General features: G+C 43.2%; 2 protein-coding genes across 4 annotated transcripts; both read left to right on the forward strand.

Moving 5' to 3' along the window:
* Positions 1-40,219: 40,219 nt before the first annotated feature.
* DYNLT2B (dynein light chain Tctex-type 2B) lies at positions 40,220-51,330 on the forward strand. The gene is made up of 5 exons (XM_056563226.1): positions 40,220-40,376; positions 42,321-42,454; positions 44,826-44,895; positions 50,451-50,514; positions 51,130-51,330. Exons 1-5 carry the CDS (start codon positions 40,324-40,326, stop codon positions 51,175-51,177), a joined length of 369 nt encoding a protein of 122 aa, XP_056419201.1. The 5' UTR covers positions 40,220-40,323; the 3' UTR covers positions 51,178-51,330.
* Positions 51,331-58,511: 7,181 nt separating this feature from the next.
* PCYT1A (phosphate cytidylyltransferase 1A, choline) lies at positions 58,512-108,600 on the forward strand. Of its 3 annotated transcripts, none has more exons than XM_056565484.1 (9): positions 58,512-58,665; positions 81,568-81,743; positions 93,329-93,428; positions 95,396-95,512; positions 96,768-96,919; positions 104,589-104,667; positions 105,110-105,252; positions 105,393-105,581; positions 107,243-108,600. In XM_056565484.1, the coding sequence occupies exons 2-9, from the start codon at positions 81,627-81,629 to the stop codon at positions 107,447-107,449; spliced, it is 1,104 nt and encodes a 367-aa protein (XP_056421459.1). In that variant the 5' UTR covers positions 58,512-58,665; positions 81,568-81,626; the 3' UTR covers positions 107,450-108,600. The 3 variants fall into 3 exon arrangements, with proteins under 3 accessions (XP_056421459.1, XP_056421458.1, XP_056421460.1); XM_056565483.1 differs by having other exon boundaries at positions 58,520-58,734; XM_056565485.1 differs by lacking the exon at positions 58,512-58,665 and adding an exon at positions 58,817-58,835.
* Positions 108,601-108,941: the final 341 nt, after the last annotated feature.

Raw genomic sequence — 108,941 nt, forward strand, 5'->3', positions numbered from 1 at the left:
ACTTTAGGAAATTTCCCAACACTGCAAATGGACACCACAAACACGGTGTAAAAGGAGCCTAACAGGCATTTTTATGGCGTTATTATGACATCTATAGGGGGGAAAAGACATAACTAAAAATACCATATGCACGCGTGTAGCATTTTGTGGCTTAAGTCACTGAGCGATAAAAATGGTACCAACCAAAATGCTTTGCTTCAATGTGGTGCATTATACAATTCACTCTCAATTTTAGCACTTAGGCAAGCTTTAGAAATAGAGCGTTGATAACATAGATCAATGTAATCCAATTGCAGTACACTGATCTATGTAAGCAATCAACTTATTGCTTATAATAGGCTCCTGAGGGAGGCAGAAAAATAAGTAAAAAAAAAACTACCTAAGTATTTTTTTTTTTAAATATAAATGAGTGCATCATTGTCCAAAATATTAAATTATTGCATTCCTGATCCCAATATCAAATTGATGATTGTTGGTAACATTACATCCCATAAAATTTTTTATAAAAAGTCAGAACTACACAAAAGTCATACTGTTAAAAACTACAGCTGATGGTGCAAAAATTAAACCATACACAGCTCCATAGGTGGAAAAATTTTAAAGTTATGGGGGGTCATAAAACGAAACATAAATTATTATAAATAAATAAAAAAGCCAACCTGCACACAAAAAAATTTGCACAAAAACACAAAGAATAATGACAAGTTTTCACAGTTCATGTGTAATTTCAGTTATCAGCTTCATCACATATCTGACTCTAAGACATACATCTGCTGACTGACAATGGAAATAAGTAGTTATCATTACACTTAACCAAGTACCCAATGTAAAAACGGAAAATACTATATTTTTAGATATGGTTCATGAAGATTTAGTTTAGCGTTAAGTCTTACTTAATTTGTAATTTTAACCTTACCAAAAAATGTATATACTTTCAAACCAAAAAGAAGAACAGAAATTTAGGGGCCAGGGGGAATAGATTGACAGAAGAAAACATTTAAATAATGCAGTTTCTTCTCTATACAAATCAAAAAACGAACAATAAAATCACAAATGAAAAAAAATGTTAACCTCCTTCCCGATACAGTGATTTCTGGCTTGCTTTCTTTCTCCAAAGGGGTACTCTGGTGGAAAACTTTTTTTATTTTATTTTTTTAAATCAACTGGTGCCAGAAAGTTAAACAGATTTGTAAATGACTTCTATAAAAAAAAAAATCTTAATGCTTCCTTTACTTATTAGCTGCTGAATACTACTGAGGAAATTCTTTTCTTTTTGGAACACAGTGCTCTATGCTGACATCATGACCACAGTGCTCTCTGCTGACATCTCTGTCCATTTTAGGAACTAACCAGAGCAGCATATGTTTGCTATGGGGATTTTTTCTTACTCTGGAAAGTTCTTAAAATGGAGAGAGATGTCAGCAGAGAGCACTGTACTCGTGATTCAGCAGAGAGCACTGAAGAAAATAATTTCCTCTGTAGTATACAGCAGCTGATAAGTACTGGAAGGATTAAGATTTTATAATAGAAGTAATTTACAAATTGTTTAATTTTCTGGCACCAGTTGATTTAAAAAAAAAAAAAGTTTTCCACCGGAGTACCCCTTCAAGAGCGATAACTTTAGGTATATTTTTAATGTTTTAATATTAATGTACCATGTAATGTATTTTTTTTAAATGCCATTCAGATATGATTTTTTGGATTTTGTTTTCTGGCATTTACTGTCTGGTAAAAATAAGACATTGGCCCTGATTTACTAAGAGTGGAGTGTTTATTCTGTTGTGATTTCAATATCACTTGTCTTTTTTTTTTTCAGGCTTATTTACTATTCTGTCGCACATTCCGTTTTTTTTCTGTTGAATGTTTTTTTGTGTCGCACTAGTCAATTGTGTCGCACAAACTCTGAGCTAAAGAAATTAGTTGTGTGAGTCAAAATGGTTTAGACTTGTTTGTTTAAAAACATTTCCATGAATCAAAAGTATTCATTAGAGATGAGCGAACTTTTCAAAAATTCGATTCGGCTAATTCGCCGAATTTTCCCGAAAAGTTTGTTTCGATCCAAATTTGTTCGCGGCGAATCGATATAAGAAAAGGCTATTTCTAGCCTACTTACAGCCTCTATAGGGGTATAGAACACTTTGCTGTGTCCTAAAACGCATATGGAGTGTGCTGGGGTAGTGAAATAATACTGTTATTCAGAATAACATGCAGATTACCAGCATCGCTCTTAGAATCACTGCCGCACAGCAGCACAATGAAAGAGCCTGGTGGTGGCATCAGTGTCAGGAGACCATATAGTGACTGAATGACATAGCGTGGAGGTGTTGGCAGCATGAAGACACCATATAGTGGCTGAATGGCACAGCGTGGAGGTGTTGGCAGCATGAGGAGACCATATAGTGGCTGAATTACACAGCGTGGAGGTGTTGGCAGCATGAGGACACCATATAGTGGCTGAATGGCACAGCGGGGAGGTGTTGGCAGCATAACGACACAATATAGTGGCTGAATGGCACAGTGTGGAGGTGTTGGCAGCATGAGGAGACCATATAGTGGCTGAATGGCACAGCGTGGAGGTGTTGGCAGCATGACGACACAATATAGTGGCTGAATGGCACAGCGTGGAGGTGTTGGCAGCAAGAGGACACCATATAGTGGCTGAATGGCACAGCGTGGAGATGTTGGCAGCATGAGGACACCATATAGTGGCTGAATGGCACAGCGTGGAGGTGTTGGCAGCATGATGACACCATATAGTGGCTAAATGGCACAGCGTGGAGGTGTTGGCAGCATGAGGACACCATATAGTGGCTGAATGGCACAGCGTGGAGGTGTTGGCAGCATGAGGACACCATATAGTGGCTGAATGGCACAGCGTGGAGGTGTTGGCAGCATGAGGACACCATATAGTGGCTGAATGGCACAGCGTGGAGGTGTTGGCAGCATGAGGACACCTTATAGTGGCTGAATGGCACAGCGTGGAGGTTTTGGCAGCATGAGGACACCATATAGTGGCTGAATGGCACAGCGTGGAGGTATTGGCAGCATGAGGACACTATATAGTGGCTGAATGGCACAGCGTGGTGGTATTGGCAGCATGAGGACACCATATAGTGGCTGAATGGCACAGCGGGGAGGTGTTGGCAGCATGAGGACACCATATAGTGGCTGAATGGCACAGCATGGAGGTGTTGGCAGCATGAGGACACCATATAGTGGCTGAATGGCACAGCGTGGAGGTGTTGGCAGCATGAGGACACCATATAGTGGCTGAAGGACACAGCGAGGACATGTTGGCAGCAAGAGGAGACCATTTAGTGGCTGAATGGCACAGCGTGGAGTTGGCTGATGCACTAGTACACTACACACCAGGGCTTCACAATCCCCCCAAAAAAACAACACAATATATAAAATTTTTGACAAAGATTTCTCATAGGTAGCACCCGCTATCCAAAAATTAGAAATTTCCAGACCCAGGCCCCACCTCTGCGGCATCAGGAACCCATATATTGCCTGAAGGACACAGCCTGGAGTTGGCTGATGCACCAGTACACACCCGGGCTTCACAATCCCCTCCAAAAGACAACAACATTTTTGAAATTTTTTTAAGAAATACCTTTGTGTAAGAACAAGCGCATATCCAACAGTTCACAATACTCTATAATGCAGGATGGTGGACCACCCAAAGACATTCTTCTCAAAAATAATAAACCACACACAATGTTTGAATTTTTTTTACAAAAACTAATTCAATATGAGTGTAACCGCATCTGTCTCCAAAAGATCAGATCACCAAAGGACTTTTTTTGCCCAAAATCATGAAGCAGAGTTAATCCCTGTCCGTATTTATTTATTTTTTTCATTAAAAAATCACACGCAACAAGCGTTCCGTTGTGTAACGATTAGCATTCTGGAAAATTAAATTTTATTACCGATAAAATTATCAGTAAATAAATAAAAAAACACTACCCAAGAGTGTTTAATTACCCCATACATTACACCAGGAGCAGTCAGGAGTAGGCCTCATCAGTACCCAAGAGGCTTTAATAACCCCCTACCTTTGCACGATCAATTGCAAGATCGAGCAATACCAGGTGTGTTATGCCCTCAGATTTCCGGGGCCGCAGGTGTGCTCCACTGAACGGATTAGCGTGTCTCTATCTTCCATCGACCGGTGTTGGTAACCCGCTAACTCCTGGAAAGGTAAGCTGCCGCAAAGCAGGTGGTCTCCCCCGGGCACGTTTGGCTCCAGAATTTCCACTACTGCCACACCACGCTGACTGCCAACCGTGCTACCGCCTTGCTGACTCAAGGGCAACCTGCAACTCTCTTCTCCCGATGATGAACCCCCCTTCATCTGAGATCGAGCAATAACAGGTGTGTTATGCCCTCAGATGTCCGGGGCCGCAGGCGCGCTCCACTGAACGGATTAGGGTGTGTCCATCTTTTTTGGTAGCACCCGCAATCCAAAAATGTTAAATTCCCAGACCCAGGCCCCACCTCTGCGGCATCAGGAACCCATAGATTGTCTGAAAGACACAGCCTGGAGTTGGCTGATGCACGAGTACACACCCGGGCTTCACAATCCACCCCAAAAAAATGCAAAATTGTATTGAAATTGTCTGACAAAATACCTGTTTTTTAAAAACAAGAGCATATACAGCAGTTCAGAAGACTCTATAATGCAGGACGGTGGACCACCAAAAGACATTCTTCTCAAAAATAATAAACCACACAATGTTTGAAATTTGGTTAAAAAAATGATTACATGTGTGTAAGCGCATCTGTCTCCAAAAGATCAGATCACAAAAGGATTCTAATCGCCAAAAAATATTAAGCAGAGTTAATCCCTCTCCATATATTTTTTATTTTTTTTCATTAAAAAATCACACGCAACAAGCGTTCCGTTGTGTAACGGTTAGCATTCTGCAAAATTCTATTTTATTACTACCCAAGAGTGCTTAATTACCCCATACATTGCACCAGGAGCAGTCAGGAGTAGGCCTCAGCAGTACCCAAGAGGCTTTAATAACCCCTTGCCCGATCAATTGCGAGATCGAGCAATAACAGGTGTGTTATGGCCTCAGATGTCCTGGGCCGCACTAGCGCTCCACTGAACGGATTAGCGTGTCTTCATCTTTCAAGGACAGGTGCGTGTTGCACGCTGAAACCAGTTCATGATAGGGATCTGGGATTGCAATTATTTAACCTTAAAACGAGGAATTACCAGTAAGTGAGGGTCAAAAGCTGGCGTTGATTAAGTCCCTGCCCTTTGTACACACCGCCCGTCGCTATAAGCGATTGGATTAGTTAGTGAGTTGGTTAGTGAGGTCCTCGGATCGGCCCAGGCGGGGTAGGAGAAGGCCCTGGCAGAGCGCCGAGAATTTAACGATCATTGTTGAAATTTGCATAAAGCATATATTTAGCTACTGCTAAACAGCCAAAAATTTAAGGCCCAAGGCCAGAGGCACCAGGGAGGCAAGTAGTTCCTGAAAGACACAGAATGAGTCTGTATCATGCATTTGCAGTACCCAAGAGATTTTCATAACCCCTTACATTTAAAGATCAATGTTTACATTTGCATTAAGCATGTATTTAGCTACTGCTAAACTTCAAAAAATTATAGGCCTGAGGCACCAGGGAGGCAAGTAGTTTGTGAAAGACACAGAATGAGTCTGGAGCAGTCATTCGCAGTACCCAAGAGGGTTTCATAACCCCTTACATTTAAAGATCAATGTTGACATTTGCATTAAGCATGTATCTAGCTACTGCTAAACTTCAAAAAATTATAGGCCCAAGGCCAGAAGCATCAGTTTTCCCCATATTAGGAGCATAGTTGTCCCCCAGATTAGGCAGCATAGATGTCATCCAGATTAGGCAGCATACATGTCCCCCAGATTAGGAGCATAGTTGTCCCCCAGATAAGGAGCATAGTTGTCCCCCAGATTAGGCAGCATAGGTATCCCCCAGATTAGGAGCATACTTGTCCCCCAGAGTAGGCAGCATAGATGTCCCCCGGATTAGGAGCATACTTGTCCCCCCAGATTAGGCAGCATAGATGTCCCCCAGATTAGGCAGCATATATGTCCCCCAGATTAGGCAGCATAGATGTCCCCCAGATTAGGCAGCATAGATGTCCCCCAGATTAGGCAGCATAGTTGTCCCCCAGATTAGGCAGCATAGATGTCCCCCAGATTAGGCAGCATAGATGTCCCCCAGATTAGGCAGCATAGATGTCCCCCAGATTAGGCAGCATAGATGTCCCCCAGATTAGGCAGCATAGATGTCCCCCAGATTAGGAGCATAATTGTCCCCCAGATTAGGCAGCATAGATGTCCCCCAGATTAGGAGCATAGTTGTCCCCCAGATTAGGTAGCATAGATGTCACCCAGATTAGGCAGCATACTTGTCACCCAGATTAGAAGCATACTTGTCCCCCAGAGTAGGCAGCATAGATGTCCCCCAGATTAGGAGCATACTTGTCCCCCAGATTAGGCAGCATAGATGTCCCCCAGATTAGGCAGCATAGATGTCACCCAGATTAGGCAGCATAGATGTCACCCAGATTAGGCAGCATAGATGTCCCCCAGATTAGGAGCATAGTTGTCCTCCAGATTAGGCAGCATAGATGTCACCCAGATTAGGCAGCATAGATGTCCCCCAGATTAGGAGCATATTTGTCCCCCAGATTAGGCGGCATAGATGTCCTCCAGATTAGGAGCATAGTTGTCCCCCAGATTAGGCAGCATAGATGTCACACAGATTAGGCAGCATAGATGTCCCCCAGATTAGGCAGTATAAATGTCCCCCAGATTAGGAGCATAGTTGTCCCCCAGATTAGGTAGCATAGATGTCACCCAGATTAGGCAGCATAGATGTCCCCCACATTAGGAGCATACTTGTCCCCCAGATTAGGCAGCATAGATGTCCACCAGATTAGGAGTTTAGTTGTCCCCCAGATTAGGAGCATAGTTGTCCCCCAGATAAGGAGCATAGTTGTCCCCCAGATTAGGCAGCATAGATGTTACCCAGATTAGGCAGCATAGATGTCACCCAGATTAGGCAGCATAGGTGTCACCCAGATTAGGCAGCATAGATGTCCACCAGATTAGGAGATTAGTTGTCCCCCAGATTAGGAACATAGTTGTCCCCCAGATTAGGAGCATAGTTTTCCCCCAGATTAGAAGCATAGTTTTCCCCCAGATAAGGAGCATAGTTGTCCCCCAGATTAGGCAGCATAGATGTCACCCTGATTAGGCAGCATAGATGTCCCCCAGATTAGGCAGCATAGATGTCCCCCAGATTAGGAGCATAGTTGTCCCCCAGATTAGGCAGCATAGTTGTCCCCCAATCAGCGCGGGCCGGTCAGAGCCAATCAAAGGGCTGTATGTGGCAAGCGGGCTGTACAATGCCCAGGTCTGCCCCAGAGGGTTTCATAACCAACCACAATAGAGAAAATTTTGTTGTAGGAGCATGGTCAATCTACTCAGACCCATCTGTCATTGGTGGCTGGAAATCCTGGCTGATCCATCCCTGATTCATCTTGACAAATGTCAGTCTCTCCACATTTTTAGTGGACAGACGAGTTCGCCTTGGGGTGACTATGGCCCCGGCCGCACTAAACACCCGCTCTGATGGCACACTACTTGCCGGGCAGGACAGCTTTTCCAGGGCAAACTCTGCTAGTTGCGGCCATAAATCGAGTTTGGCTGTCCAGAAGTCCAGCGGATCTTCAACGGTTTTTGGCAGGGTCATGTCGAGGTAAGCCACCATCTGCTGGTTCAGGTCCTGCCCCATGTCCACCTGCTGCTGATGAGTAGCTTCACTATGCGGCTGAAGGAAGCTACTCATCAGCGACTGTAGACTCAGGCTGCTGCTGATTGAGCCGGTACTGCTCCTGCCACCCCTCCCTTCCCAAGCAGCCGTGGCAGTGGAAGGTGAGCGCAGAGGGCCCCCCCGAGTCAGACCATGGTTCACACTTCCTTGTCGCAGGGTGGCCACAATGTTCTTCCCATTGTCGGTCACCATGGTTCCCATTTCCAGATTTCGTGGAGTAAGCCATACTCGGATTTCTTCCCTAATGGACTTTAGCAGTTCCTCCCCTGTGTGACTCCGTTCGCAAAGGCAAACCATGTGAAGGACGGCTTGACACCGCTGTGCCCTACACACGTGGTACGATGAAGGGCCACCGAGATTTGGACGTGCAGTGGAGGCCGAGGACACGAGGGAGGAGGAAGCACACATTGTAAAAGGACCAACTGCCTGGGAGCGAGAGCGTGGAGGAGGAAGCGGTGTGACCTGTCCAAGTTGCTGTTGTGGCTGTGCAGGAACAACATTTACCCAGTGGGCCGTAAAAGACATGTATTGTCCCTGCCCGTAGTTACAGCTCCACACGTCGGCACTGCCATGCACTTTTGAACACACCGACAGGCTCAAGGACTGGCCAAACTTCTCTTGTACAAACTTATGCAGGGCTGGAACTGCCTTCTTCGCAAATAAATGATGGCTTGGGAATCTCCACCTCGGCTTGGCACAAGCCATCAATTCCCTGAAAGCTGCTGAGTCCACCAGTTGGAAAGGGAGGGACTGCAACACCAGCAACTTGGATAGGAGCACATTCAACTTCTGCGCCGTTGGATGAGTGGGCGCATACTGTTGTCTCTTGGACATGGCTTCGCTGATCGATTGTTGGCGGAATGGCTGACAAAAAGTGGAAGAAGCAGGAGCTCCAGAAGGAGGGTTTGACACAATGCTCCCTTCGGCTGAGGTGATGGAGCCTTGGCTGGATGACGGAGGGAGCGGATGGCCACTGGGTGATGTGGCAGGCTGGACTACTACATCGGAGCCACGGTTATCCCAGGCCGCTTTATGGTGGCGAATCATGTGTTGACGCAGGGCCGTGGTGCCGAGATTGGGACCCTGGCTACGCTTCACTTTCTGCCGACAGATTTTGCATGTGACTACGCTAAGATCCTCCGGATTCTTTATGAAGAACAACCACACCGCAGAGTAGCTGATTTTCCAAACTGTAGTCCGCACTATTTCACTGCTATTGGCGCCGTCTCCAGGAACCCCTGTTCCACTACCTCCCTGAATGGTAGCTTGCCGCGAAGCAGGTTGTCTCCCCCTGACACGTTTGGCTCCTGAATTTCCACTACTACCACCACCACGCTGATTGCCAACCGTGCTACCGCCTTGCTGCCTCATAGACAAAGAGCAAATCTCTTCTCCTGATGATGATGAAGCCCCGACTTCTGCACCCGGCTCCCAATTACGATTGGCTTCATCATCAAAAGATGTGTGCACATCACTGATGTCCTCCTCGTGTTCCACAACAGTGTCTGCCTCAGGACCCTGAACAATTGAAACACCGCCTCCCACGTCACTCTCCACATCACTACTTGGCCGCCTTGCAGAGCAAGGGACGCATGTCTCCTCACATTCTTGGCTGCCCATTAGATGCTGACTGTCCTCTATTACATCGTCCTCGCTAAATAGTGGAGCTGAACCCAAAGCATGAGATACTTCTTTGGGAGAGGGAACAGCATAGGACAAAGGCAATGGCATTACAGGGACTGCTCCCGGGCCATGCCAACTGAGGGTTGTGTCTGAGGAACCCACCGACTCTTGACTGGGGTTGTCAGATGTCGCTTGTGATGATGGGGAAGAGTGTGCAAACCAATTGACGAGGAGAGATGGGTCGACAACACGACCGCTGGGTGTTAACAGGAGCTCAGGCCTATTGCTGCGACTCCTGCTGCCACTAGCCCCAAGTCTGCTGCCAACTCTGCCTGACGTATGTAGGCCTCTGCCCCTTCTCTGTGCACGTCCTGGCACTTCCCTGCCTGACATACTTAGTGCGTTTATGAGGGTATAGAACAGCAGCAGGCGATTACTTACGGCTGTGCTTTCAAAGTATATAGGCCCTAGACAGAATAACAGTTACTAAATAGTACACTCCTTTGTTGTATGTATGCCCTTTGCAATGATGAGCGCACTGGTATGCGTATTTCTACGCAGAAAAAACACTTTTTATTTTTAAATACACCAGCAGGTGTATACTAATGTGTGGAATAGCACTGAATTTAGCACAGAGACAGAATAACAGGTAGTAAATAGTACACTACTTGGTTCTATGTATGCCCTTTGCAATGATGAGCGCACTGTTAAGCGTATTTATACGCAGAAAAAACTTTTTTTTCTTTAATACACCGGCAGGTGTATAACGTGTGGTATAACACTGAATTTAGCACAGAGACAGAAAAAAAGGTAGTATATGGTACGCTATTTGCTTGTATGTAGGCCCTTTGCAATGATAAGGCCACTGTTAACCCCTTAAGGACAATGAACGTACTCCTACGCCCCCGTTTCCGAGTCCTTAAGGACCGAGGACGTAGGAGTACGTCCTGTCCATTCCCGGCCCCCCGCTGCTAGCCGGAGGGGAGCCGGTGCCCGATGCCTGCTTATATCGATCAGCAGGCATCATGGCATATCGCCCAGGGGGGTCATGATGACCCCCCATGTCGGCGATGGCCGCAGATTGCTGGACAATTCAGCCCAGCGATCTGCGGCGATTCTGGGTCAATCGGGTCTCCAGTTACCCGGTGACCCGGAATTGCTGGCTGATCGGGGCCGTCTGTGACGGCCCCGAACAGCCATAGCCAGCAGGGGTGAGGTGGCACTGCTGCCACCTTACGATCGCCCTGATTCGTCGGCCGGTTTACCAGCCGAACAATCAGGGCACCTGCTGCGGGTGTCACTCCCGCAACCCGATCTGCCCCTCTTCCGGAGGGCGTGATCGGGTGCGGGAAGAGGACCCCGGCAGCTGGGGATCCCGATCCCCAGCGTCCCTGTAGGGATCGGGGCCCCAGGAGCGGCGGCGGCGGCGAGGGACAGACCTGCAGCGTGGATCAGCAATTGGGTGAGTGACAGCCTCCTGCTGTTGCTTAGCAACAGCACCCAGCATGCAAAAAGGGCATGCTGGGAGCTGTAGTTATGCATCAGCAGGAGGCAGACCACCACAACTCCCAGCATTCCCTTATAGGCATGCTGGGACTTATAGTTTTGCAACAGCTGGAGGCACATTTTTTCTATGGAAAAGTGTACCTTCAGCTGTTGTATAACTACAACTCCCAGTTTGCACAATCAGCTAAAGTGCCTGCTGGGAGTTGTAGTGGTGCATCTGCTGGTTGCATAACTACAACTCCCAGCATGCCCGTTTGCTGTCAGTGACTACTGAGAGTTGTAGTTTTGCAACAGCTGAAGGCACACTGGTTGTGAAACACTGAGTTAAGTAGCAAACCAGTGTGTCTCCAGCTGTTGCATAACTATAATCCCCAGCCAAAGTAGTATGCCTCCAGCTGTTGCATAACTACAAGTCCCAGCATGCCCTACCACTGTCTGTACATGCTGGGGGTTGTAGGTTTTGCAACAGCTGAAGGCACACTGGTTGCAAAACACTGAGTTTGTTACCAAACTCGGTGTTTCACAACCAGTGTGCCTCCAGCTGTTGCAAAACTACAACTCCCAGAATGCACTGATAGACCGTACATGCTGGGAGTTGTAGTTTTGCAACAGCTGGACGTTCCCCCCCCCCCCCCCCCAATGTGAATGTACAGGGTACACTCACATGGGCAGAGGTTTACAGTAAGTATCCGGCTGCAAGTTTGAGCTGTGGCAAATTTTCTGCAGCAGCTCAAACTTCCAGCGAGAAACTACTGTGAACCCCCGCCCGTGCGACTGTACCCTAAAAACACTACACTACACTAACACACAATAAACTAAAAAGTAAAAAACACTACATATATACATACCCCTACACAGCCCCCCTCCCCTCCCCAATAAAAATGACAAACGTCTGGTACGCCACTGTTTCCAAAACGGAGCCTCCAGCTGTTGCAAAACAACTACTCCCAGTATTGACAGAAAGACACTGACTGTACAGGTATGCTGGGAGTTTTACAACAGCTGGAGGCACTCTGTTTGGGAATCACTGGCGTAGAATACCCCTATGTCCACCCCTATGCAAGTCCCTAATTTAGGCCTCAAATGCGCATGGCGCTCTCACTTTGTAGCCCTGTCGTATTTCAAGGCAACAGTTAAGGGTCACATATGGGGTATCGCCGTACTCGGGAGAAATTGTGTTACAAATTTTGGGGGGTATTTTCTGCTATTACCCTTTTTAAAAATGTTAAATTTTTGGGAAACGATGCATTTTAGGTTAAAAAATTTTTATTTTTTTCACATATGCAAAATTCATGAAACACCTGTGGGGTATTAAGGTTCACATTACCCCATGTTACGTTCCCCGAGGGGTCTAGTTTCCAAAATGGTATGCCATGTGTTTTTTTTTTTTTGCTGTTCTGGCACCATAGGGGCTTCCTAAATGTGACATGCCCCCAGAGCAAAATTTGCTTTAAAAAAACCAAATGTGACTCCTTCTCTTCTGAGACCTGTAGTGCGCCAGCAGAGCACTTTTCACCCCCAAATGGGGTGTTTTCTGAATCGGGAGAAATTGGGCTTCAAATTTTGGGGGGTATTTTCTGCTATTACCCTTTTTAAAAATGTTAAATTATGGGGAAACCAAGCATTTTAGGTAAAAAATTTTTTTTTTTTTTTTACATATGCAAAAGTCATGAATCACCTGTGGGGTATTAAGGTTCACTTTACCTCTTGTTACGTTCCCCAAGGGGTCTAGTTTACAAAATGGTATGCCATGTGATTTTTTTTTGCTGTTCTGGCACCATAGGGGCTTCCTAAAGGTGACATGCCCCCCAAAAACCATTTGTCGCTTCTTCCCTTCTGAGCCCTCTACTGCGCCCGCCAAACAATTTACATAGACATGAGGTATGTGCTTACTCGAGAGAAATTGGGTTTCAAATACAAGTAAAAATTTTCTCCTATTTACCCCTTGTAAAATTTCAAAAATTGGGTCTACAAGAACAGGCGAGTGTAAAAAATGAAGATTTTGAATCTTCTCCTTCACTTTGCTGCTATTCCTGTGAAACACCTAAAGGGTTAAAACACTGACTGCATGTCCTTTTGAATACTTTGGGGGGTGCAGTTTTTATAATGGGGTCATTTGTGGGGTATTTCTAAGATGAAGACCCTTCAAATCCACTTCAAAACTGAACTGGTCACTGAAAAATAATGAGTTTGAAAATTTTGTGAAAAATTTGAAAATTGCTGCTGAACTTTGAAGCCCTCTGGTGTCTTCCAAAAGTAAAAACTCATCAATTTTATGATGCAAACATAAAGTAGATATATTGTATATGTGAACAAAAAAAATGTATTTTGAATATCCATTTTCCTTACAAGCAGAGTGCTTCAAAGTTAGAAAAATGCAACATTTTCTTTTTTTTCATCAAATTTGGGGATTTTTCACCAGGAAAGGATGCAAGGTACCACGAAAATTTACCACTATGTTAAAGTAGAATATGTCACGAAAAAACAATCTCAGAATCAGAATGATAAGAAAAAGCATCCCAGAGTTATTAATGTTTAAAGTGACAGTGGTCAGAATTGCAAAAAATGCTCTGGTCCTTAAGGTGTAAAATGGCCTGGTCCTTAACCCCTTAAGGACGCAGGACGTAAATGTACGTCCTGGTGAGATGGTACTTAACGCACCATGACGTACATTTACATCCTGTGCATAACCGCGGGCATCAGAGCGATGCCCGTGTCATGCGCGGCTGATCCCGGCTGCTGATCGCAGCCAGGGACCCGCCAGCAATGGCCGACGCCCGCGATCTCGCGGGCTTCCGCCATTAACCCCTCAGGTGCCGGGATCAATACAGATCCCGGCATCTGCGGCAGTGCTGCGGGGATCCGATCATTCATAACGCCGCACGGAGGTCCCCTCTCCTTCCTCCGTCCGGCTCCTGGCGTCTCCTGCTCTGGTCTGTGATCGAGCAGACCAGAGCAGAAGATCACCGAAAACACTGATCTGTTCTATGTCCTATACATAGAACAGATCAGTATTAGCAATCATGGTATTGCTATGAATAGTCCCCTATGGGGACTATTCAAGTGTAAAAAAAATGTAAAAATTTTTTAAAGTAAAAGTAAAAAAAAAGTGAAAAATCCCCTCCCCAATAAAAAAGTTAAACGTCCGTTTTTTCCTATTTTACCCCCAAAAAGCGTAAAAAAATTTTTTTATAGACATATTTGATATCGCCACGTGCGTAAATGTCCAAACTATTAAAATAAAATGTTAATGATCCCGTACGGTGAACGGCGTGAACGAAAAAAAAAAGTCCAAAATTCCTACTTTTTTAATACATTTTATTAAAAAAAAATTATAAAAAATGTATTAAAAGTTTTTTATATGCAAATGTGGTATCAAAAAAAAGTACAGATCATGGTGCAAAAAATGAGCCCCCATACCGCCGCTTATACGGAAAAATAAAAAATGTTAGAGGTCATCAAAATAAAGGGATTATAAACGTACTAATTTGGTTAAAAAGTTTGTGATTTTTTTTAAGCGCAACAATAATATAAAAGTATGTAATAATGGGTATAATTTTAATCGTATTGACCCTCAGAATAAAGAACACACATAATTTTTACCATAAATTGTACGGCGTGAAAACGAAACCTTCCAAAATTAGCAAAATTGCATTTTTCGTTTTAATTTCCCCACAAAAATAGTGTTTTTTGGTTGCGCCATACATTTTATGATATAATGAGTTATGTCATTACAAAGGACAACTGGTCGCGCAAAAAACAAGCCCTCATACTAGTCTGTGGATGAAAATATAAAAGAGTTATGATTTTTAGAAGGTGAGGAGGAAAAAATGAAAACGTAAAAATTAAATTGTCTGAGTCCTTAAGGCCAAAATGGGCTGAGTCCTTAAGGGGTTAAGGGGTTAAGCGTATTTGTACACAGGAAAAACTTTTTTTTTTCTTTAATAAACCGGCAGGTGTATAACATGTGGTATAAAAGTGAATTTAGCGCAGAGACAGAAAAAAGGTGGTATATGGTACGCTATTTGCTTGTATGTAGGCCCTTTGCAATAAGGCCACTGAAAAAGCGTATTTGTACGCAGGAAAAACATTTTTTTTTCTTTAATACACCGGCAGGTGTATAACGTGTGGTATAACACTGAATTTAGCACAGAGACAGAGTAACAGGTGAAAAATTTTAAAAAGGCACTAAAGTCCACACTAATATGACTTATTTCTGAACAACAGCAGGACCCAACTGGGCCGCACCACAGAATTTTTTTTTTTACAGGAATTAAACCCTAAATTGCACTCTGTCACACAATTATGATGGATCAGATTTGTGGAGCAACAGAAAAAACTCAATTGGGCTGAAAAAAGAGGAGATTAGATGCTCCATACAGGTAAAACAGCTGTGAGATCTATGACGCAGGTGACTGCTATGCAGCACCTCTATGCCTGCTATATTGAGTAAGGAGAATACGAGGTTTTGCTACAATCATTCTCGGTCAGAACTGCAGCAACACTGTGCCCTGTGTCTTTCCCTAATGCTGATGTCACCGCTGCATATATGCTGTATAATGCCGTTGTATGCGATCAGCACACAGACGTGCAGTCACTTCCTTTCCCTATCTCGTGCATAGGAGAAATGACCAGAGGGAAGATGGCCACCGATTATATAGGGCTGTGACATCACAGGGGTCAGTGAACACTGGTAGGCTGCATCTCACATGGGATTCAGGGTCAGCCCGCCTACCTTCATTCCCGCCGCTGTTCCCCGCCCTCCCATAATCCCCTGCCCTATGTACTCACATGTGGATCCGCCATATTAGGTCTCCAATAGCCTGGAATGCTGTAAAATGGAGTTTAATGAAGCGATTCACGCGATAGAATCGCGGCAATATTCGTATTCGTTGCGAATCTAATTTTTTATGAAATTCTTAACGAATTCGGATTCGTCAACTTCGATTCGCACATCTCTAGTATTCATGTGTTATAATTTTTCAAACATTACAACAATTGTCCTTGTTTATCAGCTTGGGTGTTAACTTGATTTAAACCTAATGCAAATGTATTAAAGGGTACCTCTCATCAAATAAACTTTTGATATATTTTAGATTAATGAATGTTGAATAACTTTCCAATAGCATGTTAATGAAAAATATGCTTCTTTCTATTGTATTTTTCCCGATCAGTCCTGTCAGCAAGCATTTCTGACTCATGCTGGAGTCCTAAACATTCAGAGCTGCCAGCCTGCTTTGTTCACAGCCAAACAGGCTGTGAACAAAGCAGGCTGGCAGCTCTGAGTGTTCTCTTTTGTGGACAAAGCAGACTGGCAGCTCGTAATGTTTAGGACTCCAGCATGAGTCTGAAATGCTTGCTGCCAGGACTGGTAGGGAGACCCCTAATGGTCATTTCTTCAAAGCGGAAAATTAAATAGAAAGAAGCATATTTTTTAATAACATGCAATTGTAAAGTTATTCTGCATACATTAATCTATAATATATCAAAAGTTTTTTTGATGAGAGGTACCCTTTAAAAGAAAAAAATATATATACATTAACTATCACAAAAGCATTTAATATTTTATTCATAAAAGTGTTTAACTGTGCAAAATATTTTCAGGTTAGAAAACAAGTTAATTTACACCACAATGGTAAACAGTCCCTTGTTACAAATCACTCAATTTTTTGATTTTCACTTCTCCTCTTGGCTGCTGGTTATTCTGTGAGCCAAACTCACGCTTTTTCTGGAGTGATTTTTGAAGTACTCCGAGCATTTTTGGCTTTTTGTCGGGAACACGATCATTTTTTGTTTAACCACGCCCATTTCAGAGTTTAAAAAAAAAAACACTCCGAGTGTTTTCAAAAGTGCAGGTTGTGCGGCGTAAAATTTGGGCGCAGAAATAGTTGCACGGATGGTGCGACAAAAATTTAGGCGCATTAACCGAGAAAAAAAGTTGGTTGAACTTTAGTAAATCAGGGCCATTATCTGTAACCTGCAGGTCAGTAAGATATCAGCAATACTAATTTATATAGCTTGTGTTATGTTTTGTGATATGTCACCATTTTAGAGAGGTAAGTTCAGTACCTGTACCCTTGTACCCTTGTTCATGATATTTAGAGATTCTCTGGTGTCTGGTATTGTGCCAAGGGACTGGCGCAAGGCTAATGTGGTACCAATCTTCAAGAAGGGCTCTAGGTCTTCGCCAGGCAATTATAGACCGGTAAGTCTAACGTGCATTGTGGGTAAATTGTTTGAAGGACTTATAAGGGATTACATACAGGAATACATAGGGGATAATAGTATTATAAGTGATAGCCAGCATGGGTTTACTAAGGATAGAAGTTGTCAAACCAATCTAATTTGCTTTTATGAAGAGGTGAGTAGAAGCCTTGACAGAGGAATGGCTGTGGATATAGTGTTTCTGGATTTTGCCAAAGCGTTTGATACTGTCCCTCACAGACATCTGACAGGTAAGTTAAGGTCCTTGGGCTTGGAAACTTTAGTTTGTAACTGGATTGAACACTGGCTCATGGATCGTACCCAGAGAGTGGTGGTCAATGATTCGTACTCTGATTGGTCCCCGGTTATTAGTGGTGTACCCCAAGGTTCAGTACTGGGCCCGCTGCTGTTTAATTCATTTATCAATGATATAGAGGATGGTATTAACAGCTCTGTTTCTATCTTTGCAGATGACACCAAGCTTTGTAGCACGGTACAGTCTATAGAGGATGTGCATGAGTTACAAGATGACTTGGATAGACTAAGTGTCTGGGCATCCACTTGGCAAATGAGGTTCAATGTGGATAAATGTAAAGTTATGCATCTGGGTACTAATAACCTGCATGCGTCGTATGTCTTAGGGGGGATTAAACTGGCAGAGTCACTGGTAGAGAAGGATCTGGGTGTACTTGTAGATCACAGACTACAAAATAGCATGCAATGTCAGGCTGCTGCTTCCAAAGCCGGCAGGATATTGTCATGTATAAAAAGAGGCATGGACTCGAGGGGCAGGGACATAATACTCCCCCTTTATAAAGCATTGGTACGGCCTCACCTGGAATATGCTGTTCAGTTTTGGTCGCCTGTTCATAAAAGGGACACTGCGGAGTTGGAAAGGGTGCAGAGACGCGCGACTAAACTAATATGGGGCATGGAACATCTTAGCTATGAGGAGCGATTAAAGGAGTTACAATTGTTTAGTCTTGAGAAGAGACGTTTAAGGGGGGATATGATAAACGTATATAAGTATATAAATGGCCCATACAAAAAATATGGAGAAAAACTGTTCCAGGTTAAACCCCCCCAAAGGACGAGGGGGCACTCCCTCCGTCTGGAGAAGAAAAGGTTTAGTCTAAAGGGGCGGCACGCCTTCTTTACTGTGAGGACTGTGAATTTATGGAACGGTCTACCTCAGGAACTGGTCACAGCAGGAACAATTAACAGCTTTAAAACAGGGTTAGATACATTCCTGGAACAAAATAACATTAATGCTTATGCAGAATTATAAAACTAGATCCCTTTCCCTTATCCCCTTACATCCTTCCCTTCAATCCCCTGGTTGGACTTGATGGACGTATGTCTTTTTTCAACCATACTAACTATGTAACTATGTAACCATATTCAGACAAACAGTACTTTTTAATTTAAATTTAGAAAGAGCTGTGAGGGTATTTTTTTGTGAGGTGAGCTGTAGTTTATCCTAGTACCATTTTCAGATATATTAGACTTTTATATATATATGCTGCATTCTTCTGTTGCTGTATATCTAGCCTAGTAGCGTGCACCTGTAGGCCAGGTCCATATAATAGTTTGGTATCAACTAAAGTGCTGGCTGACTTATTCTTTGTCTGTATTGCACATACGGGGGAGTGGCTACCTCCATGTTGGCCTTGCACCCCACCCACCTCTATCAGGTGTGTATATAAGGTGGCTTGGATGTTCCAGATCCTGCCATGCTTACTGGACTGTTCACACAGAGGCATATTCACAGTGTAGGGTCCGTCCCAGGAGGCTACCTTATCGTGGTGGGACGGTCCAAGCTATTTGACCGCCGGCGGAGACAAATTTGCGAGCTAAGTGCCTCACTATTTCATAGTTTCACATTTGCATCTATTACACCATAGCTGTATAGCTCTCCATGTTTTAACTGCATATTCATGTTGCACCTATATCCTTGTGCTGGCAGTGTGCTGCTGCATTCTTCTGTTGCTATATATATATATATATATATATATATATATATATATATATATATATATTATATATTATTATTTTTTTTTTTTGAAAGGTGTTTTTTTTTTTTTTTTTTTACATAATTCCCCATGCAGGGCAACTAACATGATATTTTAATAGTTTGGCCATTTTAGATGTGATGATAGCAATTGTGTTTATTTTTCAGCCGAGTTTTTCAGCACGATTTTCCGCAGGTTGAAGACCACTGATAGCGGTGATGATGAAGGGGGGGGGGGGGGGATGATGACGGGGGTCTGGATGATGACATGGGGGATGATGTATTTCCCACCCTAGGCTTATAGTTGAGTCAATGACTTTTCCTGTTTTTTTGGGGTGAAATTAGGGGCCTCGGCTTATATTCGTGTCGGCTTATACTCGAGTATATACGGTACATTTGGTGGTTTCCATAAACTGTTTTTTTTTTTTTGCTCATGTTGCTTTCATGGGAGTGCAAGCCCCCATAATTTGGTCGGGAGGCATTGGGGATGCTCTGCCAGTGGGTCATTCCCCCGTGGGCACTGGTGTTGCAGCAGTGGTGGTCGCCACTTAGTGCAGCGCCATTTTATGCTAGGGTTGTTAGGGACCCGCTACTTACAAGTGGCCATGACATGGCTAGCAGGCTTGCACTTGATGATCATGAAATATACTAACGACCTGTTAGTTTAAAATTTTTTGCTGAGAAGCCTAGGACCACTGTACATGTTGTAGATGTACGACCATGTCTGTTTAGGCAACAATAGGTGTCTGGGGGTGCTTGATGACTTTAGCAATAGTAACTCCAGAAGGAAAGGGAGGCTGATCTGTGAGCAACAGCTATAGCATGTACCTCTGTTATCTAAATACTGGTGTCACCTTTTACTGTACTCCTGTCTGTGATGGTAAGAAGTATGCTGCTGGGGAATTACAGTCATGGCCGTAAATGTTGGCACCCCTGAAATTTTTCAAGAAAATTAAGTATTTCTCATAGAAAAGGATTGCAGTAACACATGTTTTGCTATACACATGTTTATTCCCTTTGTGTGTATTGGAACTAAACCAAAAAAGGGAGGGAAAAAAAGCAAATTGGACATAATGTCACACCAAACTCCAAATCTAAAAAAATAAGGGGCTCCACCATTCAATATCCAATATTGTGTAAAATAATAATGCCAAAGTATAACCCATGACCTCTGATCGACTTCAGCGGTCGTGTGACATCAGCTCCAGAAAAAAGATAGGGGTGCTGATGGAAGCCAGAATGGTGAATCAGCATGGGATTGCAAAGGTACCGGTAAGTAACTGTTATTTTGCTATTTTAATGCATTTGGGTCCCTTAAAAAAAAAAAAAAATGGATAACCCGTAAAAACATTTAAATACAGCATACTGACAATATAGGGCCTTGACATAGGTGTCAAGCAGATGGTGCATTCAGTGTTGGGCTAGGAGAAATCTTTACTCCCTTACCGTCATGCTGGGTAAGGCCGTGTGCACACAGGTTTTTTCAAGAAAATTCCAACACAAATTTCCCAGTGCGGTTTTCAATGGAAATCCAACGCATTTGAAATCTCAGAATAAAAAAGAATTGACAGGTTATTTTTTTGACACAGAATCTCTAAGGATTCTACATCAGGAAGGCTAGACGCCTGTTATCTCCAGTCATCTGCATCTAAAACCTTGGACAAACCTGTAGCAAACACACTGAAAATCTATTGCAAAAATTCAAGGGTATGTCTGACATTTCTGGAACAGATTACTCGATCAATCCATTGTGTGCACATATCCTGAGGTGGACAACATCTCATTATTCATTTTTACTGGTCTGACTAGCAGATACTGCAGCAGGAAGTCATGCCACGATAAAAAGAAATCTCCACATACTCAAGATTATCCACATGGTCAGGATTCATTTCAATTCAGTGATAAGGGGTTTGAAAACCAGATACTTTTAGATGCTTATGACTGTAAGAAAAAAAGTTACATTTCTGTGTGACATTTAAGATATTACACAATGCTATATTTGGGTTTTCCGTGATCCCATATCGGTACATTTGTCACTTGAAGTAGGTAGTATCTTTGTCTGTCAGTGGGTACATTAATATGTAAATGAAAAGCCATATTTTACGTACAGCGGTGAAAACACCTAATCATGCAGGGTAGCAATTGTTCCATTTCACTCTAACCTGACAAATATTTAAATAGGTCAGATTATTAATAATAAAAAAAAAAATTTAAAAATCTTCTGATCAATATTTGGTGGTCTATCAAAATAAGTTTTGCTTTTTTTCATAATAGCTAGGAAAATTCAAAAGGAATGGGAAAAATAAAGGAATAACTTCTACTTTTCATCCCTGGTAGGATCATTTTTTAGCTTTAGCTCAGAAAACTGAATATAAAATTGCCATAAAAAGCTTTTTGTGTTGAACCTTCATTAAAGTAATATTTTCTTATTTTTTTCCCAATATTAGCCCTTTCGCTTCTGACATTTAACCATTTAGATGCTGTGGTCAGTGCAACCTCAGCATCTACAAGAGTGACAGAGGGAGGAGGCTCCCTAACTTCTCAATTGGCTCCTTATAACGCGACTGCAGGGTGCCAATGATAGCCATGGCAACCAGAGGCCACAGGATAGAGGTCGGAGATTAAAGGGGTACTCCGCTAGAAAACATTATTTTTTTTATTTTTTATCATCTAGTGCCAGAAAGTGAACCTGTTAAGGACCCAGGGCGTACAGGTACGCCTTGACACCCTGGTACTTAAGGACCCAGGGCGTACCTGTACACTCATGGGAATTTCGGTCCCCGCGGGACCAGGGTGACTGCTGATATTGAACAGCAGGCATCCCGCGCAAATGCCCAGGGGGGGACCCCCCCCCCCCCATGTTGCACCAGCGATTTGCGCGTTTCCGGGTCATACGGGTCTATGGTGACCCGGAAAATAAGGGGGATCGGGGTTATCCAAGACACCCACGACACCCCTCCTATCCCTGCTATTGTTCGTCAAGAAGAGACGACCAATAGCAGATCGGGGGCGGGGGGGTAACTTTCGGTTTCACCGTTCTGGCGGGGCAGAACAGGGAAACCGATGAGGAACGGCGCCGAAGGTTCACTTACCCATCGGCGACGGCAGCAGGCACCGATCGGCGGGTGGCCATGTCGTGCGGCTGGCTCCCTGGATCCTATGGAATCCGGTGAGTTGCCTAGCAATATCTGGAGGGCTACAGTTTGAGACCACTATACAGTGATCTCTAAACTGTAGCCCTCCAGATGTTACAAAACTACAACTTCCAGCATGCCCAGACAGGTGTTTGCTGTGTGGGCATGCTGGGATTTGCAGTTTTGCAACAGCTGGAGAGCTACAGTTTGGAGATCACTGTGCAGTGGTTTCTAAACTGTGGCTCTCAAGACCTTGCAAAACTACAACTCCTAGCATGCCCACACAGGAGTTTTCTGTCTGGGCATGCTGGGATTTGTAGTTTTGCAACATCTGGAGGGCCACAGTTTGGAGATCACTGTGCAGTGGTCTCTAAACTGTAGCCCTCCAGATGTTGCAAAACTGCAAATCCCAGCATGCCCTTCGGCGATCAGTACATGCTGGGAGTTGTAGTTTTGCAACAGCTGGAGGCACACTGGTTGGAAAATACTGAGTTAGGTAACAGAACCTAACTGAAGGTTTTCCAACCAGTGTGCCTCCAGCTGTTGCAAAAGTACAACTCCCAGCATGCAAGGTCTATCAGTTCATGCTGGGAGTTGTAGTTTTGAAACAGCTGGAGGTATGCCCCCCATGTGAATGTACAGGTTACATTCACACTGTCGGGTTTACAGTAAGTTTCCTGCTTGAAGTTTGAGCTGTGGCGAATATTTTGGTGCTGCACAAACTCCTAGTGGGAAACTCACTGTAAACCCGCCAGTGCGAATATACCCTAAAAACACTACACCAACACAAAATAAAGGGTAAAACACTACATATACACCCCTTACACTGCCCCCCCCCCCCCCCCCCCAAAATGAAAAAGTATTATACGGCAGTGTTTCCAAAATGGAGCCTCCAGCTGTTGCAAAACAACAACTCCCAGAATTTCACTGACCGTCCAGGCATTCTGGGAGTTTAGCAACAGCTGGAGGCCCCCTGTTTGGGAATCACTGGCGAAGAATACCCCATGCAATCCCTAATTTAGTCCTCAAATGCACATGGCGCTCTCTCTCTTCGGAGCCCTGACGTATTTCTAGGAAACAGTTTAGGGTCACATATGGGGTATTTCCGTACTCGGGAGAAATTGCACAAAAAATTTTGGGGGGGGGCTTTTTCTCCTTTTACCTCTTATGAAAAGGAAAAGTTGGGGGCTACATCAGAACTAACATGCTGGTGTTGCCCCATACTTTTTATTTTCCCAAGCGGTAAAAGGAAAAAAAGATCCCCAAAAGTACGGAAATACCCCATATGTGGGTGTAAAATGCTCTGCAGGCGCACAAGGCTCAGGAGTGAGAGCGCACTATGTACATTTGAGGCCTAAATTGATGATTTGCACAGGGGTGGCTGATTTTACAGCTGTTCTGACATAAACGCAAAAAAGAAATACCCGCATGTGACCCCATTTTGGAAACTGAGCCTTAAAGGAGTAGTCCAGTGGTGACCCAGTGGTGAACAACTTATCCCCTATCCTAAGGATAGGGGATAAGTTTAAGATCGCTGGGGGTCCGACCGCTGGGGCCCCCTGCGATCTCCTGTACGGAGCCCCGACAGCCCGCGACAGTCTGCTTCGTGCGGAGGTCGACACCCACTATCTGGCCGGAGAGCCGGGGGCCCGTACAGAGAGATCGCAGGGGCCCCAGCGGTCGGACCCCCCGCGATCTCAAACTTATCCCCTATCCTTAGGATAGGGGATACGTTTTTCACCACTGGACTACCCCTTTAACAACCCACAGGTGCTTGGAGAATTTTCATTAAAGTTGGATGGGAAAATGAAAAAAAAAAATTTTCACTAAAATGCTGGTGTTACCCTAAATTGTTCATTTTCACAAGGGGAAATAGGAAAAAAAAAGCCCCCCAAAATTTGTAACCCCTTTTCTTCTGAGTAAGAACATACCCCATATGTGGATGTAAAGTGCTCTGGGGGCAAACTACAATGCTCAGAAGAGAAGGAGCGCCATTGGGTTTTGAAGAGGAAAATTTGTCAGGAATTGAAGGCCATGTGTGTTTACAAAGCCCCCATAGTGCCAGAACAATGGATCCCCCCCCCCCACATGTGACCCCATTTTGGAAACTACACCCCTCATGTAATGTAATAAGGGGTACAGTGAGCATTTACACCCCACAGGTGTCTGACAGATTTTTGGAACAGTGGTCCGTGAAAATGAAAAACTGTACTTTTCATTTGCACAGCCCACTGTTCCAAAGATCTGTTAAACGCTAGTGGGGTGTAAATACTCACTGCACCCCTTATTAAATTCTGTGAGGGGTATAATTTCCAAAATGGGGTCACATGTGGGGGGTCCACTGTTCTGGCACCACGGGGGGGATTTGTAAATGCACATGGCCCCTGACTTCCATTCCAAACAAATTCACTCTCTGAAAGCTCAACGGTGCTCCTTCTCTTTTGAGCATTGTAGTTCGCCAGCAAAGCACTTGACATCCACACATGGGATATTTCCATACTCAGAAGAAATGGGGTTACAAATTTTGGGTGTCATTTTCTACTATTACCCCTTATAAAAATGTAAAATTTAGGGAAAACCAGCATTTTAGTGAAAAAAAAATAATTTTTTAATTTACACATCCAACTTTAACAAAATTCGTCAACCACCTGTGAGGTGTTAAGGCTCACTGTACCCCTTGTTATGTTCCTTGAGGGGTGTAGTTTCCAAAATTGTAAGCCATGTAGTTTTTTTTTGCTGTTCTGGAACCATAGGGGCTTCCTAAATACGACATGCCCCCCAAAAACCATTTCAGCAAAATTTGCTTTCCAAAAGCCAAATGTGACTCCTTCTCTTCTGAGCATTGTAGTGCACCAGCAGAGCACTTGATGTCCACACATGGGGTATTTCCATACTCACAAGAGATGGGGTTACAAATTCTGGGGTGCATTTTCTCCTATTACCCCTTTGGGGGAAAACTAGAGATGGGGGTTAAAAATTTTGGGGTGCATTTTCTCCTATTACCCCTTTGGGGGAAAACTAGCATAAATAATCATTTACACATCCAAATTTAACGAAAAGTCGTCAAACACCTGTGGGGTGTTAAAGGAGAACTCCGGAATATAAAAATTGTGGCCCATACTGCCGGCAGTAAAAAAATAAAGATGTACATACCTTCCTCTGCTCCTCCGTTAACCGTCTCCGGTCTCCGCTGCATCCACTTCCTGGTTGCCGGTAATCAGATGAGTCATACTGCGCTCAGCCAATCACCTGCCGCAGTGAAGTCCCGACTCGGCCAACGATAGGCTGAGCGGCAGTGTGACGTTTTCGGCCCCGGCCGCAGGTGCCGGTGTAGTGAAGAATTTTGTGTCCTGAAGCGTTCTCACACTGCCACTCAGCCTATCGCCGGCCGAGTCTGACTTCGCTGCGGCTGGTGATTGGCTGAGCGCAGTATGACTCATCCGACCACTGGCAACCAGGAAGTGGATCGCGGCGGAGACTGGAGCCGGTTACTGAAGGCCCTGGGGGAGCGAAGGAAGGTATGTACATCTTTATTTTTTTACTGCCGGCAGTATGGGCCACAATTTTTATATTCCGGAGTTCTCCTTTAAGGCTCACTGTACCCCTTGTTACGTTCCTTGAAGGGTTTAGTTTCCAAAATAGTATGCCATGTGTTTTTTTCTTTTTTTTGCTGTTCTGGCTCCATAGGGGCTTCTTAAATGTGACATGCCCCAAAAAACTATTTCAGAAAAACTCACTCTCCAAAATCCCACTGTCGCTCCTTCACTTCTGAGCCCTCTAGTGAGCTCACAGGGCACTTGACATACACATATGAGGTATTTCCTTACTTGAGAGAAATTGGGTTATACATTTTAGGAAGATGTCTCTCTCCTTTTACCCCTTGTAAAAATAAAAAAAACTGGGTCTACAAGAACATGCCAGTGTAAAAAATTAAGATTTTGAATTTTCTCCTTCAATTTGCTGCTATTCCTGTGAAACACCTAAAGGGATAACAAACCTTTTGAATGTTATTTTGAATACTTTGAGGGGTGCAGTTTTTATAATGGGGTAATTTATGGGGTACTTCTAATAAAAAGGCCCTTCAAATCCACTTTCGATTTTGAAAATTTTGTGAAAATTGGAAAATTGCTGCTATACTTTGAAGCCCTCTGATGTCTTTCAAAAGTAAAAACATGTCAATTTTATGATGCAAACAAAGTAGACATATTGTATATGTGAATCAATATATCATTTATTTGGAATATCCATTTTCCTTATAAGCAGAGAGCTTCAAAGTAAAAAAAAAATATGCAAAATGTAAAATTTTTTCATCTAATTTTGGAAGTTTTCACCAAGACAAAATGTTATCACTAACATAAAGTAGAATATGTCACAGAAAAACAATCTCGGAATCAGAATGAAAAGTAAAAGTATCCCAGAGTTATTAATGCTTAAAGCGACAGTGGTCAGATGTGCACAAAATGGCCGGGTCCTACAGTGAAAATTGGCTGGGTCCTTAAAGGGGTACTCCGCCCCTAGACATCTTATCCCCTATCCAAAGGATAGGGGATAAGATGTCAGATCGCCGCGGTCCCGCTGCTGGGGACCCCCGGAATTGCCGCTGTGGCACCCCGCTGTCATTACTGCACAGAGCGAGTTCGCTCTGCACGTAATGACGGCTAGTACAGGGGCCGGAGCATCGTTACGTCATGGCTCCGCCCCTCGTGACGTCACGGCCCGCCCCCCTCAATACGAGTCTATGGGAGGGGGCGTGGCGGTCGTGACACCCCTGCCATAGACTTGTATTAAGGGGGCGGGGCGTGATGTCATGAGGGGCGGAGCCATGACGTCACGCTGCTCCATCCCCTGTATCGCCCGTCATTACGCACAGAGCGAACTCGCTCTGTGCAGTGATGACAGCGGAGTGCCACAGCGGCAATCCCGGGGGTCCCCAGCAGCCATCGTTTGGATAGGGGATAAGATGTCTAGGGGCGGAGTACCCCTTTAAGGGGTTAACCAGATTTGTAAATGACTTCTATTTAAAGATCTTAATCTTTACAGTACTTATCAGATGCTATTTGCTCCACAGGAAGTTATTTTCCTTTTGGATTTCCTTTCTGTCTGACCACAGTGCTCTCCATTTTATGAACTGTCCAGTGTAGGAGCAAATTCCCATAGCAAACCTATCCTGCTCTGGACAGTTCCTAAAATGGACAGAGTTGTCAGCAGAGAGCACTGTGGTCAGATAGAAAGGAAATCCAAAAAGAAAATAACCTCCTGTGGAGCAAATAGCAGCTGATAAGTACAGGAAGGATTAAAATTTTTAAATAGAAGTAATTTGCAAATCTATTAACTTTCTGGCACCAGTTGATTATTAAAAATGGCTATTTCTGGCCTACAGAGAGCCTCGATAGGGGTGTAGAACAGTTTGCTTTGTTCTAACATGCATAGGGAGTGTGCTATGTTAGTGAAAATAATACTGTTATTCAGTATGACATGCAGATTACAGGCATCGCTATTAGAATCACTGCAGCAGAGCGTCTGAATGTGGCAGCAGGGAGACCATATGGCGTCAAAATTGAAGAGAGTAAATAGATTTTGTTATGTAATTTTTATTTAATTTAATTTGAATTAATTTACATTTTCCGGTAAGCATTGAGCTGGCAGTACGCTGGGAGTCGAGATACCACCTGTTCCAGCCCATGCCTCTCACCGCCCCAGCCCACTGTCTTACTCTTTTGTGGAACTGCAAATGTTTTATTTAATCAGTAATGGTTCATTGTGATCGCTCCAACCTGTTTCATTGGATTCCACGGCTACTATATGACGTCAACTACCATAGGGCCTCAGTCTTGAAAAGATTACATCAATTTTTTGAAATTGAAATTTAAGATTTTGAAATTGAAATTTAAGATTACACTTCCAAGTTTTAATGTCCCGGGCCCCGGCGTGTGGTTACAAAGGACCAAATTTAACAAGGAGTCACATGTCACCACAACGACAAAGCCTGGGGGTGGCATCAGTATGAGACCATACAGTGACTGAATGACCGTCTGGAGTTTGTGGCAGCATGAGCAGAATATAAAATGTTTGAATGGCACTGCCTGGAGGTGGCTGAAGCATGAGGAGACCATATAGTGGTTGAAGGGCATAGCCTGGAGGTGGCTGAAGCATAAGGAGACCATAAAGTGGCTGAATGGCACAGCCTGGAGTTGGCTGAAGCAGGAGGAGACCATATAGTGGCTGAATGGCACAGCCTGGAGGTGGCTGAAGCATGAGGAGACCATATAGTGGCTGAATGGCACTACCAGGAGTTGGCTGAAGCATGAGGAGACCATATAGTAGCTGAATGGCACAGCCTGGAGTTTGCGGCAGCATGAGTAGAACATATAGTGGCTGAACGAGACAGCCTGGAGGTGGTAGCAGCAGCAACAGTAGTCCTGAAAGTGACCCAGTGATAGAGTGGTGCGGTGGGTGGCAAGACCAGACCCAGTGATGAAGGAGGGTAAAAAAGGTCTGATGCGCAGGAATGTTTGTAACTGGGGAGCAGCGCCTTAAATCTGTGAAGTGTTGGTGTGGCACCATGGTCATTTTACTCTGATGCATCAGGCATTGGTGGGTGATAATCCTGGCTGATCCATGCCTGATTCATCTTCACAAAGGTCAGTCACGCCACATTTTTCGTGGACAGATGAGTTCTCCTTGGGGTGACTATGGCCCCCGCCGCACTAAACACCTACTCTGATGGCACATTACTGGCAGGGCAGGACAGCATTTTCAGGGCAAACTCTGCTAGTTGTGGCCACAAATCAAGTTTGGCTGCCCCGAAGTCCAGCGGATCTTCAAGGTGTGTTGGCATAGTCATGTCAAGGTATGCCACCACCTGCTGGTTCAGGTGCTGCTCCAGGTCTACCTGCTGCTGATCAGTTGCTTCACTATGCAGGTGAAGAAAGGTACTCATCAGCGACTGTAGACTCTGCTCCTGCCATCCCACCCCTCCCCAGCAGCCATGGCAGTGGAAGGTGAGTAGAGAGGGCCCCCCGATTCAGACCTGTTAAACTACCTCCCAGGAAGGTAGGCTGCCGCGAAGCAGGTGGTCTCCCCTGGGCATGTTTGGCTCCAGAATTTCCGCTTCTGCCGCAATGCTTACTGCCAACCATGATACCACCTTGCTGGCTCAGCTGCTGCCTCACGGCAACCTGCAACCCACTTCTCCTGATGATAATGAAGCCCCTTCACCCAGCTCCCAATTGCAATCGTCTTTATCATCGTCAACAAGTGTCTGCACTTCACTGATGTTCTCCTCAGGTTCCTCAACAGTGTCTGCTTCAGGACCCTAAACGCTGGCAACACCGCCTCCCACGTCACTCTCCTCATCACTACTTGCCCGCCTAGTGGAGGAATCGGCAGATGTCCTCTCCACTTCTTGGCTGGGCAGTGGCTGCTGACTGTCCTCAATTAGATCGTCCTCACTGAATAGTGAAGCTGAACCCACAGCATAAGATACTTCTTTAGGGGAGGGAACAGCATAGGACAGAGGATATGGGAGGACAGGGACTGCTCTCGTGCCATGCCAACTGAGGGTTGTGTCTGAGGAACCCGACGACTGTTGACTAGGTGTATCAGATGTCACTTGCGATGAAGTGGATGACCATGTTAACCAATCAATGACGGCAGATGGGTTGCTGGTCGAAACACCACCGCTAGCTGATACCGGGAGCTCAAGCCTCTCGCTGCGACTCCTGCTGTCACTCGCCCCCTAGTCTGCTGCGACCTTCACTACGCTTAAAACAATATTTGTCTAGAACAGCAGCAGGTGTGTACTTTTGACTGTCCTTTCACAGTATCTAGGCCCTTGACAGATTAACAGGTACAAAATAGTACACTACTTAGATGTAGGTATGTGGTATGCACTTATGAGGGCAGAAAAATGCGCTACAGTATGCTTAAAAATATGTATTTTTGCACACCAGCAGTACACAACAGTGCTGCAGCACACAGTCGCTGTGTACGAAACTCAAAAAAATCTCACAGACTATAAGGAATGGACTGCTGGGTATGTATTATACAGTCTACAGACTAGTATAACCAGCAGACCATTTGTTGTGGAACAAAGAGGGCAAAAAAATACGCCACAGTACACTTAAAAAAAAAAAAACGCATTGGAGTAAAACACCAGCCAGTGATTACTTTTGCCTGGACTTTCACAGTATCTAGGCCCTTGACAGATTAACAGCTACAAAATAGTACACTACTTTAGCTGTAGGTATGCACTTATTAGGGCAGAAAAATGCGCTACAGTAAGCTTAAAAATAAAAGTGTTTTTTGCACAACACCAGCAGTATACAACAGTGCTGCAGTACAAAAAAGCTGTGTACTAAACACAAAATTTCACTCTGTGAAAGACTATTAGGAATGGACTGCTGGGTTTCATACCATCTACAGACTAGTATGGCCAGCAGATGATTTGTTGTGGAATGAAGACACAGAATTGCGCTGAAAAATTATTCCTGCCTTTTCTGCTAAGGTTTATGAAGTTGAGGCAGCTTGTTGAAATGTATGAGACAACACACAGCTACCTGCCCCTCTCTGTAATACAATGCTGCAGAAAGTGACTGTGAGGTTAAAGGGGTTATCCAGGAAAAAACTTGTATTTATATATCAACTGGCTCCAGAAAGATAAACAGATTTGTAAATTACTTCTATTAAAAAAGCTTAATCCTTTCAGTACTTATGAGCTTCTGAAGTTAAGGTTGTTCTTTTCTGTCTAAGTGCTCTCTGATGACACGTGTCTCGGGAACCGCCCAGTTTAGAAGCAAATCCCCATAGCAAACCTCTTCTAAACTGGGCGGTACCCAAGACACGTGTCATCAGAGAGCACTTAGACAGAAAAGAACAACCTTAACTTCAGAAGCTCATAAGTACTGAAGGGATTAAGATTTTTTAATAGAAGTAATTTACAAATCTGTTTAACTTTCTGGAGCCAGTTGATATATATATATAAAAAAGTTTTTTTCCTGGAATACCCCTTTAACCTGTTGGGGACGAAGGGCGTATGCATACGCCCTTGCGTCCTGGTACTTAAGGACGAAGGGCGTATCCATACGCCCGTGGGAATTTCGGCCCCCACCGCGTGCCGGGCGGGGACCGGGCCGGGGTGACTGCTGATATCTATCAGCAGGCACCCCGTGCAAATGCCCAGGGGGTCATTAGACCCCCCCATGTCGGCGATCGGCGCAAATCGCAAGTGAATTCACACTTGCGATTTGCGCCGATTCCGGGTCATTACGGGTCTATGGTGACCCGGAATAGAAGGGGGATCGCGGGTGTCTAAGACACCCACGATCTCCCTAAAGCGATAGGAGTGAGGTGGCAGAGTTGCCACCCCTCCTATCTCTGCTATTGGTGGTCTAGACGCGACCACCAAAAGCAGATCAGGGGCGGAGGGGTTTACTTTCGTTTTCCACGTCCTGCCCACCCACAATAGGCGGGGCAGAACGGGGAAAACGAAGAGGAGCGGCGCCGGAGTCCACTTACCCCTCCGGAGGCTGCAGAGCGACGGGGATCGGCGGCGGTGACGGAGATCTGCGGCGGCGTGCGGCAGAAGAGGACGGCTCCCGGATGCGACGGAAGCCGGTGAGTATTTGCCTAGCAACATCTAGAGGGCTACAGTCTGAGACCACTATAGTGGTCTCTAGACTGTAGCCCTCCAGATGTTGCAAAACTACAACTCCCAGCATGCCCAGACAGCTGTTTGCTGTGTGGGCATGCTGGAATTTGTAGTTTTGCAACAGCTGGAGGTCTGGAGTTTAGAGACCACTGCACAGTGATCTCTATACTGCCCTCTAGATCTTGCAAAACTACAACTCCTAGCATGCCCACACAGCTGTTTGCTGTCTGGGCATGCTGGTAGTTGTAGTTTTGCAACATCTGGAGGTCCACAGTTTGGAGATCACTGTTCAGTGGTCTCTAAATTGTAGCACTCCAGATGTTGCTAAACTACAAATTCCAGCATCCCCACACAGAAAACAGCTGTCTCGGCATGCTGGGAGTTGTAGTTGCGTACCTCCAGCTGTTGCATAACTACATCTCCCAGCATGCCCTTCTGTGATCAGACATGCTGGGAATTGTAGTTTTGCAACAGCTGGAGGCACACTGGTTGGAAAATACTGAGTTAGGTAACAGAACCCAACTCAGTATTTTCCAACCAGTGTGCTTCCAGCTGTTTCAAAACTACAACTCCCAGCATGTACTGACAGACCGTGCATGCTGGGAGTTGTAGTTTTGCAACAGCTGGAGGCTCACTGGTTGGAAAATACTGAGTTAGGTAACAGAACCTAACTGAAGGTTTTCCAACCAGTGTGCCTCCAGCTGTTGCAAAACTACAACTCCCAGCATGTACTGACAGACCGTGCATGCTGGGAGTTGTAGTTTTGAAACAGCTGGAGGTTTGCCCTCTCCTCCCCCCCCCCCCCCATGTGAACGTACAGGGTACATTCACACGGGCGGGTTTACAGCAAGTTTCCTGTGTTCAAGTATGAGCTGCGGCAAATTTTTCGCCGCAGCGCAAATTCCTAGCGGGAAACTCACCATAACCCGCCAGTGTGAATGTACCCTAAAAACACTACACTATACTAACACCTAATAAAGAGTAAAACACTACATAAACACCCCCTTACACTGTCCCCCCCAATAAAAAGGAAAAACGTATTGTACAGCAGTGTTTCCAAAACGGAGCCTCCAGCTGTTGCAAAACAACAACTCCCAGCATTTTCGGACAGCCACTGACTGTCCAGGCATGCTGTGAGTTTAGCAACAGCTGGAGGCACCCTGTTTGGGAATCACTGGCGTAGAATACCCCTATGTCCACCCCTATGCAATCCATAATTTAGTCCTCAAATGCGCATGGCGCTCTCTCACTTTGGAGCCCTGTTGTATTTCAAGGAAACAGTTTAGGGTCACATATGAGGTATCGCTGTACTCGGGAGAAATTACACTACAAATTTTGGGGGGCTTTTACCCCTTATGAAAAGGAAAAGTTGGGGTCTACACCAGCCTGTTAGGGTAAAAAAAAAAAATTTACACTAACATGCTGGTGTTGCCCTTTACTTTTTATTTTCACAAAAGGTAAAAGGAAAAAAAGACCCCCAAAATTTGTAACGCAATTTCTCCTGAGTACGGAAATACCACATATGTGGGCGTAAAATGCTCTGCGGGCGCACAACAAGGCTCAGGAGTGAGAGCGCACTATGCACATTTGAGGCCTAAATTGGTTGATTTTACAGCGGTTCTGACATAAATGCAAAAAAATAAATACCCACATGTGACCCCATTTTGGAAACTACACCCCTCGTGTAATGTAATAAGGGGTACAGTGAGCATTTACGCCCCACAGGGGTCTGAAAGATTTTTGGAACAGTGGTACGTGAAAATGAAAAATTAAATGTTTTTGTTTGCACAGCCCACTGTTCCAAAGATCTGTCAAACGCCAGTGGGGTGTAAATGCTCACTGTACCCCTTATTACATTCTGTGAGGGGTGTAGTTTCCAAAATGGGGTCACATGTGGGGGGGTCCACTGTTCTGGCACCACGGGGGGCTTTGTAAATGCACATGGCCCCCGACTTCCATTCCAAACAAATTATCTCTCTAAAAGCTCAATGGCGCTCCTTCTCATCTGAGCGTTGTAGTTCGCTCGCAGTGCACTTGACGTCCAAACATGGGGTATTTCCATACTCAGAAGAAATGGGGTTACAAATTTTGGGGGGCATTTTCTCCTATTACCCTTTGTAAAAAAGTAAAATTTGGGGAAAAAAACAGCATTTTAGTGGAAAAAATTTTTTTTTTCATTTACACATCCGACTTTAAACAAAAAGTTGTCAAACACCTGTGGGGTGTTAAGGCTCACCGTACCCCTTGTTACGTTCCTTGAGGGGTGTCGTTTCCAAAATAGTGTGCAATGTGGTTTTTTTTGGCTGTTCTGGCACCATAGGGGCTTCCTAAATGGGACATGCCCCCCAAAAACCATTTCAGAAAAACTCACTCTCCTAAATCCCATTGTTGCTCCTTCGCTTCTGAGCCCTCTAGTGCATCCGCCGAACATTTGACATACACATATGAGGTATTTTCTTACTCGAGAGAAATTGGGTTACAAATTTTGAGGATTTTTTTCCTTTTACCCCTTGTAAAAATTCAAAAATTGGGTCTACAAAAACATGCCAGTGTAAAAAATTAAGATTTTGAATTTTCTCCTTCACTTTGCTGCTATTCCTGTGAAACACCTAAAGGGTTAAAACACTGACTGAATGTCATTTTGAATACTTTGGGGGGTGCAGTTTTTATAATGGGGTCATTTATCAGGTATTTCTAACCAGAAGACCCTTCAAATCCACTTCAAACCTGAACTGGTCCCTGAAAAAATCCGATTTTGAAAATTTTGCGAAAAATTGGAAAATTGTTGCTGAACTTTGAAGCCCTCTGGTGTCTTCCAAAAGTAAAAACTCATCAATTTTATGATGCAAACATAAAGTAGACATATTGTATATGTGAATCAATATATAATTTATTTGGAATATCCATATTCCTTATAAGCAGAGAGCTTCAAAGTTAGAAAAATGCAACATTTTCAAATTTTTCATGAAATTTTTGAATTTTTCACCAAGAAAGGATGCAAGTATCGCCGAAAATTTACCACTAACATAAAGTAGAATATGTCACGAAAAAACAATCTCGGAATCAAATTTATAAGTAAAAGCATTCCAGAGTTATTAATGCTTAAAGTGACAGTGGTCAGATTTGCAAAAAATGCTCCCGTCCTTAGGGTCATAATGGGCTCTGTCCCCAAGGGGTTAATGGCTGCAGTACAAATCCTTTTCAGTAAAAAAAAAAAAAAAAAAAAGCACTGCTCTCTGTCTAGCAGAATGCTGATTTGAGTAGGAGGTGAAACGCTGCTGGAAAAAGCTTTTCTGTGTAACACACACACACACACACAAACAGGCTGTCCGTCCTATCTCTCTGCAGTGTAAAGAATTAAGTGACTAGCTAGAATATGACTGCCGATTATATAGGGCTGTGACATCACAGGGGTGACTGGCTGCTTATAGGCTGCATGTGATTCAAGGTCATCCCCCTGCCGTTGTTCCCGCCTTCCCAGAGTTCCTTGCCCCATGTCCTAACAAGTGGATCCGCCATTTTAGATGCCCTGGAGCCTGGACCACACTAAATGGAGTTTAATAAAGCGATTTGCGGCGATATTTGCATTTGTTGAAAATCTAATTTTTCATGAACTTCGAATTTGGATTCGTCAGCTTCGATTTGCTCATCTCTAGTCATAAACATACATACAATGTACTCTGACGCCATTAAGGCTAGGGAACAGCACACACTGAATTAAAAGAGTAGTCTCGTGAAAAATAACTTATCCTCTATCCAAGGATAGGGGATAAGTTATAGATCGTGGGGGGTTCGATCACTGGGACTCCTACCCCCCCCCCCCCCTCACGAGGAATCTCCTGAACGGGGGCCCCGGCAGTTTGCGGGGGGTCCCAGCAGTCAATACACTAAGATTTCTGCACACAATATGAAACAAAAGTCATACAATAAAGCATTAGAGACAGTGATAGGGCATGGACGTTGGGAAAGAAGGGGGTAAGGAGGAGGAATCACAGGCCCGAAGCACACACAAGGGAGAGGGGAAAGGAAAGGGATGTTAATCCTCTTCTTCCTCGACATCCAGACTGTCCCTGATGGAATAGTTTCTAAGTAGGATGTGGACCAGCCCGTGGGATTTCCTGGCAAATCACAACATGTCCTTATAACAGTTCATAAGGTGCTAGGCCTCATAAATAGCAACAACTGTGCAATCTCCAGGAAATAGGGTGATGTCCAGCATTAACCCTTCAGAAGCCTAAGAGTCTAAAAATGCCAACATGCACTTGCCGGTTTGCTCAGGGTTCTGATCGGGACCACCATGACAAAACCACATGGTCTCGATCAGCTGAGAAGACAGCCAGTGGTCCCTTACCTTGCTCCATGAGTGCAGGCAGCCTCAGCAGCCTGTACAAGTGGAGCACTGATAACACTGATCACTGCTGTGCTATCGCACAGAATTGTTCAGTATATGCAATTTAAAGATTGTATGTAAAAGTCCCCTATGGGGAAAAAAAAACAGTTAAAAGAACAGTTTTAATTACCCCCTTTTCGAAATAAAATGTAAACAAAAACAAACAAACATTTTTAGTATCGCCATGTGCGGAAATGCTAAACTATTAAAACCATATTGTGCATTGCATGAACATAGAAAAATAACAAAGCTTAGAATTGCTGCTTTTTGGTCACTTCATAGACCAGAAAATTACTAAAAAGTGGTTTAAAAAAAAGTCCAATGGGTAAATTACTGGTGATGGTTGGTTTGGGGTACTGACCAGGACCTTGAAGTGAAATTGCAGGGTTCCAATCAGTTAAAAGGAGTACTACACTGAAATGTTTTCTCTGTCCATGATGCCAGGGCTGCACAAACATAAATAAACTTTAACTCACCTTCCTTCACTCCCCCAGTGCACTAGATCTCACACTCCTGCTCTTCAGCCCAAGTCTTCTTTCGTATCCCGGGGATAGACTACACTGAGCTAATCACTGGCCGCGGCGATGTTCCGCCTTGGTCGGTGATACGCTGAGCAGCAGTGTCATGTAACTGCACTTGGAAGAAGGCTAGGGCCGGGCCCCTATCATCACACTACCACTTCGCCAAGACAGGACATTGCTGCGGCCGACAATAAGCTCAGTGCAGTCTGACATGTTGGAGCCCAGAATGTAGAAGACTGAGGTCAAATAATAAGAGACCAATATCTGCATACAGGAGGGAGCGACGGAAAGCGTGTTAAAGTTTTTTTTTTGGCCAGGCTCCTTTAACCCCATAACGACCAAGGATGTATATTTACGTCCTTGGCCGGCTCCCACGATATAACGTGGGGTCACGCGGTCATATCGGGTCGGTCACGGCATATAACTCATGCCGGGGCTGATAGCGCACGGCAGCGGTGCCGCGTGCTATTAACCCTTCAGAACGAAACTAAAATAAAACGAAAGTAAAAGTTTCCCGGCTGCTCAGCGGGGCTGACCGGGACCACCGCAGTGAAAATGCGGTGTCCCGATCAGCTAGGACGCAAGTGGAGGTCCTCTAGCCTTCCTCTGGCGTGTCCATTCGCGATTGATTGCTCCAAGCCTGAGATGCAGGCTTGAACAATCGACCGCCGATAACACTGATCAATACAAAGCTATGGCTTTGCAGTGATCAGTGTATAAGATCAGTGTGTGCAGTGTTATAGCCCCCTATGGGAGCTATAACAATGCAAAAAAAAAAAAGTGTAAAAAAAAAAAAGTTAATAAATGTGATTTAACCCTTTCCCTAATAAGTCCAAATCACCCTTTTCCCATTAAAAAACAAACATGTAAATAAAAATAAACATAAACTTATGTGGTATCGCCGCGTCCGTAAATGTCCGAACTATAAAAATATATAATTAACCCCTTAAGGACCACGGGTTTTTCCGTTATTGCACTTTCCTTTTTTCCTCCTCACCTTTTAAAAATCATAACCCTTTCAATTTTGCACCTACAAATCCATATGATGGCTTATTTTTTGTGCCTCCAATTCTACTTTGCAGTGACAGTCATTTTACCTAAAAATCTACGGCGAAGCGGGAAAAAAAATCATTGTGCGACGAAATTTAAAAAAAAAACGCCATTTTGTAAATTTTGGGGGCTTCCGTTTCTACGCAGTAAATTTTTGGGTAAAAATTACACCTTATCTTTATTCTGTAGGTCCATACGATTAAAATGATACCCTACTTATAAAGGTTTGATTTTGTCGTACTTCTGTAAAAAATCATAACTACATGCAGAAAAATGTATACGTTTAAAATTGTCATCTTCTGCCCCCTATAACTTTTTTATTTTTCTGCATATGGGGGGTATGAGGGCTCATATTTAGCACCGTGATCTGAAGTTTTTAGAGGTATCATTTTTGTATTGATCGGACTAGTTGATCGCTTTTTATTCATTTTTTCAGGATATAAAAATTGACCAAAAATACGTTATTTCGGACTTTGGAATTTTTTTGCACGTACACCATTGACCGTGCGGTTTAATTAATGATATATTTTTATAGTTTGGACATTTACGCACGCGGCAATATCACATGTTTATATTTATTTACATGGTGGTTTTTTTATGGGAAAAGGGGGGTGATTTGAACTTTTATTAAGGAAAGGGTTAAATCACATTTATTAACTTTTTTTTGCAGTGTTATAGCTCCCATAGGGACCTATAACACTGCACACACTGATTGCCAGCACTGTTCACTGCAAAGCCATAACTTTGCAATGATCTGCGTTATCGGCGGTCGATTGCATAAGCCTGCATCTCAGGCTTGGAGCAATCAATCGCCGAGGGGACACGCCAGAGGCAGGTAAGAGGACCTCCGCTCGTGTCCCAGCTGATCGGGACACCGCATTTTCACTGCGGTGGTCCCAATCAGCCGGGCAACTTTCACTTTCGGTTTGGACGCGGCATTCAACTTTGAACGCCGCGTCTAAAGGGTTAATAGCGTGCGGCACCGCGATCGCTGCCGCGCGCTATTAGCCCCGGATCCCAGCATCAGATACATGCCGGGACCGACCCGATATGACGCAGGGTCACCATGTGACCCCGCGATATATCGCAGGAGCCGGCCAAGGACGTAAATATACGTCCTTGGTCGTTAAGGGGTTAAACCACACGTCAATGGCGTACGCGCAAAAAAAATCTGAAGTCCAAAATAACATATTTTTGGTCACTTTTTATATCATGAAAAAATTTATAGAAAGCGGTCAAAATGTCTGATCAATGCAAAAATAGTATCACTAAAAACGTCAGATCACGGAGCAAAAAATTAGCCCTCATACCGCCCCATATGTGGTAAAATAAAAAAGTTATAGGGGTCAAAAGATGACAATTTTAAACGTATACATTTTTCTGCATGTAGTTATGATTTTTTTCAGAAGTACGACAAAATCAAACCTATATAAGTAGGGTATCATTTTAACCTTATCGACCTACAGAATAAAGATAAGGTGTCATTTTTACCCAAAAAATTTACTGCGTAGAAACAGAAGCCCCAAAAAGTTACAAAATGGCGTTTTTTCTTCAATTTCGTCGCACAATGATTTTTTTTTCCGTTTCAACGTAGATTTTTGGGTAAAATGACTGATGTCACTGCAAAGTAGAATGCTAAAAAATAAGCAATCAGATGGATCTTTAGGTGCAAAATTGAAAGAGTTATGATTTTTAAAAGATGAGGAGGAAAAAGTGTAAAAACGAAAAACCCGTGGTCCTTAAGGGGTTAAGAAGGCAGGTGCACCCCTACCTGACTGGAGTGCCCATAACCCTCATCAACGTATACTGTGTAGTACCTTTGTCTGACAGTGGCGACATTTTTATGCAAATGAAAAGCCATATTTTTTACTTACAGCAGTGAAAGCAACTAAGGGAAGATTTATCAAAATTTTTGCAGAGGAAAAGGTGACTAGTTGCCCATGGCAACCAATTTTCTTTCAATTTTCAGAGGCCTTTTCAAAAATACTAAATGATTGGTTGCTATGGGCAACTGGTGAACTGCTTCTTAGCACGTTGTCATGAATCTTCCCCCTAGTCATGCAATGAGGCAACTCTTTCAGTTCACAAAATGAATAAAAAAGGAATAAAAAATGAAACCAATGTACATGATGACGCAATACACCATAGACAACACAAGAAATGTTCATTTATAGAAGAAGGAGGAGCACACGGCCCGTCCCTTCAGACACGAAGTGTGAGGGCGGCGGAAGCTTCCATGTACTGTGCCTGACAGGACAGCATCACCACACCGGAAGTGTTCCCTCCGCCTGAACCCGGAAGCGTTCCCTCCGCCTGAACCCGGAAGCGTTCAGCACCCTGGTTACCATGGTGACGTCCACGCTGCTGGGAGCTTGACTTTAGCAGGACCCGACATAACCATGGGGGAAAGCAGCGATAATTCCTACTGCATCCGGCCGAACTTTCAGCATAAGTAAGTAGGATATGTGCGGGACACGGCGGGAAGCCAGCGTGCTCTGCTGCTGCACATAGGGATTCACCTCTATGGAGAGAGCTCGTCTACATGTCTGCACCTACCTGAGATCAAGGGCCACCACTGAGCTTATTGTAGCCACAAGAGGTAGTGGGTAACCTGAGAATCCCCAAAACAGGTATTTAGGGAAGTTTTTGTGGTTTTGTCAGTAGTGTAGCGCTGCTAGCTCTGCCATGTACTCCTGAATTACAGATGTCACTCTAGAGCAGTGGTCTCCAACCTGCGGACCTCCAGATGTTGCAAAACTACAACTCCCAGCATGCCCGGACAGCCAAAGGCTGTCCGGGCATGCTGGGAGTGGTAGTTTTGCAACATCTGGAGGTCCGCAGGTTGGAGACCACTGCTCTAGTGCATGCACACCACGTTTTTTGCAATACAGTTCCAGTATACAGTTTCAAGTAAAAAACCGCATGGATCCGTATAGAAAACCGTATGCATTGACTTAACATTGTAAACCGTATGTCAAACGCATCATCTGGCTTAATCCGTTTTGCGCCTTATATGATTTTGTCCAGTTTTTTACCCAAACCCAAAACCGAAGACGTTTTTTGGTCCGAGTGAAAAACCGTATTAAACCGTATACTTTTTTTTTTTTTTTAACATGGGAGTCAATTGGAACCGTACAGAACCATACGTGCATACGGTTCCATACGGTTTTTGACTTTGTAAAAGAAATTTCTTGGAATTTCAATCAAACAAGTGAAACTTTATTCAAAATGGAGTGAAAAGTTAAAAACATATATACATTTTTTTCTTAAAAGACGGATGCAACCGGACATCATTTTTCAAACCGTATACGGGTTGAAATTTGTACACACGTTTTTTTTTTTTTCTTATTCAAAATTTTTATTAATTTTCAGTCATTTTCAATAAACAAAAAAAACAATAACAAGGCACGACAGTGGCAGAGGCACAAGGTGTTAAGTATGGTCTCAATGCTAGATAAAAAACAGAATAAGTCATAAAGACCGTGCATGGCAGAAAGTGCGGTCAGCACTAGGGAGTCCGTTACTCGCGCAACAGACAGGAAGGACATCATGTCAAAGCAATCAGTATACTCTACAAGGAACACCAACTTAGAATATGTAATAACCACATCTTGTACACACGTTTTGATAGTTTAGTCCGTTTTTGAGGAATTTTTTTTTTCATCAAAAACTTGACACGGGAACTGTATTGCTAAAACGTGGTGTGAATGCACCCTTAATATGTAGAAGTTTAGTACCTGTTGGCTAAAGCCTTGTTCACACTGCCATTGTGCTCCAGGAAGGACTGGAGTGCCACATCATAAAAAAAACAGTATATATCAATCAGTGTTTTCCAAGCAGCGTCCCCCTAGCTGTTGCAAAACTACAACTCCCAGCATGCCCGGACAGCCAACGGCTGTCCGGGCATGCTGGGAGTTGTAGTTTTGCAACAGCTGGAGGCACGCTGGTATGAAAACACTGATTGATATTTGGCATGTGTGAGACTGTGTGCACTGGTACAGATTTTGCATTAATCCTCTGAAGCTCCAGGTTATGCCTCTAGCATCCTGTATCCATTCTGTAGAATAAGAGGCATTACATTGGCATAAAATAACTCGACCCGTTTCTTCTGTGTCGGAAACAAGCAGCTAGGACCCCACCATTATCAAATGGATTGTCAGTAGGTGGGATTACATTACAGCGATGGTTTGTGTTATCCATGACCAGATTTATGGTTCTTTTTGATATACCTGCATATCCAGATCAATTTGTCTGAAACTGTTCACCCTGGATCGGTGGGGGCCCCCAGTGGTCAGACCCCACCATTCAGCTTGTGGATAGCAGAAAACTTCTTCAGATGGGAATACCCCATAAAGAAGATGGCGATGTGCACTAACTTTATGCATTTTCTCCCCAGGTTCAGGACGGCAGCAGTAAAAGACTGTATACGATCTGTGCTGAAGGAAGAACTTAAAAGCAAACAATATATTCCTGAAGAGGTTCCACAGCTGTCTCGCCTTTTGTCAGAGACAATAAAAGATAAACTCAAAGGTAACTCAAAGTAAACTAAAGGATAGGAGATAAGTTTTAGATTGTGGGGGTTTGACCGCTGATACCTGACGCGATCTCCACGGAGAAAGGAAAGAGGGTGCGTCGACCCCCACACGTAGCGGCACCCGACACGCCCACTCCATGTATCTCTATGGGAGAGCTGGAGATAGTCGATGGCCTCTGCTTCATGTGGGGGTCGACACGCTCCGTTCCCGAAGAGAGCCTATGCCCAGTGCATCTTTTCTTGTCAAGATTTTTCTTTAAAGGAGAAGTATGATTGAAGAGAACTTATCCCCTATCCAAAGGGTCCCCCTGCGGTCTAAAACTTATAAGTTTTCTTCCATCATACTTCTCCTTTAAAGAATAATCTTGACAAGAAAAGTCTCAATCTCTCATACAGCATTAGTGGACAAATAGATTATTAAATCGGTACTCCGGTGGAAATTATTATTATTTTTTTTAAATCAACTGGTGCCAGAAAGTTAAACAGATTTGTAAATGACTTCTATATAAAAATCGTATTCCTTCCAGTACTTATTAACTGCTGAATACTACAGAGGAAATTCTTTTCTTTTTGGAACACAGAGCTCTCGTGTCCATTTTAAGAACTGTCCAGAGTAGGAGAAAATGCCCATAGCAAACATATGCTGCTCTGGACAGTTCCTAAAATGGACAGAGATATCAGCAGAGAGCACTGTGTTCCAAAAAGAAAAGAATTTCCTCTGTAGTATTCAGCAGCTAATAAGTACTGGAAGGATTAAGATTTTTTTAATAGAAGTAATTTACAAATCTGTACAAAAACTTTCTGGCACCAGTTGATTAAAAAAGTTTTCCACCGGAGTACCCCTTTAACCCCTTAAGGACGCAGGACGTAAATGTACGTCCTGGTGAGGTGGTACTTAACGCACCAGAACGTACATTTACGTCCTAAGCATAACCGCGGGCATCGGAGCGATGCCCGTGTCATGCGCGGCTGATCCCGGCTGCTGATCGCAGCCAGGGACCCGCCGGCAATGGCCGACGCCCGCGATCTCGCGGGCGTCCGCCATTAACCCCTCAGGTGCCGGGATCAATACAGATCCCGGCATCTGCGGCAGTTCGCGATTTAAATGAACGATCGGATCGCCCGCAGCGCTGCTGCGGGGATCCGATCATTCATAACGCCGCACGGAGGTCCCCTCACCTTCCTCCGTGCGGCTCCCGGCGTCTCCTGCTCTGGTCTGTGATCGAGCAGACCAGAGCAGAAGATGACCGATAATACTGATCTGTTCTATGTCCTATACATAGAACAAATCAGTATTAGCAATCATGGTATTGCTATGAATAGTCCCCTATGGGGACTATTCAAGTGTAAAAAAAAAATGTAAAAGTTAAAGTAAAAAAAATCCCCTCCCCCAATAAAAAAGTAAAACGTCCGTTTTTTCCTATTTTACCCCCAAAAAGCGTAAAAAACATTTTTTTATAGACATATTTGGTATCGCCGCGTGCGTAAATGTCCGAACTATTAAAATAAAATGTTAATGATCCCGTACGGTGAACGGCGTGAACGAAAAAAAATTAAAAAAAGTCCAAAATTCCTACTTTTTTAATACATTTTATTAAAAAAAATTATAAAAAAATGTATTAAAAGTTTTTTATATGCAAATGTGGTGGTATAAAAAAAAAGTACAGATGATGGCGCAAAAAATGAGCCCCCATACCGCCACTTATACGGAAAAATAAAAAAGTTAGAGGTCATCAAAATAAAGGGATTATAAACGTACTAATTTGGTTAAAAAGTTTGTGATTTTTTTTAAGCGCAACAATAATATAAAAGTATATAATAATGGGTATCATTTTAATCGTATTGACCCTCAGAATAAAGAACACATGTCATTTTTACCATAAATTGTACGGCGTGAAAACAAAACCTTCCAAAATTAGCAAAATTGCGTTTTTCGTTTTACTTTCCCCACAAAAATAGTGTTTTTTGGTTGCGCCATACATTTTATGATATAATGAGTGATGTCATTACAAAGGACAACTGGTCGCGCAAAAAACAAGTCCTCATACTAGTCTGTGGATGAAAATATAAGAGTTATGATTTTTAGAAGGCGAGGAGGAAAAAATGAAAACGTAAAAATTAAATTGTCTGAGTCCTTAAGGGGTTAACATGTAATTCACAATTCATCACTGGGTTTCAGGCTGCTGCCTATTCCTGGGATAGAAGTACTCTACAAGTACTACAAGTGCATGGAGAGCCTGCATTGTTACTCACTGGCTGCATCTTTTCTAAGAGAACTACAAGTTTTTTTGCAGTGAGAAACATTACAGAATATTCCCATAAATGTTATCATGTTAACAACTATTATGTTGTTTTGTTTTCTTACAGAAATGGGTTTTGATAGATATAAAATGGTGGTGCAAGTTGTGATTGGTGAGCAGAGAGGAGAAGGAGTTAAGTAAGTAGATGAACTTGTTTTGTCCGCCATTAAAGCACCTTGAGAAAATATGGAAAACACTTTTCCATGCAAGCAGTAAATAAGAAATGTAATTTGTGCTGCTTTCATGCAAAAGTAACCTGTGAAATATTCCCCATGGGGGGGGGGGTGCCCTTTAAGCCTATGTTCACACACTATATTGGACCTCATTTTGGGCCTTAAAACATCTGTTGAATATATGAAAAAAAAAATGGCCATTTTTATTCCTTTGTTGTATTAAAGGGGTATTTCAGGAAAAAACTTTTTTTTTTTTATATCAACTGTCTCCAGGAAGTTAAACAGATTTGTAAATTACTTCTATAAAAAAATCTTAATCCTTTCAATAATTATCAGCTGCTGACAACAGTGCTCTCTGCTGACATATCTGCTTGTCTCGGGAACTGCACAGAGTAGAAGAGGTTTGCTATGGGGATTTGCTTCTACTCTGGACAGTTCACGAGACAGGTGTCATCAGAGAGCATTTAGACAGAAAATAACAACTCAACTTCAGCAGCTCTTAAGTACTGAAAGGATTAAGATGTTTTAATAAAGTAATTTACAAATCTGTTAAACTTTCTGGAGCCAGTTTATATATTAAAACATTTTTTTTTTCCTGGATAACCCCTTTAAATACAGTGTCCATTCACATGTAGTTTCATTTTATGGCCATAATTATTACTTATATACCAGGCTGTGTTAGTCATTTCAGTCCCACAGGAGACCCCACTAGGTGTCTGTATAACCAGAAGCATTCTATAAAAAATTATATGAATTGGATATGTGCCTAAAACCTATCTTTTAATAATGCATTTAAAATACACCAAAAAGTGAATAATCCCTCATCCAAAGCAAATTAAATAACAAAATAGCAATTTGTCTGGATTAATTACGGTATATGATCAGGAGAAAGTTCTCCATAACTTGTCTTCAACAACCAGGTATAATGGTACTGCCTTATATACTGCCGACGCGTTTCTATGCCCTAATCCACGGGGAACGTCATCAGGGCAGCTTAAACTACATATAGAACAGGTAATCCAGAGTAGACTAGTTTCCAGATACAAAATCACAGGACACTTGCCATGCAGAGATAAGTTATATGTACTGGGTACTTATATGACATATAACAAAGTTTCATGCATAAATGCCATATTATCCTGTGAAAAAAGAATCAAACAAAACAAGTGCTTGGAGGCGTCCTGTAAAGAAAAACGTTCCTTCTCTAAATATCTCCAGGGCCCACTCCTTCAGTACTGTTTTGTTGAAAGAACCTGATCCCGGCTGTCAGAGCAGAACCTGTTCAGGGAGCCGAGGGTGTTCAGCTTCAACTGCTCAGCCATCCGTTATTATTACCCCAGGTATATAAAATTAAGCGCAAGAGAATTCTTTTAAGGTAGTTTTTGGGTGTTTGTTGCCATGCTTTTTGGGCTGTTTATGGGCCAAGGCACGGCCGGCTTGCAATTTGCATATAAGCATTTGTTGTAAGCCAAAATACATGTTTAAATGGTAAAAAAAAAAGAAAAAACAGCTCAAAATTAGTCTGCATTGCGGAAAAAAAGTTTTTAAGTTTGAGGGTGATCGCTAGAAAGGGGAGGCCCCTTTTGCACTCCCTGGAAAACCGCTTTAAGCTTAAAGGGTACTCCGCTGCTCAGTGTTTGGAACAAATGGTTCCGAATGCTGGAGCCGGCGCCTGGAGCTCGTGACGTCATAGCCCCGCCCCCTCATGGCGTCACATCCCACCCACTTAATGCAGGTCTATGGGAGGGGGCATGACAGCCGTCACGCCCCATCCCATAGACTTGTATTGAGTGGCCGGGGCGTGATGTCATGAGGGGGCGGGGCTATGACGTCATGAGCTCCCGACACCTGTGTTCTGGACCGTTTGTTCCAAACGCTGAGCAGTGGAGTACCCCTTTATAAATGGGTTATGCAGAATTAGAAAAACAGAGCTGATTTCTTCCAAAAACAGCACCACTCCTGTCCTCGGGTTGTGTATGGTTTTGCAGCTCAGTTCCATTGAAAGTAAAAGGAGCCAAGTTGTAGTACCACTCACAACTTAAGGACAGGTGTGGTGCTGTTGTTTGAAGAAAGTAGCTCTGTTTTTCTTATCCTGGATAACAACTTTTAAAGGAGTACTCCGAAATAGGAAAATAGGTATGTACCTGTTTATTTTTTTACTGCAGGCAGTATGAACAACAATTTTCCTATTCCGGAGTACTCCTTTAAGGTGGCCATTCATATTCAATAACTGTAGGCTCAACGGAAGAAGCCAGAAAGCTCTGCCACTGTCTTATCCAGAACAGTAGGGTCACTGGTAGAAATCCAACACTCCCAGCCCCTCCCTTCACCAACGACATCTGTCAGTGAAGAGTCGGGAGGGCTCTATACACCTTAGACACTTTAGTTCAAGTCACTTTAGTGACTAAAGTGCAGTAAATGTCAATACAATGTATGCACGATGAGCTGCGATGGTTTACTCTCTAACATAAAATCAGGAAGAAACCTTTTGTAAGAAAAATGACCAGTATTTTGTGACACTAGACTCTATTTATGTAAAATGGAAATTGCACCTACGACCTGAAAGCTGCTGCACGCCTGCATATGTGTTAGCAGTTACTTGCGTGATTTCAGTTAGATGTTTTTTGATTCATATTAACATGAGATGTGTCTATGAAGCTCTGCCTACACATCGCTTTTATTGTTACTAAAAGACACCAGAATTGTAAACATTTCGGGTCAGCTGCTTAGTGGACTTTCACTCATGATCATCTTAAGGGGAAGCTTTCACCTGTGTTATGTTGTCCTTTCTGAGGGCAGCATAATATAGGGACGTAAACAATGGGGATAGAGAGAAGCCTGACAATCACCAGTAGATGGGTGGAATCAGCCACAATGGACTCCTGTCAGCCAGTGGGCAGTTTCTTTCCAGGCGTAAATGCTACCACACCACTGCACTGTACTATCATGGACAGACCGCTGGAATCATCATGTCTGTCCCTTTATTATGTAAATTGTGTAGCTATTCAGTCTAAAAATCTGCAGCATTTACAGTGAATTTCTGCAGTGGAAATTGACATGTGGTGTAGATTTAAAATCCACAGCATGTCAACTGTTATGTCACTTGTGCTGGAAATGTATTGTAGATATTCCTCATTGACCTCAATGGGAATGCCTAAATCCACAGCTGGTTTGCAGGTGTTGAGGATCTTACTACAGATATGGTGCAGTTCAGTCTGGATGTTATGCAGGACACCTTTCTAGGTAATGGTTAGTGAGTGGCAATGCATAATGTACTGTTATGCGTTATTGCTTACTACTTTACAGAAGCAGGGAGCCTGAGGATACACAGGAGTCCCTTGTACACAGCAGCAAATCCACACCAAGATCTCAACTGTTTGGTGCAGATTTGCTAGTGCATAAAACACTGTAGAATTGTTGCAGAAAATCCACAGCATTTATACCACGTCTGGACATACCCTTAAAGCAGGCTTTCAGAAGCTAAACGGGTAAAAACAAAGACTTAGAAAGGCTTTCTTGTCAGGATTATAGGCATATGTTTTCTATCTCTATAGTCCTTTCCAACACCAAGATATAATGGTTCTTGTTAATATGTAAATATGGCTCAGTGCCCATGGGGTGTCTCCCAGTACAGCAAGTGCCCAGGGTTAAATGAGATATCCAGTTCTGAAAAACTTATCCCCTATCCTAAGGATAGGGGATACGTTTCAGATCGCGGAGGGTCCGACCGCTGGGGCCCGCCACAATCGCCTGTATGGGGCCCCGGCAGCCCGCGGGAAGGGGGCGTGTTGAATACTGCACAAAGCTGCGTCTGACACGCCTCCTCAATACAACTCTATGGCAGAGCCAGAGCGCTGCCTTCGTGTAAGCCGCTGCTTTGTGCAGTGGTCGACACCCGCTATCTGGCTAGCGAGCCGGGGGTCCCCAGCGGGTCGGACCCCCCCGCAATCTGAAACTTATCCCCTATCCTTAGGATAAGGGATGAGTTTTTCAGCACTTGACTACCCCTTTAACCAGATTACCTTTGCTTCACTGCCCCTACTGTCAATCAGAGTGGGAAGGTGCATGCAAGTGGGCAGAGGCGGTGAATAAGACTACATTAGCTGGACTTACTCAGGCTCTTGCTGTACTGAAAAACGCCCCCTGGAAACCTCATTAATTTATTAACAAAAATGCTTATATCTCCTGCAAGGAAAGGACAGTGGAGATATAAAAAAAAAAAAAGTATGTCCAGAATCCTGAGGAAAAGCTGTATCTAGCCATTAGGGATGTAAGAAAAAATCGATTCGCGCGATTATCGGGATTTTTTCATTTGCCGATACTGAATCGATTCAAAATATTTTTGAATCGATTCTTTTAGGGATGTGGAATTTTTATCTCCTGACGCCCAGAACAGCATGTCCCGGGCATCAGGAGATACAAGTTCCACATTTGTGGAGCCGGGCAGGCCGGATCTGACGCGGCGGCGCTCTGGGTGTATGGAGCGGGCTCCGTACTCTCTGACCCCCGGCTGATTTCAGTAGCTGGGGGCCGCTGATGCATCACCGCCGCTAGTATCCAGCATGCGGTGCTCTGCATTGTGTATGGAGCCGGCTCCGGACTCGTGCCCGCCCCATACTCTGCAGCCCCCGGCTGTTCTCAGTAGCCGGGGGCCGCCGCTAATAGCCAGCATGCGGCGATCGCCGTGGCTGGCTATTAAAGGAGTACTCCGGTGCACACTTTTCTCGTTTTATCCTGTCCGGGCTGCAAAATAAAAGAAAACGCACTTTCTCTTACCTGCCAACGAGCCCCCGGAGCTCCGATACACTCCGGTACAGGTGTTCGGTCCCCGGGCTGTATTCTTCTTACTTCCTGTTAGCCCGACACATCACACAGAGCTTCAGCCTATCACCGGCCGCAGCAATGTCCCATCTCAGCCAGTGATAGGCTGAAGCTCCGTGTGACGTGCCGGGCTAACAGGAAGTAAGAAGAATACAGCCCGGGGACCGAACACCTGTACTGGAGCTCCGGGGGCTCGTTGGCAGGTAAGAGAAAGTGAGTTTTCTTTTATTTTGCAGCCTGGACGGGATAAAATGAGAAAAGTGCGCGTTGGACTACTAGATCGCCGCTGTCAAAGCTGACAGCGGCGTCTATTGGGATCTATGAATGCTCCCAGGTGGGCGATGTATCGGGATATATCGTGATGTATCGTCACCTAGACGGTATCGCGATATATCGGGATATATCGAATCGCCACACTGGTATCGCGATTCGAATCGTATCGCCAAATTCTTGGCGATTCACACCCCTACTAGCCATGTACTTACGGTATTTTTATCCCTGTTTAGCTGCCGACAGGTTCACTGTAAAGTTATGTATTGTCATTTGTCAGAATTTTATCTTTAGATGACCATAAGTTTTCATGTGCACAATGCAGCTATTGTAGACAAATCATTTTTCTACTCATTCTAGGAGTTGTGTGAATAGTTGTGCAGTTTACCACTATGTTTAAGCCACTAATCCTGTGCATTCTGTTTCAGAATGGCTGCTCGATGCTTTTGGGATGCTGACACTGATAACTATGCTGAAGATGTCTTCATGAATGTAAGATATGTTTTCATATACAGGGGGAACACTGCAGGTATATTAAAGACTGTATACCCTGCCTATCATCAAGGTCCCCAAAGTGGACGAATTCTTTAAAAATAAGAATAGATATAGATTATAGATATTTAGTGAAGCCTTAGTTAATGATACACATATTAAAGGCCATTATTACACAGGTAATGTTTTTCTATTTTACAATATGTTTGCAGGCTTGTTGCTAAATATTGCATTGCAATTACAGCACAAGATTTAAAATTCATCCTTTCTTGTAGTTTCCGTAATATCTGACCTTTTGAAGAAGGCATGTGGTCAGTATAAAAATGAATAGGGAGATTTATTAAAACCCATACAGAAGAAAAGGGTGGCAGTTGCCCATAGCAACCTATCAAATTGCTTCCCGCCAAAACGCGTCACTCCTTGGTTCGTGCATGCTGTGTTACATGTTCCTGATGATGATAATCCAATAAAAAGCAGCTGGATAAACCTCGTACAAACTACTTTACTAACTAATTCTGGATTAGTTGACTAGTTAATAGTGTGGAAGTGTACAGTATATACTGAGCTGTTTTTGCCAGATTGACACTTACTAACTTTTCGTTTTGTTACTTTTAGGAATACTTGTTCTGTGTTGCTGCTGCATTTGGATGTTTCTACTACTAAGAAGACCTGCGCATTACATCTAAGGGGGGGTTCACACTGCAGAAACTGTTTTTGTTAAAGAGAAACTGGAATGCAGTGTGAACCAAAGGGATACTCTCTTGTAAATAGTCTCATATATTTGTGAAAATACATAATAAATATTTTATGAATGTAGTCATGTATATGAAAGGCATCTTGAAATGAACAATAACAATATCAATGGTTAAGCATTTAAAATATTTTCACCTCATCCGTCATTAGGGGTCTTCTATAGCTCCCCCTTCTGCGTCCAAGTATTCTACATTCCTCAAATCTGTGTTCTCTGAAAAATCTTATTATCTTTAAATCTTTGGGATTTATGAAATTTGGTCGAAAATGTAAGATCACAAAGTATTGTGTTGTACAGTGATCCCTCAACTTACAATGGCCTCAACATACAATAGTTTCAACATACAATGGTCTTTTCTAGACCATTGTAAGTTGAAACCAGACTCAACATACAATATACAGACAGTCCAGATCTGTGAAACGCGTCAGTAACTGACCAATCAGAATGGACATTCACTGGTAAAACCCCTGTATTACTGAAGTGTATACACTGACTGGTGTCTGGTAGCACCCCCTACAGTACAGGGAGGTATTACATGTTCTGTACTCTTTACCTGTACCAGGATTAGCTGCTCCTTTGGACATCAGGTGAGGGAGACTCCATGTTACTTTTTTAAGACATTGCATACTGTACAGGACCCTGAAGAAGCTTCTGTCCTCTACATAGACCAGTGTTTCCCAAGCAGGGTGCCCCCAGCTGTTGCAAAACTACAACTCCCAGCATGCCCGGACAGCCTTTGGCTGTCCGGGCATGCTGGGAGTTGTAGTTTTGCAACAGCTGGAAACTCCCTGCTTGGGAAACACTGACTTAGACAGTGATTACAGCTCCCAGCAGATCTTTCTTACTTTTATATGTAAGGACTTGCTTTATCCGTATTAGTTATCTACTTATTTCTTTAATCCTCACTTTTTTCCTATTTTTGGATGACATTTTGGTGCCTTTAGAACCAATTACCAGGTTTCCATAGAGTTATGGTCTCAACATACAATGGTCATCCCAGAACCAATTAATATTGTAACTTGAGGGACCACTGTATATTTTGAACAGAAGAATTAGGAGTGTAAAGTTTTGTTAACAATTCAACAGCAAAACCTGCATGTAATATGGATTTTAGTTCATTTCCACAGGGTAATGGGTTTCCAAGCTTGGCAGTCAAGTATTCCCAATAGTTCCCATTTAGTTAGGCTGCAGGGATCATTTAGTCACCTAGGACCAGCCTTTTGGCATTCCTGATAATTTTTTTGCCCAAGTTCACATGGCCATAAATGGGCATAATGTCCTCCCGGAAAATATGGGCAGGCATTCCGCACATCTGAATGTTCCAGCGGGCGCTAGGACCACTGGGAAATGCACAGTCTCATAGATGCATTGCATTTCCAAGAGGAATCTGCAGAAAGAATAGACATGTCTGTTTTTTCTACAGACGCTGGAATCAGCATTGCCGAGGCAGAAACTCTGCTATGGGCACAGTGTAGCAGAATGGGACTATGCTGCAGCATAATATTTCTGGGGAATTACATAGTGTGAACATAGCCTGTTAGGGGAAGCCGTGGTCAGCGAGATGTTTGCTTTGCAGTGACCAGAAAAAGTCTTACATGGCGGCCATGACTGTTCGTGCAATAAATAAATTACTTGCGTCTGCCACAGCAGATGCTCTCCATACTGGCTCATGGAGAGGGGTGTCCCAGGGAAATAATAAAGCATCATTGACTTTTCCTAAATGTGGATCCACAATGCAGTACTGTAGAGATGAGCGAGCTTACAGTAAATTTGATTCGTCACGAACTTCTCGGCTCGGCAGTTGATGACTTTTCCTGCATAAATTAGTTCAGCTTTCCGGTGCTCCGGTGGGCTGGAAAAGGTGGATACAGTCCTAGGAGACTCTTTCCTAGGAATGTATCCACCTTTTCCAGCCCACCGGAGCACCTGAAGGCTGAACTAATTTACGCAGGAAAAGTCATCAACTGCAGAGCCGAGAAGTTCGTGACGAATCGAATTTACTGTAAGTTCGCTCATCTCTACAGTACTGCATAGAGATAGTTTTAAAATATTTTCTCAAGCCAAATGCCACAAAGCAGCTCTGTTCTTGCTGGTAAAACTTGGCACTAGGCCTGCGGGATATATCACAATCGAATTGCGATTATTGCAAATTGCCATATTTAGATTTTTCCCTTGTCAGCGGCAGCAGCGGCAGAAGTAGTTAAAAAAAGACTCACTCAAGCACACAAGGCTCTGCTCGGAAAACGTGTAAGGTCAGGAGGCGGAGCCACCACTCCTGAACCCTGGGGAAGACAGGCTGCAGCGCAAGATTGTTATGGATGAGTGGTGGTCAGCGGCGTGAAACAAAGCAGCAGTCATCCTCTGTGCTCCTGATTATACAGTACTGTACATTACTGTGAGCAGGGGAATGGCTATATGAATTTCATATAGCCATCCCCCACTCATATAGCCGTTCCCCCACTCATAAAGCCGTCCACCCCTCCCCCTCGTATAGCCGTTTCCCCCCTTCATTTCATATAGCCAATTTGCCTCATAGCCATTCCGCTCATTTCATATTATGCCATGAAGCGAATAGCTATATGAAATGGGGGAATTGGACATGAAATGGAAGGGATTTCATCATTTGTTTATCATATCGCAATCGCATATCGAAATTGCAATATTTACCCCATAATCGCAATCACACATTTTCCACAAATTGTGCAGCCCTACTTGGCTCTATAGTGGAGGTCTGTTTTCATGTTTGCTATGGCCCCCTCTCTCGTGTACACTAATCAGAAAAATAAAGGGAACACTTAAACAACACAATGGGGGAAATTTATCAAAACCTGTCTACAGGAAAAGTTGCCCATAGCAACCAATCAGATCGCTTCTTTCAGTTTGCAGAGGCCTTGTTAAAAATGAAAGAAGTGATCTGATTGGTTGCTATTGGCAACTTTTACTTTGCACAGGTTTTGATAAATCTCCCCCAATATAACTCCAAGTCAATCACACTTCTGTGATATCACACTGTCCACTCAGGAAGCAACACTGATTGACAATCAATTTCACATGCTGTTGTGCAAATGGAACAGACAACAGGTGGAAATTATTAGCAAGACACCCCAATAAAGGAGTGGTCCTGCAGGTGGTGACCACAGACCACTTCTCAGTTCCTATGCTTCTTAGCTGATGTTTTGGTCACTTTTGAATGCTGGCGGTGCTTTCACTCTAGTGGTAGCATGAGATGGAGTCTTCAACCCACACAAGTTGCTCAGGTAGTGCAGCTCATCCAGGATGACACATCAATGTGAGCTGTGGCAAGAAGGTTTGCTGTGTCTGTCAGTGTAGTGTCCAGAGCAATGTAGGCGCTACCAGGAGACAGGCCAGTACATCAAGAGATGTGGAGGAGGCCAACAGCCCAGCAGCAGGATCGCTACCTCCACCTTTGTGCAAGGAGGAGCACTGCCAGAGCCCTGCAAAATGACCTCCAGCAGGCCACAAATGTGCATGTGTCCACTCAAACGGTCAGAAAAAGACTCCATGAGGGTGCTATGAGAGCCAGACATCCACAGGTGGGGGTTGTGCTTACAGCCCTACACCGTACAGGACGTTTGGCATTTGTCAGAGAACACCAAGATTGGCAAATTTGCCACTGGTGCCCTGTGCTCTTCACAGATGAAAGAATGTTCACACTGAGCACAAGTGACAGAGTTTGGAGACGCTGTGGAGAACATTCTGCTGCCTGCAACATCCTCCAGCATGACCGTTTGGTGGTGGGTCAGTAATGGTTTGGGGTGGCATTTCTTTGGGGGCCGCACAGCCCATGTGCTTGCCAGTGGTAGCCTGACTGCCATTAGGTACCAAGATGAGATCCTCAGACCCCTTGTGAGACCATATGCTGGTGCGGTTGGCCCTGGGTTCTTCCTAATGCAAGACAATGCTAGACCTCATGTGGCTGGAGTGTGTCAGCAGTTCCTGCAAGAGGAAGGCATTGATGCAATGGACTGGCCCGCCCGTTCCCCAGACCTGAATCAGATTGAGAACATCTGGGACATCATGTCTCGCTCCATCCACCAACACCACGTAGCACCACAGACTGTCTAGGAGTTGGCGGATGCTTTAGTCCAGGTCTGGGAGGACATCCCTCCTCAGGAGCATGCCCAGGCATTGTAGGGAGTTCACACGGGCACGTGGGGGTCACACACACTACTGAGCCCAATTTTGACTTGTTTTAAGGACATTACATCAAAGTTGGATCGGCCTGTAGGGTGGTTTTCCACTTTGAATTTGAGTATGACTCCATATCCAGATCTCCATGGGTTGATAAATTTGATTTCCACAGATAATTTTTGTGTGATTTTGTTGTCAGCACATTCAACTATGTAAAGAAAAAAGTATTTCATACGATTAGTTCATTCATTTAGATCTAGGATGTGTTATCTTGGTGTTCCCTTTATTTTTTTGAGCAGTGTATAAACCCCAATGGCGACTTCTTGGTTTTCACTGCAGCGCTAAGGTACCACTAAGCTATTCTGTTTGGAAAGAGTTTAAACAATGTATTAATGATAACAGCCACCCAAGAGCAGTTTGGAATTTTTAACTCTCTTTTTCAGAGCTTACGGCTAAGGCCAGCTTCACACTTACATAGTTGCACCTTTTTAAAGCATAAACCATAACCTATTGTTGGACCTGTTACTTGACAGACATCAATGACTAATATGGGGTCTGTAGAGGGAGAGAAAAAATTGGGGAGACCAGAGTGGGCACCTCGTGTGATACGGTAGGAGTAGTAGGAGAGAGATGGAGAAAAGATCGAGAAAAGGTGGGGCCTCTTTAGACCCCTAGGTAGTGGCTGCTCACCTTGCAGCAAGTGAAAACCTGCATATGAACCCACAACGGGGTTTGAGGAAAGGATCCGGAACCGCTGCTGAGCCTTAGGTAGCAGGAGTGGCGAAACCACCTCCTGAGTAGAACGATCAATGGCAAAGCGAAAAAGATGGCGCTGCTGGTTCCAATGGTGTAGGTAACAAACTAGCTAGAGATGCAGGTAGCCAACGTGTTTTGTACTACCTGCATCTCTGGCTACAGTTTGTTACCTACACCATTGGAACCAGCAGCGCCATCCAAAGGTTCTTTTTCGCTCTGCCATTGATAATATGGGGTCTGACCTTTAAGACGGTAACAGTAGTAGGGTTGCATGCCGCAGCATTGTGCCTGTCAACTGTAACCGAAACTAACAGATCATGGCAATGTGAACACCTCCCTAAACAGCACTCGCATTCCCGGCTCAGTAACCTACTTTAACCCAATAACGAGCATGGACGTCTATGCGCATCCGTGTGCCATTAATGGGGTATGTCGAGGGCTCCCGACTTGAGCCTGCGTCACACCCGCCAGCCCCCAGATGATTCCTGTATCTGGGGGCTGGTGTCAATAGCCAACATGCGGCAATCTCTGTGGCCTGCTATTAACCCTTTAGATTGCCGCTGTCAAAGTTGACCGCGGCGGCTAAAGGTGCCTGTATCCTGTCCCTGGTGGTCCAGTGTGGTGAATCGCCCCCCTGCAGCACGATTGCAGGGGGCTTATCCACTGCTGAGGTAGCCTGAGGGCTTACCTCTCCTTTCATGTCGGCTCCGTGCTTAGAATGATAAAGCCTGGCAGGACTAGGCTTTATCAATCGAGCGCAGAGCACACAGATCAATGGGATTCTATGTAATCCCATTGATCTGTATGAGGAATCAATTGATTCCTCCTAAAAGTCCCCTAAGGGGACTAAAAGTGTAAAAAAAAAAAATTTTTTAAACACACACATTAACCCCTTCCTTATTAAAAGTTTAAATCACCCCCCTTTTCCCAAATTCCATATAAAAAATATATAAACATAATAAAAATAAACATATGTGGCATCACAACGTTCATAAATGTCTGAACTATAAAAATATATTGTTAATTAAACTGCACGTTCAATGGCATACGAGCAAAAAAATTCCAAAGTCCAAAATAGCGTATTTTTGGTCACTTTTCATACAATAAAATAAAAAGGAATAAAAAATGATCAAAAAGTCTGATCTAAACAAACCAATGGTACCGATTAAAACTCCAGATCATGGCGCAAAAAATCTGCCCTCATACCACCCCGTATGCAGAAAAATGTAAAAGTTATAGGGATCAGAAGACAATTTTAAATGTACTAATTTTCGTGCATGTAGTTATGATTTTTTTCCAGAAGTACGACAAAATCAAACCTATATAAGTGGGGTATCATTTTAATCGTATGGACCTACAGAATAAAGATAAAGTGTCATTTAAAAAATAAAACTTACGGCGTAGAAACGGAAGCCCCCAAAATTTACTTTTTTCTTCAATTTTGTCGCACAATGATTTTTTTCCCGTTTTGCTGTAGATTTTTAGGTAAAATGACTGATGTCATTACAATGTAGAATTGGTGGTGCAAAAAATAAGCCCTCGTATGGACTTTTAGGTGCAAAATTGAAAGGGTTATGATTAGAGATGAGCGAACTCACAGTAAATTCGATTCGTCACGAACTTCTCGGGTCGGCAGTTGATGACTTATCCTGCATAAATTAGTACAGCCTTCAGGTGCTCCGGTGGGCTGGAAAAGGTGGATACATTCCTAGGAAAGAGTCTCCTAGGACTGTATCCACCTTTTCCAGCCCACCGGAGCACCTGAAAACTGAACTCATTTATGCAGGAAAAGTCATCAACTGCCGAGCCGAGAAGTTCGTGATGAATCGAATTTACTGTAAATTCGCTCATCTCTAGTTATGATTTTTAAAAGGTAAGGAGGAAAAAACAAAAGTGCAAAAACAGAAAAACGCTTGGTTCTTATGGTGTTAAAGGCGGTATTTAGGTATAGGAAACAGAAAGCTAAATTCTTCTAAAAAAAAAAAAAAAAAAAAAAAAGGACCACATCCATTTTCTTGTGTGGTACTACACTTCAAGGGATCTGAGCTCCAATACCACACAAAATCTGAGGACAGGTGTGTTGCTGTTTTGGGAAGAAATTAGCTCTTTTTTTTTCTTCTCTTCAATCTGGATAAATAACTTCTTTCATGGGACCCAGAATTGCTTAGCAAATTTTTACTATACATTTCTGTAGGCATTTCTCATATTCTCCATTTTGAAAACACCAAGATATGTAGACCTTCCCAGGACCATGTGCCTTCTCCTAGAATAAGCCCAGCCTGTTATATTAGCTATTTATAAGACTTCATGCAGTGTGTGTGTCACCATCATTTCCAATAACGGAACTCCACAGCCCGCGCTCTAGTTCCCGGCGGGCTGTTTACTTCGTTACTCCGCTGTAATGCTGGCTATGAGCTGTACTTCCGGACCGTTCTGTCAGACTATGACACTAAGTAGCCCCGCCCGGAAACTGGACACGGAGACACCGGGAGGTGAGCTGGGTCCTGGGCTCTGCGTCTTCCCAACTCCATGAGCTGTACATAGCCGCACCGAGCGCACAGGTAGCGTTATCTATGGGCTGTAGTAGTCCGGAAAGTGGTTGGTGGCGTACATAGTAACGCGTATCTATGTACATTATATGGGGGGAGCCTGTGTGCTGCCAGTGAGTATAGACTGCTTTATATACTGGGCATAGGGGGTAAGTGTCCTGCTGGCATCATGCCCACCTGATGTGCTGTGTTTTATCGGTAGGGAGCTTGCCCATAGTCCTATGATGGATGGTAGTGATGATCTGTGCCGGTGTTTCGCAACCAGGGTGCCTCCAGCTGTTGCAAAACTATAACTCCCAGCATGCCCGGACAGCCTTTGGCTGTCCGGGCATGCTGGGAGTTGTAGTTTTGCAACAGCTGGAGGCACCCTGCTTGGGAAACCCTGATCTGTGGGCATAGGGGGCATTAGTCTGATGTGTGAGGCTGGGTTCACACCACGTTTTTGCAATACAGTTCCTGGATGGAACCGTACGCACATATAGTTCTGTACGGTTCCCATTGACTCCAATGTTAAAAAAAAAAAAAAAAACGAATACGGTTTAATACGGTTTTTCACCCGGACCAAAAACCGTGGTAGACTACGGTTTTCTGTCCGGGGAAAAAAAAAAGTAAAAAAACGTATGGCTTGAAAAACGGAGACAACCGTATGCAATATGGTGCATACAGTTTTGAATGGGAAGTCTATGGGCACGGTTTTCTGTACGGTTGCATACGTTTTTTTAAATTAAACCGTATAGCAAAATTGTAGTGTGAACCCACCCTAACCCTGTCTCTTATGACCATTCTTATTACTGTGATGCCAGAGGAGTGGGCATCGTATTGTAAGGCTTCTGGGTGCAATGCTCGGGGCTGGTTATTATAGATGAGCCTTTGCCCTGACGCGTCACCTCCTTTATGTCTATTCTAAGATAAGGAATAGATCAGAAGACCCTTGGCCCCAGTGATTCTGACATGGCTGAGGTTTATCCATTACCACATATACCAGCTGACTCACTCTGGTGACTCTACATTCCCACCATATGTAAAGTGTGGCCCTCCAGTTGTTACTAAACTACAACTCCCAGCATGCCCTGACAGCAAGTGGCTATCCGGGCCTGCTGGGAGTTGTAGTTTTACAACATCTTGAGGGTTCATGGAGATCAGCTTGTGCTCGCCATGATGGCCATTATTGGAAGCATTCCTATAATAATATATACTTATACAGTGTTATTCTGCTAGAAAGCTGTACTTGCCATAGTCTTATAGGGGGGAGATTTATCAAAACCTGCCCAGAGGAAACGTTGCTGAGTTGCCCATAGCAACCAATCAGATTGCTTCTTTTATTTTTGAAAAGGCCTTCAAAATGAAAGAAGCGATCTGTTTGGTTTCTATGGGCAACTCAGCAACGTTTCCTCTGGGCAGGTTTTGATAAATCTCCCCCATTGTGACTACGATCTGTCTATTTTCCGAACGTATACTGTTTTGTTTTGGTTTTTTTTCTCATCCACACAGCGTGTACATTTTGGAAATTGATAGACCATATTCACCATTTAAAGGGGTACTCCGCACATAGCATCTTATCCCCTATCCAAAGGATAGGGGATAAGATGTCAGATCACCGGGGTCCCGCTTCTGGGGACCCCCGGGATCTCCGCTGGGGCACCCCGCTATCATTACTGAACAGAGCAGACTCGCTCTGTGCGTAATGACGGGCCAGAGCATCGTTACGTCACAGCTCCACCTCTCTTGACGTCATGGCCCGCCCCCCCAATACAAGTCTATGGGAGGGGGCGTGGTGGCCATCACGCCCCCTCCCATAGACTTGCATCAAGGGGGTGGGACGTGACGATGCTCCGGCCCCTGTATTGCCCGTCGTTACGCACAGAGCGAGTGTGCTCTGTGCAGTAATGACAGCGGGGTGCTGCATCGGAGATCCCGAGGGTCCCCAGAAGTGGGACCCCGGCGATCTGACATCTTATTCCCTATCCTTTGGATAGGGGATAAGATGTCTAGGGGCGGAGTACCCCTTTAAGGAGTACTCTGGCTGAAAGTGACTTGGTTGAGCTGCAATGTGACATTTTGAACCACCAGTGCCAGGAATTGGAGCATGGCTGAGACCAGGAGCAGCAATAACGGAGGCGGCGGGAGACAGATTGAGGTAAGTACAGAAAAAAATTATGCTGGAGTACTCCTTTAAGGGTACATTGACACATCGTATCCTCTGCAGATTTAATGCAGTTAAATCAATACAAAAATAAATAGTTCAACAGCAGCATTGATGCTCTGTAGCGGATGTGTGAGTGTACCCTTAGACTACGTGGCAACACATCGGGCTATACATTGGCATTCCTTTTTGATAGGCTGCGACTGTATTGCCTGATGTGGGGCAGAAGAGGTGTGAACAAACCTTAGAGGGATTGTCTGCTGAAGACTATTGGGTCATATAAAGTCACAGAGGAGGTTCCTCTCACTCTTGACCCTTTCTAGGACTCACAATAGAGGGTGGCTGCCACATTTTTGGATCTGGTCCACTCAGGCATCACGTGGTAAGCCACTCGATTGAATGTCTGGCACTAATGCTGCATTTGCTTCAGCTAATCGCTGGGGGTTAGAGACACTGTGCATTCACTGATAAGTACTATTGCTGTGCCAGATTCACTTTACGAACAGATTTTCTTGGGGAGTGATCAGAATTGATCTTGTTTCTTGTGTAATTGGGCATCAGAATCCAGATGTGTATGTACATCATTATGTAGGTATAATAATGGATACAGTATTGTATTTCGTATATTGACTTATTTCTTTAAATGGTCTTTTCAAATAGCGCCCCATGTGATAGCCTATGGGATTCCTAACGTATTTGTAAATTACAATATTTACTGAAAAAGAATCTTTACCCTAGAAAAAAAAAGCTCTAAAGGGTTGGCCACTGATGGTCTCACTTCTCTGTAATCTGCTGTCCACTGCCTGTTTTTAGTCTCGGTCCTTCTCTGGTAACGGAGAAGCAAAAGAGAGAACATGAAAAGTAGGTAGGAACAGGGCAGAGCTAAGCTACTCTGTGCAGGAGAGAGGGAGAAAGTCTATGTCGTAGACCTACAATTTGAAAGCCTGTCTGCCTTCTTCAGAGGTCCAACCTGTGAATAAATGTTAAATCAAGGCTTCTGTCCCATCCCTGGCCACCCATAAATTTCAGGCAGCTATCCCTAGTGTTTTTACTGTATGTACACAGTACCGCCTCCTAAATGTAGTCTTCCCCCTCCTCCCGCTTAAGCTCGTCATCAACAGTCTAGATTTTAGTATAACAGCCCCCCCCCCCCCCTTCTGGGATGATGTTATTTCTTTCATTTCTGCTTATATACAGTAGCACCTTGCAAAGTCAGTGCGTCATAACCCCTTCCCCTCCGCTTGCTATGTATAGTACTGTAAGGTAAATTGTCCTCCACACTGAGCATGTTCATTCTAGTGCACCTTCATCAACTCTATGTCATGGCATAGGTGTATGGACAAGTTCTGTACACTGGCCAGACAACTAAGGGAAAGGAAGTACCTGTGTCTGTACTTCTGGAAAACAGCCGAGCATTGGTGCCATCCCCGTAATGGAGAGAGTAAGAAATTGCTGTCCACCATGGAAGGGATTCTCAAGGACTCAAGTGAGAGCACATTCAACACCTTGCCACCACTCTGAAGGGTTAATCTAACACAACCGTGTAGGTTTTTAAAAAATCTTTTATAACGATAAATAGATTTTAAGTCACTGGTCACTATGAGACATATATCAAACCTTGTGCAAAGGAACGGTGGTGCAGTTGTCAGATTCCAGCTTTTATTTTTCAGAGGCCTTTTTAAAAATAAAAGAAGCAATCTGGTTGCTATGGGCAACTGCACCAGCCCCCCTCTATACAGGTTTTAATAATTCACCCCCACTGTCTTTTCTTACTCATACTGGACTGATTTATCAATGCTGGCACACCCTGCAAGCCAAGCGCCAGCTCTCCCCATTGTGTTTCCTGCATCAGATTTATCAACATGGTGCACACCCTTATTAGGAATCTAGCATACCGTATATACTCGAGTATAAGCTGACCCAAATATAAGCCGAGGCCCCTAATTTCACCCCAAAAACCCAGGAAAAGTTATTGACTCTACTATAAGCCTAGGGTGGGAAATACATCATCCCCCCCCTGTCATCATCCAGACCCCCGTCATCATCACCCCTCTTCATCATCACTGCCTGTCAATCCCTTCATCAGTGGTCATCAACCTGCGGACCTCCAGATGTTGCAAAAACTACAACTCCCAGCATGCCCGGACAGCCATTGGCTGTCCGGGCATGCTGGGAGTTGTAGTTTTGAAACCTCTACAAGTTCGCAGGATGAAGACCACTGCGGCCTTCGTCATCATCCCCCCCCCCCGCCCCCTTCATCATCACCGCCTGTCAATCCCTTCATCAGTGGTCTTCAACCTGCGGACCGCCAGATGCTGCAAAACTACAACTCCCAGCATGCCCGGACAGCCATCGGCTGTCCAGGCATGCTGGGAGTTGTAGTTTTGAAACCTCTGCAGGTCCACAGGTTGAAGACCACTGCGGCCTTCGTCACCATCCAGCCCCCCTTTTGTTTTGTACTCATCTCCTCTCGGCGGGAAGTTAGGGTGAGCTGGTCCGTGCCATCTATGCTGCAGGGAACGTCCGGTGTGGATGATTAGTCGTTGCGGGCTGTCCATTTTCACCGGGGGGGCCTCTTCTCCGTGCTTCGGGCCCAGACTATTGACATTGCCTTGCCGCATAAACGTCCCTGTGCATCGTCGTCAAGGCAACGTCACTACTCCAGGGGGGGGGGCGAAGCGCGGAGAAGAGGCCCTCCCAGTGAAAATGGACAGCCCGCAACAACTAACCATCCCCACCGGACGCTCCCTGCAGCATAGATGGCCCGGACCAGCTCACCCTAGGCTTGCTGGGAGTTGTAGTTTTGCAACATCTGGAGGTCCGCAGGTTGAAGACCACTGATGAAGGGATTGACAGGCGGAGAGTTCACTCAAGTATAAGCTGAAGGGGACGTTTTCAGCACGAAAAATCGTGCTGAAAAACTCGGCTTATACTCGAGTATATACAGTAGGTCAATTCACAGAAAAGTGGTGAAAATGTGCATAAACAAGTTGGGCTCGATGCAGCTCCACCCTGCACAAGGACATCCTAAATATGGCATTTAGCTCCATGCCTCATAACTGTTGTAAATGCATTGTTAAATCTGCCTAGTGTTTCTAAATGGAATCCTAAATATTGTATTTTTTCTTTTGTGGCCCTTAAAACTCTCACATCGTCAGGTTGTCTTGTTAAGATCTATCTGTGTCTCTCACATTGATGCCAAATTCTAGTGGCAGCACTTACAGTCAGAGACTGGGGAGATGACTATGACGGCTGCTCCCAGGGGGCTTTGCTTATTGAATAAAGGCACACAAAGAATTGTGACTGACAACTCTGTTCCTCTCGAGAGACTGGTTGGTGGAAATAGTGAGTCCCTGCAACCAGCTTTCTGAAGCCTGCTGAAGAGGTATTTCTGCCCAACAAGACTGGAAAAGGCTTTGCTTGGGACCTTGGGTATAGATCAAACCACATCTGCTAATACAGAAAAGTCAGGACTGGTGTAGCATAAAGGGTGGTTTCACACATTCTCTCTTTATTTGGGGGGGGGGGGGGGCAGGTTAAAAAAATTAAGTATGTGATGAAGGACTAAAATATGTGAGAAAGGCTCTACAAACAGATACATCCTCTTTGCACGTTTTATTTATTTATTTTATTATTATTATTAATAATAAAATACTGACCATGACTGTATTGTATTTTGGGAATGTTTGGGGGGGCATGATGGTTTAGGGCCTGGATGCCTTGTGGGGCAGCAGTCCATGACCTCAAGCTAAAAAAAGACATTGTGTGATGTACTAATACAGAAAAGTCAGGACTGGTCCTACACAGTGCCAGGTGCACAACAGACAATGGTCTAAAGCACGAAGAAGAAGTCAAAGTTCTGGTCCAAACTTCCTCCTCAACATTGTACAATTCTTATTTATTGCTACTGGAATTGTTTGCTGAGATGATGAGGCTGCAGGTTATTTAATTGAAGGGATAACTTTCTTTTTCTCCCTGCACTGTGGATGTTTACTCAGTGTTCCCAATGAAAGGCATGAACAGTACAACTGTTTTTGTGTTATTAATTTAGAATGTGATCTCATCTACTATTCCTAACATTTTCCTCACATTGTATTAGTTGTCAATGCAGAAATCCAATCAAGTCATTTTTTATTTTTTAATATAAATTCACTTCAGTTATACATGCAATCTATATCTTTTGTAGATATATAAATACTGGTAAAGATTACTAAATGTTCCATTTATGACAAGTGGCACAGGGGTGGGTCTGTTTGCATTGTGAAAATAAGGTCCAATTTTTTTTAATCCATCTAAGCTCACTACATAGTATGAAAAAGTTAGTCCTTAGGTCAGATTACAGCAGTCAGAATATCAGTGACTTTCATTGTGACCTTTAAACATGTCAGCAGATTATCAGTGGGAATGAACTGGACAAAGTGCAGATAGTGTCATATATACATAAGCAGGTATTAGAGCAGTAAATGAGGACTCCAAGACTCTTCCTGGGCATCACTCCATGTGCTCAACATCTTGGTCCGTTCTTTGCTGGAATCTAATCTAGTGCCTGAAATAGCTGTAAAGGGGGGGGGGGGGGGAATAAGCAGCGAGACAGTAGAAGAACATTACCCTATCAGTCAGGAATATGTGAAAGGTGAGTTGTATCTCTCATAAGCAATAAGGTAAAATGTATCATGTTTTATGGTTTCCGACCAGTACATTATCAATATGGTAAAGTGATGTCCTGGTTTGGTGCCAGTTAAAATGTTCTAGGAACTGGCTTGTGAGCGATGATAATCCTGCAGGAAGTCTCACATCCCATCAGCAGAATATAGGTGACTGCATGGCAGCCTGTATACTATGAAAGAGTGTTCAGTGCCTCACAGGGTGCAGGCTGCCATAAAGTCACCTATATTCTGCTGATGGGATTCGAGACTCCCTGCAGGACTATTATACTAGTTTATTGATGGCCTTATGACTACTTTATTTCGGCACGTCATTGAGAAAATGCAGACGTACACCTGTATTAGCCCTGCTGGAGATCTGCAGGGCAGTGATGGAGTACTGGAATCTTCTGCTTTGCTATTAGTGGAATTTATTTATTTTTTTTATTTTTTTTTAAATCAACTGGTGCCAGAAAGTTAAACAGGTTTGTAAATTACTTCTATTAAAAAATCTTAATCCTTCCAGTACTTTTTAACTGCTGAATACTACAAAGGAAATTATTTTCTTTTTGCAACACAGAGCTCTCTGATGAATCATGAGCACAGTGCTCTCTGCTGACATCTGTCCATTTTAAGAACTGTCCAGAGTAGGAGAAAATCCCCATAGCAAACATATGCTGCTCTGGACAGTTCCTAAAATGGAAAGAGATGTCAGCAGAGAGCACAATGTTCCAAAATAAAATAATTTCCTCTGTAGTATTCAGCAGCTAATAAGTACTGGAAGGATTAAGATTTTTTAATAGAAGTAATTTACAAATCTGTACCCCTTTTAAACAGACTTGTTAATTGCTTCTATTAAAAAAAATCTTAATCCTACCAGTACTTATCATGTGCTGAAGTTGAGTTCTCTTTTGTCTGACCACAGTGCTCTCTGCTGACAACTCTGTCTGTCTGAGGAACTGTCCAGAGCATAATAGGTTTGCTATGGGAATGTGCTCTGGACAATTCCTGAGACACAATAGTGTCAGCAAAAAAACCTTATACAACAGGCGCTGTTCATCTGGACATTCATTTATCAGGAATCTGGAACACCGCCTGTTGCATAAGGTTTTTTTCTGACACTATTGTTACTTTGAGACGGGATCGGGTTATCCTCTTCCTGCAACCTTTCAGGCTTGGCAGTTTATCTTCAGAAGAACAAAATTGATACCCCCTATATAAGGGCTATATGCGCAATTTACTATATACAAGGTGAGTGGCCACCCAGAAGGCCAGCGTTTGCTTTACCTTACTTGGGCTCTCTTACCTTAGGTAATACATGAGGTGCGGTCCCCCATTTTTTTTTTCCTTCCTTTTTTTTTCTTTAAAGTTCCTGAGACAGACAGAGGTGTCAGCAGAGAGAACTCAACTTCAGCAGCTGATAAGTACTGTTAGGATTAAGATTTTTTTAATAGAAGTAATTTTCAGATCTGTTTAACTTTCTGGAGCCAGTTGATATGAAATAAATCCCTTTTAAAGGAGTACTCTAGTGCAGAGTATTCCTGCTCCGTTCTGCCCGGGCTGTAAAATAAATGAAAATGAACAATCACTCACCTCCCTGGGTTCCCGCGGAGCGCCACTACAGCTGTTCGGTCCTCCGGTCCATCCTCTTCATACTTCCGAGTGTAACGAAGCGTCACATGGCGCTCAGCCTATCGCCGGTCACCGTGATGTTCAGCCTCGGACGGCGATAGGCTGAGCGCCATGTGACGCTTCGTTACACCCGGAAGTATGAAGAGGATGGACCGGAGGACCGAACAGCTGTAGTGGCGCTCCGCGGGAACCCAGGGAGGTGAGTGATGGTTCATTTTCATTTATTTTACAGGACGGAGCAGGAATACTCTGCACTAGAGTACTCCTTTAAGGATGTATTCACACGTACAGTATCCTGCGCATGATTTGAAGCTGTAGAGTACAATGTAAAAAAAATGACTGAACACAGGTTCAAATACGCGCAGGATACTGTATGTGTGAATAGACCCTTAGGGAGGAACAGGGCAACCTTTTCAAAAGAGCAAGTTAACTTGGAATATTCTTGTCATGAAGCATGAAACGTCACTTATTCAAAGCAATAGGCCATCAATGTAATGCAATACAGAAGGAGAGGTGGGCTTCCCTGTCAAATGTCCCTTTTTAATACATTACAGCAGTGTTTGCCAACCAGGGTGGCTATAGCTGCTGCAAAACTACAACTCCCAGCATGCCCAGACAGCCGTTGGCTGTCTGGGCATGCTGGGAGTTGTAGTTTTGCAACAGATTGAGGCACTCTGGTTGGGAAACATTTCATCACAGCCTATATTTGCACGTAGACACCACAGATATATATTGATCGGCACTGAGATAGATCAGGACATTTAGAATTCTTTGAATACTGAAGCACAGGGCACTGCTATTACTGCTTGGTTTTGGCCCGTGACTGAGCAACCTAGTAACCTGGATTATTAAGCAAGGTTATATATAGCCTGAAAGCTGAGCCTTTGACCTGTTAGACAGGAGCAAGCAGATCTGCAGCTGTAATCTTCACATTCCTCTCCTAAATCCTTCCATTCATTCAGATCAGGAAACCTGCATATGGACTTCGCATCAATGAAGATAAACCCTATGTAGTATTGTAGTCTAGCATGACATCCAGACCATTACACAGTAGCTCCTATATTTACAGTTATGGCCGTAAATGTTGGCACCCCTGAAATGTTTCAAGAAAATGAAGTATTTCTCACAGAAAAGGATTGCAGTAACACATGTTTTGCTATACACATGTTTATTCCCTTTGTGTGTATTGGAACTAAACCAAAAAAGGGAGGAAAAAAAGCAAATTTGACATAATGTCACCAAACTACATAAATGGGCTGGACAAAATTATTGGCACCCTTACCTTAATATTTGGTTGCACACCCTTTGGAAAAAATATCTGAAATCAGTCACTTCCTATAACCATCAATAAGCTTCTTACACCTCTCAGCCGAAATGTTGGACCACTCTTCCTTTGCAAACTGCTCCAGGTCTCTCTTATTAGAAAGGCTCCTTTTTTGTCAGCAGCAATTTTAAGATCCCTCCACAGGTGTTCAATGGGATTTAGATCTGGACTCATTGCTGGTCACTTCAGAACTCTCCAGCGCTTTGTTGCCATCCGTTTCTGGGTACTTTTTGACGTATGTTTGGGGTCATTGTCCTGCTGGAAGACCCAAGATCTCGGACGCAAACCCAGCTTTCTGACAATGGGTTGTACGGTGCGACCCAAAATCCGTTGGTAATCTTCAGATTTCATGATGCCTTGCACACATTCAAGGCACCCAGTGCCACAGGCAGCAAAACAACCCCAAAATATTTAATTGTGGGTACTGTATTCTTTTCTTTGTAGGCCTCATTCCATTTTTGGTAAACAGTAGAACGATGAGCTTTACCAAAAAGCTCTATCTTGGTCTCATCTGTACACAAGACGTTTTCCCAGAATTTTGGCTTACTCAAGTTCATTTTGGCAAAATGTAGTCTTGCTTTTTTATGTCTCTGTGTCAGCAGTGGGGTCCTCCTGGGTCTCCTGCCATAGCGTTTCGTTTCATTTAAATGTTGACGGATAGTTCGCGCTGACCCTGATGCTCCCTGAGCTTGCAGAACAACTTGAATATCTTTGGAACTTGTTTGGGGCTGCTTATCCACCATCCGGACTATCCTGGATTGACGCCATTCATAAATTTTTCTCTTCTGTCCACGCCCAGGGAGACTAGCTACAGTGCCATGGGTTTGAAACTTCTTGATAATGTGGCGCACTGTGGATAAAGGCAAATCTAGATCTCTGGAGATGGACTTGTAGCCTTGATATTGTTGATATTTTTCCACAATTATGGTTCTCAAGTCCTCAGACAGTCCTCTTCTCCTCTTTATGTTGTCCATGCTTAGTGTGGCACACACAGACACACAATGCAAAGACTAAGTGAACTTCTCTCCTTTTTATCTATCAGGTGTGATTTTTATATTGCCCACACCTGTTACTTGCCCCACGTGGGTTTAAAGGATCATCACAAGTTTGAAACTATTTTTCCACAATTTTGAAAGGGTGCCAATAATTTTGTCCAGCCCATTTTTGGAGTTTGGTGTCACATTGTGTCCAATTAGCTTTTTTTTTTTTTTTTTTTTTTTTTAGTTTCAATACACACAAAGGGAATAAACATGTGTATAGCAAAACGTGTTACTGCAATCCTTTTCTGTGAGAAATACTTCATTTTCTAGAAACATTTATGGCCATGACTGTAAATGAGATTTATCAGTTTGTCCTACATTTCCATTTAACATGAAGATTCCTGCAGTGGAAGGAAGTTACATGACCTTATCTTGTTACATCAATAACCACCTAGATATTTCTTACTGATTTAGAGGCAGATACTAAAACCTCTTTTTTTTCTGATCTGGTTCTATTTTCTGTGTGTGTGGAGATATGGATGGATGGCATGGCATGCCACTCTATGTTGCTCTATGGGAGAGCCTGAGATACCCGAACACATTGGCCCTGATTTATTATTGTAAACTCGACATGCCTTGTCGGGTTGTGCACCAGAATTTGCGACAGAATTGACCAAAAAAAAAACGACTCTCTCCATTTTAGTGGGAACACTTGAAAAAGTGGTGTGGGTGTCGAAAAAGGGGCGTGTCCCCAACATTTTCACAAAAAACCTGTTGTATAGTACTTACATAGCTTCAGTAGTCTTTGCCGCCGTAATGAAAAATACCTGTTCGGACCCATTATAAGCCAATGGAATCTGTAAATGAACAGTTACACTGAAAGATAACCTGTCAGGTGACTAAAGAGAACCAGTTTCACGCTTTCCAAACCATGAGCAGTATGAAACATACAGGCAGCAGGGTTCCGGGACACTATCATTTACTCAGAAACATACAGGCATTGCAGAGGAATCATAGTTTAAAAAAATGTGCTCGAACCAGGTAAATAGTAACGGGGCGATCTCCGCATCTGTGCCCATCTGACCTTTAGTGACTCATCTCTCCCTTTTATACCCCTAAGGACAAATGCGTCACTGAAGGCTAGCAGGGTGAGAAACAACTGCAGCGACTGCCTCCTGTGGCTACTTAGCCAGGTCTCTGCTGCCTGTCTGTTTCATGTGCCTGTGGTTTGGGCTGCATGTAACAGGTTCCCTTTAATGTCACCCCATCTGAGAGCAGCATATGTTAGAGGAACATAAGCTGAGCATTATGATATATCTGTATATATAGTGAAGAAAAAGAGCAGCACTCCGTAATGGCAAAATATAAGTAGTGGGTGTAAGCGGTTGCAGGGGACCTGGTCCTGGGTCCATCAAGTCAGATGGCAAGAAGGTTGACTGCAGCACACCAGCGTATCCAATAAAAGTTGTAGCTTTATTCCATAGATACAGTGGCTGTCACAGTCACTGTATCTATTGAATATGCTGGTGTGCCGCAGTAAACCTTCATATATACATATATATATATATATATATATATATATATATATATATATATATATATATATATACACACACACAGTGATCCCTCAACTTACAATAGCCTCAACATACAATAGTTTCCACATACAATGGTCTTTTCTGGGCCATTGTAACTTGAAACCAGACTCAACATACAATGCTAAGTCCAGATCTGTGAAACGTGTCACAACTGGAGGAACTGACCAATCAGAATGGGCATTTTACTGGTAAATTACCTCTATCACTGAAGAACAAGCACTGACTGGTGTCTGTTAGCGCCCCCTACAGTACAGGGAGGAACTACAAGTTCTGTACTACTCCTTACCTGTGCCAGGGTTAGCTGCTCCTTTGGACACCAAGTAAGGGCAGCTCCATTTGGGACACTGTGTGTACTGTATAGGACCCTGAAGAAGCTCCTGTCCTCTACATAAACCATTGTTTCCCAACCAGGGTGCCTCCAGCTGTTGCAAAACTACAACTCCCAGCATGCCCGGACAGCCATTGGCTGTCCGGGCATGCTGGGAGTTGTAGTTTTGCAACAGCTGGAGGCACCCTGGTTTGGAAACACTGACATTTACAGCTTCCAGCAGCTACTTCTTACTTTATCTGTAGTATCTACTTAATTTTCTTTAATCCTCACTTTTTTCCTATTTTTGGATGACATTTTGGGACTTCAGAACCAATTACCAGGTTTCCATAGAGTTATGGTCTCAACATACAATGGTTTCAACATACAGTGGTCGTCCTAGAACCGATTAATATTGTAAGTTGAGGGACCACTGTTAGTGGTGTGTTTCTGTGGCTTTCTTATGCAATGTACATTTTCTCATGTGTATCAGAGACAGTTATAAGTTCACAGGTTACCTTGTTACCTTTTCCGATGTAAGTGACAACCACTGCTCTACAGTTTACAGTTTTTTTGTTTGTTTTTTTTCTTCAATAGCACTAGGCTGGATCATTACAGTGTGAACTTATTGTACATGCTGTGGGTGTTGTAATAAAACATTTAATTATTTAAATAATTCGAAAGCTGTGAAGACAAGGAGACGCATGGTAACTTTTTTATATCTTTCTGTGCTTTCAGAATGTAGAAACGTGCTTTAATTTTTTGGTGAAAATTATAAGAGACATTCCCAATCCCCTGAAGGGCTCTGGGCTGGAACACCTCTTTGGTCCCCATACCTCTCCTTACCTTATTGACAGTCAGCTGAAACGCAAACACTGTCTGCAAACCTCGCACCTACACACAATTTGAGATTTGGAAACAGGGCCTTGCTTCCAGCTGACTGTCAATTGATCAGGGACAGGAATGAGAGGGGAGCGAGGAGGGCTTGGAATCACCTCTTTATCTCTTTTTCTATGTTCTAGAAGCACAGACAGATATATGAAAGGTACCCTATGTCCCCTTGTTTTAACAGCTATCTAACAGTATCAGCAGTTTGTAACCTGAATTACAGCTATCCACTGCCTGTTTGGGGAATTCCATCTCTAGTAGCAAAAATCTAGAGAGAATATAGAAAGTAGGGATCGACCGATATCGTTTTTTTAGGGCCGATACCGATAATCGGTGCAGGTTAGGGCCGATAGCCGATAACTTATACCGATATTCCGGTATAAGTTATCGGCTATTTAACCCCCTGTGACACCGCTGCAGATCATTGATTTAAAGCGGGCGCTTTAAATCAATGATCTGCAGTGGCTTTTGCGGGGCCATAGGCCGCCGCCACCACCCGCTTCTCTCCCCTTACCTGTCAGGGTGGTCCGGGCCATCCATCCATCGTTCCTGTAGTGTCCGGGGGCGTTCCGGGTGGAGGGTGGTCCGGTCCGGGCTGTCCTTCTTCTCCGGCGGTCATCTTCTCCACTCTGGGCAGGCTCCGGCGATGCACCTGACGTCACGGCGTAGCGGCGTCTATGCAGCGTACTAGGCCGGAGCCTGCCCGGAGTGGAGAAGAAGACCGTGGGAGAAGGACAGCCCGGACCGGACCACCCTCCACCCGGAATGCCCCCGGACACTACAGGAACGATGGATGGATGGCCCGGACCACCCCCATTACGGGTAAGTTAAATTTTTTTATTGACTCGGAGGGTGGGGGAGGGGCCCGACCGGTATAGCGGTATGGGAAAAAATCCATACCCGTATACCGCCTAGCATCACGGTGGGGGGTGCGACGCGGTGCGGTGGGTCGATGGGGTGGCGGTTGCGGTGCGGTGGGGGCGGTGCGGGGGGCGGGGCATTATCGGCTTATCGGCAAGATAATTGCCGATACTGATAATGCCCAAAATCGTGATTATTGGCCGATAATATCGGCCATACCGATAATCGGTCGATCCCTAATAGAAAGTGGGGTGGGGCTTAGCTAATGTTATGCACAGGAGAGAGCCTGTACTGGCTGCATGCTTCCTGAGCCTGGCAGCCTCTTCTAGAGGGTCCACACGGTGCATGAAAGGTTAAGTAAGGGTTCTGGGTTGCTGTCTGAAGTGTAAAATTGTTTGTTCCTACTACTGTATGTTCTCAGTGCTGCCTAATAAATGTAATCCCTCTCCCTTGAATTATCATCTTTATCATCAATTCACTCCTTAGACTAAAGCTATTTATGTGATCTAACTACTTCCTTGTTGGATCCTCTTTGTTGCAGTTTCTTTACTTTTAGCCCCAGTACATTAATAACCCCTTATGCCATTCCCTCCCACCTTTCATCTATTGTTGCATATTGTAAATCATCTGTTAGCATAGTGCCAGCCTTTTCAGTCCAGTTTACTTTCTTTAGCACTATGTTATGGTATAGCAGAGATGGATAGGTGTTGCCCTGTGATTGCCCAGATAAGTAAAGGTAAGGAAGTCTAGGTGTGAGTACTGCTGGCAAACAGCTCAGCTCAGCTTTTGTCCCAATCCCTGAAATAGCTTTGTATCATAGCAGTGACTCTCTGGGGGTCAATAACAGCAGTAAGAACCCTAAATCACCTTTTACCATTTTGAAGGGTTAGTGGAACAAAACCTTGCAGATTTTATTGTAAAATTCCAGCTACACTTTAAGGAGTAGAGACCTTTAGGCGGCACTACATTTTCTTTCTTCTGCAGGATCTATTTTGGAGCTATATTCATGGATATACTATAAAAGAGTTACCCAAGAGTTAATATTCATTATACAATAAAGGATTCTGCCGCTGTCAAATCTCGAGTAAGATTGACATATTAACCATTCTCTTTTTGCTGTCTGAGAATGAAAACATTTTTGTTTCCATCAACAGCCAGAAAACTCATAGCGGTAATACTTCTCACGGTTAGAATCCCTGTCCTGGCCAGAGAATTTGCTAGGGTGTAGGAGTCTAGATAAGTTTGTAGCCCTGGTTGTTCAGATCACCTTGGTTTGGGGTATAACATCTGTTATTTTTCCATGTTCTGACAGATCTTGTAAATTGTGAGGAATTATAACACAAAGCTGTGTAATTTGGCAACACTATATAATGATTTAGCTTTTTGCCCGGTGGACCCCTTTAATTCCTAATTGTCCTTGAACCAAGTTTATTCTCCTCCATAAAGTTTTGGTCTGTTAAGCAAATGCTACGCTCCTTATCACTGGACTGGTGTGACAGTGTCTGAAATGTGACCCCCTCCTCGCAGGGCACACAGCCTGACACCCCCCGCACATACCAGTCTATCCCAGATGAACACTGTGCCCTTTGCTGAAGCTATATTTAAGAACCCAGGTGTCCGACCTGATATATATTTATATACTGTTGTCAAGCACTTTTGTGTGCGTTCCCAGGCACATAAGAATGACACATGAGAAATTGTGTGTTTAAAGGAGTTATCCAGGAATAGAAAAGCAGAGCTAATTTCTTTTAAAAATGGCTCCGTCTGTCTCCAGGTTGGGTGGGGTTCAGCAGCTCAGTTCCATTGAAGTGAATGGAGCCATGTTGTAATACCACACCCAACCTGGCGACAGACGTGGAGCTGATCTATTTTTCTATTCCTGGATAACCCCTTTAACTTGGCATAAACTGCACCAGATTTATCAAAATGGTTCATGCCATATAATATATAATACAACATGCTAGACATACTTAATATTGATGCCATACGTGTCCAGTTAAGCTATAGAATGCGATTTACCTGTGTCCTTTTGATGCATTATCAAATGTGTTATTCCTGTCACAGAACAAGACTGGCAATGTCATGGGTCTCATATCTACATACGTGTGTGTGTGTGTGTGTGTGTGTATATATATATATATATATATATTATAATAAATATAATCTTATATTTTTCTCTTTCTAAAACTTATAATAATTTATATAATTTTCTTTCTAAAACTATGAAAGTAATTATCTGGTTATCAGAAAAATCTATAGAACAGTTCTTGCTTCTCTTCTTTCCCACCTACCTTTCTGTCACTTAATGTAACTGCTTATTTGTCCTATTTGCATAAATGACACAACATATGCAGACGAACGGAATGTTTTTTTTTTTATCTGTTGCATTTGTTTTCATGTCTGTATTTATGTAAATTTGCAGGGTAAGAGTTTCCCCCCTAATTATCGTAACCTAAAAATAATTTTCAGTAGGGCAAAAAAGTATTTAGTCAGCCTCCAATTGTTCACGTTCTCCCACTTAACCCCTTAAGGACGGAGCCCTTTTTCGCAATTCTGACCACCGTCGCTTTACGAATTAATAACTCAAAAACGCTTTTACCGAATATTCTGATTCTAAGATTTTTTTTTTCCGTGACCTATTCTTCTTTATTTTGGTGGTAAATTTTCGGCGTTACTTGCATCCTTTTTTGGTGAAAAATCCCAAAATTTCATGAAAATGTAGAAAAATTAGCATTTTTCTAACTTTGAAGCTCTCTACTTGTAAGGAAAATGACAGGGCTTCAAAGTAGAGCAGCAATTTTCAAAAATTTCATGAAAATTGCAAAATCTGAAGGGACAGATGTTACAGAACTACAACTCCCAGCATGCTTGGGCAGTCTAGGCATGCTGAGAGTTGTAGTTTGGCAACATCTGGAGGGCTACCGTTTGGGCACCACTGTGACCCTCCAGATGTTGCAAAACTACAACTCCCAGACAGCCTTTGGCTGTCTGGGCATGCTTGGAGTTGCAGTTTTGCCTTCCTAGTGGTTGCTACAGTAAAGATCACTTTACTTTCACTTTCTATCCCCCCCGTCGTTTCGCTACCTCCGTCTGTCTCCAGCAACGATGTGCGGTCCCCACGCATCTTCTCCTCCAGGTACTGGCCTCCATCTTCTCCCCATGTTCCCCACGACATCCAGGGGTGGGCAGAACGGGGGTTGCCACTGCGCTGCCATTGGTCAGAATCAGTTCTGACCAATGGCAGGGGATAGGAGGAGATCGCAGCACTGCGACCTCGCTCCTAGCCCTCAGGATGATCGGGGCTGTCACTGACAGCTCCGATCATCCCTATTTTCCAGTTGATTGGGTCACCAGACACCCGATCAGCCCAGAATAGCAGAAAATCGCATGTCTGAATTAGGGCTGGGCGGTATACCGGCGAATACCGCATTTTTTGGGCTGCACGATATGAATTTCCCGCCATACTGATTTGGCCCCTCCCCCTCGGGAATGTATTATCTGCCCAGTGCAGCGCTGTCCCCACATTGGGGAACTAAGAAGTACTCAGAATGATTTCAGCAGGCATCCCGGTCCGGTCCCCAACCGGCTAGCGGCGGGGACCGGAATTCCCACGGGCGTATGCATACGCCCCACGTACTTAAGAGGTTAAAAAGATGAGAGAAGCCTGTAATTTTCATCATAGGTATACCTCAACTATGAGAGGCATAATGAGAAAAAAAAATCCATAAAATCACATTGTCTGATTTTTAAAGAATTTATTTGCAAGTTATGGTGGAAAATAAGTATTTGGTCAATAACAAAAGTTCATCTCTATACTTTGTTATATACCCTTTGTTGGCAATGACAGAGGCCAACAAAGGGTAAGTCTTCACAAGGTTTTCACACACTGTTGCTGGTATTTTGGCCCATTCCTCCATGCAGATCTCCTCTAGAGCAGAGATGTTTTGGGGCTGTCGCTGGGCAACACAGACTTTCAACTCCCTCCAAAGGTTTTCTATGGGGTTGAGATGTTTCCACTCCCCATGCTTCACAGTAGGTATGATGTTCTTTGGATGCAACTCGGCATTCTTTCTCCTCCAAACATGACGAGTTGAGTTTTACCAAAAAGTTCTACTTTGGTTTCATCTGACCATATGACCTTTTCCCAATCCTCTTCTGGATCATGCAAATGCTCTCTAGCAAACTTCAGACGGGCACGGACACGCACTGGCTTAAGGAGAGGGACACGTCTGGCACTGCATGATTTGAGTCCCTGGCGGCGTAGTGTGTTACTGATGGTAGCCTTTGTTGCTTTGGTCCCAGCTCTCTGCAGGTCATTCACTAGGTACCCCTGTGTGGTTCTGGGATTTTTGCTCACCGTTCTTGTGATCATTTTGACACCACGGGGTGAGATCTTGCAAGATTATCAGTGGTTTTGAATGTCTTCCTTTTTCTATTAATTGCTCCCACCGTTGATTTCTTCACACCAAGCTGCTTGCCTATTGCAGATTCAGTCTTCCCAGCCTGGTGCAGGTCTACAATTTTGTTTCTGGTGTCCTTCGACAGCTCTTTGGTCTTGGCCCTAGTGGAGTTTGGAGTGTGACTGTTTGAGGTTGTGGACAGGTGTCTTTTATACTGATAACCAGTTCAAACAGACGCCATTAATACAGGTAACGAGTGGAGACTCTTAAAGGGGTTGAGCGCTGCCCTGCAGTTCGGAGCTACGCTCACAGCGTCCGGAAGTTCATTACTCCGAACGCTGTGTGCGGGCTTACGTGTTCGCAGCAGTTGGGCGTGACGTCACGCCCGGCCCCTTCGTGATGTCTCGCCCGCCCTCTCGTGACGTCTCGCCCGCCCCCTCAACGAAAGTCTATGGGAAGTCTTCCCATAGACTTTGGTAGAGGGGGTGGGCGTGACGTCACGAGGGGGCGGGCGAGACGTCTCGCCCGGCGGCTGCGAACACTGAAGCCTGCACACAGCGTTCGGAGTAATGAACTTCCGGACGCTGTGAGCGGAGCTCCGAACTGCAGGGCAGCGCACAACCCCTTTGAAGAAGTTACAGGTCTGTGAGAGGCAGAAATCTTGCTTGTTTGTAGATGACCAAATACGTATTTTCTACCATAATTTGCAAATATATTCTTAAAAATCAGACAGTGATTTTGATGGATTTTTTTTCTCATTATGTTTCTCATAGTTGAAGTGTACCTATGATGAAAATTACAGGCCTCTCATCTTTTTAAGTGGCACAACTTTTTTGCCCCATTTGTATCTGGCCTCATGGCGCAGCCCGGTAGGATAGCCTATGGCTGTAATTTATTTTGTATAACTTTTCTTTTTTTTTTTATTTATTACTAGCGGAGTACCCGCCGTTGCCAACCCATAATATGTGTACCAGGTATTGAAATATCTCCAGCCATACGGAAGTTATGTGGGAACATAAATTTTCCATTGTTGTGCATGGGACTTTAAACAAAAACCCTGACCCTCACAAATGGGGGTAGTTAAGGGTTAAATTAACTATCTTATATTTTAAGTGGACATATAAGTAACATGTGACCAAGTATTATCGAAATATCTCCAGCCGTTTGGAAGTTATGCAGTAACATATATTTCCCATAGATTTGTATGGGACTTTAAACATAAACCCCGCCCCTGGCAAATGGGGGTGAGTAAGGGTTAAATCACCTATCCTATGTTTCTTGTTGACATGTAAGTAACGTGTACCAAGTTTCATGTTAATATCTTTAGCCGTTTGGACGTGATGCTGGAACATACACACATACATACATACACCCATTGAGATAGATATATAGATATATATATATATATATATATATATATATATATATATATATATATATATATAGATATACATATACATACATACATACACACACTAGCTGAGTACCCGGCGTTGCCCGTTTTTTCCTTCCTAATCCTTTTTGGGGAGGAAAATAAACAAAGGAGGAAGCTTTTGACTTCATATTCCATCCTCCTATTGTTGTCATATCCCGACCCTCCTCCTATCCCGACCCTCCTCCTATCCCGACCCGTAATATGTGACCAGTTATTGAAATATCTCCAGACGGACGGAAGTTATGTGGTAACATACATTTCCCATTGATTTGCATGGGACTTTAAACATAAACCCGACCCTGGCAAATGGGGGTGAGTAAGGGTTAAATCACCTATCCTATGTTTGTTGTTGACATATAAGTAACATGTGTGCCAAGTTTCATGTTAATATCTTTAGCCGTTTGGACGTGATGCTGGAACATACACACATACATACATACATACAGACACACACACACACATACATACATACACACACACACACACACACACACATACATACATACATACACACACACACACACACACACACACACACACACACACACACACATACACACATACATACATACATACACACACGTTGAGTTTTATATATATATATATATATAGATATATATATATATATATATATAGATTTTTTTTTTTTTTTAATCTCAGACTGAGTAGGAGTATAATATATTAGTTCCCATGTCTACTAGACTCAATCTAAATATTGTACACGATAGATAAAAACAAGGCGAAAGTATGTGGGAACACATTGCCTACCACAACTATTCACTCAACAGTAGTCTGCAGCAGACCTTTCTTTAACAGTAGTCATAGTAATCTTACCCCTCTCCAGTATTCCTAACAGATTCCCATATGCCCCTTATAGTAATAACAGGACATCCCCCAGTTATAACAGTCTCCCCAACTTCTACAGTGCGTTCAGAAAGTCTTCAGACACTTTCACTTTTTTCTCATTTTGTTATGGTGTGGCTAAAATAAAAATAAAAAAATCTATTCCCCCATTATTCTGCATTCAATACTCCTAGTGAGAATGTAAAAGCGGAATTTTAGAAATGTTTGCAAATTTATTCAAAAGGTAAAACTAAAATTTTGAATAGACATAAGTATTCAGACCGTTTGCTATGACACTTGGATTTTAGTTCTGGGGCCTCCCACTTCTCTTCATACTCTTTGAGATGTTTTTACACCTTGATTGGAGTCACCTGTGGTAAATTCAGTTGATTGGATGAGAATTGGAAAGACCCCCCCCCCCCCCCCCCCCCCGGTCTATATAAGGACTCACAGCTGAAAATGCATATCTGAGCAAAAAACCAAGCCATGAAGAGAAAAAATGCCTGTAGAGCTCAGAGACAAGGTTGTGCTGAGTCACAGATCTGGAGAAGGGTAGAAATAAAATCTGCTGCACTGAAAGTTACCTAAAGCACAGTGGTCTCCATAATTCATAAATAGAAGTTTGGAGCACTCAGGACTCTTCCTAGAGCTGGCCGCCCCACCAAACTAAGTAAATGTGGGAGAAGGGCCTTGGTAAGAGAGGTGACCAAGAACCCAATAGTCACTCTGGCTGAGCTCCAAAGATCCTGATGGAGAAGGTCAACCAATCTTGGCTTTACTGCAGTGTGGCCAGAAACAAGCCTATTCTCAGTGAAAGATGCTTTAAAGCCCACATGGAACTTGCCAAAAAAAAAACCACCTAAAGGACTCTCGTACAGTGAGAAGATTATCTGGTGTGATGAAACCAAAATTAAACAGTTTGGCCTCAATTCAAAGAATCAAATCTGGAGAACATCAGGCACTGCTCATCACCTGCCCAATGCCATCCTCACAATAAAGCATGGTGGTAGCAGCATGATGCTGTGGGGGTGTTTTTCACTGAGTCTGAACACTGAAGGAAAGCTAAATGCGGCAAGGTACAGAGATCGTCCTAATGGAAACCTGATCCAGAGTGCTCTGTTCATCAGACAGGGCTTCACCTTTAATCAAGACAAGGACCCTAAGCACACAACTAAGATAACACAGAAGTGGCTTAGGGACAACTCTTTGAATGTCCTTGAGTGGCCCAGCCAGAGCCCTGCCATGAACCCAGTTAAATATCTCTGGAGATACCTAAAAAATAGCTGACCACTGATGGTCCTCTTCAAACCTGACAGTAAATGTACGTCCTGGTGCGTTAAGTACCACCACACCAGGACGTACATTTACGTCCTGCGTCGTTAAGGGGTTAAAATTAAATTTTGTGGGATCTGACAGGTACGCTTTAGAGACATAGGGGGAGATTTATCAAAACCTGTCCAGAGGAAAAGTTGCTGGGTTGCCCATAGCAACCAATCAGATTGCTTCTTTCATTTTTGAAAAGACCTCTGAAAAATAAAAGAAGCAGGTTTTGATAAATCTCTCCCATAGTTTTCTGTATAGAAGCTGTTAACATAAATAGGATTCTCTGAGCAAGACTGTATGCAAAGTTGCTTTTATTTTTAATTTTATTTTTTGCTTTACTTCAGCAATAACAGTGTTTTCAAGCATCTATGCATTCTTCAGTAATTGTGGAAAACTAGTGTAGGAACTTGTTTAGTATGAACGTTGTATGGCCATAGTGATGATAACTTTTACTTATCTTTTTAATAGGTGGATAGAAAACATATGATATATTTATTCAGACTACGACAACCCCTTACATCTCAGTAATGGAGCCCCAGAACACTACAAAACTTAGTTCCCGCAAGAGAAGAAAAGAGGATTTAGGACCCAATGGCACTACAGATGAAGATTCTTTACCTGCAAAGGTTTTCCGCCATATGACGGTAAGAAATACTATTCCTAATATGAACTTTTTTAGGTCCCTCCCTTGTTCCTTAGACATCTGGTTCTATATCTTTTGGATTCTTTAAACAAATTAACATGTGCTTCTCGCGTGTCCGCTGGTATTACCTAAGAGTTCTCCTTATTTGCATATAGAGAGACCCCTACCAAACAAGCCGAATGATTTTTCTATATTGCTACTGCAGATGGTTGTAGTAAGGCAGCTTTTTACTGTTTCATGCTGTCCGTAGCATCATGAAACTGATGACAGATTGCCTTTAGAGGGGTTGTCCAAAACTTCTTTTTTCACCAGTTTTTTTAAGGCATTAGTGTTGTTAATCTTGGTAATTTTCTCAATATTACTCTCACAGATCCTCCACGTCATATGTGGGTCACATCACATGATTTACACTTTTCTGTTCTGGCTCACTTTTTCTGCTGTTTTTATTTATTTATTTATTTATTTATTTTTTTTACCAACCACATATGTGCCGCCATTATTATGATCACATGCGAATGCTAAATCTGTATTTCTCACAGCCCATGAACAGTCTGTTTTCTAACCATACGTGCAGAGAGAAACACATATGGGGGTGGATTTATCAATACCTGTCTAGAGGAAAAGTTGCTGAGTTACCCATAGCAACCAATCACATCAATTCTTTCATTTTTCAGAAAGCTGAGTGCGCTTTGTATCTGCGGGGTCCCGTTTGCTATCAGCAACCGGGACCCGCGCCTAATACCAGACATCGCCGATCGGGCTGATGTCGGGTATTAACCCTTTAGACGCCGTGATCAAAGTTGATTGCGGCCTCTAAAACGAGAGAATACACTGCCGGTTAGCTCAGTGGAGCTGTTCGGGATGCTGCGATTTCACTGCGGCGGTCCTGAACAGCTGAGAGGACAGCGGGAAGTGTCTTGCCTTCTTCCCGGCTATTCGATCGGCGTTTGATTGCTCCAAGCCTGAAATCCAAGCTTGAGCAATCAAGCACAGAAAACACTGATCAATGCATTCCTATGGCAATGCATTAAACAGTGCCTGCAATCAGTGTTTGCTGTATTATAGACCCTAGAGGGGGCTATAACACTGCATAAAAAAAGTAAAAAAAAAGAAAAGTTAAAGGGGTACTCCGGTGGAAAACTTTTTTTTTTTTATTTTTTTTACAGATTTGTAAATTACTTCTATTAAAAAATCTTAATCCTCCTAGTACTTATTAGCTGCTGAATACTACAGAGGAAATTATTTTCTTTTTGCAACACAGAGCTCTCTGCTGACATCACGAGCACAGTGCTTTCTGTCTCTCTCTATCCATTTTAGGAACTGTCCAGAGCAGCATATGTTTGCTATGGGGATTTTCTTCTTCTCTGGACAGTTCTTAAAATGGACAGAGATGAATAAAAAGCGATCAAAAAGTCAGATCAAAACAATAATTGTACAGATAAAAACTTCAGATCACAGCGCAAAAAATGAGCTCTCATAGCGCCCCATTCGTGGGAAAAAAAAAAGTTATAGGGGTCAGAAAAGGACAATTTTAAACGTATTAATTTGCATGCAGTTATGAATTTTTCCAGAAGTTCAAAATCAAACCTATATAAGTAGGGTATCATTTTAATCGTATGGACCTACAGAATAAAGACAAGGTGTCATTTTTACTGAAAAATGTACGGTGTAGAAACGGAAGCCCCCAAAATTTACAAAATAGTGTTTTTTCTTTTGTCGCACAGTGATTTTTTTTTTTTCTGTTTCACTGTAGATTTTTGGGTAAAATGACTGATATCCTTACAAAGTAGAATTGGTGGCGTAAAAAAAAAAAACTTCTATTAAATTTTTTTATTACTTCCAGTACTTATCAGCTGCTGTATGCCCCAGATGAAGGTCTTTTCCTTTTGAATTTATTTGCTGTCTGACCACAGTGCTCTCTTCTGAAACCTCTGTCCATGTCCGGAACTGTCCATAGCAAGATATGTTTGCTATGGGGATTCTGACCCCTATAACTTTTTAGTTTTTCCGTATACTGGGATGTGTGAGGGCTCATTTATTGCGCCATGGTCTGTAGTTTTTATTGGTAGCATTTTTGTTTTTACTGGGACTTTTTGATCGCTTTTTATATATATTTTTTTTTAAGGGTGTACAAAGTGACCAAAAATAGACAATTTTGGACTTGGTATTTTTTTTTTTTATGTATACACCATTGACCGTGCGGTTTGATTAACGTTATATTTTTATAGGTCGGACATTTGCGCACGTGGCCATACCACATATGTTTATTTTCAGTATGTTTACATATTTTTTTATATAGAATTTGGGAAAGTGGGGGTGATTTAAACTTTTAATATGGAAGGGATTAATTTGTGTTCTTTAAACTTTTTTTTATTTAACTTTTTTTTTTTTTTTTACACTTTATTAGTCCCCTTAGGGGAATTTTAGGAGGAATCGTTAGATTCCTTATACAGATCAATGTAGTTCCAAAGAACTACATTGATCTGTGTGCTCTGTGCTCCATTGATGAAGCCTGGTCTAGTCAGGCTCTATATATCACAGAATCGGGCGATCCACCCCTCTGGACCACGAGGGACTGTTCAAGGTCCCTTTTAGACGCTGCTGTCAGCTATGACAGCGATGATATGGAGGGTTAATAGCCGGCCGCGGAGATCGTCGCATGTCGGCTATTACCGGCAGCCCCCAGCTACAGGAGTCAGCTGAGGGCCGCCCGGTATGGTGCGGGCTCATGTCAGCAGCTTTCGCCATACACTGTTTGCTGTCTTAGTAGGACAAGATGGCCCATTCTTAGACGGCAACCAGTTTTTTTTTTGGTAGTGTTTTATCTAAGACTCCGCTTTATCGATTATATTTTTATATATATTAAAACTCAACGTGTGTGTGTGAGTATGTATGTATGTATGTTCCACAAAAACTTTCAAACGGCTAAAGATATTAACATGAAACTTGGTACACGTTACTTATATGTCAACAACAAACATAGGATAGGTGATTTAACCCTTACTCACCCCCATTTGCCAGGGGCGGGGCTTATGTTTAAAGTCCCATGCAAGTCAATGGGAAATATGTTACTGCATAACTTCTAAACGGCTGGAGATATTTCGATAATACTTGGTCACATGTTACTTATATGTCCACTTAAACTATAGGATAGTTAATTTAACCCTTAACTACCCCCATTTTTGAGGGTCAGGGTTTTTTTTTTTTAAAGTCCCATGCAAATCAATGGGAAATGTATGTTCCCATCTCATTTCCGTTAGGCTGGAGCTATTTCATTACCTGGTACACACATTACGAGTCAGGATGGGAGGTCGGGGATGGGAGGTCGGGGATGGGAGGTCGAGGAAGGGATAGGAGGACGGGACAGGAGGTCGGGATGTGGGGTCGGGATATGACAACAATATATGAGGACTGCATATGAAGTCAAAAGCTTCCTCCTTTGTTTATTTTCCTCCCCAAAAAGGATTAGGAAGGAAAAAACGGGCAACGCCGGGTACTCAGCTAGTGTGTGTATGTATATGTGTATATGTGTGTATATAGATAGATATATATATATATATATAATCTCAATGGGTGGATGTATGTATGTGTGTATGTTTCAGCATCACGTCCAAACGGCTAAAGATATTAACATGAAACTTGGCACCCATGTTACTTTTATGTCAACAACAAACATAGGATAGGTGATTTAACCCTTACCCACCCCAATTTGCCAGGGGCGGGGTTTATGTTTAAAGTCCCAAACAAGTCAATGGGAAATATATGTTACTGCATAACTTCCAAACGTCTGGAGATATTTCGATAATACTGGTCACATGTTACTTATATGTCCACTTAAAATATAGGATAGTTAATTTAACCCTTAACTACTCCCATTTGTAAGGTTCAGGGTTTTTGAAGTCCCATGCAAATCAATGGGAAATGCATGTTCCCACATATCTTCCAAACGGCTGGAGATATTTCAATACCTGGTACAGATATTACAGGTTGGGATAGAAGGCCGGGATAGGAGGACAGGATAAGTCGGGATATGAAGTCAAAACCTTCCTCCTTTTTGTTTATTTTCCTCCCCAACAAGGATTAGGAAGGAAAAACCGGGCAACGCTGGGTACTCAGCTAGTTATCTATATTTTAAAATTAATTCCTGCATTATTGCCACTAAGCCAAGTAATAAGCTGACCATTTTTGTTCTGTACAGATAACTTTCAGTCTCCTCTTTATTTTCATGGACAGTATTACAGTGAAAGGTTTCACCAGTAGATAGATAGATGGACAGTAGATAGATGGTCAATAGGACAGCAGATGAAACTCATAGCTCAGCCTCCCCTCCGTGAGTAAGGAGCTCTACAGAAATCACAGAGCTTGCCCAGAAACCTTTCCTATAGACTCATGTCTATTGTTGCTCATGTCCTCGGGACTTGCTGTAAAGCATATCTCTTAAAGGGATACTTTACCTTTTTTATTTCAATTAAATCAACTGGTGCCAGAAAGTTAAACAGATTTGTAAATCACTTCTATTAAAAAATCTTAATCCTTCCAGTACTTTTTAGGGGCTGTATACTAAAGAGAAATACAAAATAGAAATGCATTTCCTGTGATTCCATGTGCTCTCTGCTGTCCATTTTAGGAACTGTCCAGAGCAGCATATGTTTGCTATGGGGATTTTCTCCATTTTAGGAACTGTCCAGAACAGGACAGCAGAGGTCAGCAGAGAGCTGTGGTCAGGACATCACAGGAAATGCATTTCTTTTTTTTTATTTCTCTTTAGTATACAGCCCCTAAAAAGTACTGGAAGGATTAAGATTTTTTTAATAGAAGTGATTTACAAATCACGGGAGTACCCCTTTAACCTGTTAAGGACCCAGGGCGTACCTGTACGTCCTGAGTCCGCTCCCATTCTATAACGCGGGGCCATGGCATAGCGGGTTGGGCCCAGCCTCTAACAATGGCCGGGACCCGTGGCTAATAGCGCGCGGCATTGATCGCGGTGCCGCGCGCTATTAACTCTTTAGACGCTGCGTTCAAAGTTGAACGCCGTGTCTAAATTGAAACTAAATCACTGCCGGTTAGCTCAGGGGGCTGTTCGGGATCGCAGCGGCGAAATCATGGTGTCCCGAACAGCTGTAGGACACGAGGAGGGTCTCCTACCTTGCCTCCTGGTGTCTGATCGCCGAATGACAGTGCCTGAGATCCAGGCATGGGCAGTCAAGCGGCAGAATCATTGATCAGTGGTTTCTTATGAGAAACCACTGATCAATGTAAAAGATCAGTGTGTGCAGTGTTATAGGTCCCTTTGGGAGCTATAACACTGGAAAAAAAAAGTGAATAAAGATCATTTAACCCCTCCCCTAATAAAAGTTTGAATCGCCCCCCTTTTCCCATTTAAAAGAAAAAACACTGTAAATAAAAATAAGCATATGTGGTATCGCCACGTGCGGACATGTCAGAGTTATAAAAATATATTGTTAATTAAACCACACGGTCAATGGCATACACGCAAAAAAAATTCCAAAGTCCAAAATAGTGCATTTTTGGTCACTTTTTATGTCATGAAAAAATTTATAAAAAGCGATCAATAAGTACTATCAAGGCAAACATGGTACCGCTATAAAATTCAGATCACTGCACAAAAAATGAGCCCTCATACCGCCCCATACGCATAAAAATAGAAAAGTTATAGGGGTCAGAAAATGACTATTTTAAACGTATAAATTTTCCTGCATGAAGTTATGATTTTTTTTCCAGAAGTACGACAAAATCAAACCTATATGAGTAGGGTATCATTTTAACCGTATGGACCTACAGAATAAAGAGAAGGTGTCATTTTTTCCGAAAAATTTACTGTGTAGAAACGGAAGCCCCAACAAAATTCTTCCGTTTCGCCTTAGATTTTTGGGTAAATTGACTGACGTAATTACAAAGTAGAATTGGTGGCGCAAAAAATAAGCCATCATATGGATTTTTAGGTGCAAAATTGAAAGAGTTATGTTTTTTTTTTTTTAAAGGTAAGGAGGAATAAACGAAAATGCAAAAAACGGAAAAACCCTGGGCCCTTAAGGGGTTAAGTACTGATAAAAACCGCTAAGATTACAAAAAATACAAATAAAAAATACAATAAGAAAATAGAAACAGATTAGAGGCAAATATTGAAACAATTTTTTTTCTAATCAGTAAAAATAAATCCAGTTGATACATTCATTTTAAGCACAACTCTGTCTGCCTGAAAGTTCAAGTTACTGGTATAACTCAAACTGAACCCAAGCAGAGCGGCCGTTACTTCTACAGTATAGAATCCTACACAGGATACATCTGCAGCTGAACAGCATCCTGCCACTTCACATCATCAGCAGAAGTACCTCCACACCGTCCCAGAGCTAACGAGTCCTGTTATTACAACCAGAACCCACAGTATTACGCTATTACCAGTTTAAGAGTCTCACTCCTAGATGGAGACATAGGGGGAGATTTATCAAAACCGGTGCAAAGGAAAAGTTGCCTAGTTGCCCATGGCAACCAATCAGATTGCTTATTTCATTTTGCAGAGGCCTTGTTAAAAATGAAAGAAGCGAGCTGATTGGTTGCTATGGGCAACTGGGCAACTTTTCCTCTGGACAGGTTTTGATAAATCTTCCCTATAGTCCCTGGAGAAGATCTGATGAGACAGTCAGTCTGCACCCTAAGGGACTATTTACATCTAGTGGTTGGGGTGCTTACACATCTAAGAACTATGTGGAACTATTTGCCTAGCAACAAACAAGGCATGCCTGGTGTCTGCCTTCAAGCAGCTGTTTCTTTATATTTATAGGGATTAAATAAAAAGTTGACCATTAACTTGTTTTCTAGATCTCCGGATCGTTCCCTTGCCTCAAACACACAAGAAAATAGAAATTAAGATTGAAATTGTCCTTAAAATTCGAAAATACTTTAATTTCAGAATATACACTGCTCAAAAAAATAAAGGGATCACGAAGATAAAACATCCTAGATCTGAATGAGTAAACTAATCGTATGAAATACTTTCATCTTTACATAGTTGAATGTGGTGAAAACAAAATCACACAAAAATTATCTGTGGAAATCAAATTTATCAACCCATGGAGGTCTGGATATGGAGTCACACTCAAAATCAAAGTGGAAAACCACACAACAGGCTGATCCAACTTTGATTCAAAGTTGCTTTAAAGTTTAATTTAAAGATGTCCTTAAAACAAGTCAAAATTAGGCTCAGTAGTGTGTGTGGCCTCCACGTGCCTGTATGACCTCCCCACAATGCCTGGGCATGCTCCTGATGAGGTGGCGGCAGACGCCTGGACAGTCTGTGGCGTTGGTGGATGGAGCGAAACATGATGTCCCAGATGTGCTCAATCGGATTCAGGTCTGGGGAACAGGTGGGCCAGTCCATACAGTCCATAGCATCAATGCCTTCCTCTTGCAGGAACTGCTGACACACTCCAGCCACATGAGGTCTAGCATTGTCTTGCAATAGGAGAAGCCCAGGGCAAACTGCACCAGCATATTGTCTCACAATTGGTCTGAAGATCTCATCTCGGTACCTAATGGCAGTCAGGCTACCTCTGGCAAGCACATGAAGGGCTGTGCGGCCCCCAAAGAAATGCCACCCCACACTATTACTGACCCACCGCCAAATCAGTCATGCTGGAGGATATTGCCGGCAGCAGAACGTTCTCCATGGCGTCTCCAGACTCTGTCACATATACTCAGTGTGAACCTGCTTTCATCTGTGACGAGCACAGGCCGCCAGTGGCGAATTTGCCAATCTTGGTGTTCTCTGGCAAATGCCAAACGTCCTGCATGGTGTTGGGCTATAAGCACAACCCCCACCTGTGAACATCGGGCCCTCATAACACCCTCATGGAGTCTATTTCTGAGCGTTTGAGTGGACACATGCACATTTGTGGCCTGCTGGAGGTCATTTTGCAGGGCTCTGGCAGTGCTCTTCCAGCTCCATCTTGCACAAAGGTGGAGGTAGCGGTCCTGCTTCTGGGTTGTTGCCCTCCTACGTCCGTCCTCCTCCACATCTCCTGATGTACTGGCCTGTCTCCTGGTAGCGCCTCCATGCTCTGGACACTACGCTGACAGACACAGCAGACCTACTTGCCACAGATCACATAGATGTGCCATCCTGGATGAGCTGCACTACCTGAGCCACTTGTGTGGGTTGTAGACTCTGTCTTATGCTAACACTAGAGTGAAAGCACCGCCAGCATTCAAAAGTGACCAAATCATCAGCCAGGAAACATAGGAACTGAGAAGTGGTCTGGGGTCACCACCTGCAAAACCACTCCTTTATTGGGGGTGTCTTGATAATTGCCTATAATTTCCACCTGTTGTCTGTTCCATTTGCACAACAGCATGTGAAATTGATTGTCAATCAGTGTTGCTTCCTGAGTGGACAGTGTGATTTCACAGAAGTGTCATGGACTTGGAGTAACATTGTGTTGTTTAAGTGTTCACTTTATTTTTTTGAGCAGCGTATTACCTAGCCTTGCTTGACAGACAACAGGCAGAAAATTCAGTTTTGTCTCCTTCTCTTTGAGCTCATTCACAGTATGGAGGTATCCCAGGCGGAGATTATATCTATAGCAAGCACCTGCACCTGCAAAACAAGTTGGCACTAGGACTGCTTGGAAATGCACAGTCTCTATAGACAGCAATGCATTTAAGAGCATATTCTGCTAAAAGAATTAATGTTCATTCTTTCAAGGGAGTCTGGGATCCATCATTTCTGCGGCAAAATGTCCATAGTGTAAATGGTGCAGCAGAATACCATTGAAATTGGAGGCTGCTACACCATATTTTTTTTTTGTGGAATTCCGCTTGTAAATTAAATGGTGTGAATGGGCCGTTAGGCATTCAATGATCCACAAAGGAGTTCCTGCCTCTTCCCATTAGTTCACATATGAAGACAATCTCTGTTGTATCCTCTATCACTTTGTGATTGAGGGGGGTCCAGCCACCAGAACCCCCACCACCCCTGAGGATGAATGGGGTGCAGTGCTGATTTAGTGTTGTATACTGTGCTGTTTTTTCCTGAATATTGGAGGTTGGAGTTTGCTTCTATGTGCTGTTCTGTAAGTTCAAGTTGAGTGTGCTTCACATATTGTCCACCTGATGGCAGCAAATACCTGTCATTCCCCAAATGAGTGAGTCAACATTTTTTTTTCTTCATTCTTTATAAGTTTAAAGGGATGTCCCACACATAAAAGAAAATGAAGTTAGTCCACACCGTTTCTGATGTTGCTCATGATCTATAGAGGACAACTTTGCATTATCACAGGTCATGACTAGGAATTTAGAATCCCTCTTTCTCTGAAATGGTGGAGGTCACAGAGGTCAGACCCCCACATACCTTACTTTTATTGATGGGCCATTTAAGTAATGTTTCCTATTCCATCCCTATGTACAGTTAAAGGAGAACTACGGGATTGAAAAATGTATCCCCTATTCTAAGGATAGGGGATAAGTTTCAGATCGCGGGTGGTCCGACCGCTGGGCCCCCCGCGATCGCCCGTACGGGGCCCCGGCTCTCTGGTTAGAGAGGGCGTGTTGACCACCGTACAAAGCAGCGGCCGACACGCCCCGTCCATACACTGCTATGGGAGAGCTGGAAATTGCCGAAGGCAGCGCTTCGGCTCTCCCATAGCAGTAAATGGAGGGCGCGCATCAGCCGCCGGCTCGTGCGGTGGTCGACATGCGCTCTCTATGCAAAGAGCCGGGGCCCCGTACGGGAGATCGTGGGGGTCCCCAGCGGTCGGACCTCCCGCAATCTGAAACGTATCCCCTATCCTTATGATAGGGGATAAAATTTTCAATCCCGTAGTTTTCCTTTAAATGATTTATTTTTATTTTTTTTAAATAATGTAATTCTGTCACATTTCCTTTAGAAGAGGAGTAGTTGGAAATCAGACATGTGACCCTGGAGTGCAGCACTTTTTGTTCTCCTCTGTGCACATAGAAAATACACACTAAGGGGGAGATTTATCAAAACCCGTCCAGAGGAAAAGTTGCCCAGTTGCCCATAGCAACCAATCAGATCGCTTATTTCAGTTTTAGCAAGGCCTCTGCAAAATGAAAGAAGCAAACTGATTGGTTGCTATGGGCAACTTCTCCTTTGCCCATGTTTTGATAAATCTCCCCCTAAGGGTCTAATGGGACCACATATTCTGCACAGAAATCAAACCGTAGTACATGTTTTTAGATCCACAAAATGTTGATGTCTGTTGCAGATTTTCGCTGTGGATTTCAGCCCTTTCAGTGTAGCGTTTAGCTACGTAACCTATTCATATTCACGGCAGAATTTATGCCTGAAAAGTGCACCACAAGTGGAAGTTATTGAAGTCCTCAGTTATGAATATAATTCAATAGAATTGTATTCTAGAAATATGTCTCCTGGTTGTTACAGACTCCTGCCTTTCCAGTAATGGAAGGGGGTGGGGGTCGGGGGGGTCTCTTTTCTGTGATTGACTGGATAATCTTGATGTAATGATGTCTGATTGTCTGCCCTATCTCTACAATGGTGTGAAATACTGCTACGTGCATGGCCAGTTACAGCACGCCAAGTGTAAATACACAATAGCGGCTTTTCTTTTTCATGAACCTTATGATTTCTTGCATTATCCTCAGTGTGTGGCCGATCCTTCTCCCTGGTAACCTTAAGCTTTCCTAATGCCTCGCCATGTAATCTTGATTCTTCTATTGCAGAGTTTAAAAGCTGCCAAATAAGGGTTCTGGGACGACTAATCCTTTATTCTGATTTGTTTCTCTGCTTGCAATAGATTAGTTATGTTCTTGTACAAAGGCCAGCACATATTTCTGGACTGAAATGGCACCTCCTATATGGGTTATAAAGGGAAGACAATCATTTAAAGGGGTACTCCACTGGCCAGTGTTCAGAAGTTAATGTTCCGAACGCGGTTTTCACGCTGCGGGGGTCTCGTGATGTCATGGCCACGCCCCTTCAATGCAAGTCTATGGGAGGGGGCGTGACAGCTGTCACGTCCACTCCCATAGACTTGCATTGAGGGGGCATGGTCATGACATCACGAGGGGCATGGCAGGCTCCCGCATTGCGAAAACAGCGTTCGGAACATTTACTGCCGAACGCTGGCCAGTGGAGTACCCCTTTAAACAGTTCTCTTACATGTCTTGTAGTGTAATCCCCCCATTATAGCTTGCACAAGAATGTTTGTTTGTTTTAGTTTACTACATAATGTATAGTTTGAACAGTGTCATGTTGTCAGCCCCATCATTTACCATGATGCCCTTCTTTTCATAAATTGGGTCTTAACTTCAGTTTTTGCCCTAGACTGTCAGCAGACATGCCTTAAAAACAATTGTTGGCTAAGTTCTTTTTGGTCAGCAGTTTGCAGGTTCGGTTGCCCACATAATATTGTTATTTCATCTTGGATGAATTTGCATGTCCGTGGAGGCAGAGAGAGGAGCGGCTGTATAGAAGACTGTAGTGTAATAAAACTTTACTTTCCTATACAATAGTTTACATAAAACATGTATTACGTTTCTGACAATGTTGTCTTGTCTATAGATATTTTTCTTTTACATTTTTAGGGTGTGGGTGAACCGGCTCCGTTCTCAGATCAGTTATATATTGACTACAGTAAGCCATACGAGAGAGTAACCATGGAAGAGGCCAAGATGGGAACCCCACGTAAGGCTAGATCCTGCTAACATGTATCTGAACGTCTGCAGCCATGATGTTACATTACTATATAGATGAAGAACTTACACCCTCAGTCAGAGGGAATAGTTTATAACAATTGCCAGTTTTTTGTTTTTTTTGTATAAATAATTTAGCTGCTTCTTATATTGTCTTAATATTTCTGCATTATTTATTTATTTTACAGTTTTACCCTCTTTGTGGTAGAGTAACCAGGATCTGCAGCTGACAGATCTTATGAGTTTATTTTCATTTTAGCATTCTGACTAGGGATTGACCAATGTTTTTTTTTTTTTTTTTTTTTTTAGGGCCGATACCGATGTGACCTTTCAGGCCGATAGCCGATAACTTATACCTGAATATCGGTATAAGTTACCGGCTATTTCCCCCCCAGACGGCCCCGCAGAAGCCTCTGCAGATCAAGGATTTAAAGTGGACTCTTTAAATCAATGAACTTCAGCGGCTTTTGCGGGGCCAGAGACCGCCGCCATCCGCTTCTCTCCCCTGCCTGTCCTGGGGTCCTCCCTAGTCCAACCACCACCGCCGCTGCCCCATTGCCTCCCCCATCCCCAGTTTTATAATTACCTGTTCCCAGGGTCCGCGCTACTTCTGGCTCCGGCGGCGTCCTGAGCTGTAACTGTGCACACTGACGGTGATGTCGCGTTGAGGACATCACTCGTCATTGCTTTGCGCAGGATGCCGCAGGAGCCAGAAGTAGCACGGGCCCCGGGAACAGGTAATTATAAAACCGGGGATGGGGGAGGCAATGGGGCAGCGGCGATGGAGGCGGCAGTGGTCTCTGGCCGGGGTGGGGGGAGGGGGGTGCCGATAATGTCCAAAATCGTGAATATCGGACGATAATAGCCGCCAAACCGATAATCTGTCGATCCCTAATTCACTTCACTTCTTTTCCTGAGAATTTAGCACTAAAGCTCACATTGTAGTCTATGGGAGCTTCAGGCTTCCCATGGCTCAGAAGGAGATGCAGTGTAGTGCTTTATACGGCCATGTCATGTAAACATATCCTTAAAGACCCTGCAGTTTTTGCACACAAAATAACCTTACCTGTATACAGAATATTAGGGGTTATTCCGGGCCTACAGATTTTATTATATTGGACTCAACCTGCTTCGATCCCTCAGGTTTGGGTCCTTGCTTCTCACTGCTGCCCCACCCCCATTTCGTGCAAACTACTGCTTAATTTTCTATTGGACTGACAGACATAGCTGAGTCCAGTGCTTAGCTATCTCCACCAGTTCTATGGACAGTGAGTACAGCGGTAGTACGTATGTGTGACAGGGGGTTGGAGAACAGACCGCCAGTGATCATGCATTTATCCCCTATTCTATAGACAGTTGCTTTAAGCTAAACTTATTTCTAGATACGAAACATTAAATTCTACTTGCTTAGCAATGGTCTTGGTCTTTATGACCCAGTGCTCTTCATATTACCAGCCTCCACCCACTTGCCTCATAGAGGCGATTATGTTAATGTGTAGTAATCTAAAGCCACAAAAGTAACATTGCAGAGCGGTGCCATGACTAGTTACTATTGTCCTGTGATGGGACATCTCTGTATACATAAGCCACTATTCTTGGGGACCCATAGTAGGGTAAGGAGTGGGCCTTGCTGCTGGAGACCATTTCTTGATGTCACGTATGATAGAGCTCCATAGTGAAGTTCAATTATTATAGCTAAATGGAGTATTATGGTATGGAAGTATGGTATTGGCATTTTTGTCATAATAAGGAACATCAGCAACAGCTAGGTTACTTGTGGGCAGTTTCCAGGTAGCAGTATTGGTTGCAGATCTATCTTCCAAAGCTGTTAGATTTTAGTCACAGGTTTTCCTGTTTTCCTGCTACATTTTGCATTGCTTTGTCTTGCATGCATTACCAATTGTTGCATTACAGTCCCTGCTCTTCAGGATGAAGTGAATTGTGTCTGTATTTCTACAGCTGACAGACCTGTACGAGTCTACGCGGATGGTATCTTTGACCTGTTTCACTCTGGACATGCCCGCGCTTTAATGCAAGCAAAGAATCTCTTTCCGAACACATACCTGATTGTAGGGGGTAAGTAGAGGCCTCGACAGCACAGTTTGTGTTTGGTAAGGGAGGTACATTTCTTAGGGAACCTTTTCCTGTATTTGTAACCGCACTCATGGAAACATTCCGGGCTCTGTGCTGAGTGGACGGAGCTGATGTGCACTGCACAAAGCCCTAGTCATAGACGCTGCTTTTTTTGGAAACTGAGTTTGCAGAAGGGTGCATATTATAGTATACTGGCGATTCATACCACAGTGCTCCTGGAAATCTTGTGGATTTCTGCTGTGCATTCCCTCTGCACTCTCTATATCAGTGGTCTTCAACCTGCGGACCTCCAGATGTTGCAAAACTACAACTCCCAGCATGCCCGGACAGCCGTTGGCTGTCCGGGCATGCTGGGAGTTGTAGTTTTGCAACATCTGGAGGTCCGTAGGTTGAAGACTAGTGATGAGCGGCATATGCCATATTCGAATTCGCGAATATGAGGACGAATATTCGTCCCATATTCGTGAAATTCGTTATATTCGTGACGTTTGTTTTGAATTGCGAAATTTCGCTATTGCGAATGCGAAATTAATAGCAAAATTTCGCTCGTCTGCGCATGCGCGCTATAACATCATGCGAGGGACATTGCTAGGGACGTTGCGAAGCTCTGACAACTGTGCTTGCAGAACTCTCATTGGCTCACAGGCATAAGTATGGCGGAATTTCCACGAATATTCGCATTGCATAAACCTTTCGCCTCACAGTCTCATCCCTGGGTCTTTAATGAAATGATACAAGCAATTAATTTATCAGTCAAAAGAGATCCCTACAATGTGCTCAGTTTTTAAAACAGTTTGAAAAAAAGACGAATATTCGTAATAGCGCATTTTAATCGCGAAATTCGTAATATTTGCGAATATTCGCGACAAATATTCAAATTGCGAATATTCGTGAGCAACACTATTGAAGACCACTGCTCTATATGAACGGTAACATGGGCCACAGTTTAAACTCAGCCACTTTTTTTTATCACTGATATTTAACAGGTTCCGTTTTTTGTCCTGTTTAGTTGCATAGGGCTTCGTACCACATGTGCATGAAGTTTATATGTTTTTTTCCTAATTTGCATCAGTATCTTCTAGTTGCCTCCTAGGTAACATAATGGTATTATTTCTTCCCATGTAGTTTGCTTTGTTTAAATGATGAGAAGTCAGGTTTATTACGTTACTGCAACATATGTGGTGTTCTTGCCTTAATTTATACACATAACTACCGGTATATTCTTTTTGTCTTGTAGTATGTAGCGATGAGCTGACGCATAACCTGAAGGGATTCACAGTTATGAATGAAGCAGAGAGATATGATGCGGTGCAGCATTGTCGCTATGTGGACGAGGTGGTGAGGAATGCACCATGGACACTCACCCCAAAATTTCTTGAGGAACATAGGGTAAGAGAGGTTCTACAGTTTAATATTAGTTAGGGGCGATGGGATCAGAAGCCATGTCAGAAAATATTTTTATGAAAGAGAAATAGATTCAATTTTTTGGTTAATGATTTTCATCCTGAACAGGGGTGTGAAAAAAAAAAAAAAAAAAATACTTGTCCAAGGGGCTAAAGCGGAACACAATCTACTTGTCCCTCAATAAAATCCACTTGTCCTGGTAGATAAAATAATTTCAACCAAAATAGTACGATTCACCCCACTAGACCACCAGGGATGGATATAAGATCCCTTTATACACTGCTGTCAACTTTAACAGCGGTGATCTAATGGTTTAATAGCGGCCACGGCGATCGCAGCATGCCAGGCTATTAGCGGCGGGAGAGCTGTAGCTCCTTTTACGCCCGAGGCAAGCCCAGAAAAGTCTAGATGTAACTTTTTGATCACCTTATAAAAAATTTCTCATATGAAGTGACCAAAAATTAGCAATTCTAGACTATTTTTTTTACATTTACACCGTTCACCGTACGGTTTAATTAACATAATATTTTAATAGATAGACAAGAAGAGATGATCCAGCTCTTGCAGGTAAAAACAAGGCTTTATTGGCACCCAACCACAGGAAACATGGACAGAAGTAATGCGTTTCAAGCGCCAAACACTGCGCTCTTAGTCATAAGAGGTATGACTAAGAGCGCAGTGGCGCTTGAAACGCGTTACTTCTGTCCATGTTTCCTGTGGTTGGGTGCCAATAAAACCTTGTTTTTACCTGCAAGAGCTGGATCATCTCTTCTTGTCTATTTGCTTGTGGCTGACACAGTCCGGTGTCGTAGATACGCTGCTCCATCTGTCCGGGCTGGGTGAGCTGGAGCTCTCTCTCTTTCCACGATTATATTTTAATAGTCTGGACATTTCCACATGTAGCGATACCACTTATTTTTATTTTTGTACATTATTTTTATTTAAAGAAAATTGGAAACTTTGATTAGGAAAGGGGCTTATTCACATATATATGCACTTTTTAAAATATTTTAATCACTATTTTTCAGTCTTCATAGGGACTTCATAGGAGTCTTTTGATTGGAAAACACTGAACAACGCTGTGTTACTGGGGGTGTTCTGCTTCTCCAGTTTATGTGGTGCATTTTGTGTCAGAAAATGCTGGAAGTTGCATTTAGTTACTAGATAACTACAACTCCCAGCATGTCCTGATACAGCCTATGGTTGTGTGGGTGTTGCAGCATGTTGCACTGTATAGTAGTACAGTTAAGGTTATTGTGTGACATGCTGGGAGTTGTAGTTTTGGTTTGTGTCAGCTGCAGAGCCATAGGCTGTGTTAAGGAATACTGGGAATTGCAGTTAATAACTACAACACCCAGCAGGCCCTGATGCAGCCTATGGCTCTGCAGCTGACCCGAACCAAAACTACAACTCCCAGCATGTTACACTTTATAGTTCTACAGTTTCGGTTATGGTGAAACATGCTGGAAGTTGTAGTTTTGGTTCGGTCGGGTTTGCGTGCATCCGTGGGGCTCTTGGTCGGCGGGCGAGTATGAAGGGTGGGATTCTGGTGGTGCCATTTAGTGTGAGTGGCCAGAAGCCACTAAAAATAAATAAAATTAGATTGCACAACTGGCGGCGGCAGCGTCTCCTCCCCACCCCCGAGACACGGGCCCTTGGGCACTGCCCTAATGCCCGACTTGACAGTCCGCCCTTTACAAAACATTCATGCATACACATATCATACATGCATCTGCTACTGCCCTCATATCATACATGCACGCACCCCCGCCACTGCCCCCCCACATCATACATTACATACACACATCACAGATACATCATACATACACCTGCCGCTGCCCACCCCACATCATACATTACATACACACATCACACATACAGACATCATACACACATCATACATTACATACACACACAGACAGACATCATACACACATCACACATACACTCACACCATACATACACACATCATACATACACCTGCCGCTGCCCCCCCCCCCCACATCCACCCATCATACATTACATACACACATCACACTCACACCATACATATACAACCACCCTTCCTGCCGCCTGCATTCTCGGCCTCCTCCCCTGAGCTCACCCACAATAAAGACCGCCAGCCGGTGTGAGGTTGCATGGGTTTGAAAATCTCACCTCACACCGGACGTCCTCTTTCCCCCTTATTTCCCCCCCCCCCCCGCTCTGTGTTTTCCCCGTGCAAACTTGCAGCCTTCACCTTGGTGGATTAGGTCCTGTGGAGACAGAACAGGGGGAGGAGGAGGAGCTGTGTGCGGGGGAGGGGAAGGAGCTGTGTACCGAGCTGTGTACATCCTTTCTCTCCCCCTGCTGTGTCTTCTTGTGTAATGTAGAGCTGCGTCCTCCATCCTCCGGGAGGGGTTGATAAGGGGGCATGGTTTAATTGTCATGCAAACGTGTGACCTTGGGCTCTGAGGTCAGCTGGGGGCCGCCTCCCCCTACATACACCCTGAGCGCCGGTGTGAGGTGCAGACTTGCATTGGCTCCTGCGCCTCACACCGGCATTAAAGAAAAATAAGGGGGAAGTCGGTCTGTCCCTGCTTGCCCGATACAGGGCTAAATCAATGAAAAATTCACCTGCCCGGCGCCCAGATTTCCACATCCCTGCTGAATTAAGTCCAACTTTTTTAGTCATAGTCATGGTTAAAATAATGATATAGTTTAGCTGCTTTAGCTGATAATCCATCAGATGGTTTTTAACGCCCTCTGTGTTAGAGAAAACAATGTGAGCCGGGTTCAAATTGTGGTGATGAGGGAGACAATCTTTGTTGGACAGTTACTCAGGCTGTTGATGGAAAGGAAGGCACACAAAAGGCAGATTGCAGGGAAAATCCCATGGGCTGTCTACCAGTATAAAGGGAAAGCAGAGCACCCACAGCAAACTGTAAAGGCTGTAGAAGAGAAACTAAGTATAAAAAAAATAAAATAAAAAAATAAAGACCTATGGAAAAATTTATTTTCAAGAGCGTCCACATCCTTTAACCCCTAAAGCATGCAGGGCGTGAATGTATGCCCTTGATGTCCAAGACTCAACGCACCAGGGCATAAATGTACACCCTGGAGCATTAAGTAACTTTGAAGCGAGCACAGGAGCAGTGAGTGTTGGCTAACATCAGTAGGGAGACACTCACTGCTAAGGACAGGCAGCAGCGATTCTGCTGGTGACTGTCATTTAACCCTTTAAACGTCGTGATCAATGCTGATCACTGTGTCTAAAGTGAAAGTAAATACCGGTAAAATGTCCGCTGATCGCAACTCACTGATGCAGCTTAGTTTAGCCAGGCTATATCAACAGATCGCCGATCTTACTGTGTAATGCTGTGCCATAGACCTAGCATCATACAGTGAATGCAATCTAATGATTGCATATAAAAGTTCCTTATGGGGGGGACTTAAAAAGTGTAAAATACATTTTTTTTTTTATAAAATTATATAAGACCCCCTCCCTTAATAAAAAATAAAATGACTTTTATTTTCCCATTTGATGGGATGGCATTGTCCCAAAGATGTCATTACAAAGTACAAATGGTTATGCAAAAAACAAGCTCTCATATGGGTCTGCAGGTGTAAAAATAAGAGTTATTTATGCCTTTTTAGAAGGAGAGAAGGAAAAAAAGAAAACGCAAAAATGAAAATTGCCATGGTCCTCAAGGCCAACATGGGCTGTGTCTTTAAGGGGTTCAGAATGCCATAGATAAATAAAAGGAAATAATGTAAGGACAAACCAGATGGACCATGTGGTGTTTTCTGCCATTAGTCAAAGTGAATAAATCAAGTGAATGTTCTTGCTACATGATTTAATTCATTTAACATAGTTAGACAAATCTTGTTTCCCTGGCCCTTTGATTTATTTATTCACTATTATAGTTATTAACCCCTTCCCACAGAATGACTTACATAAACATCAGGTTATGCAGCTAGTTCTCGCATCCTGCCATTTATATAAGTCATTGAGTTAACCTGGCAATGTGCTGCAACACACAGGTTAACAGGCAGAAGTCCCGCTGTTACCGGCGGGAGACAACTTCTGCTAGCCCCCCCAGGACCATCTGTGAATGGTCTTGATCAGCGATCACTGTGATTGGTCCCTGTGGACCATTCACAATGTCCCAGCTGACAGCGGGGGTGAAAGTTCTGATCCTCTGCTCTGCAAGGTGATCTTCACTGCTGCTTCTAGGAGTTTCAAAACTTGCTGGGAGTTGTAGTTTTGCAACATCTGGAGGGCCACAGTTTGGAGACCACTGTGCAGTGGTCTGCAATCTGTGCTCTTCCAGATGTTGCCAAACTACAACTCCTAGCATGCCTGGGCAGTCTGGGCATGCTTGGAGTTGAAGTATTGCAACATCTGGAGGGCTACAGTTTGGACACCACTACACAGTGGTCTCAAACTGTTCTCCTCCAGTTGTTGCAAAACTACAACTCCAAGCATGCCCTTCGGCTGTCTGGGCATGCTGGGAGTTATTGTTTTGCAACAGCTGGAGGCACACTGGTTTGGAAACGCTGAGTTAGGAAACAGACAATGACTCCCAGCATGCACTGACAGACCATACATGCTGGGAGTTTTAGTTTTGCAGCAGCTGGAGGCACACGGGTTGGGAAACACTGAGTTAAGTAACAAACTCTGTGTTTTGCAACCAGTGTGCCTCCAGCTGTTGCATAACTACAACCCCCAGCATGCACGGACAGCCAAAGGGCATGCTGGAAGTTGTAGTTTTATGCCTCATAACTACAAGTCCCTGCATGCTATTCTGCTGTCACGACATGCTGAGAGTTGTAGTTTTGCAACAGCTGGAGGTTCTCCCCCCACCACCACATGTGAATGTACAGGGTACATTCACACAGGCGGGGGTTACAGCGAGTTTCTCACTGCAAGTTTGAGATGCTGCAAGTTTTCCGCTGCAGCTCAAACTCCCAGCGGGGAACTCGCTGTGAACCCCCGCCCGTGTAAATGTACCCTAAAAACACTACACTTCACTACACTACACAAAATAAAGGGTAAAACACAACATATACACTCACGCCTACACAGTCCCCTCCCCATGAAAAACATCTGATATGGCACTGTTTCCAAAACGGAGCCTCCAGCTGTTGCAAAACAACAACTCCCTGTATTGCCGGTCAGCCATTGACTGTCCAGGCATGGTGGGAGTTTAGCAACAGCTGGAGGCACCCTGTTTGGGAATCACTGGCGTAGAATACCCCTATGTCCACCCCTATGCAAATCCCTAATTTAGGCCTCAAATATTCATGGCGCTCTCTCAATTCAGAGCCCTGTCGTATTTCAAGGCAACAGTTTAGGGCCACATATGAGGTATTTCCATACTCGGGAGAAATTGCCTAACAAATTTTGGGGGGCTTTTTCTCCTTTTTAGCCCTAATGAAAAGGTAAAGTTGGGGTCTACTCCAGCATGTTTTTGTAAAAAATAAAAAAATTTTACACTAACTTGCTGGTGTTCCCCCATACTTTTCATTTTCACAAGAGGTAAAAGGAAAAAAAGACCCCCAAAATTTGTAATGCAATTTTACCTGAGTACGGAAATGCCCCATATGTGGACGTTAAATGCTCTACGGGCGCACGACAAGGCTCAGGAGTGAGAGCGCCATGTACATTTGCACAGGAGTGGCTGATCGTTACAGCGGTTCTGACAAAAACACAAAAGAAAAAACACCCACATGTGACCCCATTTTGGAAACCACACCACTTAAGGAACGTGACAAGGGGTATAGTGAGCCTTAACTACTAGATGTGAAAATTAAAAATGTAAAAAAAAAAATTACTAAAATGCTGGTGTTACCCAAATTTTTCATTTTCACCAGGGGTAATTGGAAAAAAGCCCCCCATAATTTGTAACCCCATTTCTTCTGAGTATATAAATACCCCATATGTGGATGTAAAGTGCTCTGCTGGCGCACTACAAGGCTCAGAAGAGAAGGAGCGCCATTGGGCTTTTGGAGAGAGAATTTGGCTGGAATTGAAGGCCATGTGCGTTTACAAAGCCCCCATGGTGCCAAAACGGTGGAACCCCCCCCCCCCCCCATATGACCCTATTTTGGAAACTACACCCCTCATGTAATAAGGGGTACAGTGAGCATTTATGTCCCACTGGTGTCTGACAGATGTTTGGTTCAGTGGTCCATGAAAATGAAAAATTTTATTTTTAATTTGCACAGCTCACTGTTCCAAAAGTCTGTCAGACACCAGTGGGGTGTAAATGCTCACTGTACCCCTTATTACATTCTGTGAAGGGTGTATTTTCCAAAATGGGGTCACATGTGGGGGGTCCACTGTTCTGGTACCATGGGGGGCTTTGTAAACGCACATGGCTCCCGACTTCCATTCCAAACAAATTCTATCTCCAAAAGCTCAGTGGTGCTCCTTCTCTTCTGAGCATTGTAGATTGCCCACAGAGCACTTTACATCCACACATGGGGTATATCCATAAGCGGAAGAAATGGGGTTACAAATTTTGGTAGGAATTTTCTCCTATAACCTCTTTTAAAAATTGTAAGTTTGGGGGGAAAAAACTGCATTTTAGTGAAAAAAGTTTTTTTAATTTACACATCCGACTTTAATGAAAAGTCGTCAAACACCTGTGGGGTGTTAAGGCTCACTGTACCCCTTGTTACGTTTCTTGAGTGGTTTCATCTCCAAAATAGTATGCCACGTGTTATTTTTTATTTTTTTTGCTGTTGTGGAATCATGGCGGCTTCCTAAATGCGACATGCACTCTCCAAAATCCCATTGTTGCTCCTTCGCTTCTAAGCGCTCTAGTGCACCCACAGAGCACTTTACATTCACATATGAGGTATTTCCTTACTCAAGAGAAATTGGGTTACACATTTTGGGGGGCAGTTTCTCTTTTTACCACTTTCTTAAAACTGGGTCTACAAGAACATGTGTAAACGTAGTGTAAAAAATGGAGATTTTGAATTTTCTCCACTTTGCTGCTATTTCTGTGAAACACCTAAAGGGGTTAACAAACTTTCTGAATATCATTTTGAATACTTGGGGGTGGGGGGGGGGGGGGTGCAGTTTTTATAATGGGGTCATTTATGGGGTATTTCTAATATGAAGGCCCCTCAAATCCACTTCATAATTTTGTGAAAAATGGGAAAATTGCTGCTGAACTTTGAAGCCCTCTGATGTCTTCCAAAAGTAAAAACATGTCAATTATATGATGCAAACATAAAGTAGACATATTTTGTTTGTGAATCAATATATAATTTATTTGGAATGTCTATTTTCCTCTCAAGCAGAGAGCTTCAAAGTATGAAAAAATGCAAAATTTACAAATTTTTCATGAAATTTTGGAATTTTTCACCAAGAAATGATGCAAGTATCGACGAAAATTTACTACTATGATAAAGTAGAATATGTCATGAAAAAACAATCTCTGAATCAAATTCATAAGTAAAAGCATCCTAGAGTTATTAATGCTTAGTGACAGTGGTCAAAAAAATGCTCTGGTCCTTAAAGGGGTACTCCGACCCTAGACATCTTATCCCCTATCCTTAGGGGAGAAGATATCTAGGGGCAGAGTACCCCTTTAAGGTCAAAATGGGTTTGGTCCCTAAGGGGTTAATTCATCTTTCCTTCTTGTTTTTTTCCTTATAGATTGACTTTGTTGCACATGATGATATCCCCTATTCATCTGCAGGAAGTGATGATGTCTACAAACACATAAAAGACGCAGGTTTGTGCACTTGTCTATGATGTTATAACTACATGCACTATTAAATAATGAATGACATTTATTTATAGACATCATTATCAGCTTCCTTTTCATAGATTAAGGGGAACCTATAAGCAATGTTATGATGTCACAAGTTCAGAGGGCTGTCTAGCATTAGGAAGGAGGCAGGGTTACAACAGGGTGGGGGGGGAGGTATTGTAAAAACTTGAAATATCTTGCACTGAACAAACACATTTTTCTTTCTAAAAATATCTACGTATGCAATGGGCAAGTGATGGCCATGTGTGAAATAGTTATTTTATAAGCTACATCGTGCTGTCAGCTGTCATTCTTGGATGGTATTGCAACTTTATTGTTCAACTTATGTTATCATAGATGGGAGATCTCAGAGATGGAGACCTATTACCAATAAAATCTAGAAATCATTTTTTGTCATTAACAGGAATGTTTGCACCAACCCAGCGGACAGAAGGAATTTCTACATCTGACATCATTACAAGGATTGTACGGGATTATGATGTCTATGCTCGTCGTAATTTACAGCGTGGATATACAGCCAAAGAGCTGAATGTCAGCTTCATCAATGTGAGCATTGTTGGTTTTTTACATATGACTAAAATGTTAGTTGAAGTGCATGACTCTTATTCCCACCAATGTATTATCAAGGCTTTTAGTTGTGAAGTCCGTGCATGTACATATCTATATGTGTTCTGTGTTGATTTTAGGAGAAGAAATACCATTTGCAGGAACGAGTTGATAAAGTAAAAAAGAAGGTGAAGGATGTGGAGGAGAAGTCAAAGGAGTTTGTGCAAAAAGTTGAGGAGAAGAGTATTGATCTAATCCAAAAATGGGAAGAGAAGTCACGAGAATTCATTGGGAATTTCTTGGAGATGTTTGGCCCAGAGGGAGCTTTGGTAAGCCATCTCTCAAGATTCAGAATTGTAAAGAATAGAAACCTTACCACAATAGTGCAGTGGAAAGACTTGGAAAATGTTCATATTCTTTACACGTATCTGTTCATTTACTGCAGACTGTATTACACTAATGGTCACTGGGGCCATAAATTCCCTGACATGGGATTTAATTCTGTCATAGGCATATATATACTACTTAGAGGAGTAATGGTCAACCTACCACATACTCTAACCAAGGCCTGTACATTGGCCCAGATTTATCTTTCTGCATGAGAAAAAAAACTGTTTCTGATTTGCCCATAGCAACCAATCACAACCTGGGTTTCATTTCTTACATTGCCTGGTAAGGTAAAAGCTCAGCTGTTATAGGTCACTATGGGCAAAGCATACACAGATGTGATCAATTTAGGCTTTATTTTCAATATCTGAAGTGGCCATTCTCTATCATAGTATGTATGATATGAAGAAGTGGAATACAAATTTGTTTCTGCATCTCCCATTCCCTATGATAGAGGCTGATAGCAGAGCTCTGGACTGTACACCTTCTACAGTAAAGGGATGGAGTATGTAGCCACAAACCCACACACTGTGGTCTCATGCTGTATACCGCAGAGGCCAGTCACCGCGGCAGCCATGTAAACAAACCAGATAGGGAGGACCGGAGTAGCTGTGCTAGACATGTGAGAATATACATTTAATTATTTTACCATCATCTAAAGAGGTGGGCACATTAAATTAATGTTGGTAACCCATTTAACCCCTTAAGGACGAAACCTGTTTTTACTTTAATGACCAAACCCCATTTTTCTAATCTGACATGGTCTCTTACTGAGATTTTTTTTTTTCATGACATATTGTTCTTTACATCAGTGTGTTTCTTATAAAGGCAAGAGTTATAGAGGCCGAGCAGATCTGCAGCATGCATGTTTCCTCCCTCCGCCATCCATCTCTGTTTAGCATCTAGCATTATGCAAGGCAGTTTAGCATCTGTCATAAATTATGCAAGGCAGGGAGGGTTAAGGAAGAAAGGAATTATGCTGCAGTTCTGCAACACTTCCTTGACACGTAAGCTCTGAGCACGATAAAGAGTTAACATATTAAACTGTTGACTGATCAGCTGTTTGGAGGAGCTAGGATACTTGGACAAAAGCCATAACTTCTTCATTGTTATCTCTCCATAGTGATACCGCTCCATGGTGATACAGGTACAAACACTATCAGTGGCAGTGCAAGGTACTGCAGCATTGTACCTTGTAAGTGAACAGGGCCATTCTGCAATACCTGGCGCTACCAATACTAATAGTATGGCTATACAGGTACAAATACTGGTAAACAATAAAGAGGCTGCAGCTCTAGTGTTTCTAATACTAATGGCCTATCCTTAAGATAGGCCATTCATGTTAAAAGGGCAGATAACCTCAGTACAAACAGCTGTGTACTATACTTGGTCTTAGTTCCAATTTTTTTCTTGTTGACAGCCATAATCATATGGAAATTCTGGCTCTGATATATGTGGATTGTTAATGCCAAAGCTCTAAAAATGATTCCTTAGATATTTTAGTAGCCAGTTTTTGCGTTAACGTTTAGTGGCACCTATAGTATAAAGAATTAGATTCACAGTTTACATGCCCTATCTTATTCATCTTATTTATTTGTTTTAGAAACACATGCTCAAGGAGGGCAAAGGAAGAATGCTTCAAGCTATTAGTCCAAGACAGAGCCCCAGCAGCAGTCCATCCAGAGAACGTTCTCCCTCTCCATCATTCCGGTGGCCCTTCTCTGCCAAAAGCTCTCCCCCTGCATCACCAGGAAGACGCTCTCGATCTGCTGCTGCTGCATATGATATCAGTGAGGATGAGGAGGATTAAGGATTTTTTTTTTTCTAGCTCTTATTTCTTCCTACCAGTTGCAGATTTCATGCCCTCTGACCTCTGGTAAAGCAGCCACAAGTAAAGAGCACTAAACCTCATCCCAGATATCTGGGCGGGGTGCAGAACGGTTCCCAAGAGCCACAGTATGTGGCAGTGGATAGGACACAAGCTTCTTTCCTACAAATTACCATGATACATTATTGTATTTTTTTAAATGAAGCCAATCTCTTTTTAATGAACTAAGTGTCCAAAACCTATTTCTTTTGTCGTCGATGTATTTTCTATTTTACCAGGAGGTTTTATCGCATGGACTATTGCATCCTGTTGTAGCCTTTTAGTACTTGAACTCCAAATATTGCAAATATTTTCAGCTGTGAGCTCCCATTTGACTAGACAGTAAATTATCATCATGGAGGGAAAAGAGCTCCATCCAAGTGGCACAGAGAAGTATATATGTGTGCGTGTGTGTCACAATATTGGAGGTATTACCTACAATTTACTGATATGTGGGGGTGGTGACCAGTGAAATGTATTGTATTTAACATCAACCCCATGGAATTTAGCCATTTCCCATTAAAAGTGCCTGTTGTCGTAAATCAAATTTTTTGCATCTGTTTAGATTTGCATATTGCAAAAATTCTGCCATTCTTCAAACAAATAAATGTGCAGATTCCCTGTGTGTAAAATAATACATTTAAAGAATGCAACAGTATGTTGTCAGATTCTCAATTAACCGAAACAAGGCAAGAAATACAAAAAAAAGAGGGTTATGTGAAAATTCTAAGAATCTCAATTTGCATTTAGCAACTTGCATTTTACAGATAAAAGTATACATTCTGCTTAAATACATGGCTGCCACTCAAGTATACAACTGTTTATGTTCAGTTTTAGTAGTTTATAATGATTTTCATTTTTTCTCTTAAAATAGTAAAGGAATGTATTGTTTGTCATTTTGAAGAAACTTTTCATGAAAATATTGTCAGAACTGTTTCTACAGAAATAAGCATCTAAATTGCCATGCATTTTTAATGCATCCTTTTTCCATATGGATGAAATGCAGCAAATTGTTACACCCAGAAAAGTAAATGCCTGTTTAAAGGGAATGTATCACTTAAATATTTTTAATAATAAAAAACACTGAAACATTATCTTTGTCTTAACGTTGTATTTGTCTTATTCTATTTTCTGCTTGTAGATATTTATCATTTCATTTTCTGTGCATTATGGTGGGAGAAGCTGTTTTCTAAGCTGCAGCTTTGTGCTCAAAAAATAGCAGGTCAGTTTTCTGGGCATGTTCTGTGACCTCTGCAGGGAGGAGGAGGGGAGCTGTGACCATCACCCATTGTAAGTGGTGGATCCAGTGTTACATGATTTTTACCCGTGTCATTCTCTAACAATACATTTTACTTTCTTTCCCCTGTCACTAAAAGCAACTTTTAAGATGTCACAAACGTGTCCAGACACCCACACATTGTTAAATGAGCCAGGG

The sequence above is a fragment of the Hyla sarda genome, chromosome 3, assembly GCF_029499605.1.
Source record: "Hyla sarda isolate aHylSar1 chromosome 3, aHylSar1.hap1, whole genome shotgun sequence".
NCBI lineage: Eukaryota > Metazoa > Chordata > Amphibia > Anura > Hylidae > Hyla > Hyla sarda.

Bases quoted from the DNA above. Each gene is read 5' to 3' on its own strand.
- DYNLT2B (XM_056563226.1), top strand. From the start codon at position 40,324: ATGGGGGAAAGCAGCGATAATTCCTACTGCATCCGGCCGAACTTTCAG. The intron at 42,455-44,825 runs GTAACTCAAAGT...GTTTTCTTACAG, and splicing joins AATAAAAGATAAACTCAAAG to AAATGGGTTTTGATAGATAT. The intron at 50,515-51,129 runs GTAAGATATGTT...TGTTACTTTTAG, and splicing joins CTGAAGATGTCTTCATGAAT to GAATACTTGTTCTGTGTTGC.
- PCYT1A (XM_056565484.1), top strand. From the start codon at position 81,627: ATGGAGCCCCAGAACACTACAAAACTTAGTTCCCGCAAGAGAAGAAAA. The intron at 96,920-104,588 runs GTAAGAGAGGTT...TTTTCCTTATAG, and splicing joins AATTTCTTGAGGAACATAGG to ATTGACTTTGTTGCACATGA. The intron at 105,582-107,242 runs GTAAGCCATCTC...TATTTGTTTTAG, and splicing joins TTGGCCCAGAGGGAGCTTTG to AAACACATGCTCAAGGAGGG.